Here is a 144,179-nt window from a genome sequence, read left to right as displayed (position 1 = left end):
GTTTCCTCCCTATATACTGGTATTACTGGTAATATTGGTCTCAGTATACAGGATTTGGTCGGTAACAGTATGGCGGTAATAGGTAATATCTGTCTTGGTGTGTGTGTGTGTATATATATATTTATATATATATATATATATATATATACATACAGTGGTACCTTGGTTTAAGAGTAACTTCGTTTAAGAGCGTTTTGGTTTAAGAGCTCACAGTTTTTCAAAATTGTGACTTGGTTTAAGAACATTGCTTTGGTTTAAGAACTTCCTGTATTGGGTGGGAGCGCGAGTGGAGAAGGGGCATGGCCTGCATAGCGGGGTCTACAGCACTGTACTCTAAACACCTTCCAAATCATAGCAGATCCCCTTCAGGCTGGGGCTTACATCAGGGGACAGGACTGTGGGGGGGGGGGGTAATCTCTCCATAGCTGTAACCCCTCTCTCCCCGGACAGAGAGTGCTGCATGTATGTGCCCACATCTGCCCTGCTCATTCCTTCATGCTCCCTGCAGGCTCTGTCAGCCCTTGTGTTTCCCATCCTCTCCATTACTGTACAGTACAGAATAATAAATATATTTGGGGTGTGGAACCAATTGTCTGCATTTACATGATTTCTTATAGGAAAATTTGCTTTGGTTTAAGAGTGGATTTGGATTACAAGCACGGTCCTGGAACGAATTATGCTCATAATCCAAGGCACCACTGTGTGTGTGTATATATATATATATATATATATATATATATATATATATATATATATATATACACACACACACAACAATAGCATCACTTGGTCGTGAAAGGAGGGGGGGGGGGCCCAAGTTGGCCTCTCGCACCAGGGCCCAGGAGACATTAGCTACGCCCCTGCCTGGCTGTACTGGTGACTCATTTTGAGGGTGTCAGAAATCATTACCCCTAAATTATTCTCCCATAATTCTCTACATAATCCAAATCTTTTCTTAGAATAGACATTAATGTGTGATAATAGGACTACAAACTTTTGATAGAACAAAGAGGCTACATCATTCAATGTAAATAATGTGACCTCTTGCACCTCTGTACACATGGTTGTGCCAGGTCAAACTGTGTAGTCCCATTTACTTTGGACCCTCATTGTTTGCACATAGATGGCCCAAACATATTGTTTGTATAAGGTTTGAATCCCATTACAATATATGGATATACAATGGCGGATGTGCGCTCTGGAAATATGGAGAGGGCTGAGGGGCTGAGCCTGATCCATATACAGCAGGTGCCAGCTGTGAGTTACACATGAAATGCAGTGGCTGAAAACAGATAGCAATGCCATGCTTTACCACAGTGTTTGCCAAATGGTAACTATGCTCAATATACAGTAACTCTGCATCCCAGGTGACTCTATATCTTGCAGATGCTTCAAAAAAATTATCAAAAAATATGTAATGTTTCATTTTTGCATTTTTATAAGATCTTCTGATAGAATGTCCAGTGAATTTTCCAGAATCCAACCATTCGGCCATTGCTTACACAAGCCTGCACTTGTTAACAGGAAAAAAGAGATATTGAGCAAAGGGAAACCGCCAGAAGCAGCTAGAATAGCCTTCAGGTAAAGTAACATCCGACAGAACACACAAATCTTGAATCATATCCCAAGAGGATGTGACAGTAAACACGAGCAATGCATTTCATGTCCATGCCGAAAGTTTTACACTTGTCATTTTCTGGTTTCATTCATTATCTCTACCTGCTTGAAATGTTATAACTTGGATCTATAGTTTTAATTGTGTAGGAATGGACATGAATAGGTTTGGCTGCCGCCATTGTTCATCTGCGCCACTTAACAAGACGTGTTTATTCTGAGCTGGATTTGGCTTTGGACCAGAGAAATTAACTAGATAATATGGAGAAGCAATGCTCCAGGAGCCATAACTTTTAGTTTGTACTCTCTTTCTCCTATAATATGGATTAAAGGACAAGGCTGTCAAGAGGACTTTTTTTTAGGAAGGCAGGGGCAGGGGTGAACATTAAAAACAGGCTTAACTCCCCTCTCCCTGTGCCTCTCCAGTGTCATATCGCCGATCCGGGGTCTTCTCCAAGCCAACGTCACGACCCAGTTTAATGACTGCCTGCTTAGCCAATCAGTGACTGGGACGGGATACCCTGCAGTCACTGATTGGCTGAGCGGTCAATCCATCAGCCAGGAAGGTAATTTTCTCCTTGTCTTGACATCATTAGGACTAGGAGGAAAATGCCTTCCAGCAGTGGGTCCCCTAGCTGGTGTAGCGCCGCGGCAGGTAAGTTAGCGTTCTGTAATATCTTCCCCCCCTGCCCCTGTCGGCTGCCAAAAGATACAAATGAACGGACTTCTCCTTTAAACAAAACTCATGCTTTTAGCAGTAGTTGAAGACCAGCTGTTTGATAAAAAGGAGCTTTTTTTTTTTTTTGTCGTCTGGCAATGACATTAGTCAAGTCAGTTCAACAATGAAATGGACAAAGGATATCCTCCGACTCCAAAGAAAATTGTAAAATCCAAAGTCTTTATTCAAAACATGGTAAAAATGCATTCTAAAAAAACAGCAATGTTTACAAGAAAAAACGCAGGCGTGTTTCGGAGAAAGCGCCCTTTATCATTGCTTAATAACAAGTGTGAATAACATGTGTCAGGGCCCCCGGGAACAAAGACACACAGGACAAGTGGGCCCTATGGCTAAGACCCCCCACACTCTCCCTACCTACTTGCAGTGCAGGTCCTAAACAACCAGTCCACAACTGGGCATCGATCCCTGCACTCAAATAAGTGTGAACACAGACAAGCCAGTACAGACGAACAAGGTACAATGACAGCAGACAAGGCAAAGTCACAAAGACACACAGAAGGACAGGACCAAGAAAGCAGCAAGGAACGGAGGACCAAACGAACGGAGGACGAAAGCCAGAGATGCAACCAGGTAACAGTGAAGCCAAAGCCAGAACAGTGGAGCCAAAGCCAGAGATGAAGCAAAAAGAACTGAGCACTAAGCAAGGTAAACTGAGGACTTAGAAGAACACTGAACCAAAAGACAAAAAGCTAACAAACAAGCAAGGGATCAGGAAACCAGGAATACAGACAATATCACAAAGGCAGGATCTAGCAGACAGACAAGCTGCAAAACTATCAAGAGCCCTGAGTGAAGGGAGGGAGAAGCTATAAGGGAACGGACTCCAAGCGGATAGGTGGAGCAGGAGAAACACACAAGAAATCCAGAGGTGAAGAGACCTGTCAATCACACCACAGCAGACACAATTAGTGAACAGACCACAACAAGGAAAGTGCATGGAAAACTGAGAAAACATGGACCGGATAACAAAAGACAAGCAGAGAACATAACAAAACCAGGCACAAACTTAATGCCAAAAGAGCAATCTTTGGCGCAGCGGTCGGATCTTCACCGCAGAGGGTGGCACTGATGCCTTTTCAGGCATGATCATGACAACATGTTTATATAGCATATGCACAGGTGCAACAATCAACTGCTATCATGTGACAAAAGAGGAGACAGTCCAAGCCCTCAACACGCCTCCAACTTAACTATGTATAACTCAATAGAACAATTAAATATAAGAATCTTTGTAATATATCTACATAGAGAAAAATACATATTTTTGCTTTTTAGAAGCCCAGAAAAGTCTATGGAGAGTGGGCAGAGGTAGAGAAGGAGGTGGCCAGAGACAGTAAGACTGCAAATAAATTACAGAAGTTCATAGTAATTATTAGGTCTTATTACTCTTCTGGAGTCACAGGTAATACTGATCAGTACTACTCTATAATGGCCTTTATGCTGCTGCTTCTAAGAGTGTGCTATAAAGAGACTAAAGTAGGATGCCCTCTTCTGTGTATGTGCATTGCATCGGAGACATGAGGGAGGGTAAGTTCCATCTGCTAACTCAAACAGAAACAACTAAAAAATAGAGAGAGAGTCTTGAGAGTAGAAAACTAGTGTAACATGGCCTGAAATATTTCTATTTCTCATGTGTATACACACACACACACACACACACACACAGAGTTTATTCTGAAACGTTACCTGACCAGGTGGACTTTAAAGGGGTACTCCGGTGAAAACCTTTTTTTTTTCAAATCAACTGGTTTCAGAAAGTTATATAGATTTGTATATTACTTCTGTTTAAAAATCTCTAGTCTTTTAGTACTTATCAACTGCTTTATGTCCTGCAGAAAGTAGTCTTTTCTTTTCAGTCTGACATAGTGCTCTCTGCTACCACCTCTGTCCAAGACAGGAACTGTCAGCAACAGTAACAAATCCCCATAGAAAACCTCTCCTGCTCTCGGACAGAGGTGGCAGCAGAGAGCATTGTGTCAGACTGAAAAAGAATACACCACTTCCTGCAGGACATACAGCAGCTGATAAGTACTGAAAGACTGGAGATTTTTAAATAGACGTAAATGACAAATCTATATAACTTTCTGAAACCAGATTTGAAAGAAAAAGATTTTTGCCTGAGAGTTTTTCTTTTATCAGTCTCTGCTATAGAGCATTTGAGGCAACACAAATCAAATATATTGAGCCAATGTTACATAACATGTACCTATACTTTACGTTCCCAAAATGAACCTGCTAAGGGTTAAGAGCAGGCAGGTGACTAGTAGTTTTCAGAAAGAATTCCTCATGTGGCTTGGTTCACATGGATTAAGCGGGTATGGCCCTTTTGATGTGGTCCAGCAGCCAATAAAAATCCTTGTTTTGGCCCTCAGCGATGCTGCACATCTGTGGAATTCACATTGTGCAGATTATAAGTGTTAACACAAAGGTACATTGTTGTCCCAGCTCTGCAAATATTTAATCTGCACCTAAAACAATATTTTACGAGAGACAGTGTCCTGCTATAGAAACATAGAATGTGATTGTAGATAAGAGGCTCTTGGCCTAGTCAGCCTGGCCTTCTTTTACCTGCTGTAAAACATCAGATGCGTTTGATCTTTGGCTTTCTTTCATGTAAGGATACTTACAATTGTATGAAGCAATTCCTTTACAGTTTTTCCCCAATGCACCACTCTTTACTAATGTAACAAGTGCTGCTAGATTACATTGTCCTCCAGTTTCACAGCCAGATTTATTATTTCAGCGTGATTTAAAAAAAAAAATAAATTTGAGTCATGAATATAAAAAACAAGTTTATTTGCACACATTATTCTTCAGCATTGCTGGATATCAATATTCTCCTGCAGAAACAATGTAATCAAAGGTTGTATTATCATTCGGCAGAGAATAAGCTTTTCGGCGGCAGCCGGCTGGTAAGCTAACCTTCGATTAAACATCACAGGACCCCACAGCAGGACCCTCTCTGGGCCCCCTCTCCCTCCTCCTGCACTCCCACTACCATGTACCACCACTTACCACCTTCGTAATTGCCTTATGTAATAGAAGCGGGGGTAGGGAAGGAAATAATGGTGTGGTTGAGCCCTAGCAGCTGCCGTTTCTTAAGAATCGGGAGATAGAAGAGGAGATTAGATTTTTTTTAGTGGTGTTTACTGTTTTTTAGCAAGTGTGGCAAAGGCATTATAGGGGTTTTCCAAAAAGCCAACATTATCCCCCATCCACAGTGTAGCGTATAACTAGCTAATTAGTGGGAGTCTGTTTACTGGGGCCCCCGCCAATTCTAAATACAAAGGGACCTGTTAAAAATTTTGGGTACGAGCTGTTGTGGCCCTCTCAAAGATTTTGGAGACGAGAGCCTGTTGTGGCCCTCTCAAAAATTGTGGGGAGGAGAGCCTGTTGTGACCCTCTGAAAAATTGTGAGAGGCGGTGGTGTGAAGCGCAAGTGGTTATTGAGGGCTCTATCCCAGATATTTGGGTGCTTCGCTGACATGTACCAGCGCATGGCGGTGATGGTCAGCCTGACAGTGGTTGCCCCCCTGCTGATCTTCGCACGGCACAGTTTGCAAAATACAAATCACCTTCAGCACTTTCATCAAAATATTGCCACATGGCCGAAGAATGTGCTCCGGGAAACACTTGCTGGACCACTTGGTATGGCCTACCTTCTCCCTCTGGCCACACCACCGCCTCTTGCAGCCGATGCTGCAGATTCCTTCCCCTCTGAAACACTGGGTCCAGTCGGCTTACCAATCGGGCCAGACGCTTCCTAGTCCACCAACTCCTCACTACCTTGAGACAGTGAAAGGTGGACACTTGGGGGATCGGTGGACTCGTGCCTCCTGAATCATAATTTTAGACTATGCCACATTATCCGCCATCTACATCAACACCTGCTTGCGCTGCTAACCGGCAGTAGTGGCCAAGGATCCTACATAAGTTGTGTTCTTGTTCTCCCTCTGCAGAAGGCTCTGTTTTAACATGCTAAGCCCCATGGCTTGTGCCCACACTATCATCAGTATGCCCACATCCTTGCCCATGTCCTCGTCCCTTTACATTAGTCTTTCCAATGTTTTCTGGTATTAGCAGATTACACACAGTATACCATGGCATATACTCTATCACCACCACCAGATTGTCGCTGGTTACACTGTAAAATACTGTATGGCAAATGTTTTTGGTTTTTTCCCCCAAGTTCTAAAAAGGACTTTTGGATACTTGTGGATATAACAGACCATTACTAGCTATATACCAGTATACTATTCCATTTTTCAATCACACTGATGGACTACTGGTCCTTAAAAGGACTCTTGGGTGTCTGGTGAACCTTATCCCTTGCCTGACTAACCACACTTAGGGCCCTATTACACCAACAGATTATGTGACAGTTTTTTTTAGCCAAAGTCAGGAATGGACTATAAACAGGAAACAAGTAATAAAGGAAAGACTGAGATTTCTCCTCTTTTCAAATCCATTCCTGGCTTTGGTTTAAAAATAATCTGTCAGATAATCTTTTGGTGTAATAGGGCCCTAAGCCTACACAACCTCTTTCCCTCCTCCAGCAGCTCTTCCTGACAACTAACAGCAAGCAACTGAGTTGAGTATCGGGAGACCTAGATCTATATAGACCCAGGTCACCTGATGCAGCCGGCCAATCACTGCTATGCCAGCAGCCAACATAGCTGCTGTATAGCAGGATCTCCCAGCACTTCCCCACTGTTTATCAGCTGACTAAAGCCGCCAAACATGCAGGGAGGAGGCTATCAATGTTATTTGAGCACCAAGCAGTATTCATTCGAGTATTAAGTACTTTTGAGTACTGCAATACTCGAGCGATGTGCAGAAAAAACAGATCAGGACCCATATATTTTTAGCCATGCCTCTAAATACACCTTTTTCATACAAAACTCTTTTATCCAAGGTATTAGTATTCGTATTACCCCTTATATGAATAAACAATATGCCGAATCTGCTACATAAAAGTGCTCTTTTTATTCTGCGAAGGGTCCACAGTGCACTGACCTGAAACTTCGAAAAGAATATCATATCATAAACACGTCTTCCTAACACATTAGCATGATCTTCCTACAAATCTTTGTTGGTTCAAACAGAGCATGTTGAGCAAATTACACCCAGGAGTACACCGAATTTCTGAGTCTTTGATGTTTCTCTGCATAAATTCAGCACAAATAAAGTCCTTTTTCCCCCCTCATCCTCCATGTTTGCTACTTAGGCTTCTGATATCACATAGAATATGTTAGTAAAGTGGATCAACCACAACTAAATTTATCATTTTTTTTCGAAGCATTTGATATTGCTCGAAGACATTAGAAAAATACACGTGCCTATTAGCAGTTTACATGGAAATAAAGCCACATTATGTTCCATCTTCCAACTTGGAAATATGATCTTTTCATTAAAATAGCATCTTATGTTTGAGGAGAGATTACTGGAAGATAATTGGAGACAATGAGATGCCGCTCAGAGGCAACATCCAAACATTGTCAACAAAGGACTCGGAAAATGAATTCTCCTTCTTTGATTGAAATTAGTTTCACAGATTAAGATTTGAATTTTTCTTATAATATAGAAACTATGAAATTCTGTCTGCTGAAATAGATAATAGCTAACTCTGTCTCAGTGCCGAATGCTTGCAGTTTATTTAATACAGGTTCCTGCCATTGGCCAATGTGATGTTGGATATTTCCTGGCATGTATACTGTGTTCTTCTGCTGATCTTTGGATCTTCTGTTTTTGGACTTATGGCTGTGTACCCAGTAACCCTCTGTTAGGACTGATGGTATGCTTGGTCAGGGAAAAAACGGTGCCAGAGGACCCTGCACTTGTGCCCGCCCACTGTCTCTGTCTACTTGCCTCAATCAGCCTTAAATGGCTATGGACAGCCCCTAACTTATATACGGTGGTACACAAAACATAGACAAGACAGACAAATGCAATAGAGGATGGTAAACAGTCCAAGGTCACAACGAGCAGGCAGCAAAAGTACAAAAATGAAAATCAACAAGGATAGTCAAGTCACAGGAAAAATGTCAGGGCAGGCAGAAAACTAGGATAGTCAGGGAACAGGTGCAGGGGTTAAACAGCCAAAGGGAACACACAAGAAAAATGGCAGGAGGAGCTGAGCTTGCTAGGATGAAATCTAGACAGGGATAATACTCTGGAGATGATTTCTAGGAAGTCAGAGATGTGGTCCAGAACGTAATTGATCTCCAATCACAGACACCTGATAATAAAACACCCTGACTGGCAGGGAGACCTGCCAGTCACAGAAAGCACCAATGCAAAACTGAGGTAACAGTGACCAGAGGGAACAGATAGGGTGTGGTGAGGAAATCAATTACTCAGGTAGAAGGAGTAGGACAGTGTTCAGACAGTTGGAAAAACAAGATACAAACACAAAAAACCCGACTACCAATTCCATCTCTGCCACACACCACGAGCCAAGGGTCTGGACTAAAGACAAGTATGGCATGACAGCCTCCTTGTCATGTAATTCTCAGCCTTGACTATTGTGTGGTGTCCCGCTTATAGTGTTCTTATGCACCTCTCAAAAAGTCCTCAGGTTTAAAACCAGTGGTGGATAAGGTACTTTACCATTTCCCTACTAGGTGTCAGTGTCTTTTAGTTATATGTTCTTCTGTGTCTATCTGGAGAAGGTAAAGGGTTAATGTTTACCTGTGTACCATCTGTTTTGTGCTGACCACTAGGAGGTGCTCTTTTCTTCTATCCTATCCTCTTTCTTCTTCCTTCTGCACACTTGTCCCCACCACTTACAGGCAGGTACACAAAGGTCCCCTGTAGGAGGAGTTACACTGGTGAAGAAAGTGGAGTCAGTCTTACCTAGATTCTCAATGAGAAAGGACACACAAAAACCAAGTTCCTGAAAAAGCCAAGCCAGGGCCTGGCTTACGCAAGGATCCCTGTCAGGAACAACAAGAGTAGTTGAGTCTAGCCACCAAAGTGAGCAGATGCAGATAGAGACCATTACTTCTATACAAACTACTGTATTTATTATGCATGCAGTGCTAAGCACTAACAAGGGAGAGTAAGGAACACCCTAGCCCACGCCAGGAACATGTCTAAAAAGTGCAGGACAGTATCCTGAAGAAATAGGAACTGACCTCAGTAGGACAAAGCAACCAGTATACAAAGGTCTACATATCCTTCTGCACAGTGCAGGTAACTGGGAAGACTCTGACACCTAGCTATACCCAGATAACCATGGCTGGGGCTCATAGTACCCTACTGGGAAAGGTTCTACGATACCAGAGGAAGGAAGGTGGTCAAACAGTGTCTAAATGTGAATACGAGTAACACTTCAGAACTAAGATATCTACCAAGGTTCTGGCAGAGTACAAAGCTACACTGAATTAGGGCTCCTCTGGCAAACTCCTCTGCTCTACTCTCTACAAGCACTACTACAACTTCTTATTCAACTCTCCTCAAGCACCTACCTCAAGCACTAAAGTTCAGCACTAAAGTCTGTGTAAAAAATATTCTCTGTGAAATGTGTATTGTGAAACTGAAAAGCCTTACAGTAAAGTTGTTTTATACTAACGCACGGGACTCTGCTCAACTCTATTCGCACCCGCACCAATTCAACTTGGGTTATTTTTTCCCCTTCTGTGGGTGGCGGTACCGATAGTTTGGGTGGGTCAGTTGCCACTGAGGGTTGCCTTGGCAAGAGCCCAAGGGACCAACAACAACCCGGCAGATTACCAACCATTTCGGGAGTACAACCAGCCACACTAGTAAAGCAGGTATCAACACAACACCTGTGTGCTAGACTAGGACTGACAACTACCACCACTGGCTGAGCTGCCATCCAGACCGACCCACCAAAATTAGACTGTTAACCAATTAACCCCTTGGTTTCTGATTTTGATATTCGTGACCTCCTGGCTCATGACCCATAGACTGTCCCTGGTTACTTTTCTGTTTGCTCTATTTGTCCTGACAAGCCCCCCTGGTACCCACCAGCTATATAATTACACTACTCTCTCTTGGGGCATCTGTGATAGACTGCTGCCTGCTTTTCTATGCCAAAAATGACAGTGCTTTCTGTGCAACCTGGATAGCCAGCTGCCAAGTCCATGTGACCTTGTGAAAGACCTTGTGAAGTTACAGGGGTAGCTGTAGGCTCTGCTACCCAGAGTCAAAAGACGTAATGGATGCTGCTTAGGATCACTTCTCTATTATTCAAGATAGGACCCCTCCCTCACTTGTCTCTACAATAATTCCCTTATTTTCAAGAAGCTCTTTTGGTCGACAGTAACATCATGCAGAGACATACTGTATCTGACCTGACAAATCTCACAGCCTAGTTGTATGGACCTAAAGACTCTTCAGTATTCATCTCTATAGGACTGACATCCAGTATCCCATAGAAATTAATAGGGAAAATGACTTCTGGGTCACATAGTTATTCTAAACTTAGGGCCCTATTACACGGAGCGATAATCATCCGAACGGGGCTGATTCGGCAATTATCGCTCCGTGTAATAGAGACAACGATCAGCCGATGAAATGATCATCAGTTCATCGTTGGTTTAGGTTTGGACCTAAAATCATTGTCGACCATGCATCGTGTGTGATAGCAATGCGTGTCCAATGGCTGACGATTGTCCAAACACCTGATACCTTACCTCTCCTCGCTCCCAGTCTTCTTTCCTATGCTCGAGCAGTAAGGGCTGCATGGACATCGTTAGTGATGTCCATGCAGCCCTTACTAATTATCTGTCCGTCTAATAGGTCCAGTAAACGAGTGCCGATCTAGCAGATCGGCGCTTGTTTACTAGAATGATCGGGCCATGTAATAGTACCCTGACTGAGCAGCCTAAAGATGCACCAGATTTCCAAGCAGCGTGATGCACTGTGATAAATCTGACACTCCTGTAGTCTAGTATGTCTAAGAATTAGACAGTATTAGTAAATCTGCTTCATTGTGTCTATAGTTCCAGAGGTAAATCCAGTATAGCCTGGTTATTTACTATAATAATATAAAATATAGTTGTTTCTAGCTTTGACCTCAGGAAACATGACTATGTTCTATGATTGTAAGTTTTCAGGGAGGTTTTAACTAGAATATGTAATTCACTTTACATAGGATGCAAACCAAACTATAGTCCATAGACGGTAAATATTACATGTTTATTGCCTCAGATAAGGACTGCGGACTCATCTCATCCATCTTAGCAACATGAAATATCAAAAGGGCTCAGAACACATGACTAGTCTCAGTAAGTGCATTCATCTGGTGTCCTTGACAGTGATCAGCATCTATATGAGAGGGCCGCAGCTATCATTTTTGTCTATACTACCTTTGACTTACAAGTGTACATTGTATATGCATGTACTGTACATATAAAATATTTTATGTGCACTAATGTCTGTCTGCAAGAGATAAAAAAAATTAAAAATAGATGTAAACCTTAGTTGTAATATGTACAGAGGCAAACTTTTACAGCATATATTGCAACTAATAATGTTAAAGGGGTACTCCTGTAAAAAAAAAGTTGGTGTCAGAAAGTGCCAGAGATTTGTAATTTACTTCGATTAAAAAAAAATCTCCAGTCTTCCAGTACTTATCAGCTGCAGTATGCCCTGCAGGAATAAGTGTATTATTTCCAGTCGAACACAATGCTCTCTGCTGCCACCTCTGTCAGTGACAGGAACTATTAAGAGCAGTAGCAAATCCCTATAGAAAACATCTTCTGCTTTCCAGACTAAAGAATACACCACTTCCTGCAGGATACACAGCAGCTGATAAGTACTGGAAGACTGGAGATTTTTAAATAGAAGTAAATTACAAATCTCTGGCACTAGTTGATTTAAAATTTTAAAAAAATCTGCTGGAGTACCCCTTTGAGAAGACATATTTTGGTGGTACTGCTTTTTATTATGCTTTAAAGGGGTACTCCAGCGAAAAGCTTTTTCCCAGTAATTGAAACACATTACAAAGTTATATAACCTTGTAATATGCTTAAAGGGGTTATCCAGTGCTACAAAAACATGGCCACTTTCTTTCAGAGACAACACGACTCTTGTCTCCAGTTCAGGTGCGGTTTGCAATTAAGCTCCATTCACTTCAATGAAACTGAGCAGCAAAACCCCACCCAATCTGGAGACAAGAGTGGTGCTGTCTCTGGAGGAAAGTGGCCATGTTTTTGTAGCGCTGGATAACCCCTTTAAAGAGAACCAGAAGGCTGCCCAACCCCCGCTAGAGCCCCGGATACTTACCCCATCAAGTCCCGTTCCTGGAGCCGGTCCCGGGACGGAGATGTCCTTGTCTGAAGCCCAGCGCGCACGCTGCTTGGAAGAGTTTGACGCTTATAGAGAATGATGGCTCCATTCATTCTCTATGGGGGTCGGACTCCTCTCAGCAGCGCGTGTGCGCCGGGCTTCAGACAGGGATATCTCCGTCCTAGGACCGGCTCTAGCAGTTGGTCGGATGGCCTTCACCCCGGCATGGGGGGTGACAGGTTCCCTTTAAATCAGCTATCTGCCCCCCTTCACTATCTTTTTTTCCCCTCAATCCCCCACCAGGAAGTAAAGTAAACCCATTCTTACCTAATGACTGTTGACCCCAGGCTGCTCTGTGGCAGCCATTTTGTGACAATGACATCATAAAGAGGGAGGCGGGTCTAAGCCCTGTTAAGCCAGCCTCTCTTTGTCAGATGGATAAGGTTGCTCAGCTCTGATTGGATAAGCAAGCTCTAAACCATCTAACAGTTTTATAGAGTCAGTCAGACATCACAGGAGACAAAGTGCATCATGGGAAACCCCAAACCAGGAAGCAAAGAAAAAAAATGAAGACACCTACTGGAGCCTCAGGGACCTTTTTTTTTTTTATCAGCGCTGGAGTACCCCTTTAAGGGATGTCCCATTCATTTTAATCAACCTGAGGTGCAATCCCAGAAACCAGACACATGTACAGTACGACAAATCATATCATCGTTGCTAAATCAGGCCTGTGTCTGCTAGACATCAAATACTAAAGAAAATGGTTTCAGACAATATGCTGTTAGTAGGGGAATACATAGTTTTGCAATCATTGATGTACTGCATTTGACCAGTTCATGATAGCCTCAAATGTCCTTAGACCAAGGGTCTGACTAATTCTAACATTCATCACTGGTGTTTGTTTGCATTTTCATACACATGACAAATACTTTAATTTCAGGTAGAAGTATCCTGCGTAGCTCCTGACGGTAAAAACGCTGAGCAGAACCTTGCCTGAAGCAAATTGGCTCCTAAACCAATGATTCATGAGAAAGCTTATAAAGTGCCTCTGAAGCTACAAAGATCTCAGAGCATCTACTCTACTGGAGTCCAGCTATGTGTAATATACAGTACAGTAGGTATACTAGGTTAAACACTTTAAGGCTATGTTCACACGTCGTAAGAGACCGGCCGTTCCGTGACCCCGGCCGGGTCACGGAACAGCCGGTCTCTGTCCGGATCATCCCGGCCCGTACTAAAGTACCGTCCGGATGATCTTTCCGGCCGAAGGGTTCTGATGCGGGCGCACGCATTAGAACCTCCCATAGCACACAGTGAAGCAAGCGGCCGGAGCCGCTCGCTTCACTGTGTGAACTGACAGGGTTTCCTACGGCCGCAATTCATTGAATGTCAGTTATTTGCAGCGCCGCATGGGATCCAGGCTGGAGCGTATACGATGTGTATACGCTCTGGCCAGGATCCCATAGCAGAATAGGCTATGTTCCACAACGTGAAAAGTACGACCGTTGTTGCCAATGGCAACAACGGCCGTACTTTTACGTAGTGTGAACATAGCCTAAAGGGGTATTCCGCTCAAACATAACTTTTCATATGTTGCTGCCCATGGTGAGACTAACAATTTCTTTCCATACTTTTCATTATCTATTCAGTCTCCTTCCCCCAGTTTTGAGCTGCTTCTTTCTGCTGAAGATGCAAAAATCTGTGTGTGAGCTTTTCTCTTTGTCTCCCCCTCCTCCCCCCCTTTTTTCCAAGAAACTGATGTTAACAAGTCCCTATCTGCAACTTTGTAATGCCGGGAGGGATCATCACAGTGAGTTCATCATCAACTTGACCCCAGATTAACCCTCCCAGCATTAGAAAGAATCTGCAAGGTTCCTGATACAGCCAGTCAGGGACTTGTTTACATCAGCCATCTCAGAAAGGAGGGGGGAGGAGGGCATGATGGACAGAAAAGCTCACACAGTTTTTTGTGTCTTCAGCAGAAAGCAGCAGTTCAGAACTGGGGGAAGGAGACAGAATAGATAATGCCAAGTATGGTAGGAATTGTTAGTGTCACTATGGGCAGCAGCATATGTTTGAGTAAAATACCCCCTTTAAGGAGACAAAATTAATTATCATTTGGTGTGATAGGTGATGTTAAAAGGCAATAATCAGCCAATGTTGTCAGCTGATTGTTGTCTTTCAACATGTTGAATCAAAACAATCACGACAGTGACAGTCTGCTGCTTGACTCACTAGGTAATAGGAGGTGCACACAAATGCATCCGTTTTTTTCATCCGTTTTTCGCAAAAAATGCATGAGAAAAACAGATTGCAAAAACACAGTGTGAACCTAGCCTTACATAAGTTACATGTGTATTTAATAAAAGCTGTGGCTGATCTCCACCCAGCAAAAGAAAGTATGACTTTATTCCTGGCGGCAGGAGAGTCATTTATACATGGGTATAGCTTGGTATGGAGGTTAAAGCAGTCTACCTCATATATATGGTAGCCGCCCATGATTGATCCTTATTGTATATGTGTACACTTTGGGTGCTTTTTATCAATAATTCTATTAAAGGTTATGTTTTAATGGCACTTTTCTCTTAATAATTACGTTTGGCTCTGAAGTTCCATTGTATGTATACTGACTTTGGTAACGGTATACAGATTAATACAATTCTATAGGCGAGATTTATCAAAAAGGTGTAAAGTCAAGTTGTCTTAGTTGCCCCTAGCAACCAGATTCCACCTTTCATTCCTCACAGACTCTTTGGAAAATGAAAGGTGGAATCTGATTGGTTGCTAGGGGCAACTAAGACAATCCGACTTTACACCAGTTTGATAAATCTCCCCCTTTATGTTTACTTATTTTCTAATGAATCCCACCCCTGAGAGGTGACCTTGAGGGGTGCCATTTTTATAATCAGTGTTATTCACGTCACTAATCAGGAGCTGTAATAGTGAGTCTGGCTGGTGCATAAGTATACCGATGATACCTTCATCATTATCTTGTCTCTATGTAGGAAAATATTATGTTAATTTGTTTACTGGGTGTTTTTTTTTTTTTTTTTGCAAAATAGGAAAACAATAAGATTAGCATCAGATCCACAGGAACACACACAGAGACATGTATATCACCTATATTTCATCTGCTTTCCCATTCCTGGTGTTTCTCTTTCCTCTCACTACATTATTAAAGCAATAACCCACTTGCCAGTGACACATTGACCCAGAAAGATTCTGCAACCTCCTCATGCAGCTTGGGTGAAAATTGGCTTATAAATCATGAGTAAAACCATGTTTTTGCTCTGCTCAGTGCAGTATTTTGTATCCTCTTAACACCTTGAGTACCAGGAACACTTGGAATGTTGTGAGGTACTGTAAGAAGTTTCACTGAGACTTTCACTTAGCAGACCAGCTCATTTGTTGATCTTTTGAAAACTAAGGCTATGTTCACACAACGTATCTTTTGTATTAATCATGGCCCTTGTTGCCGATTTCCAACAACGCCTGTGATTAATACAAAAGATACATTGCCATAGAAATCCTGTCCGGAGTGTATACACATAGTATACCTGGCCTAATACAGGATTGGACAATTACCAGGGAGTTCTATGAGGTAAAAGAAAGACATGGCCGCACATCCACATGCTATACACTGATCCACTGCTTCTCAGCACAATCAGCACTAACATCAGGATCTAGATATGTTTTGCTTAAAGTGTACAAGCTCACACACCACCTCACGGTTCCTGATTCATGTGGGTCCCTAACCTAAATAGCAGCGCTTCTCAAACTTTTTTTTACTAGGGCCTCACCCAACAGACAAAATGATGCCTGGGCCTCATGTACTGTATAACAAAATGAGTACAAAAGGAGTCAATAATGTTCCTAAACCAGAGATTGTTGCAGTCAGAGAAAGGACTGTGCAGCTTATAATCACTTTTGTGAAAACTTGCTCCCCAGCTGGGCCTCACCAACAACTGGGGGGTGCCTCACTGATGAGGCCTACCTCACAGTTTGAGAAGCACTGCTAAATGGGTGGCGACCACCATCGTCACGTCACCAGAGAGAGTGACCCAGTGGTCCAACAACCCCTATGTCACCAAACCAAGGCTTGGCTCTGGCCTATATTACGCCACAGATACAACACTGCAGCAACAGAGTACCGCAACAGTATGGATAAGCTCACCTTGTGCTCCCAACCAATCCACCACTTCATGGTTCCTGATTTGTGTGGGTCCCTAACCTAGAGTAGCATTGGGTGGCAACCACTAAGCAACCCAAAGGTCCGAAAACCCTAATGCAGCCAGACCAAACCCCCTTGTTTTTGGGCCACATGACCCCCAGATACTGATATTAGTCTTGATTGCCCTGAGAAGCAGTGAATTAGTGTATAACATGTGAATGTGCAGCCATGTCAGGAACCGTGAAGAAACCGTGAAGTGGTGTGTAGCCAAGTACACTTAGATTAAAATGTATACTAACTACTTACTGCTGTTAGTTATGACTGTCCTTGAGAAATGATGGATCAGTGTATAGCATTGTGGATATGCGGCCATGTCCTTTTTTTTTTCTTATAAAATAAAAAAAAATTTGTATTCTGCCCCCTCCTTCTTTTGCCTTGTTTCCAGCACTCTTTCTACACCCATTTTTTTAATGAGCATGAAACTGCCTTAGGGCGGGTTCACACTAAGGAATTCTCGAGGATAAATTCCGCTGAATTCCGTAGCTAGAATGCGCTCACGGTCGCACGCCTTTCTGACGGCTCCATAGACACCATTATTTGGGCCGGCTGATTCTACATTCCACCGAAAGAATTGTCACGTCAATTCCGCGGAATGCGGAATCAGCCGGCCCATAAAATGGTGTCCATGGAGCCGGCGGAAAAGCGCGCAGCCGTGAGCGCGTTCTAGCGACGGAATTAGTCTGAATTTATCCGCAAGAATTCCTCAGTGTGAACCCGCCCTCAGGGTTCAGTACCTAATGCCCCTCAGTCTGCTGGTCAGGAAGGTGAGCTTATCCATCTGTTCATTCTGGTGTGGTTCTCTGTAGCGGCCATTGTTACTGCAGCATTGTATCTGTGGCGTAGTGTGAGCCAAAGCCAAGGGGCTTGGTCTGGCAGCATTGACAGTGGTGAGAAGAGGTGGATCAGGGTATAGCATGTGGATGTGTAGCCATGTCCGTTTTTCTTCTCATAGAATTAGAAGGGAGTGCTGGGATCCATTTATGTTGCAGGCAACACATGAAAATTGAAACAAAACTACAGTGCTGTGGTGTAGTTGATGGTGCAGCACAAGCCCAGGAAAAAGAGTTTAAAAATTGGCCCACACCCTCCCATCAACGGCCAACCACTGTCACGGACTATTTATCCACTATTATATCTTTTATCAAACATTTCTCTGCTGAAGGGGATCGACAATTGGCAGATAAGCAACAAAAATAACAGCTCCCTCTAAAGGCCCTATTCCACGGAACGATTTTTGCCTGTATTCGGCCGATACCGGCCACTACGGACGATAATCGTCCCGTGGAATAGAGTGCAACGATCAGCCGACATCGTTAATGTCAGTTGATCATTGCAGTTGCTTGTTTTTCAACATGTTGAAAAACAAGCGACTGATACAGCAACGATCTACTGTCGTCGCTCCTTTGAATAGGAGCATCGGCAGCAGACGCTGCTATATCCTATGGGCAGCCCGGACGATCAGCGATCACCCGGGCAGCACCCCCCACAGCTCCCCGCCGTCCCTACCGCACTCACTCGCTTGCTGCAGCCGCGTTGAATAGCGGCGGCAGCGAGCGGGGAACGAGGAGCAAACGAGCGCTGAGAGCGCTCGTTAGCTCCTCTAGACGGCCCGTGGAATAGGGCCATTATACCAATAGTAATCAATGGTTTGGATTATGGAGACTCCTAACACATCCAAACTTTTTCTCAACAATCTTTTTTTTCAAGCTAGATAATTTATGGTTAGGCAACATGCCCACTCAACAGCAGTGTTACATCATACAATTCCAGATGTCCTTGATCACACGTTTTTGTGACCACTGCTCTTTGTTAATCTTCCACTGTGACCTCTGAATCTCAGTGATTTTCCACCAAGCCTGACTCCTATCTCCCCCAATATCTATCAGTGGACAGTATATGGAGTCGGGAGTGGTGAGATCCTGAACACAAAAAAAATTATAGTAATCAGTTCGGTTAGTGTTTTCGGAACATTCACAAACAAATAAGGAATAGTAGTAGTATAGTAGAAGCATACGTCTCGGTCTACACACATGCATACAGATTATCAGGTGCAAAGTATAGATTGCAAAGTTAAGTACATCACGAGATAAACGTTCGAAAGTTCAAGTATGTTAAAAAATGATTGTTATAACCATTCTGATCAAACAAAATGTTTGTGATCCGCGAATACAATTAGCATCATGTTTGTACGAACATTTACGAACATATTCGCTCATCACTAGTCGGGAGATCCCCATGAACCTTCTACCAAATAATAAGCTAAACGTTTGCCTCTGTAGTTAGAGTCCTTGTATAAAGCAGATCTGTGGATGCACTTCTGTTTATCTGTACACTTATAGGCCATTTCATTACCCTGTTACAGGTATATGATATTTATGACAGTCTGGTACCATTATTTGGAGACTCCTAACACTTAGCGATCTATGGAATATTTTAATGGGCTATTATAAAAGGTATTTTTATTGGTAAGATGTTTTGTGTGTAAATCACAATAACAGAGCACTAAAATACTCAGAGCACTAAAATCACCTTATCACTACTCTTCAGGGCCAATTATTAAAACTAGAGATGTCAAATCAAGATTCAAGTCAATTTGCTTCGTTCTATGAAGCGAATTCACTCGGATTAAGAAAATTAGCACAAAAAAAATGCACATGCTGTCTGGAGTGTCACTGGGCAGGTAAAAAAGATGAACCATAATCCCTAGCGCCCGTCCAATCCCCCTTTACCTTCTATATAAGAAGGTTCGGTAATGGAGGTGACCAGTCAGCTGTGTGTGGAGGAGAGAGCAGGATGGCAGCAGGCAGTTACAGCAGAGCAGGGAGAGACTAAGGCCTTATTCACACGTCCCGTAATTTACAAATCCGTATTTCCATATTCGAATCAGTGCACATTGATGTCCTAGTGTAGTTTTTTTTACGGATCCTCTCATAGAAATCAATGGGATTCGCTATTTTTTACGGATTGTAACCTGTTTGGCATCCGTATTTCCGTAAAAAAAAAATACGGATGACTCATAGGTCATAAGGTTGTGTTTCTAAGCACATAAGGTTGTGTTTCTCCTTGAGTTCAGTGATAACTGTGTTTTGTTGGTCGATTTGCTATTGCCCCTACTAGCCAGAATCCTACTCCACACTGACGAGGGGCAAAAACCCCGAAACGGCTGTCTGTGGATGGAAGCCTGCCTAGGCAAGCCCTTGTCATGATCGCAATACTCGCACCTTGAGTTAGACATTGACAAAAAGGGGCCACCCTGGTGTTTCCCTATTTATGTTCCAATACTCGCAACCGAGTGGGACTTAAGGGGCTATTTATCAGGGTGGTGTGGTGCTCTCCCTATCATGGAGGCACCCCGTGGCAACAGGCTAGAGATATCTGGCTATCCCGTGTTTTGAGACTCGCAACCGAGGCTCCACAGACTCCTGTTTTGCATGTGTTTCTAAGCAACCACAACCAGGAAGACGGAATGGCAGAAACACAGGTGCCTGCAAACAGAAAGGAAATTACTAATTAAAGGGGTTATCCAGCGCTACAAAAATATTGCCACTTTTCCCCCTACTGTTGTTTCCAGTTCAGGTGCAGCTTGCAATTAAGCTCCATTTACTTCAATGGAACGGAGTTTCAAAACCCCACCCAAGCTGGAGAAAACAGTAGGGGGAAAGTGGCCATGTTTTTGTAGCGCTGGATAACCCCGTTAATTAACAGAACTGTCTCACAGTAAAGCAAACCAGAAATGGCAAAGTAAAATGGCCGACAATTGACTTTTAATTTTTTTTTAGCGGTTGAGCATGCTGGCGCTAGTTTTTCTTAACCTTCTTAACTTTATTAACTAGTATTGTGCTGTCAGTAAAAAACACAGGTTTACGGAAATACAGATGCAATACGGATGCATAATCCATAATTTTTAGCAGATTGTACAGATGGATAGCGAGAGGACACTAAAAGTGTGAATAAGGCTTAAGGCCCTATTCCACCAACAGATCTGACGACAGATTATCTGCCAAAGATTTGAAGCCAAACCCAGGAACAGACTATAATCAGAGAACAGGTCATAAAGGAAAGACTGGATTCTCCTCTTTTCAAATCCCCTCCTGGGTTTGGCTTCAAATCTTTGGCAGATAATCTGTCGTCAGATCTGTTGGTGGAATAGGGCCTTTAACAAAGTGATATTGGGACAAAGGAAAGGAATGACGGAAACTGGATGAGTGACTGGCTGATTGACTTTTTTTTTAAATTGTTATTTTCCCATTTTTGACACTTTTACAACAATATGCTTTAACAAATTTGCCCTTCTGTAATAGTCCCAGTATTGTGGCTACGATAGTTTTGGCTGTGTTAATGAAATTCATTGAGATTTGATTAGCAAATCTTAACGAGTTTGACTGAAACTTTGCGAAGCTCGCAAAACGAATTTCGGGCTGCTTCGCTCATCTCTATTTAAAACTATGCAGGTTATTAACAAAAAATTGGAAATGACAGGGAAAGGTGACTTTAAAATTTGTTTTGACGACTGCACTTAATTATTCTGTACACTTTATTGTTTATTATATGCTTACGAATCAATTTGGCAATAACTCCATAAAGCTGTATGGGGGACCCCTGGAAAATTCTATCGCTGCTCCCCCCACCAGCTGTTCTGTCATCTTTCCCCCACACTAAAAGCTTTTCACTTTCCAATATTAGATATCAACAGAAAAGTGTTATGTATGGTGGCTTTACAAGCAACATTTATTATTTAGAGCTCACATACTGTATGTCCATGCAGGAGTAAATCCAGGATTTGGAGGAAAATTATCTGAGCATATTCTATAGTCACGGCAGTGTCCCCATATTCTATAATCAGAGCAGCGTCCCCATATTTAATAGTCAAAGCAACGTCCCCAGAGCTCAATCTGCGGCTCAAACTTATTAACCTAATAACCTAATAATCATCTTTTAGCTGAATCTGTGACATATTTGAGATCTTCCCAGATGATAAAATAGAGTGTTGATCAGTGGATCCCTGTATTTGTAAATGTACATACTAATAAAATAATTTATCTTTTAGCCACATTGGATGCTTAGCTATTACCTCTCGTGTTTTATATAAACCTCTCAAACTTGTTTGTTGATTTCTCAGTTATTGGGTTTCTACTATATTTATAATAATAAACAATGTTAAATTTTATCCTTGGGTTCTACATAATTTCGATTGATCTGCTCTGTCATAGGAGCAGACTAACGAAAAATAACAACTGGGCCTTTAGAAAACTAACACCTCAGTGCAGCATTACATACTGTTTAAGCTGTAGATAACCAACACCACAAAGTAGCAATAAAAACTGATTCATCTGTACATACTGCTTCACTTGTAGTAATCCAACATTATTATACAGTGATATATACTGCTCCACCTGTAGTAACCCAACCCTACACTGTAAAAATACATACTGCTCCAGCTGTATAACCCAACACACACTGCAGTAATACATACTGCTCCACCTATAGCAACACAATACCATACACTTGTAGTAACCCAACCCTACACTGTAAAAATACATACTGCTCCAGCTGTATAACCCAACACACACTGCAGAAATACATACTGCTCCACCTGTAGTAACCTGTAGAGGCCGAAACTAGTCACGACCTCTTTGTCTGTCAATCATCCCTACAAAGCACACTGACACTCTGAGAGCCATGACTAGTTATGGCCCAGCGTGCACAAGAATAAAACAATAATTTCTTCTACTGAATATACCCCCTAGGAGGATGGCACACAAAGTATGCTAAGAAAACACTTTGGCAGCTCTATTAGGTTAGCTGAAATGTAAAAAAAAAAAAATTATTTTACTAAGCCCTTATAAATGACAGGAGGTATCGCTTAGTGGACTTTTGGCTTAAAGCCAAACAACTAAAATTTTAAGTAAACCAAAATTTTATACTCACTAATCACTATCTGCACATCTCAATGCTTCTGAAGGAGAAACACAAGGAAATATTTGAAAACATTACATCAAGACAAAATTCCGCACTTGTAGAGACAATGATTAAAAGTTTTAATTCTGTTTCGAAGATTTAATTTAATTACAAATAACAAACAGTCTTGATATGGAAGTTATCCGCTACTCACATAATGCGGTAAATTTTTTTTTGTGAGGTGGAAAAAAAAAAAAAAAGATTTCACTTTTAATCAATGAGTCTCAAACACTTTGAAGAGCGTGTCTTTTTATTATTCAGATTAAATTCCACATTGGAGACCACCAAGAAATGACTACCCTTAAAGGGTATGTGTGATCTAGATTTTCTTTTACCAATTAGAGCCAAATACTAATACATGTTGTATTTTCTATTTTCTTACTGTAATGTTTTTTATTCCCTTTTTTCACAATGTTATGGGGCCTGCCATCTCGCCGGAGCTGTTTTTAACAGCATTTACTAGCATACTTTACTGAGAGCCTCAGGGACATAGATGACAATATACAGGATCTGACCCTTTGATATAAATGTGAAACATTACCGAGCATACTGTATAGCTGGCCATACACCATTGTTTGGCTGTCAATTAACTCCACCAAGCGTCCTCCCCATATACACGAACGTTAGATACTGTACACCTGTGTTCTCTACTTGGAAAGAAGGGATAAGCCACAGCAACAGTTCTCCACTCATATCTCTCCACTTACAAAGCGGTCGGTTAGCGATTTTCCATGACATTCGACCCCTATCTTTACCGATGTCATCTGTTGGTGAATGTGCAGGAGAGCCCTATACATGGAATACCGATCGCAAGCAGCAGGTTTGGCCTTGAATAGTCTAAAGTGTTAAGGATGTGATATTTTGCATATTTAGTGAAGCCATTACAATATGGCGCTGACCTTCTAAACAAGTACAGATATTTAAATTCCTTAAAGCTTACGTTAGTAAACACTAGTACCACATAACTAACTCCTTTTGTACCTCAGCCAATGAAGTACTGACACAAGCCTTAGTAGAACAACACATGCCCCAGGGTATATAAACTGACTGCCATCTTTGAATAAAGGAGATCCACCTTAACCATCAATGTGTCCGGGTGTTTGATTCTCAATGCGCACAATAAACTTATATGACAATATGACAGCACTGTTGAGGTGCATCCATAACAGTTGGCGCCCAACATGGGGCCAAGGAGCGAGATAGCCCAGATGATACAGCCGCAATGAAAACATTCACACCGTTCTGAAACATACGAGGGGGGAGACTGCAGCTCCAAGATATATGGGGACCTTTTGACCTTTGAAGAAGTCACTCTACAGAGAACTACTATTGTCTTGATGGCTTGTGACTAGTAATGTATATGCTGTAATAAGCTCTTTTATATGGACTTTATTGTACTCATGAATTAATAAAGGACATTGATTTTACAGGTGCTACAATTTTTGTATTTGGATCGGTTTACCCTATACCCAGCAAGCTCCTGGGCGCTGTTTGCACCTCTTATGGTCTGGTAACCCAACCAGGAAAGGTATACATGTTTTTTTATATGAAGCATAATTGTGGTTGAATGGTGAATCCGTTTTTTCTAAAGTGAATTATTAGTTGTTTCTAGAGATGAGCGAACCTCGAGCATTCTCGAGTCTATCCGAAGCCGAGCATTCGGCATAGCGGGGGCTGCTGAAGTTGGATAAAGCTCTTAAGCTGTCTGGAAAACATTAATAAATGCATATGTTTTCAACATAGCCTTAGGGCTTTATCCAAGTTCAGCAGCCCCCGCTATGCCGAATGCTCGGGTTCGGATAGACTCGAGCATGCTCAAGGTTCGCTCATCTCTAGTTGTTTCCTGATGTGACATCATTCTACGTCCTTCATAGGAATACAGTGCACAACACTGCTTGGTAACAGTGATGAGTTACATCAGCTCACGATTTGCAGATATTTTTTAGTTTTCATAAGAGACTGGCCAACCCCTTTAATGTCTAGTGTCCAGTTGCCTGCTAAATACAGTTCTGTTCTCTACTGGGTTTTGATAACCAGCCTCACTAGTATACCTGGCATGCCCCACACTGCAAACGTCGATTTATTTTCACCATGAAGGATTTCTTCTATAGAACTCTGGTCATGTGAACAACCAATTAATGACAACAGCGGGAATACAATCTAAAACAAGCCTTGTTTAATTAGGAAAAACTGCTGGCGTTACAGATTTGCAGCCCCATACTTTCTACTAGTCTCCCTTATAATTGTGTTGGCTTTTTTTTTTTTTTTTAACATATTTGTGTAACTCCGGATATTGCAATTTTGAAGTTTATAATATGCTAACTTTGGAATATGCTAACTTTTATTTTTTTTCCTTCAGGAACCAATGACTAGAGTCACCACTACTGTATTTTCTAGTGTAAAAGGCGACTGGGCATAGAAGACGACCCCTGGCTTTTAAGAAGATTGTCAGGGATTGGCCTTATATGCTGAAAAATGTTAACCCCTGCCTGACTGCAGTCCTGCTGCAGTCAGACGGGTTAACTGCAGCTAAATTAAAAAAAAAAAAAAAAACAGTTAACTCACCTGTGACCCGTTCCCAGCAGCCGCGGGTCTTCTGTCCCGTTCCCGGCGCAGGCAGTGTGACATACACTGCCTGCGCCGGAGATCCCTGAAGCTCTCCCGGGCAGCTGAGAGTCTCTTCGGAGACGCTCGGTTGCCAGGAGAGCCTTGGGAGAATGACAGAGGCTTCGGGAATTTCCGGCATTCTCCCAAAGCTCTCCCAGCAGCCGAGCGTCTCCAAGCTTCTCCGATGAGACGCTCAGCAGCCTGGGAGAGCTTTAGGCACCTCCAGCCCAGGCAGTGAACGCCATACTGTCTGTGCCGGGAATGGGACAGAAGACGCGCGGCTGCTGGAATGGGTCACAGGTGAGTTAATTGTTTGTTTGTTTTATACTGGTTGCCCCATACGGAGGGGATGTGGCCATTTTTTAGCTCCCCCACCGTATGGTGTGATCATAACCATTTCTAAGAAGATTTTTTAGTGTTAAAATGTCATCTAATACGCCGGAAAATACAGTATATATATATATATATATATATATATATATATATATATATATATATATATATATAAATTTTCATGGAAAAGTCAATGGCCACAGTTTTAGCACGGCTCAAATACTAATCAATATTATTTATAAACAGAAATATTTTCATTATTTATGGCACTCTCTCGAAATACAACCTCCCTTGGATGAAAAACTATACATTGGCCATTCTGGCAGGGAAAGAGTTACCAGTGGGTACCACTAAATAGAAGAGTATATGTCCCCCTCCTTTTCTCACTACCCCCGCAGGGAAATGTTTCAAATTGAGCAATCACTGAATCCCCAGGCAATGCTTTTTATCTTGGCCTCTCTCACCTTTACCTACCTAAAGTGTGTTCCAGAAGCTGCAGGAGGTGCAGTTACCGCTAATGGAAGAGTCTGGAAAAGAGTTTTTTTTTTCTTTTCACATCATCTCAGAGCGCCAAGAATGGGAATCAAGGAAAAATTCAGACATGGGAGACAGATAGCCAGAGCCACACAAAGTCTAGTTCTATATACAACACTTATCAACTATCAAATTGCGATTTTCTAACTGTTGGACATTTTTTTTGTACATGTTTATCTCCAAGCTGCCTGGAGATATTTTAATCTTTCTAATATTACATAATAATATTCACTCGAGGGACACCATACTGTGTATATATTATTTTAAAATATGCAAAAATTCGGGGAAACTATTCTGAGAATAGAGCAAACCAAGATATCAAAAGCTTGTATTCTTCCCAATAAACTAGTTATGGTTCTAAATGGGACATCATTAAAAAGTCACAACTATGAGCTAGTTGCACAGCATGAGGTGGAGTGAGTCTGCCATACAGTTTCTCTATGTATAATTAGATTTCAAGGTTCTGCACAACATGTTTTTATGGAATCATTTTTTACCTGCTGTAAATTATAAGGATATTTATGGTCGCAACAAAATTCTTTGATAACGTAAGCGTAAGATCTAATGATTGCATATGTAAAGTTATGAAGCTTCTATAGTCAGAATAGTCCCATCTGGCCCTGACAATAGGGGATTCTCAGTGAGCTTAATGATTCTTAAAAGAAGGGTGTGTGCACACTACCCTTGTTCCGACCGAACAGCCGCCACGGATTCCACAGCTCGTGGCAGCATGCATCTCCGCTGCTCCCATAAGCTTCATTGTATGGTGCAGCAGATTGCGCCATCCACTCGAAAAATGAGCGGGTTCATTCTTCGGGTGGACGGTGGAATCTGGCAAACCATACAATGGAGTCTTATGAGAGCAGCCTAGATGCACGCAGCCGGGAGCGGGTGCGAGCTGTGGAATCCGCGGCGGGTGTTCCATTGGGATTCCGTAGTGTACACATATCCTAACGAGGCATGATGGTACTAATTGGTTGCAAAGTTTTTTTTTCTTTAATATTGCTTCACCATTGTCTTACCATTAAGTATTATTCAAAGGACAGGGGATATTTGTATGATCACATGGGTTCTGAGTGCAATGGTTATCTCCAGTAGCCCCTACAGTGAATGAAATTGTGCAATGCTCATACTTAACCCCCAATCCAATCTGATGGAAGCAAAAGCTTTGGGACTCTTGTTCTTAAGATTTTTGGGATCCAGCAGTAAAACCACCTGCAATCTCACACTTGTAATTAGAGATTAGAGAGCGAACTCTTCAAAAGTTCAGATTGGCAGGTTCGAAAAATTGTAACGTAACGTTCAGGTTTGTATGAACTGAACCTTAAATGAACCGCACTAAAACAGCTAAACGATTGCAGGCTCTGAGCTGTTTTTGTGCAGTTCCAAAGATTTGCATTTATACTTACCTGTCCACGCTCCCCTATTGTATGGTGTCCCCCACAGGCGCCCAATCCTCTTAAGCCAATCACTGACTGAGACAGGACAGCGCTGTAGACAGTGATTGGCTGAACGGGTTGTCACTCTGGTCTTGGGAGTGACAGCCCTCTCATCCAATCCCTGGCTGCAGGACTGTCACATCTCAGTCAGTCAGTGATTGGCTAAGCGAGCTGTCACTCTCGTCTGTTAGAAGTGAATCCCCTCTATGAGAACCATTGCTCCTCTATACCCACATTCCAAACAGTACACTAAAAAATTGGTACAATTCTCTATGTCCAAGTTTAAACAGAACAAATGATCTCTTGTGCTGCCTACTCTTGTCAGTGACTTTTGAGATGACCAGGCAGTAGACCAGATTAAGATAATTCATCTTGTAATAAAAGAACGTGACATATACTGTAGACTAGTCAATCTACTGGGCTGAAATGTTACTTTGTTGGGTGCAGTTACTGGCAGTAGTTAGAAAGTCATTCATGACACATGATAAATTCTCACCGTAGACATGATCAGCCCAGTTCATGGGGCAAACCCACCCCAGGTCGAAGAGCAAGGCAAAGATTGATCTACCAAAGGACAACCTTCACAGACTAGCCATGAATGACAGGTCCCTAGAGTGTGGCCAACTTTGCTTTGAGTGACCTAGTAACTAACACTGACCTACTGATATCGGTCACTGCAATAACATTATTTTTCATTTCAACCTTCCAGTTTATCAATTTTTATTTGACAGTTGTCTCTCAATGGGGAGCCTAGTGTATAAAGTCTGTGGGTCCCCAGTTCAGGCTTCTGACATCCATTTGGGGGGAAGACACTCAAGCTGGTATCTGTGTGGTTATCTGTATGCAGTTATGGTGAACGAAAACACAAAGACGAGAAAATGCATCAACGTGAAGGGGATAAATGTACATTATAAGAGAAACAGATCGCTGATCTCTGGCTAGTCCTGTGTTTCGAGACTCTTTGATGAGGCTCCACGAGCATGTTAAATCGTTCAGAACGAAGTGATAATCGTTCGGTTGAATAGCAGTTAACGATTAAACAACAAATGAGAAATGGTTGATCGCTTAATGAGACTTGAAGCTATTTTTAGAGTTGCTTGTTCGCAAATCGTTAGAGATGAGCAAACCTCTAGCATGCTCGAGTCGGTCCGAACTCGAACTTTCGGCATTTGATTAGCGGTGGCTGTTGAGGTTGGATAAAGCCCTAAGGCTATGTGGAAATCATGGATATAGTCATTGGCTGTATCCATGTTTTTCAGACAACCGTAGAGCTTTATCCAAGTTCAGCAGCCCCAGCTAATCAAATACCGAATGTTCGGGTTCGGATGACTCGAACCCGAACCCAGTTCGCTCATCTCTAGTTTGTAAGGACTAAGATGTTGCGGTAGCAACGAACACAGTAGCAACGACAAGAAGACTGCAAGAACGATCATAAGTAACAATCATCGTTCTGTGTAATTGGTTGAACGATTTCAGGTCGTTCGCAATAGCGGTCATTTAAGATTGTTTATCGTTAACGATTATCCGAACGATAATTGTCCCGTGGAATAGGGCCCTTACAGTGCTGGCACTATGTAGTTAGTGCCATACATTGTAAATGTACGTGGGGCACTGGGTTGGTGTGGGCAAAGGAACAGTGTCTGCACGGTCTGTAGTAGGTGTCAACCTAAAGAGGACCTGTCACCCCCCGTGCCGGGGTGACAGGCTCCTGACCCCCCGTTAGATCCCCCATGCTCACAGGAGAGTCAGATGCTCATAGAGAATGAATGGGGAGTCCGATGCTCCGTTATTCTCTATGGGCATCAGACTCTCCTGTGAGCGCGCGCCGGGCTTCGGGCGCTGAAATCTCAGTCACCCGACCGGCTCAGGAAGCGGGACCCAGCGCGATGAGGTAAGTATAGGGGAATCTAACGGGGGGTCGGGAGCCTGTCACCCCGGCACGGAGGGTGACAGGTTTCCTTTAACTGCATATTACAGATGACTCTAGTACCAGCCATTTTCACCCTTGTATGCCCTCCATCAGTTGGAAATTTCAAAAAGTTAAGACTTTCAAAATGTGATGAAAGAAAAATTAGCTATCAACTACAGAATAAAAGAAGAAAACTTAAAAATGTAATTGCAATTGCAACTATTGGAATGAACTAATGAAACAAAATAAGTAAATATCAAATATGTTTGTCCTTAAAAGAGATTAAAGGGGTATTTCAGCAATTAAGAATTATTTGTTTTCACATTTCTTTCATAAAGTTTTATAACGTTGAAGTATTATACCTTTTAATTTTGTCCTTTTTTTTTCTCTTACATTTATAGATTGACTGGTAGAATTAAAGTGACTCTGTACCCACATTCTGCCCCCCCCCCCCCCAACCACTTGTACCTTTGGATAGCTGCTTTTGATCCAAGATCTGTCCTGGGATCCTTTTGGCAGGTGATGCAGTTATTGTACTAAAAAACAACTTTTAAACTTGCAGCCCTGTGTCAAATTGGCTGTGCCCTAAGCTTGCACTACCTCTCCATCCCTTCCTCCCCACCCTCTTCACCATTAGGAGAAATCCTGCCATGAGGCATTCCTAATGGTGAAGAGGGCGGGGAGGAGGGCAGGAGTAGCAAATCCCCATAGAAAACCTTTCCTGCTCTGGACAGTTCCTGTCACAGACAGAGGTAGCAGCAAAGAACACTGTGTCAGACTGGGAAGAATACACCACTTCCTGCAGGACATACAGCAGCTGATAAGTACTGGAAGGCTTGAGATTTTTAAATAGAAGTAAACTACAAATCTATATAACTTTCTGAAACCAGTTAATTTGACAGAAAAAGATTATTCCTTTAAAAAGTATCACCATGCCAAGTGCAATTTAATTATATATATATATATATATATATATATATATATATATATATATATATATATCCACAAAAGCTAAAAATATACCAATACAATGTCACCCTCTTGTCATCATGTGGGGCTGCCTGGTAACGGCCCCTATGCATTAGAATACACATGCGGGAGGCGCAGGGGAAGCATGTAGCTATATGGATCTTTGCCAGCATCAGAGCTTGAACAGCCCTGCCACTCCATGCACAGACATCGGTGGAGGGGTCATGTCACCACTTACTGCTGCCATTGTACAAATGCAAAAAAAAAAAATTACATATTTCTTCAATATAGTTATATTACAAAGTTCACTAAAAGCTCAAAACAAAACTGCAAAAATTAACCAAAAAAAGTAAAAAAAAATAAAAAATGACCAGCCAGTAATTCAGCTAAGCGACAGCACGTAGTGACCTTGATCCTAGCTTATCATAGCAGGAGAATATTGATCATCCTCAAGGCTAATGTGCGGAGACATCTCAATACGTAATTTTAGCTGTGCCAAGGTTCTGCCAATTATTTAGTTACTTTTTATAATGAACGGTCTAATGAGCAGTTTGAACAAAGGAGCCTGTAGTTGGTAGAATGCAAATGTATGATCAAAAATTATGTAAATTGTCAGACCTGCTAATAATACACGGGAAATCCCCTGAACAAATGTTCAAAAAGTATCCTAATGAGAAAATATTGTTCTAATATTATAGAAGGCATGAATAAGGTTTCCAAACACATGTCAAAATTAAGGAAGCATTCCGACTTTACTTTAATTATATATGTTTGTAATATACCCGTTTGTATTATATGATGCCAGGGACAATATCAAGACTACAGTATCTATCATAAGGAAATAGATGTGGGTGTCATGTACTTAGATGCAGAATATTATGTACTGGAAGAGGGGTATTAAATGGAGGTAGGGGGTATTAGAGGCAGGTTAAAAGACGACCAGGAATTCTGGTTTTGTATTTCATAATTAGGACTAGGCAAATTTTGGACTTTTTTGAGATTTGCAACTGACTTCTCTTTAAAAAAAAATTTCATGTCATCCAGTACTTATCAGCTGCTGTATGTCCTGCAGGAAGTGTTGTATTCTTGCCAGTCTGGAAAGCAGGAGAGGTTTTCTATGGGAATTTGCTACTGTTCTGGACAGTTCCTGACATGGACAGAGGTGGCAGCAGAGAGCACCGTGTCAGAGTGGAGAGAATACACCACTTGCTGCAGGACATACAGCAGCTGATTAGTATTGGAAGACTTGAGATTTTTAATTGAAGTAAAATACAAATCTATGCCACTTTCTGGTACCAGTTGATTTGAAATAATTTAGGGGGGGGACCCCTTTAAAAGGAGAAGTCTGGAAAAAATAAGAATTTTTATGCAGACAGGGGCGGGGGGGGGGGTGTAAGGGAAATAATTATAAAGCACTACTTACCTTTCTTCATGCCCCTGAAATGCCGCGTCCCAGACTCCAGGATCCAGCAGGAACTCATTTCCCCTGATTTGGGATGTTGTGACAACTCGGAGGAAAATGCCCAACCCGCCTGATGGATTGCACGCTCAGCCAATCAATAACAGAAAAAGACCCCCGCCCCTTATCTTTATTTATTTTTTTTACTGTTCCACTAGGGGCTTATCTGTGCCATCAATACACTGCAGTGCTGATCAGTACTGCAGTGTATTGTGCCTGTCAGTGTTACACTGGCAGGTATAGCTGATGAGGTTTCCCTTTCAGTGTTACAATGACAGTATCCACTGCACAACCTGCCCCAGTAAGGGTCCTAATACACAGAGCGATTTTTAACGGTTAACGACAAATGATAAATGAGCGCAAATGAGATTGTTTACCGTTAGCTGAAATCGTTAACCATATTACACAGAAAAATAGTCATTAGTTATAATCGTTACTACGATCGTTATTGCTATTGTTACCTTGATGGTTTATGCTGCGTTTACACAGACAGATTTATCTGACAGATCTTTGAAGCCAAAACCAGGAACAGACTATAAACAGGGATCAGTTCATAAAGGAAAGACTGGGATCTATCCTCTTTTCAAATCCATTCCTGGCTTTGGCTTCCAAAATCTGTCAAATCAATCTTTCTATGTAAATGTACCCTTACTTCTTCTGATCCCAGCAAAACAATGAACAATGTGCAATTACACTGAACAATTAGTGAACAAATGCGGAACTTGAGCGACCGAATGTGGAATTATAGCGAACGATTAGCGACGATTAGCGATAAATTTAGGTTTAGATCTAAATCAATGATCAACGACACGCAGAAGATTTTCCGATCGTTGCCTGCAATTACACAGAACGAATATCGTTTTTATTCAAACGATATAACAATTTTTCGCACGATAATCGTCCCATGTAACAAAGAGAAATTTGATCTAATACATGAAGTATTTGCAATCCTACATCTCTTTCCTGCCATCTAGTTTAAAGGAGGATGTTCCCAGCCACCAGGGACACCATATTAGCCGAAAGAGAGGAGGGATTTGATGATCTCTTTCTTAGGCCACAATTTGTGATCAGTTTTAACTTGTGTTTGATATCCTTGAAGCGCTATGACAGGTGAAACAAAGCATTACACAGTTCTTATTAAAAGCAATAGTCTGGCTGTATAATGTGCAGATGAACCAGGTGCCCTTCTTTAGGAAACAGGCACTAGTGATGGAGATGAAATATTAGGACCCTCACTATTTTTTCCCAAGTTTCAGATTAGTCACCTACTGTCTCTGAGAATAACACTTCTACTTTACAAAAGACATAAGAAATCAGGAAATATCATATTGCACTGCATCTAGAATGAGATGAAATTAATAAAATGTAGAGGAGAATAAAATACTTGGAACACAGTTGTATAATAAATGATTAAAAAGAAGAGACTTTTAGTCAAATCTATAGCGGCCTGTTATCGTACAGTTTACTAGGTTTTGGCTCCCCCTGCTGTACGCTGATGGAATATATACATACTAGAAAATATAGTTTCTTGGAGGCTGAAGGTGAACTTTCTTTTGTTTGTTAAATGACAAAATAAGGTTCAGGAGGAAAGTGTTTTTAGAAAAAATCTGAACTCAAGAACAAGAGGACACAGTGAGAGGTTTGTTGGGGGAAGCAATGTTAGAAAATATTTCTTTACTAAAAGAGTAGTAGATACTTGGAACAAACTTCCAGCAGATGTGGTTGGTAAATCTACAATAACAGAATGTAAACCTGCCTGGGATAAACATACATCTATCTGAAGATAATAAGAAGGGAATAGTAAAAGGGCAGACTAGATGGACCCAAAGGTCTTTTTCTGCTGACAATCTATGTTTCTGTTTCTAAATGTTGAGAAGTAGATAACATGAATATTTAGCCTCAAATGACATTTTCCTTATCTAAATACCTCCATAATTCCTCCATATCTTTATAGTGATCGCAATTTTGTGCCTACAATGGCATCAGGTTACAATGTTCTCAACATACAATGGTATATTCTGAGAGGCCATAGTAACTTGAAATATACAATTCTACAGAGAGTCTGGATACATGTCAATAACTGGAAGCTATTACCTGTCAGAGTTTGCATTTCACTGGTATAACATCTGTATCACTCTGTATGCACTGATTGGCTGCATCCTTGCAGTACGGTGCAGCACTACATGTTCTTTACTAATTTGGCTGTCCAGACATGATGGGAATTGTAGTTTTGCAACATCTGGAGGGCCGAAGGTTGCCCATCCCTATTCTCAATGTATCATACCTAGTGAGCATCAGCTGCTAAGATATAACTTTATTAATCCTGTAAGGTAAAATGGGGAAAATAATCCAAATACCCAAATTGATGATTTTTGATCACATCATACATCAGAAAAAAAAATATTAAAAAGTAAAAAGACCAATCTTACCCAAAATAATATAGATAAAAACTACAATGATCAATGCAAAAAAATTGGTCCTCATACAGCCCAATAAACTAAAAAAAAAAATTAAAAGAAAAAGTTAAACATTTTAAAAAGATATGAAATAAAACAAAAGTAATATAAGTTGGATATTATGCTTACCCACAGAATACAAATAACAGGTAATTGTTACTGTGAAGTGCACTGCATAAAAAACAAAAGCCCCCCAAAAAGCTGCAAAAAAAAAAATAATTTAAAGTAACTTGAATTTTATCTAACAATTTTTATTTTTTTCCATTTCACCCTATATTTTGTGGTAAAATGAAAAGTGTCACTGCAAAGTACAGTTTAGTCCCACAAAATAAAATGATGGAAAATGAAGAGTTGTGTCTTCTATAAAAAAAAAATTGGCTGCAACCTTAAAAAGGAACCTGTCACTAAGACATCTAATCTATCGCCATCATGTTATAGGGCAGAAAGAACTGAGCAGATTGATATATTACTTTATGGGAAAAGATTCAGTAAAACTTATAACAATCCCCGATCATTCTGTTAAGGAGTCCAGTGGGCAGAGTCACTCAATAAACTGGACTCCTTTGCATGAAAACATCAGTGATTTCAATCAAATTACAAGGTATACTGAATCTTTTCCCATAAAGATATATATCAATCTGTTCAGCTCCTTCTGTTCTATAACATGATGACAATAGCTTAGGCAGTATCTTTTTAGTAACGGGTTTTCTTTAAGGAGTTAAGAATCATGAGTGGTGTAAGCAATATGTCATCTTATTCATATAAGCAGCATCTAGTAATGGAATATCTGAGTGCTTGAGGCATAACAAGTTTGATTGTAGATGAGAAAATCATACCGCATATGGTTAGATCATAGCCTGTCCATTGTTCCCAATTATTTTTCAACCATCCCATATCAAGACTCTTAAAGTAACAGGTCTTTGTAAATGCTTTCCGGACTCCTTGAATAATGGAATGAGTCCCATACCCTCATCTTTTGATGGTGCTCATAACTTTTCTATAAAGAGCAGAAGCCTTGGCTGGGATGTATTCTTTACGCATAAGCTTTGCTGTATAGCGTTCTCAATCAATATGAGATACACTTAGAAAAATTTGCTTCAGGAGATGCAAGCGTCAGTAGTAAGCCTTTAGAAGACCATCTGCTCCTGTATAGATTTCTTCCATTATGTGCGGCATATTTAGTGGAAACTTTCAGTACCTTAGAGATGGATATATTGTGGGTGCATTGACTAGGAAGAAAATACAATAGTGTGGGTCAACAAAATTCAATTGTGCTAAAACCTTGGAAATGTCAATTTAATAGAAACATTGTTGTGATGACTTCTAAAGGGCTAGCATAGGCAATCCAATAATCCTGATCCAGGATTTATTCCCAGCAGTAACGTAGCTATAGCTCACGCATAGTAATATTAGAGAACCATTTACTTACGAACAGAAAAATTCTCTCTTAGTAAAAGTAGAACCTGCTAATATCAGTTTAGTGGAGAATATCATATTTGCTCCATTATAAAAAGACTTTCAGACCGATGTAAAACATGCAAAGCTGCAAAACCTTAATTGTTTTTCCCACAATGGACATTTGTGACCCATTCATAGGACAGGTGGTTACTAAATAATTGCTGGGCCCCCTGGAGTTACTGGTACTGCATAACAGCAATAGGCGGCAGTAGTGGGGTCCTACTTATGGGCCCAAACCAGGCATAATATAATAAGGAATCTTATGTGGAAAGGGGCATCTGAGTCCCCTAAGGCACCCGGGTGCAACAGCTGCCTCCAAACCCGCTGTAGCTATGCCCCTGTTCCTCCCTGCAAACACATTGCTCACTAGAGCAGCAATGATCCCATTGACCTGTAGTCTGACTACATCTACCTTGATTTAGCTTTGTCAGGATTTAAAGGGGTTATCCAGTGCTACAAAAACATGACCACTTTCTTTCAGAGACCACACCACTCTTGCCTCCAGTTCAGGTGCAGTTTGCAATTAAGCTCCATTCACTTCAATGGAACAGAGCAGCAAAACCCTGCCCAAGCTGGAGACAAGAGTGGTGCTGTCTCTGGAAAAAAGTGGCCATGTTTTTGTAGCGCTGGATAACCCCTTTAAAAGCAAAGCCAGAAAACTTCCCCAGAAGGAAAAATGACCCATCATAAGATTTACATAACACTCTCTCGGCACCCCTGCAGCCAATCAGCTGGTGTGGAGCTTTTTTGAATCTGTCTGTAATCAGATATGCTAGTGAGGGCCATTGTGCATTGGAGGTTGGCCCAACACAGGCAATTCAAAGATAACTCCTCAACCCTCTCCCTGCCCCCCGTGACACATGCCTCCTCTTCTCATTCAGTCTAGTCTCTAGGCTCTTTCATAGCCTGGCCTTCATGGTCATTGCCCTGTGGTCTCCAGCACCACCATTAGAGCAGAGATACCCACTGTCATTGCACCCTGATCTCCAGCACCATCATCAGTGAGCGAATATCCCCGGCCGGGCCAGGCTATGAAAGAGACTGGAGGCAAGCCTGAATGAGACGAAATGGCACGCGTCACGGGGGGTAGGGAGAGGGTCGAGGAGCTATCTTTGAATTGCCTGTGCCGGGCCAACCTCCAGTGCACAACGGCCCTCATTAGCATATCGGATTACAGGCAAATACAATGGGAACCAAGCGTAAGATTCAAGAAAGCTCTACACCAGCTGATTGACCGCTCCGACAGTCGTATGTAAATCTTATTACCAGCCATGAGGTGGTACATTTGCTTTAAAGCATTGCTTTGAAGGGTGGCACTGCTTTGCACATCCCTATTCTCATTGGAGCATGAACGGCCTATAAATCACCACACACCATTATCATGCTCTCCTAAAGGAGAACTATTACCTCTTTGATCTCTTGTCTACCAATTTAATAGAGCAGTCCTATGAAATAAAAAAAAAAAAAAAAGACAAGAGGGTGCAGAAGCATAATAAACAAAGTATACTTACCTATCCTCGTGCCTTGTAGTGCCGTTCTGGGGTCCAACTGACAGCCACCGGCCTCGTGCAGCTCTTCCAGCTGCAATCTCACATACCTGGCTGAGAGGCTGCCCGCTCAGCCAATCAGTGACTGGGGTGGGATTGCCCCAGTAACTAACTGGCTGAGCAGGCAATTTCTCAGCCAGGTCATAAGGTTGCTAAAAGAGACGGGTATGGACAAGCCAGCAGCCTCACAAGCTTCCAGCCAATCCGAATAAATTGCTTTGCCTTTGTTCCTAGAGTAGATTCACTCATCCCTAGTTATGACCTCTCTCCGGACTGTTAACTGCTACCATAATGTGTACTGGTGGTCTCCCTTCTGCAAGAAAACATTGCAGTATCTGCAGTTATGGTGTTGAATATTTTACCACTGTAAGACAGGTGCATTATTATTATTATTATTATTATTATTATTATTAATAAATCACTCTTGATTCCAGGCGAAGTATCATATTTGTCCTATTCTGTTTACACACAACACCAAAACCAGCCGCGTCATAGTGGCCACTCTCTATGACACTGGTCTAGTCACTTAGGGTTACTCTGTATTAAAGTGGCTAAAGGATAAGTAAGATATTCTGCGTCCTTGAATGTCTGAGCTTTGCTCCCCCCAGGCAGCTGGTCCATAGGACACAGTGAGATCTGAGCCATGAGAAAAGAGTTGTCAGATCAACACACGAGTAGTTTAACTGCTTCTGTAAATCTGACTCAGCATCAGAATGAGCAAATTGTATGAGACAGAGAGTCTGGAAGCTACTTTCATCATGAAACAGTCTGTTTAACACCTTCCATTCAAGAACCTACTACACCCATTATAAGGGTCTGATAAATGATTGCATAACCTAGCAAATACTGGCATTCTATTTGCCACACATCATGGTATACAAAATCTATATACTTAAACCAAATACTCGATTTTTCTTGTAAATTACTTTCAGGACCGGCCTTAGGGGTGCACGACCTGTGCAACCGCACAGGGTGCATTACTCCAGCAAACAAAAGGGGGGCGCCGGGCCGGCTGTTGCCCCGACCCTGTAAATTATAAGCATGTCTGACATGCTTATCATTAAATTGTGCGCCCTGATTGACAGCGGGACAAGCCATTGGCTCATCGCGCTGCCAATCACTCTTGACATAGCAGACGCGCCTGCATGCGGCATGTCTGCTATGAATAACCCTGCCGCCACTGGAAGTGCAGAGCGGCCTCTTGTAACCACAGGCATCGTTTTGTCTGAGGTCACAAGAGGCCGCTCTGCACCTCTGAGGACGGCCATGTTATTCATAGTAGACGTGCTGCGTGCAGGGGCATCTGCTATGTAACTTGTCCGAAGGAAGAAGAACCTGCCGCCGGAAGCCTTTAGGGACCGGAGCTCAGGGAGGAGAGATCTGCTGGGGAGCCCTGTGAGAGAGGTGAGTATGGTTTTATTTTTGTTTAACTTATGGGGGTTGCTGCATGTGGAGGGCGCTGAACGGCAGAGGGGGTGATAAAAGGGGGGTGCTGAATGAGGGGGGTTATATATAAGGTGGGGTGCTTAACATGGGGGAAGTGTAGAAAGGGGGATGCTGCACATGGGGGAGGTATATAAGGGTGGTGCTGCACATGGGGGAGGTATATAAGGGTGGTGCTGCACATGGGGGGCTGTATAAGGGGGATGGTTATATTTTATTAGGGCTGCACAAAGGAGTCTATACTATATAGGAGATAATATATAGGAGAACAGAAGGGCCAACGACTATATAGGGGCACAGGGGACCTAAATACTATTATGTTCTGGAGCAAGGAGCCTAAACGGTTTGGTTTCTCTGGTAGATTCTGGAGAAAGGATTCATGGCGAGGAGAAGAATTTAAGATGGCACAGGCTGGCCAGAGAAAAATAGGAAAAGTGAACGACGCCTGCTGTGAGTCACTAGATGTAACTGCACTCTGTTATAGGGTTGTAGTGATAGTGGTCATGGTGTGGCGGTATTATGTAGTTGTATCATTGGTAATATTCAGCTGAAGTATGAAGGCAATATGTAATCACTGTATAGTGGTAATATTTTTTGGCAACAACATAATATGCATGTATTGGGGTTCTTGATACTGTATGGGGAGACTTGGCATGTCCATAAAGGGATCTATGTGGACAATACGAATCATTTTGTGTTCCCTACACAGTATATGAGCTGCTTATATTCTGATCTCATGGCCTGTTGACTCTGATAGCTTTGCGTCATCTACCCTAAGGCCGACCCTGATTGCATTATGTTAATGATCATTAAATCATTAGGCCCTCAATGGCAAGAATCCCATCCGTCATTTGTGCCAACCACGATCCCGCAGGTGCGGAGCATCATTGTAGTGAATAGATATGAGCGAGTGATAATGTCTACAGGTACAAATGCCCAGACGGAAGATTTACAAAGTGTTCTGGTAGCAGAAAAGAAAAAGAAAACTGCTAAATCCCTTCCTATACATTCTAATGCATAAATGACACCATTGTGTGGGGAGGGAGAGGAGACACTGGTGGACTACACAGGAGCTGGTGGCAAGAGGAATAAAGGCGAATAGCGGTGTCTTTTTAATGTTTGTTGCTTACTGGGGAACAAACTACAAGAGGGACTACCTATAAGGGGGATACTACCACTGGGGGGGGGCTACCTACAAGGGGGGTACCTTCATAGGGATACTACCTACAAGAAAGGGTATATCTGCCTACAAGGAGACCTATCTACTCAGAAAACCTGTCTACCAACTGGAGAAACCTATATGAGGGCACCTGCATACATCTCCCCAACCAACTTGTCACAAACAGTTTAAAAAACCCCATTGACTTACACAGTGTTCACACCATTGTCACTGGTTTGGAGCCTCCATTGGTAGTTCCGCGAGATCTAAAAAGGATTGTATTGTTCAAGGTTGAAGGTCAGACACACGGCCATAGTCCATTATAACATAATGGGGTCCATCAGATCAATACAGGTGCACTTGTTACTTTTCACAATGGCCCACTAAGACCTGAAGCCAGCTCTGCATGTATCCAGTGTCCAGTCAAGATTCTTTCTGCCCACCAGAGATATACAGAACACGTGCACTATCCATTCTAATTACATTATTAACTTTGCTGTCATAACTGTAGACACAGGACATATAAATAAGACCTTCTAGGCAATGTGTAGGCCTTAAGAGATAGACCTTAGTGACACATGATTGACACCAAAATATCCGCTTCCCATTATTGTGCCACAGAGAGGGCCCAGTACGCCAGTCTTAATCAGAGTGTATTCATGGAAACAGGAAAGATGTACTGAATATTTATTTAGTACAGTGGATCCAAAGAAAACATAAAGAGGCCACAAGGCCCATCCTCCATTATGTCACATGGGCTAGGCACTTTTTTTTATCCCTAAAAAGCATGAATGTAATTATGTACAAACTTTTCAATGGAAACTAGTCTTACCTTCTGTAATACCCATTTGAGAATGGCACTTTTGCAGTTCTTCATTGATGGCATGGAAACATCTTACAGAGTCACTGTCGTTATAATTTCCTATGTTTAGAATCTTTTTTATATATTTTTTTCCCCAAAGAGTCAGAACACAGGAAGTGCCATGTTTTCCATGAGAACATAAAAAAAATATGTATTTTGCAAACTGGCTTTATATTACATCTAATTTAGATTTTGAAAGTTATAAGACAGTGACACTTTAATGAGGCACCTGTCCTCACACAGACACAGTGGGGGAGATTTATCAAACATGGTGTAAAGTGAAACTGGCTCAGTTGCCCCAGCAACCAATCAGATTCCACCTTTCATTCCTCACAGACTCTTTAGAAAATGAAACGTGGAATCTGATTGGCTGCTGGGGGCAACTGAGCCAGTTTCACTTTACACCATGTTTGATAAATCTCACACAGTGTGTGGAACGGAAAGCGCGGCAGCGTGGTCCTCTCCATCGATCATTCCTCTCATCGGTTAGGGTCTGAACACTCAGATCCCAAACAATAAAAACTTTTGACATTTCTCTCTGACATAAACAGAAAAGTGCAATGGCAACCTGTAAGCGCTAGGACTTTACCATATATATTCCCCTCCTTTACAGAGAACTGGTTCTAGAGAATACATTCTGATCAAATGGTTTGCTTAAAACCGAATTTTTTTATACATTTTTTTTTTCAGTTTCAAGTATCTATATCGTGTATAGGATGTGGGGAGTATATATGGTAAGTCCTAGCACTTGCAGGTTGCTGTTGCACGTCTCTGTTTCTGTCTGTATATTATGTGTGCACCTGCATAGTGTGAATAGCGGTATTGGTGTGCTGGCCATTGTCTTTTTTTTTTATTTCTCTTTCCAATGTAAAGAGTTTTTTTCTTGTGGCAGGTACACTTTAACATGTCAAAGGTAACTTTTGAAACAATCCCTGTAAAATTGTGAACTGCGAACAAGACTGCGTAAACCACATTTTTTTCATAAAAATCCTTGAATTCTTAAATAGGATTTTGTGATTTATTGCAGAAAGAACAGTTTATTTTCTGCTATAACATCATAAAAGAGCAAGGTCAGCGAAAAATCACTTTCAGAATCAGCTGGAATAGCAACAAAGTCTTCGTCTTTTAATGGCAGCAATGAAATCAGCCTCTGGACACAAGAAGCTCACCAAATCCAGTACTGGTACTCAGTGCTGTATTCCAGGGGTCTCCCACTATGCATGAATTTTTTACAACACAAAAGAACTTTGCTGTGGAAAAAAAAACAAAAAACTTTTTACATTAAATGCTTACTTTATTTTTACTTAAAGGAGAAGTCTGTCCATATTTAAAATCCGGCAACTGGCATGGGGGATTTGATTATAAGTACGAACTTACCTCTCTCCGTGCCTGTGGTAATTGGCGGGGCCAGCCTCGGGACCCCTGCTGGAAGGCATTTTCCCCCATCGGTTTGGCCATTCCTGCCAGAAAATGGTCAGGTGCCAAAAATCCAGCACACCTAACCTTTCTGGAGACTGGCACCTTATACTGTCAGCCGCACCCATCATTGGATGCAGGTTTGCTAGACTTTATTATAAGATGTAGGTTCACCTTAAGGCTATGTTCACACATAGTATTTCTGTCAGTCAGTCTTTTTTCACTGACAGGGCAAAATTATAATTACAATTTGCACAAAATTTTGTTTTTTCAACCCACTCCTGGTTTGAGTTGAAAAAAAGACTGACCAAAATACTATGTGGGAACATAGCCATACATTGTGTGAACATAGGCTAAAAGACATCCTAAGATTAAAAGTTAGCAATTATCCCAAACATTAGTGATAAATAACTAGTCAATGGAAATGGAATCACTATGAGAACATAGGCTACTTGTCCCCCAAGTGAATGGTGCTGCAGTGTGCATGCTTAGCCTTTACACAATGCACTCGCTTCGGGGCTTAAAAAAATCTTTAGATGGCTCATGGATTATAAATGGAGGGGAAGCAGAACAACTGCACTGCTGCTGCATTCACCTAGCTGACAAGTAACCTCTGTTCTCATGATTGGTGGGGGTCTCAGCAGTCAGCTACCTATCCCCCCATCTTGTGGATAGGGGATAACTTTTTATCTTGGGATAACCACTTTAAGACATAAAAAAAGAACATAAAATGTTTTATTCAAACTAAAAACATTACGGGTAATTTCATTTTTGCCAAGTGACACGCTGTTCTAAAAAAATATTTTCTGAGTTACAATGCTAACAACTTTCTTCAGTTATGCTGATACAGTATAGATACTTCTATTTCTTGCCGGGAGTCTGAGAAACATTTAAGTTAAAGAACTTAAATAAAACAATAATGAAAGCGTCACTAACACTAGTTTTGACACGTTAAATGGTTTTGATCGGTCGGGGTCTGTGTGCTAAGACCCCCTCCGATTGCTACATATTTTACTCCCTGGTTTGCGGCTTGATCCAACGTATTGCAGAAGAGCTCCACTATAAATATATGGAGCCTGACTACGGCCACAAGTCTGATTGAGTGTATCCAGCGATTGCTAAGGTTCTCAGCGCCAAGACCCCAAGTGACATTTTTTTTGATATGTCTATTAGGGCCCTATTCTATGGGATGATTATCGTTCAGATTATTGTTAAGTCGTTAGAACCAAAGAGATAATCGTTCGGTTGAATAGCAGTTAACAATTAATGGCCGAAAGAGAAATCATTGATTGTTTAATACGTCCTGGACCTATTTTTATCGTTGCTTGTTCGCAAATCGTTCGTATTGAATAAGAAGTCGTTTGGTCTTTGGCAGTAGTGACGAACGCAATAGCAACGACAAGACGACCGCAAGAATGATCATAAGTAACGATTATCATTCCATGTAAATGGATGAACAAATTCAGGTCTTTCGCAAACCCGAACATTTTGACAGATCCTCTCAACACTATTCCTGAGTACTTTTAATATACTATTAAAGAGTATTGGAAAATTATTTCAAGTTACGTAAAAAATACTCAATGTAATATAAACATGTTTAAAGCATGAAATGTATAACATTAAGGCAGCTAAAAACAAGTAAAATATGTAGATATGTGAAGTATTTCCTCTCCTAGATAAAAAAAATTGCAGTGTCAATTTTCCATAGGTCACCTGAAAAACTGAAACATCAAAAGAAAAAAAAAGTCTTTAAAACTTATAAAAATATTAAAAATTAAATAAAATTTTGGTTTAAAATTCAGATCCGGCCTCCAGCAGCTGGTCCAGTCACATATATATAATACAAACATTTGTGCAAAAGTGCAAAGTTCTAGACACTGATTTAGCAGCACAGATAGAGATGGACCTCTGTTTCCAATATGTTATGAGTGTCTATCGGCACAAAGAGTTGTAAGGCTGAGGCGGAGGAACCTTATTATATATGAGTTTCATCTTTCTTCCAGTTGTTTGGATATCCAGGTCTTTGGTAATTGGAATGTTCCATATGTTCCAGGGGAACAACAACGTCATCAGGATGATGTGGTGCTTTGTTTAGTTCTACCACTCGAGGTACCACCACCGACCAGCGATCTACAAAGCATTAAGACATTGGGTTATAGAAGAATCCATTACCATTTATGATATAGTCGCTCATACGCAAAACTTCCTGAACATCTTGCTGTGGAATTTTGTAACTTCGAAAGGTTTATGGTTAAATTCTAAATTCTTTTGGTTTCCATGGAGAACAGTGCACTGTGGGATCACAACATTAAAGTGTCCAAAAAAAATAAAAAAAAAATAAAAATGCAAGGCCTGAGGCAGGGTGTACATTTGGCAAATTAAAACATTAAAAAAAAAATGGATGAAAGAAAGTTACCAGTCTTATAGCCCTGCTTGAACTCCGTAATCAGTGCAAAGCAGGTAACGGCATCCAATGCGGTTATAAAGTGAAAAATGTAAAAGTACATTTTATTCCATCATGGCCTACAAAGACAATTTGTCTTTGTATACCATGATGGAATAAACGCACTTTACAATTTGCACTTTATAAATCGCCTTGGATGCCGTTACCTGCTTTGATTATTAAAAAATTTTTAAAAAATTAAAAAAGTAGATCATCCAGTACTGCGTAAAAACATGATTTTTCTTCCAAACGAATAAAATCAGAAACACAATATCAGCAAACCTCCAGCTAGAGATCTTTGCATTTCGAGCGCATGCAGAATTGTGATCATCAGCATGTTGAAAGACCACAATCAGCTGACATTGCGCATTTTGGCTGATCACTGTCTTTCAACATGTGCTATTACACTAAACGATTATACACCTGAAAGGTCAGTAATCGGCCGAGTAAGGACCTTATTAGATGGCCTGATATTTAGGAGCAAGTGAGTGCCGACCTGTCATATAAGCGCTTACTTGCACCTCCTTCCCTGCTCGCAGTCTGTGCTATTACATGGCAGGGAGAAATAGGGAGAGCTGCTGGTACAATCTTTAGATTGTCCGTGGAGCCCATAGAAGATGGCGTCGGTCTCCTGCCACCGCTCCTGTTATGCAGAGCAACGACTAGCAGACTGTCGCTATCGGTATCTTGTTTGATACAGAAAGCTAACGATCAGCCGACATCGGGCACGCCAGCTGATCGTTGCCTTTCTGCATTAGGTATTACAAAAAATTATTATCGTCCGGAACGGCTTGTAATTGGCCAAGTACAGTCAATAATTGCTTTGTGTAATAGTACCCTAAGGCCTATAATCATTTAGTGTAATAGGGCCTTTACCTGCTCTACTCCCCGGCACTCAATTCTTGGACGCAACATCGACAGCATAGTCCATCTATTGGTTATCGCATACAGATGTGGTTTCACCCGCATGCAATGATCACTACAAGCATTTGTCCCCTTCTTATCTCAGGAAGTATAATTTTGAACAACACAAAACTATATCATACATTAAACCTCCAATAACACGGAATACAATAACTGTACGCATATTTTCTATGTAATACAATATTTAAATGTTAACCCCGATTGCCATGAACTCTATTTGGATGATAAAGGGCTCATCCATTAAACACTGTATGAGCATTAGGAGTTTGCTCAATCGGAATCAGAATTTTACTGTTGTCAGTGGAACGTTTGATGGATCATTTACTCTTAGAATTAAAAACATGCTATTAGCAATAGAACTAATCCATTAAGCATCGCAAAGTCACAGTATGCTAATAAAGTGAGGACCCCACGAGCATGGAGACAGCAGAGCAAGTTATAAAAATCTCTATTCCCTCCAGTTCAAATCCAAAGTATTTACTGGATAAGTTCCCGAAGGCTTACCTCTACGCAGACGCCCCACGGTTTGTGAAAAACCATAATACTGGTAAGTATCGTATTTCCCAGGATCCTCATTGATGATGCCAAGATTCTGATTCCAGTGAGACCAATTCACTTCATCCACCCTAAAGTAAAGATAGCAAATTAGAAAGTTAGATTTACCAACCAAATCTGCTGGAAGTTTGTTCCAAGTATCTACTACTCTTAATAGTAATAGTAATAGAAATATTTTCTCACGTTGCTTCTGACCTTTCTCCCAACTAACCCCTGACTGTGTCCCCTTGTTCTTAAGTTCAGGGTTTCCCCCCCCCCCCCCCCCTAAAAACACTTCCCTCCTGAACTTTATTTAGTCATTTAAAGGGGTAGTTCACAAAAAAATGATTTTTTTAATAGAAGAAAATTCAAATCAACTGGTGTCAGAGATATATACCCGCCACTGTGCATCCCCCAGTAGTATATTTACCCCCTTGTGCTCCCCCAAGTAGTATATAGTCCCCCTGTGCACCCCACAGTAGTATATATCCCCTGTGCTCCCCCAAGTAGTATAAAGTCCCCCTGTGCACCCCACAGTAGTATATATCCCCTGTGCTCCCCCAAGTAGCATAAAGTCCCTCTGTGCACCCCACAGTAGTATATATCCCCTGTGCTCCCCCAAGTAGTATATAGTCCCCCTGTGCACCCCACAGTAGTATTAATATCCCCTGTGCGCCCCTATATAGCCCCCTGTGTGCTCCCTGACTTATATATACCCCCCTGTGCACCCCCCTTTTATATAATCCCCCTGTGCACCCCTGTTATATATATCCCCTGTGTGGCCCCAGTTATATATATACCCCCTGTGTGCCCCCAGATATACATATACCCCCTGTGTGCCCCCAGATATACATATACCCCCTGTGTGCCCCCAGTTATATATATACCCCCTGTGTGCCCCCAGATATATATACCCCCTGTGCCCCCAGATATATATACCCCCCTGTGCATCCCCTTTTATATAATCCCCCATCACTTTGCGCTCCCCCAGTTTAAATATACCTCCTGTGTGGCCCCCCAATTATATATACCCCCCTGTGCACCCCATCCCACCCCAGTAGTATATAGGCCCCCCCTGTGTGCTGCCCCCCGTTATATAGCCCCCCTTTAGGCTTCCCCCTCCCATATAGCAAGTAACAAAAAAAAAAACACTTTATACTCACCTGGGTCCGCGCGTTCCTCTTCTCTTCACCTCACTCTTTTGGCCGCAGGCAGTGCTTTGCCTGCGGTCACAAGAGGCCGCTCTCCCCTCTCGCAGTGTCGGCGCTGAGTGACGTCACTCAGCGCTGATACCACTGCGGGAAAGCGGCTTCTTGTGACCGCAGGCAAAGCACTGCCTGCGGCCACAGGGATGACTGACAGGGAGGGAGCCAATAGCTCCCGACCTGTCAGTGCCGCTGCCTGTACCTATGAGCGCTCGTTTGAGCGCTCATAGCTACAGTACAGAGCGCCGCAGGGGGGGCCCTGCAGGGGGCGCCATGGACGGGTAACCTTACCCATCCCGATGGCGCCCTCCTGGCAGGCTGGTGGCCGGAGCCCTGTGTGACCGCAATGGTCGCACAGAGCAAAGGCCGGCCCTGCTCAGGGTGGGCCCCTTTAACTAGTGGGCCCGGTGCACGTGCACCATGTGCCCTCTGGTTAAAGCGGCCCTGCAGTCATTAACACCTTAAACGCCTTATTGCGACGTTTAACTGTAAGTGACAGGAGCAGCTCCTGTAACTTAATCGATCGGGAACCCTGCAGTGGGGGTCACAATTGCTTTCACGGACCGCCGGAGGTCTCTTACCTTCCTCTGTGCGGTCTGATCGGCGCTCTGCTGATTGAGTCTGCCACAGGCAGGCTCAATGAGCAGAGCGCCTATAACACTGATCAATGCTATGCCTATGGCATAGCATTGTACAGTGTATGCAATCTAGTCCCAGCGGGATTTAAAATGTGTTTAAAAAAAAAAAAAAAAGGAAATGTTTTAAAAAATACCCCAAAGCCCCTCCCCCAATAAAGATTAAAATCATCCCCTATCCCATTTTATAAATAAAACATATAAAAATAATTAGATAAACAAACATATAATATACTGAAACGTGCATAATTGTCCGATTAAAATATAACAATCGCCATCCCGTACGGCGAACAGCCTAAACGAAAGGATGGAAAAAAGTGCCAGGATTACCGATTTTGTTACATTATATCTAAAAAAATTTATAAAAAGTGATCAAAACGCCCGAGCTACACAAATATGGTATTAATAAAAACTAGAGATCATGGCACAAAAAAATTACAGCCCATAAAGCCCAGTAGGCGAAAAATAAAACTGTTATAAGCGTCACAATAGGCCCATTTTATTAATAATTAATTGCAAAAAAAAAAAAAGGATTTCATAAAAAAATATATAACATTAGAGAATCTGTTTAAACCTGCATATGGTCGTGTTCTGACTGACCTATAGAATAATAGTATCATGTTGCTTTTACCATATAGTGTATTACGTAGACACAGGAACCCCCCAAACATTACCATATTGCATTCTTTTTTCCAATTTCACCAATTTATATTTTCCTAAATGATATTTTTGGGGTTCCATCATACATGTTATGGTAGAATGAAAGACGGCATTACAAAATACAACTACTCCTGTAAAAAACAAGCCCCCAAATGGCCCTGTAGATAGCCCTGTAGGGGAGGAAAACGAAAACGCAAAAATTAAAATTGGCGCGGTCCAATGGGTCATTTTGGGCCTGGTCCTCAAAGGGTTAACACAGTTGAAGGTTTCGATCATGTCCCTCTTTGTCTTCTTTCATCCAGACTATACAGATTCAAATACTTGAGTCTTTCCTGATATGGTTTATGCCTCACACTAGGGATGGTCCGAATCTTCCGAGGTTCGGGTTCGTATGAACCCGAACGCTCGGCTTCAGATTCCCGCTGTCTGCCTGCTCCGTGGAGTGGGTGGATACAGCAGGAGGACCTATGGCCATGGCTGTATCCCAGTTTTCCAGGTAGTCCTCCGGCTGTATCCACCCTCTCCACGGAGCGGGCAGACAGCGGGAATCATTGCAGAGAGTTCGGGTTTGTACGAACCCAAACCGAAACAGGTTCGGACCATCCCTACCTCACACCCTCCACCGTAATTGTATCCCGTCTTTGGACCCGTTCTACTTCATCAGTATCCTTTTTTAGGTGAGGTCTCCAGAACTGGACAGGTTTATGAATGAAGTTTACTAATACATGATGCAAGTGATATTTTATCCTATTTTTTCCTACAGTTTTCTTCTCTAAAATGTTTGACGTAAATCTATCCTGGCATTGGAGTCGATGGGACAGCAAATGATCTTTGATAGGTATACACATACAAACAATCCTATTTATAAAAGATGTGGCATGGCTGAGTTTGTACAATACGACATCGCCTTTGGCATAAATCATCATATCACAACACGTTATCCACGGATTAACAAGGCACTGTAGATAAACCTAGTGAACTGCCTTAAAGGGGTATTCCCACCTCAGTAGCCAGTGCTCCATTCACCTTGAGGCCCCATAGAGAGGACAATTTTAGTGGGGATCCTAGCATTGTCGCCGCCATGTGCACATTGTGGCTGTACCTGGTACTGCAATTTAGTTTTAAAGGGAACTGAGCTGCAACACACATATGTACAATGCTCTGCCAAAGTAAGCAACACAGTAAATACAGCACTATACTTCGGTGATACACACAAGTGCCAGGGGTAGGACTCTAATCATTCAAATCTTTATGGCCTGCCCCAAAAATGTCAGTGTTAAAGGGGTATTCCAGAATAACAAAATATTTTACGTGTTGATGGGGCTGGAGTAAAAATTAAAGGAGATGGAACAGGAACTGCAGACAATTTTTTTTTTTTTACACAGCAGCCCTATTGACAATTTTTTTTTATATTGGAATACTCCTTTAAAGTCCTCGAAACCCCCTTTAATACTGGTATTATATTTAAGGCAAGGTTCACACTGCGTTTTTGCAATCCGTTGTTTTCATCAGTTTTTTTGCAAAAAATGGCTGAAAAAAAACGGATCCATTTGTGTGCATCCGTTTTCATCCGTTTTTTACATTGATTTCCATTGTAAAAAAAAAACTGATCCTTTTTTTGACGGACACAACAAACGTAGCTGACACTACTTTTGTGTCCGTTAAAAAAAAAAACTGATCCGTTTGGATCCGTTATTTATTACAATGGAAGTCAATGGAAAAATGGATCAAAACGGATGCACACAAATGCATGTTTTTTGCAAAAAACAGATGAAAAAAAACGGATTGCAAAAACGCAGTGTGAACCTAGCCTAAGGAAACAGTCACATGGCAATATTTTTGGCCTGTTAAGTTCATATGTTTCATTGGAAATCAAGACATATATAAACTTAGCAGTAACCAAAAGTAAAGCCACATAAATGCAGCCTTATGTGGATTTTAGTTTTAGATTTAATCTACAGTATGTACTAGGCTTTCCTATACTGAGATCTACAGTACCTAGTCTATACTGGGCAGTTTACCCTGCTAATTATTGCTCCTAAATATCTGTATTGTTATGTTTCGTTACATTATATGTAATGTATAAGCATTCCTTTTTGACTTTGTATATTTTTATGTATTGTTCAAAAATATTTAGCAAAAAAAAATAAAAAATGTATAAAACTAGTATCATATACCATGAATGTTAATCCTCTACCACCAAATACTTTACTCCGATTTGCACATTTTAAGCAGAGTTTTGATGAACCGAGATAACCTTTTCATTACGAGCCGAAATTAGCACAAAAATAGAGAAGGGTCTAATGAGGTCTAATTATGAATCAATAACAGATATTCCATTAAATACTGTCATAATTGCCAGTCACTGCCTGTCTCTCATATTTACCAGAAGATTTAAATGCCATCTGTTAATTCATGCTGTGCCTTGTGGTATAGCTGGAGACTTTATTAATATGCAAATGAGGACCCACCACAACCCCCACTCTAATGATCAGGAGCGATGCCCTTGGGAACCTATTTGGCCTTACCACTTTTTATACAAGTGCAATGCAAATGCCAAGAGCCACTTTAACCCCTTAAGGACAGAGCCTGAAATGGCCTTAATGACAGAGACAAATTTTATGAATATGACCAGTGTCACTTTAGTCATTAATAACTTCGGGATGCTTTTACCTATCCGGCTGATTCTGAGATTGTTTTCTCGTGACATATTGTACTTTACATTTCTGGTAAATTGGAGTCGATACTCATAACAAATCTTTATGAAAAAAACCCAAATAATGTGAAAAAATGTGAAAAAATGCATTTTTCCAACTTTGAAACTTTTTTGCGTATACAGAAAGTGGTTATACCACATAAATTATATATTAAATAGCATTAGCAACATGTCTACTTTATGTTGGCGGCATTTATTAAACTATCTTTCATTTTTTTTAGACGATAGGAAGCTTAAAACATTAGCAGCAAATTTCCAAATTTTCAGTAAAATTTCAAAATCAGATATTTTTAGGGACCTGTTCAGGTTTAAAGTGTATTTGAGGGGCCTGTATGTTAGAAAGCCCCACAAAGCACCCCATTTCAGAAACTGCACCCCCCAAACTCTGCAAAAGCATATCCAGAAAGTGTTTTAACCCTTTAGGGGAGTCACAGAAATAAAAGCTAAGTGTGTAAGGAATTTGAAAATTTTAATTTTCTGTGCAGAGATTTTATTGTAATCCAATATTTTTCATAATTATAAACCTATTACCAGAGAAATGCACCCCAATAATTATTGCCCCGTTTCTGCAGTTTATAGAAATACCCCATATGTGGCCCTATTGCGCTATTTGACGCAACCACAAGCCTCAGATATAAGGGAGTGCCTAGTGAATTTCAACGCCTCCGTTATATTTGGTCATTTTTGACTGTACCACTTCAGGTTGGCAGAGGCTCTGGGGTGCCAAAACCTAAAAAACACCCCTAAAGTGACACCATTTAGAAAACTACACCCCTCAAGGAATGTAACAAGGGGTGCGGTGAGCATCTGGACCCCACAGGTGCTTCACAGATTTTCCGAACAATATGGCGTGAAAAAAGAAAAATTTATTTTTTACACTAAAACGTTGTTCTAGCCTTCAATTTTTCATTTTCTTAAAGGGATAAGAGGCAAAAAAAGACAAAAAATGTGTAGCGCAGTTTCTCCCGAGTACAGAAATACCCCACATGTGGCGATAGAGTGCCAAGGGGGCGCAGGACGAGCCTCCAAAGGGAAGGAGCGCCAATTGGCTTTTGGAAGCTGAATTTCACTGAAAAGGATTTCAAGGGCCATGTCGCATTTACAGAGCCCTCGTGCTGCCAAGACACTGGAAACCCCCCACAAGTGATTCCATTCTGGAAACTACACCCCTCAAGGAATCTAACAAGGGGTGCAGTGAGCATATGGACCCCACTGGTGACGGGCACAAATGTGGAACAATGTGACGTGAAAGGGAAAAATTTCATTTTTTCACTTTCATGGCACAAATGTGCCCGTCATCAAGGGGTCCATATCCTCACTGCACGCCTTGTTAGATTCCTTGAGGGGTGTAGTTTCCAGAATGGGGTCACTTGTGGGGGGTTTCCAGTGTTTTGGCAGCACGAGGGCTCTGTAAATGCGACATGGCGTTCATCATCCATTCTAGCCAAATCCAACCTCCAAAATCCAAATGGCGCTCCTTCCCTTCGGAGGCTTGCCCTGCGCCCACATGGCGCTTTATGTCCACATGTGGGGTATTTACGGACTCGGGGGAAATTGCTCTACACATATTGTGTGTTTTTTTCTCTTTTAACCCCTTGTGAAAATGATAAATTCAAGGCTAAACCAACATTATAGTGTAAAAAATGTAATATTTCATTTTCACGCCACATTGTTCCACATTTGTGCCCGTCACCAGTGGGGTCCATATGCTCACTACACCCCTTGTTACATTCCTTGAGGGGTGTAGTTTCCATAATGGGGTCACTTGTGGGGGGTTTCAACTGTCTTGGCAACACAGGGGCCTTTTGAATGCAACATGGCCCCTCGAAATCCATTCCATCCAAATCCAGCCTTCAAAAACCAAATGGCGCTTCTTCCCTTTGGAGGCTTACCCTGCACCCGCATGGCGCTTTATGTCCACATGTGGGGTATTTCCGTACTCAGGGGAAATTGCTCTACACATTAAATGTTTTTTTTTATCTTTTAACCCCTTGTGAAAATGAAAAAACATGACAAGATTAATGATTTAGAGTAAAAATTTTACAAAAATTACACTAAATGTTGGTCTAGCCTTGATTTTTTTCCATTTCCACAAGGGGTTAAAAAAGAAAATGAACACAAAACGTGTAGGGTAGTGTCCCCTGAGTACGAAAATACCCCACATGTGGGCATAATGTGCCATATGGGCACAGGGCAAGTCACCAAAGGGACAGAGCGCCATTTAGAGGCTGGAATGGAGGATGGAGGCCATGTCGCAATTACAAAGCTCCTGTGCTGCCAGGACAGTAGAAACCCCCGACAAGTGACCCCATTCTGGAAACTACACCCCATAAGGAATCTAACAAGGGGTGCAGTGAGCATATGGACCCCACTGGTGACGGGCACTTACGTAGAACATGTGCCGAGAAAATAAAAAATACAATTTTTTTCATTTTCACGTCCCAAATGTGGCCGTCACCAGGGGGCCATATCCCCGCTGCCCCCCTTGTTAGATTCCTTATGGGGTGTAGTTTCCAGAATGGGGTCACTTGTGGGGGGTTTCTACTGTCCTGGCCGCACAGAGGCTTTGTAATTGCATCATGGCATCCTCTAATGGGAATGGCGGCCATACCTATTTAGCTGGGGAAAAGGGACAATTCTAATTTATTTGGGGGTATTAGGGCAATTATTAGTTTATAAGGTTGGAAATGACAGGTGTCCATCAAATTCAACCTGTGTTGATCCAGAGGAAGGCAAAAAAAACCCCTCGTAAGGCAGACGACAGTAGCATCATCACAGGGGAAAAATTCCTTCCTGACTCCATAATGGCGATCAGAATAATCCCTGGATCAACGTGACCCCTGAAATAGGAATAAGGGACAGAATTTAGATAATGTAGAACCCCAATGACGTGTGGTGCGCCTTGGAGCGATCCAGTATGCAGAGGCCGGGGTGATCAGGACAGGCGTCACACTGGAAATGGTGTCCTTCCTGATCCCCCTGTTACGCCACACTCTCCACTTCTTCTGGGGTCTCCCTTTCTCCAGTGTGGGGGACGTCACCTGGAAAATGTTGCCCTGGTGCGATACGGGGTCCTTCATATCCAGAAGCGCTGGGGCCGCTCCATGGCTGCTAAATATTAGGGCGCTATTACTACTTCTGATATGTTCGGATCGTGCCGCAAGCTACAGGGCAGTGACGGACCGGAAGAGGGGGTGCTGGTATAAGAGTTATCCCCGTACCGGTGGTGACCTTTATCCAGCAGTGGGAAGATCAGTTCCCGGACGATCTCCCCACTAACTCCGAGGATGGGGGGGGGGGGAGTGGGCATCTGGGGGCTAGATTCGGGTGTCCCTTCCTACATACACTCTAAGGGTACGTGCACACTGCGGAATCGCGACAGATAACCCTTCGTGCATTCCGCAGTTGGCACCCGCCGGCGGACTGATGCAGGCACACGTCTCCACACGTGTCATAGACTCCATTCTATGCACGGGCGGATTCCGCTCTCCGTCCAATGTGTTCATTCTTTGGATGGACGACGGATTCCGCCAGTGCATAGAATGGAGTCTATGACACGGGTGGAGACATGCGCCCGCATCAGTCCGCCGGTGGGTGCCAGCTGCGGAATGCACAAAGGGTTATCCTTCGCCATTCCGCAGTGTGCACGTACCCTAAATCTGTAAGTGTACCCTGAGGTACTCTCACAGAGTTTTTAGAATTTCACACCATACCGTCATCTCTTATTGGGACGGTACTGGCGGAAAAGACGTGTCTGGGGGGCAGCGTACGCTATGCTACCCCCCAGACACGTCACAGGATGATGAGGATGAATGGAGGAAAGAAGGATCCCCCCATTCATCCTCACTGGCTGTTTCGGTGTCGGAGGTAATAATAACGTATCCCTCTGACGCCGAAAACACCCTGGGGGCCGTCTTTATACGGGGATTGGTATATGGGGTATATAGTGGTGTAGTGTCAAACTTTATTCAATGTAGTGTGGTGTAATGTAGTGTTTTTTACGTGTTTTTTTACAGTAAGTATAAAAAAAAAACCTACGCCAACAAAGGAGTTGCTGCTAAATGCCGCACTTATGTGCGGCACTTATAAGCAGACCGTGGCAGTAGGATATAGAAAAAAAAACACCCTACGCCAAAAAGGAGGAGTTGCTGATTAGCAGCGCACTTTCGTGCGATGCTGATCAACACTCAGCGGCGATAGGGTGCGGAAAATAGAAAAAAAAAATTTTGAAAAAAAAAAAAAAAAAAAAAAATTCTACATTCTGAATATCCCTGTAGCTGCTGATAAGTGTATTACACATATCAGCCGCTAGGGGGCAGCAGAGCGCAAAATACGGAAAGAGCCGACGCTGGAGCCGAAAATAGCCGAGAGAAGCCGAACGTGACGTCACGGAAGAAGCCGAAGACCCGAACGAAGACGAGAACGCCGCGAACCCGGAAGACGCCGATCAGGAGCCCGGGACAGGTGAGTAATGTACAAATACCTGCTCTGGACCCCTCGGCTACCTAGCTGAGGGGTCCAGGGCAGGTATTTACTATTTTGTGGGACTCTGATCGCCGTGCCACCGGCCCGATCGCCGTGAACGGCCGGCCGGCCGTTCACGGCGATCGGGCCGGTGGCACGGCGATCACCATTACTTTTTACAGTAATGGCGGTCGGTGCCGTCCTCGGACAGCACCGACCGCCATTTTTTTCCGGGTCATCGGGTCGCCGATGACCCGGAAAGGTTCCGATCGCCGCTATTGGCTGATCTGAATTGATCAGCCTATAGCAGCGATCGTAAGCACGGGGGGTGTTAACCACCCCCCGTGCCGTGAAGCTAAGATGGCCTGCTATGATTTATAGCAGGCCATCTTCCCCGACCGCTGTGTGTGAACACGCAGCGATCGGGGAAACATCGGGCGTAAATTTACGCCCTGATGCGCCAAGTACCAGGGCGCGAGGGCGTAAGTTTACGCCCGATGTCGTTAAGGGGTTAAAGGCAGAGCATATGCAAAAGGCGGTGATGGATTTGATCTAGTCGGAGCATTACAACATAGACATTTCATTTAAAAAACGAACATTCACAAATATGATTTATAAAACTCCAAGTAAACTGTGTTGAAAAAAAAAAAAAAAAAAACAACATTCCCCCATTTTCCGTTCTCATCCTTTGAAAAATGAAGACCCTGTGACTTCCTGGGTTCAATCATATAGACCAACAAAACACAGCAATCGCTGAACTCAGGGAGACCAGCGGCAAAAAAAAATCAGATTGAGTACTCACTAAAGAGTCTCCACTGATGCATTGCCCCCTATAAATTTAAATATGCAAAAGAAGGGTCCGTGGAGTCTCAGTTACGAGTCTCAAAACACGGGAATAGCCAGATATCCCTCCAGGGGAGGGAAGCCTATTGCCAAGGGGGTACCTCCCAGTGGGGAGATCACCAAACCACCCTGATACGTAGCCCCTTAAGTCCCACTCGGTTGCGAGTATTGGAACATAAATAGGGAAATACCAGGGTGGTCCCTTATACGTCAAAAGTCTAACTCTGTGGAGAGTATTGCGACATGACAAGGGTTTACCAAGGCAGGCATCCATCCACAGACGATCGTTTCGGGGTAGTTGCCCCTCGTCAGTGTGGAGTAGGATTCTGGCTAACAGGGGCAATGAAAAATAGACCAACAAAATACAGCAATCGCTGAACTCAGGGAGACCAGCGACAAAAAAAAATCAGATGGAGTACTCACTAAAGAGTCTCCACTGATGCATTGCCCCCTATAAATTTAAATATGCAAAAGAAGGGTCCGTGGAGTCTCAGTTACGAGTCTCAAAACACGGGAATAGCCAGATATCCCTCCAGGGGAGGGAAGCCTATTGCCAAGGGGGTACCTCCCAGTGGGGAGATCACCAAACCACCCTGATACGTAGCCCCTTAAGTCCCACTCGGTTGCGAGTATTGGAACATAAATAGGGAAATACCAGGGTGGTCCCTTATACGTCAAAGTCTAACTCTGTGGAGAGTATTGCGACATGACAAGGGTTTACCAAGGCAGGCATCCATCCACAGACGATCGTTTCGGGGTAGTTGCCCCTCGTCAGTGTGGAGTAGGATTCTGGCTAACAGGGGCAATAAAAAATAGACCAACAAAACACAGCAATCGCTGAACTCAGGGAGACCAGCGACAAAAAAAAAAAATCAGATGGAGTACTCACTAAAGAGTCTCCACTGATGCATTGCCCCCTATAAATTTAAATATGCAAAAGAAGGGTCCGTGGAGTCTCAGTTACGAGTCTCAAAACACGGGAATAGCCAGATATCCCTCCAGGGGAGGGAAGCCTATTGCCAAGGGGGTACCTCCCAGTGGGGAGATCACCAAACCACCCTGATACGTAGCCCCTTAAGTCCCACTCGGTTGCGAGTATTGGAACATAAATCGGGAAATACCAGGGTGGTCCCTTATACGTCAAAGTCTAACTCTGTGGAGAGTATTGCGACATGACAAGGGTTTACCAAGGCAGGCATCCATCCACAGACGATCGTTTCGGGGTAGTTGCCCCTCGTCAGTGTGGAGTAGGATTCTGGCTAACAGGGGCAATGAAAAATAGACCAACAAAACACAGCAATCGCTGAACTCAGGGAGACCAGCGACAAAAAAAAAAATCAGATGGAGTACTCACTAAAGAGTCTCCACTGATGCATTGCCCCCTATAAATTTAAATATGCAAAAGAAGGGTCCGTGGAGTCTCAGTTACGAGTCTCAAAACACGGGAATAGCCAGATATCCCTCCAGGGGAGGGAAGCCTATTGCCAAGGGGGTACCTCCCAGTGGGGAGATCACCAAACCACCCTGATACGTAGCCCCTTAAGTCCCACTCGGTTGCGAGTATTGGAACATAAATAGGGAAATACCAGGGTGGTCCCTTATACGTCAAAGTCTAACTCTGTGGAGAGTATTGCGACATGACAAGGGTTTACCAAGGCAGGCATCCATCCACAGACGATCGTTTCGGGGTAGTTGCCCCTCGTCAGTGTGGAGTAGGATTCTGGCTAACAGGGGCAATGAAAAATAGACCAACAAAACACAGCAATCGCTGAACTCAGATGGAGTACTCACTAAAGAGTCTCCACTGATAAGGGACCACCCTGGTATTTCCCTATTTATGTTCCAATACTCGCAACCGAGTGGGACTTAAGGGGCTACGTATCAGGGTGGTTTGGTGATCTCCCCACTGGGAGGTACCCCCTTGGCAATAGGCTTCCCTCCCCTGGAGGGATATCTGGCTATTCCCGTGTTTTGAGACTCGTAACTGAGACTCCACGGACCCTTCTTTTGCATATTTAAATTTATAGGGGGCAATGCATCAGTGGAGACTCTTTAGTGAGTACTCCATCTGATTTTTTTTTGTCGCTGGTCTCCCTGAGTTCAGCGATTGCTGTGTTTTGTTGGTCTATTTTTCATTGCCCCTGTTAGCCAGAATCCTACTCCACACTGACGAGGGGCAACTACCCCGAAACGATCGTCTGTGGATGGATGCCTGCCTTGGTAAACCCTTGTCATGTCACAATACTCTCCACAGAGTTAGACTTTGACGTATAAGGGACCAGCCTGGTATTTCCCTATTTATGTTCCAATACTCGCAACCGAGTGGGACTTAAGGGGCTACGTATCAGGGTGGTTTGGTGATCTCCCCACTGGGAGGTACCCCCTTGGCAATAGGCTTCCCTCCCCTGGAGGGATATCTGGCTATTCCCGTGTTTTGAGACTCGTAACTGAGACTCCACGGACCCTTCTTTTGCATATTTCAATCATATAGACCAACGTGATCTCAAATGAGAAACAAATTATTTACCAGGAGTCTCTTTTGTGCTTGCAAATTGCCGTATAATCAGGGAGACGCCGCCGTGTTTGTGGATTGATGGCTGCATAAACTAGTGGTGAGTACGCTATTCTGGAAGTGCAATGGATGTTGTTTTCGGATTTGGAAAATTACAAAAAAGTGCCCCATAAGGGCATATATGTTATCAAATATTTATCAAAATTAAAAGTATTGTTTATTGGGATTTTATTTGTAAATACATTTTTGGATCTCTCTCCTAAAAGAGGGGGGGGGAAGCTTTGATTATTCTACTATTTTAAAAAATTTCTCTTAAAAGGATTTTTTTTTTTTTTTTTTTAAACAAACCCTATCCAAATACCCACTCTCTGTACAAGAAGTTTCCACTAGATTCAAGATTTCCATGCATTACATAGGCCACACTTAAAAGGGTATTCCCCACCTGATTCACGCAGCACCAGCCTTATAAAAAGGGGGGTGCCATACTGGCATTAAATCAGGCTGGACTTAAAGGGGAACTATCGGCAGGTTAGATGAATCCTCTCTAAAACGTCAACATTTTGATGGAACTAAAGAAATTTTGGTGGATTGTATCGTGATGGATATTCACTAAAGTTTTTAAAACTTCTAGTCATTGGTTTTGATTAGTGAGGTCTGAGTGCCAAGACCCCTGGCAATCACCAAAATGAAGGAAGCGGTGGAAGCAGAGTGCTGTGTCCCCTTCATTTTAAGGCTGCGTTCACACTACGTATATTTCAGTCAGTATTGCAACCAAAACCAGGAGTGGATTAAAAACACAGAAAGGATCTGTTCACACAATGTTGAAATTGAGTGGATGGCCGTCATATAACAGTAAATAACTGCCATTATTTCAATATAACAGCCGTTGTTCTAAAACAGCAAATATTTGCCATTAAATGGCGGCCATCCACTCAATTTCAACATTGTGTGAACAGAGCCTTTCTGTGTTTTTAATCCACTCCTGGTTTTGGTTGCAATACTGACTGAAATATACTGACTGAAATATACAAACAATAAGGTAAGAAGGCGGCACTCCGAAATAGTGAAAAAATGCGGTGGATTTATTCACCCATAATGTGCAATACAACGTTTCAGTTTCTCGATGAAACCTTTTTCAAGCAACACATATGTATGTGTTGCTTGAAAAAGGTTTAATCGAGAAACTGAAACGTTGTATTGCACATTATGGGTGAATAAACACACCGCATTTTTTCACTATTTCGGTGTGCCGCCTTCTTACCTTATTGTTTGGATTCTTGAGGAGCCTGGGTCTGACTCCTGAGGGCTGTGCACCCACCGGAGCAATTTGCCGCACAGTGCCGTCTACACCTACCTGATCTTTGACTGAAATATACATATACTGACTGAAATATACGTAGTGTGAACGCAGCCTTAATCAGATTTCTTTGAAGAGCGGAGCACTCAGTCTATGGACTAATAGGAAGTCTCAGACTTTCTATGAACCAGTACACTGGACGTTCAACTCTCCAAGAACAGCTGAAACTGATGGATACAGTGCTACTGTTTTAGCAGTGGTGGGGTGTCAGTAACAGAATCCCCACTGATCAAAGCTTGTGACGTATTAAAGGTTTTTAAAGGAGAATTTTTTAAATGTCAGCCGGCAGGGGGGATAGCAAATAGGAACTAACCTTTCCCCGTGCTAGCTGTGAGTGGCCAGACCGGCCTCGGGACAACTGCCAGGCCCTAGGATCTTGGAGCTGCACACACCACAACCCGGCTGATGGACTGGTCGGGGCCGGGCTAGTCTGTCAGCTGGGGCAGGGCTAGTCTGTCAGCTGGGGCAGGGCTAGTCTGTCAGCTGGGACAGGCATTTTCCCACAAGTTGTGACTTTACCACAACTCAGGTGAAAATGCCTTCCAGCGGGGGTCCCGAGGCAGGTCCCGCCACTTACTGTGGGCACAGGGAGAAGTAAGTTCTCACTCGTTATTAAACTCTCCCCCTGCTGGATTTAAAAAATGCCCAGAGTTTTCCTTTAAAATGAACAGGTATCCTTCAACATTTAGATCACTGGTGAGTGAACTAACAGCTGAATACTTCATAGTAAAGATTCATAAAAAGGTGAAAACATTACCGAAAACACCATCGTCGATCAGGAGTACCATCTTTACTCTTCCCAACTGTTACCATTTCTCCAGAACGAAAAGCTTTCCTTATGAAGACTGGAAACGACCGCTCAATGTCAAGGATGGTGGTGGCCCACTGATGGAAAGAAATAGATGTGAGTGGAGTGGCTTTTTATACTACCCAAAGAATATCTAACAATGACACATGCAAAACACATGACAAATGGCGACTAGCGTTTAATACTCTCGAGTATTAAGGGATTTTTTCCAGATTCCATTGAAACTCAAAAAAACATTAGGACAAGATATTCCAATGCGTTAGTTAAGCATATATCCGTGCTGCCAGTTTTCAGTATCCTACCACACAAAATATACCTTTAGCGCTGCTCTGTGATTCAGTGTGTTGGCAAAAAACTAACATTATTAAAGGTTGACAGTGTCAAAGAGCTGGGTCCGTGACACTGTCTACGTTCACCACACTCACTGGCCACTGATGCGTCTTCTGGCTGCCCGCCTCCTTCAGAGTAATTGACTGCCAGCAGATGTTGAAATCCTGTGCGGCCATCAATGAGACAGCTGTCAATCATTCTGGAGGAGGCGGGGCAGCCTGGAGACACAGTGGTGGTCGGAGAGCAGGGCTCTGCCCCCTCCCCTGCCACTGTCACAAGATTGTAACAGCGGCAGGGGACAGAGGAGAGGGGGCAGACACAGGGACATCAGCTAATGGGATCATTATGATCCCATAAGCTGATGTCCTAAAACGACCTGGGCATTGAGGTCGTGAAAGGGTCAATGTTCGGGATCCGAACCAAAGATCGGGATGTTCGCTCATCACTAGTTATATGCACTGCCTGATCTTCAATCCACCCCATAGCCATCAACACAGAAATAAACTAATACAAGCTTATAATAGATGTGCACAGAAAGTTTAGGGTAACTCCATGCTTAATCAGAAGGTACTTTTGTCCCCTTTTATGTCACTTTTATTACTACTGCACTTTCACATTGGTTAAACTTTATATTACCTCCATGAAAAAAATGACAGTTCTAGGCTACTCTCATTCATTGCTAGCTCATCTTGTTACCCATTCCCATTGGATATCATTTTGTACATCTTATATATCTGTCTGTGTATACCTTACCTGTAATTTCCAGATTTGTTTGCTCTCCTTGGACACCTGGCCCACTGTTTCCCCCATTAAAGCGATTAACATGTTAAGGAGGAGGACAAAGGTGAGTATGATATAAGTAACCAGCAGAATGATGAATACAGCTGGGTACTTGGCACTGTTGATCATCTCTAGGTCTCCCATTCCGATGGTCAGCTTGAAGAGATCCAGCAAGAACTTACTGAAGGTGCTACTGTCTCGGCAAGATGGATACTCAGGAACAGTACAGTCTGTTCCATTATCATTACAAATCTCCTTTGTGGAGCAGGGATTCAGCAAGGACACCAGGGCTATGGGAACAAAGACAGGAATGACAACCCTTACTAAATATATCTGCCCACCATGTACACCGGTTTATCGTAACACAATACTAAGACTTTTAATTTTGTGCATCTGGTTTTTCAGTTTCTAAAATCAAACCCTTTATTTACTTTGAAGTTTCAAGCGAAAAACAAGTTGTACTTTTGGCACAGTCCCCCGTCACTGGAACCGAAGCCAGGAGAGCTCACTGCTGTGTCATTACATTATATATAAATATGTCTTTCATCTCGAAAATCTAAAGCCATGTCCTCAAGCAGAGTTTACATATGTAAGCTTTTTTACAGGGTTAACATTTTTTTATGTCACCAGAAAAACAATCTTACTTTTAGCCCTCAAGCAAAGCTATGTGCACAGACCCTGCACTGCAGCATGGAGTCCCTGAAGGTGGACATCATGAAACATGCCACATGCCGAGAATATGATGGTACAAATGTGCTGCAAATTACTGCAGTATGTGCTAATGTGCATATTACTCCGGCAAATCAAACTACTTTAGTAATTTTTTTATTTTTTTTTGCCATAGTGTCTTTTTTATTACATTGTTAAAGAGTAACTGTCATCTAAAGGAGAAGCTTAAAAGCCGGCAGCCTGAAGGGAAAGGGGGGAAATTGATGAGAAGTAGGCATTTACCTCTCCTTGTGCCCGCAGTGAGCGGCCGCGTGACCCCTTCTGGGCTCCAGGATCTCCAGGGTGTCCACGTCATGACCCAGCTGATGGACTGGCCACTCAGCTAGTGACTGAGCCATTGGCCGATTGGCAGCTATTTTCCGGTGGGGTCACGCAGCCGCTGCCTCCGCTCACCGTGAGCACAAAGAGAGGTAAGTGCCTACTTGTCATCAATTTCCCCCTGTAGGCTGCTGGCTTTTACCAATCATTGGACCTATCCTTTAACATGTCAAAAGTTTTAATCAGTCGGTATCTGGGTATTCAGACCCCCACCAATCACTAGAACGAGCCAATAGAAGCGCTTGACCGAGCATTTCACTCCCTATGTCGTTGCTGGATTCAGGATCTATATACTAATTTGTCGCTGAAGTGGGGAAGAAGTCACAGCCGGAACAATTAAAGCTTTTGATATGTATCTACAGTATGTCATCAAGTAAAATAACAAGGACCATGAGCATCCAGTTTAGTGAAAAAAACTTCAAGTCTTTATTCCATCACCAAGTACAATGCAATGTTTCAATCCATCAAGCAAGTCTCGTCAAGACACATATTTGCCCACTTTTACTAGGACTACACATTGTTCTCACTGCATGCCAAATATTTTAGCAGTGCACTGCCTAGTGTAAACCATTGAATGCATCTGTTTAAAAACAAAAAAGTTTTCTCCTATTCTATTTCTATAGTTTATGTTTAGCCCAAGGGAACAGAACTCTTACATTCTAGTTCAGACCCTACACACACTTTTACTATACATACCTGAGGCATAGCCAATCATAAACAGGAGGTAGACAAGGAGAAAGCGGAACAAATCCTTGAACAAGATCTAGAAAATAGAAAAACAAAATGTCAAAGTCAGGAGAAATAAAACCAAAACCTGTCTCCTCAAATAACAGACACAAATGCGAAGATTCAGAGATGGTATTTGTATGTATTTGTCTAAGACAACAATGTGTCCCACAGATTTACCAAATGTGCCTAATGGTAAAACAGTAAAGCTTAAAAAAATTGGGGGGAACTGTAGAGTTTTTGTTTGTTTTCTGCACCTTAAAAATAAAAGATTTCTTTAAGCTGAATATCTAAATATCTTTAAATTAAAGTATAGAATAAAGATTTATGGTATCTAAAGACTGAACAAGACAGATAAAAAAAAGATAATCATCCCCATGAGATTCATGGGGCCTATGTTTTTTTACTTTTTTGTACATATAAAACAGTACCTAATGTAACCCCACCTTCTGAAGCATAATGCTGTATGTTCCAGTGAGTTTCAATCCTCTGGTAAAATACAGTGCATTCATCCATCCTAAAACCAGGGCAAACACCATCACAGCCAGATAAGCTTCGATACCAGCCAAGTACAGGGCAGCGGTGACAAGAATCAATACTGAATAAATGAAGCTGGATTAAAAGAAGAAAATAAGAAAATAATTAATTAAAATTAATATAGCTATAAAAAAAACACATGCAAATCATAACTTTATGGTTATTTTACATGATCAAATTGACCAACATGACTGTGTATGGGATTATATTTCATTGGTACATTCTATTTCATCAAATGGTTTGCTAAGAACCTCATTTTTTCACAAATAAAAAAAATAAAATAAAATTCTATATGGCACTTGCAGTTTGATAAAGCAATTTTGTGTTTTTGTCTCCTTGTTAGCCACGGCTGCATGCAAACTGTATAGTGTAAACAAGTGTTAATGTGATGTGCTGGCTTTTGATTGCTTTTTTGTGTATTATATTTCATCAATATAATTATTATCATCATCCAGTTCAGAAAAAATGCTTGATATTTTTGGAATTTTTAGCATCGTATAACTACACAGAATTGTACTCTTTCTGCCAGATGAGTGGCTATAGGGGGCATAGAGGTAGCGGTCACACAATTTTTCTGCCATTCTAAGTAAAACAGGCAGAAATTCTGAACGGAACCTCTGCCGCGGACTCCACACAGAATCCCGCCTGCCTCGTGTCTCAATGAAATGTGTTGCACGCCTCCACTCTACGCTCAAAGAATTGACTTGTCAATTCTTTGAGCGGAGAGTGCAGGCATGCAACACATTACATTGAGACACTGAGGCAGGTGGGGGTTCTGCTCAGAAGTCCGGTTTTGTGCACGTTGCCAAAATATTTTCCTGTGTGCAACATGATGGAGTCCTATCCTGAGAACCCATTATAGTTGTTAAATTGTAATCAGAAGCCTAGACTACTACTTCTACTGCCAAGTTTAGTGGAGGTCGTATTATCTCTCTCTTATTAGCTACTATATTAAACTAGCTGGAGGTAAACCAACAGTAACAGAACTGCTTCAAATCAGCTTAATCATTGTTGTATGATGGGCTGAGAAATTTCCAGAAACGCCACTTAAAACTGACATACGGGAGGTTCCCCTTCAATACAACCATTATTGATGTCCATGTGGAATAAGAATACTTACTACAACAGCTGGAAAGATCCATCTATAAATAAGGAATTTACTCCCGGACACTTCTTCATAAACAGGTCTTTCACCTACAAAAATAATATAATAAAAAAAATAAGCAAAATTAATAAAATCATAAAGTAGAAAAAGACAGGCTGGGTTCACACTAAATTTTTGCAAAAAAAAAAAAATAATTTTATCCGTTTTTGCAAAAACGGATGAAAAAAACAGATGGAAAAACTGATGCAATTGAGTGCAAAAAAAGAAGGATCAAAATGCATCAGTTTCTTAACGTACACAAAAACATACTTGACCTTATTTTTGTGTTTGTTAAAAAACAGATGCATTTAGATCCCTTTTTTTCTTTATAATGGAAGTCAATGGAAAAATAGATGCACACAAATGCATCCGTTTTTCCATCAGTTTTTTCCAAAAGCGGATGAAAAAAAAAATGGGTTGCAAAAACGTAGTGTGAACCCAGCCTTAGTAAGAGAGGCTTCAATTGTCTTCCTTCTCTAGTAACATGTCAAAGAGGAGAATTAATGTGTCTAATGTAGATGTCGGTGGTGCAAAAGTTTATGCAGGGGAACTCTACGGGGGAAATTTAACATCTCTGCGCCTGCTAATTGGCCTCAGATCCGCCAAATTTACAGAGAGGTGTGCAAACGGCGTGGGGCACTATGGTGGGGATTTATGTAAGACTGCATACTTTTACACCGGACTTGATAAATTCCTCCCTCTAGTTCTATCAGGGTTACGACGTTATTAATCTTGGCCTAGAGGTATTGGTGAATTGCCAGCACTTACGTTGGAAAAGAAGAAGAATATCCCAGTTACCAAGGTGATGATCTCTCCGCTCAGCCGCAGGTAGTCCACTGTTGTCCTATAGGGGTAGGGCGGCTGGTAACAGGAAATAAGATTTTCATTTCATCATCATCAAATAACCACAGATCGAGCATGTATGTCTATGGCAAGGATGTGAGGGCTGACTAGATCAACCAGATAATTTATATTTTTTGCAGACAGTCATCTATTTAAATCCAACACTAATTTTTGTTTTCCCCAGCGGCAGATAACACGTCAGATTATTGATCAACATTTATTTGGTGTAAGCCGAACTTAAACCAGCTCTGTACCCACAATCTGCCCCCACCAAAACCGTTTGTAACGTCGCATAGCTGCTTTTAATCCAAGGGGTCCTGTCCTGGGGTCCATTCGGCAGGGGATGCAGTTATTTTACTAAAAAAAAAAAAAAAACTTTTAAACTTGCAGCCCTGTGTCAAATTGGCATGGCCTAGAGTGTCTGTGTGCCCTAGGCCTGCACCGCCTCTCTGTCCCTCCTCTCCACCCTTTTCACCATTAGGAATGCCCCTGGAAGGATTTTTCCTAATCATCACTTGTCTGAACACTGCAGATGTGCTGGATCGTTAAGGCACCTGAGCAGTATTCAGACAAGTGATGAATAGGACAAAACCTTTCAGGGACATTCCTAATGGTGAAGTGGGCGTGGAGGAGGGTCGAAGGGGCATCACAAGCCTAGGCCATAGACAGTCTAGGCCACACCAATTTGACACAACGCTGCTAGTTTAAAAGTAGTTTTTTTTTAGGACAATAACTGCATCACCTGCCGAACAGACCCCAGGACAGATCTTGGATTAAAAGCAGCTATCCGAAGGTACAATCGGTTGGGGGGGGGGGCAGATTGTGGGTACAGAGTCGCTTTAAAGCATTTTTTGGTTATTCCAAATGACCATCAGGTACCCATATGCTAATGGTCATAGCTATAGTGGGTGGTCACACAAGCCATACTCAGTACGTGATAAGCTATGTCAGTTTGAAATGGTTCGGTTATAATAGTTATTTCAACCTTTCATAGATTGCGTCATCTTCAGCAGTTTATGAATAGCAGCTATTCTTGTAGATGGATGATCCATCAAGAAAGCTATAGATAATAAACTGTTGCTATATCCTAAAGAGCAGTTGTAGTGATTATATATCACTTCATCGGTGGACAGTGTCACCTAGGCTGGGCCCCCTCTCCCTGACTGCCATGAAGTACCACTTCGGGGACACTGTTCACTAATTAAAAAAAACGATTTTAGAGCAGAAAGAAGACACAGACAAGTTTAATACAGGTATATATATCTGTATCTTAAAGGGCTACTTAGGTGGAAAAAAAGCAACAGGTGTCAGAAAGTTTTACAGATTTGTACATTACCTTTATTTCAAAACCTCAAGTCTTCCAGTACTTATCAGCTGCTTTATGCCCTACAGGAAGTGTGTGTATTATTTCCAGTCCGACACCGTGCTCTCTGCCACCACCTCTGTCCATGACAGGAAAGGTCCAATTCAGAAGAGATTTTCTTTGGGGATTTGCTACTGCACTGGACAGTTCCTGTCACAGACAGAGGTGGCAGCAGAGAGCATTGTGTCAGACTGGAAAGAAAATGCTACTTCCTGTAGAACATACAGCAGCTGTTAAGTACTGGAAGGCTTAATATTTCTAAAATAGAAGTAATTTACAAATTTGTAAACTTTTTGACACCAGTTGATTTGAAAACAATTATTTTACACCAGAGTACCCCTTCGATTCCAAAAATACTGTCATGACTATCTCTTAAAGGGGTTGTCCGGCGATAAAAAATTATTCACAGAATAACACACATTACAAAGTTATACAACTTTGTAATGTATGTTATGTCTGTGAATGGCCCCCTTCCCCGTGTCCCACCACCCCCACCCGTGTACCCGGAAGTGTGGTGCGCTATACATTACCTGTCACGTGCCGACCACGGTCTCCGATCCTCAGCAGTGACGTCTTCTTCGGGAGGCCAGCGGATCTTCCCGAGTGCCGGCCGCCCTCTGCAGCGTCATCCGAAGCTCAGCCGCGATTGGCTGAGCATAACTGTGCTCAGCCAATCGCGGCTGAGCAGCTGATGACATGGCCGCGTCATCAGCCGCGATTGGCTGAGCTCAGTTATGCTCAGCCAATCGCGGCTGAGCTTCGGATGACGCTGCAGAGGGCGGCCGGCACTCGGGAAGATCCGCTGGCCTCCCGAAGAAGACGTCACTGCTGACGATCGGAGACCATGGACGACACGAGATGCGGTGAGTATAATGCACCACACTTCCGGGTCTAGCGTGGGTGGGGGGAAACACAGGGAAGGGGGCCATTCACAGACATAACATACATTACAAAGTTGTATAACTTTGTAATGTGTGTTATTCTGTGAATAATTTTTTATCGCCGGACAACCCCTTTAACTGTTGAATTATGGAAACCATTATAAGTAAATAATGAGTGCACAGCTGCTGTGTAGCCACTGGAAACTACAGGAAATTTTTACACTGATGATATCACTCAAAAATGACCAGTTCTTAAAATGCATATTCCTGACTGTGTGTTTTGCACATAAATTTTATTAGTTTCCAATGCTTCAGAACTTACTGTTCCCTCCATTGGTCGGTAATAAGCTATTAATGTAAATATGATCATGGCAATGAGGTAGGAGACCACACTGATGTAGAAGGAGACCGCTCCAAACTTCCTCCATTTGTCCCTCAACAGTTCATTGATGGGTTCCACTGCCAGCATTTCATGGCGGTTCTGCATTTTAAAAAAAAGGCAGTATTATATATATAAAAATAAAAAAAAAAGTGAAAAAAAAAACAAAAAACCATTTTCTTGTAGAAGATAAATCATTAGCACTAAGATTCTGGAGGTCAGAAGAAAAACGTTTAATTTTAACATACAGAAAAGGTCAACCCCATTTTTGTGTACTGTAAGTTAAACAGATCCCTTTTAATGCTTTTTTTTATAATGTAAGTCAATAGAAAACGGATCCTGACAGGCAGCATACAAGTACATCAGCTTTTTCCCATAAAAAGCTTACTTAACGGTAATTTTTTTTTTTTTTTTTTACTGATTGGCACTAGATACTCAAATTATTATTTTTCTACTCTGTTATTTTATTAACTTCCTTTTTTGTGCATTATTATGGGGACAGCCATATTGTCTGAGCTACAGCTCATCCCTGTCTCTAAGGGATTTTGAGAGCTTTACAGCAGCCACAGGGACCACAGAAAACAACTGTGTGAAGCTGACTCACTGACTTTTAGAAGAGAACTTTCTCGGCATGCTCTGTGACTTAAAGGACAACTCCCATGAAAAACTTTTTCCCAGTAATTGAAGCACATTACAAAGTTATATAACTGTGTAATGTGCTTCAATCACCTATCTGCCCCCCTTCCCTGTCTTTTCCCCCCTCCACCCCCTACCAGGAAGTGCACTAAACTCACACATACCTAATTACTGTCTTCACCAGTTTCTTCTCAGCTCCTTCTTGTGACGATGAGTCATCAGCAGGAGGGCTGCTTTAGCTCCTGTTACACCAGCCTCCCCCTCCCCTGCCTTGTCAAGTGACTCAGCTTGCTCAGCTCCCATTGGCTGAGCAACTGCAAGCCATCTGAGTCCATGTAACTTGCTTATCTTCCCTAGTGACATGACTCATTCACTCACTGAGTCCACTGGGCAGCAGGAGAGAGTATGAGGGGAGAAGGGAGCTGCCTATGTGCGGGAGTCTGGCAGGAGCAAAGATAAGAAAGTGACATGACTCAGATGGCTTGCAGTTGCTCAGCCAATGGGAGCTGAGCAAGCTGAGTCACCTGACAAGGCAGGGGAGGGGGAGGCTGGTGTAACAGGAGCTAGAGCAGCCCTCCTGCTGATGACTCATCGTCACAAGAAGGAGCTGAGAGAAGAAACTGGTGAGGACAGTAATTAGGTATGTGTGAGTTTAGTGCACTACCTGGTGGAGGGTGGAGGGGGGAAAGATAGGGAAGGGAGGCAGATAGGTGATTGAAGCACATTACACAGTTATATAACTTTGTAATGTGCTTCAATTACTGGGAAAAAGTTTTTCCTTTAAAGAAAAAAGCTGTGACCATCATATATTGTGCGGCGGATCCTCTGCTACCTATATACTAGTACAGAACAGGAAGTGTCCGTTTATTATTAGGCTTAGTGGCCAAAAAAAAAAATGTAAAATGCAAAAGTGGAACAACCATCAAGAATATGTTTAACCTAACAACTTGATTTAAACATTATGAGGACTCATTCTGCAGAATTGATTGTGTACTTTACTCTTCCATTCACACAATATTGGGGTCCGACTGAATAAAGTATGCAAAGGTCATATAGCAATTGTACTGTACAAAGATCTAGTCAGCAGGTTCATATACTGTAGGTCCATCTAGTCTGTCAATATATTATATTCTTTTAATGTTAGGATATGTTAATCCTAAGCATGCTTAAACTTACTTAAACCTCATACCCTATACTAAATTATAAAACTACTACTACCACTACTATATATTTTTTCCCAGTACTCTCTGCACAGGGATCTAATACTACTAAAGAGAAAGATTGGACCTTCATACAAATATTGATCAGACTGTCTTATGCTGCGTTTACACGGAACGATTATCGTTCGAATTTTCGCGAAATCGATCACATTTGAGCGATAATCGTTCTGTGTAAACACAGCAAACGACCAAGCAAAGAGCGAAAAATCGTTCATTTTGATTTTTTTACATGTTATCAAATCGTCGTTCGCTAAAAATTTGCAGATCGCTTCGTGTAAACAGTCTTTTAAAGATTCCCCCTATGAAAAAGTGGCCATGTTTTTGTAGCGCTGGATAACCCCTTTAAGCCCCTATGGTTCAAGGTCACATCTCCAGCAATTACATGGCAGTAGATGCACATAGGACTGCTGGAAACCTGAGTTATCATTGTGCAAAAACACTCTTTCATTGTCGTAGTCATTTACAGAAAACAAGAAAGCACATTATATTTGGGTTCCTCTTCTCTCACCTCAACCTTGCTATTATACACCAGAATTTCAAGCACAGAGACCTCTTCACCACATGTATCTAAGGAAGATAGGTCGTACAGGGAGGAGTAGACAGGGCCGTAAGCCCAATCCCGGAATTTACGAGACAAGTGTCTGGCGTCTTCATCTTTTACCTCTAGCCGGATAATGTGCTGAAATATCTATTAAAAAAAATACATAAGACAGAAGTGGATTAACTATTTTAGGCCTGAACTCCTTCAGTATGACAACACAATATTACCAAGACATTTTTACAAGTTGGTGAAATCTGCTTTGAAAAAAAGGAATTTTTTGAGCCCCAAAATGAAGATCTGTAGATTGATGAACATTAAGTCAAATGTTTAAAATCCGCAACATGAAATATGCTGCAGTTACTACAATTAACACAAGGGGGAAGTATAATACCAAACTAAAACCAAGGCAAGCTTTAGCACCACACTTGTTCTTGTTGTTCTTACAGTTTTATAAACTTTTGAACATCGAGAAAAAAAAAAAATCTTAAAAGGAAAATATCTCTTTATTAACAACTAATAAACAACTGCATCATTCTATATATGTAAAGCATGGTCTTCGTGGTAATATACACCTGTACAGTATAAGTCTAATGCTACCTGTATGCATTACCATTAGATGTAAAGTTACACAATATATAAGCAGTAGCGGTCTTTGGCACCAAGCACCCCAAGCGATCGCTTGGGGCCCCCAACATCCAGGGGGGCCCCCACGTCCTGCTCTTGTGCTCAAGACCACTGGACAGGGCCGCTGCCCCGCTCGCTGCTGCGATCTGAACTGTAACTATGAGCACTCGTAATGAGCGCTCACAGGTACATGCAGCAGCACTTACAGGGCGGGAGCCATTGGCTTCCTTTCTGTCAGTCACTCTTGTTTCCACAGAAAGTGTTTTCCCTGCGGTCACAAGTGGCCACTTTGTCCTTGTGGTGCCGGCACTCCAGTGACATCACTGGAGCATCAGTGCCAGAACAAGGGGAGTGCAGCCTCTTGCGATCGCAGGGAAAACCCTTCCTGCGGCCACAAGAGTGAAGAGAAGAGGAGACGCCCGGACCCAGGTGAGTATAAGTGTTTGTTTTATTGTGTTATATACTATATGGAAGGGGGAGCACACAGGGGTCTGTTTAACTGGTAGCGAGCACAGCGGGGGAATATATAAATGGGGGGAGCACACAGGGGGGTCTATATAAATGGGGAAAGCACACAGGGGGGCTATATAACAGGGGGAGCACACAGGGGGTCTATATATAACTGGGCGAGCACACAGGGGGCTATAGACTACTGGGGGGTTCACAGAGGGGTCTATATACTACTGGGGGCAGCACACAGGGTGTCTATATACTACTTAGGGCAGCAGAATGGGGTCTATATACAACTGGGGGAGCACACAGGAGGTCTATATTCAAGTGGGGGAGCACACAGGGGGTCTATATTCAAGTGGGGGAGCACACAGGGGGTCTATAGACTACTGGGGGAGCACACAGGGGGTCTATATACTACTGGGGGAGCACACAGGGGTCTATATACTACTGGTGGGGCACACAGGGGGTCTATATACAGCTGGGGGAATATACAGGGGGTCTATATACTACTGGTGAGGCACACGGGGTCTATATACTGCTGGGGGTAGCACACAGGGGGTCTATATATAACTGGAGGAGCACACAGGGGTCTGTATACTACTGGGGGCAGCACAAAAGGGGTCTATATACTGCTGGAGGAGCACACAGGAGTCTATATACTACTGGGAGAGCACACAGGAGTCTATATAATACTGGTGGGGCACACAGGGGGTCTATATACTACTAGGGGAACCACACAGGGGGTTTATATACTACTGGAGGAGCACACAGGGGTCTATATCCAAGTGGGGGAGCACACAGGAGGTCTATATACAAGTGGGGGAGCACACAGGGGGGCTAAATACCACTAAGGGAGCACACAGGGAGGCTATATACTAGTGGGGGAGCACACGGGGTATATACAACTGAGGGCAGCACACAGTGGGTATATACGACTGAGGGCAGCACACAGGGGTTCTATATACAACTGGGGCAGCACACAGGAGGTCTATATACTTCTGGGGGAGCACATGGGGGGCTATATATAACTGGGGGAACACACAGGGGTCTATATACTACTAGGGGCAGGACACACGGAGTATATAATACTGGGGGCAGGACACAAGGGGTATATACTATTGGGGGCAGCACACAAGGGGTATATACTACTGGCGGTAGCGCACAAGGGGTATATACTACTGGGGGCAGCACACAGCGGTCTATTGTGGAGGGCATGTCGAGGGGGGGGCCCAGTCATAACTTTGCTTGGGGCCCCAGAAATGCCAAGACCGCCCCTGTATATAAGAACAGATTTTTAGAACCCATAGAACAAAAAAAAGCAAGTGAGGTACTCACCCCTATTTTTCCCAGTTTAGCTGCCATCATTAGGGGAGACATACCATCATTGTTCAATATAGCCTCCAGGCTAGTGTCAGGATAAAGTTTGGCACACTTTATGACCAGAAGATCATACATTTTTGTAACAAATTTGGTATTTTCCCTTGTATTGTCCGCAATGGCAACCAAAGCGTGCAGGACAGTATTGCCCCTCGAGTCTTGGCGACGCATATCGGCTTTTTTGTGAGCATTCTCGGTCAGGTAGTGCACAATGTCAGGCTGATTGGTGCAAGCTGCCAGGGATAGTGGGAGTTCACCTAGAACAGGAAGAACAAGAACTTAGTATACCAAGTCCTTAAAAACACAAATATTCTTAAGGGTCCTATTAGATGGCGCAATTTTTTCCATTTATACCAATTACCGATTGCAAATGAGGGAACAACCTGAAATCATTCCCTATAATACACGGTTACTATAATACATAGTTACGACCAATTACGATTGCTTGTATACTCTAATGTACAAATTATCGTAATAAGCAATGTGGACATACACCGAAAGATTTGAGAACGATTAACTATGATTTTGTGTTTAGCTCAAAAGATACGGTCAACAAGACACCAACAAATTTTCATTAGTTGTTTGATCGTTGTCTGGATACACACGGAAAGATTATCGCTTAAATTCTTGCACAATCAATGCTTGCATTTTGTCAGAATTTGTTGGTTTTTGTTTGTCCACCCGTCTCTTGATGATTGACCACAAGTTCTCAATGAGATTAAGATCTGGGGAGTTTCCAGGCCATGGACTCCAAATCTGTTTTGTTCCCTGAGCCATTTAGTTATCACCTTTGCTTTATGGCAAGGTGCTCCACCATACTGGAAAAGGCATTGTTGATCGCCAAACTGCTCTTGGACAGTTGGGAGAAGTTGCTCTTGGAGGACATTCTGGTACCATTCTTTATTCATGGCTGTGTTTTTAGGCAAGACTGTGAGAGCCGATTCCCTTGGCCGAGAAGCAACCCCACACATGAATGGTTTCAGGATGCTTTACAGTTGGCATGAGACAAGACTGGTGGTAGCGCTCACCTTGTCTTGTCCGAATAAGCTGTTTTCCAGATGTCCCAAACAATCGGAAAGGGGATTCATCAGAGAAAATGACTTTACCCCAGTCCTCAGCAGTCCACTCCCTGTACCTTTTACAGAATATAAGTCTGTCCCTGATGTTTTTTCTGGAGAGAAGTGGCTTCTTTGCTGCCCTCCTTGAGACCAGGCCTTGCTCCAAAAGTCTCCGCCTCACAGTGCGTGCAGATGCACTCACTCCTGCCTGCTGCCATTCCTGAGCAAGCTTTGCACTGCTGGTAGCCCGATCCCGCACTTTTAAGAGACAGTCCCGGCACTTGCTGGTCTTTCTTGGGCGCCCTGGAGCCTTTTTGGCAACAATGGAACCTCTCTCCTTAAAGTTCTTGATGATGCGATAGATTGTTGACTGAGGTGCAATCTTTCTAGCTGCGATACTCTTCCCTGTTAGGCCATTTTTGTGCAGTGCAATGATGACTGCACATGTTTCTTTAGAGATAACCATGGTTAATAGAAGAGAAACAATGATGCCAAGCACCAGCCTCCTTTTAAAGTGTCCAGTGGTGTCATTCTTACTTAATCATGAGAGATTGTTCTCCAGCCCTGTCCTGATCAACACCCACACCTGTGTTAATGGAGCAATCACTGAAACGATTTTAGCTGGTCCTTTTAAGGCAGGGCTGCAATGATGTTGAAATGTGTTTTGGGGGATAAAGTTCATTTTCTAGGCAAATATTGACTTTGCAAGTAATTGCTGTTAAACTGATCACTTTTTATAACATTCTGGAGTATATGCAAATTGCCATTATAAAAAATGAAGCAGTAGACTTTGTAAAAATTAATATTTGTATCATTCTCAAAACTTTTGGCCATGACTGTAGTCTTGGCCAATAGATAAATATATATTATTATTGGCAATAGATTCATATAAATAAATAAATAATAAAAAAAAAAAGTTAACGCACAGAAGAGAGATCCTAACACTGGGTAGGACAGCTGCCATGCCAGCTATACCCTGACCAGAAAATATCATGCATTGGCCTAATGTATTCGAATATGACTCGTTCGCAATACTCTCCAGGTGTGGTAGGGATACGGCTTCCACAGTTACTGTACCTCCCAGCATGTATAATCTCCCCACCAAATGGATCGGTTGAAACAAAACTAAATGTGTAGGTGCCATCAATCCTAAATAACATAAAATGAGAACTAAGATTTGGAAAGAGAATTATATAAGGTAGCATGGTGTTTGTTATACACAAAGTAGCACTAGGCCCATGTATGCCTGATGTATGTAATGCTATATTCTTACTGCTCAGATGTCACCATCCGGCTGCTGTGGTAACGCTACATAAAGCCTCACACCTCACCTGCCCTGGGGACAGCACGCAGGTGTCTGAAATGACAGATTAGTTCCATTACCATGGCTTGTTTGCATAATATTGGAGCAATCTATAGACACATGTGTATGGTACTTCAGGACAAGTATTACAGTGGTTACCTCCAGTAGTGACTCAGTTATTTTCCCAGTACGGCTTTATAATATGAGAAATAAACATAGGGTTGTATTCTGTACATTAAAGCTTTCCCGGAACATCAGCTCTAAATTATTTACAACGTACAATAAACGGAAACAAAGACAGGTGGGAAGTAATAGGATCAGGTTAAAGCAGAGAAAACCTGCACTTGTGAAGCCGGTACCAATGGAATAAGTAACATAGAAACTATGGGGGAGATTGATCAAACTGGTGTAAAGTAGAATTGTCTTAGTTGCCCCTAGCAACCAATCAGATTCCACCTTTTTATTCCTCACAGATTCTTTGGAAAATGAAAGGTGGAATCTGATTGGTTGCTAGGGGCAACTAAGACAATTCCACTTTACACCAGTTTGATAAATCTCCCTCTATGTCCCTAATCCTGCTAGACCTGCATCTGGTTTTGGCTTTTAAAAAAAAAATAAAAATAAAAAGCATGAAAAACTAACTAAAAACATTTAAAAAAAAAACACAAAAACTAACTAATAAGCAATAAAGATTAAATATATATAGTGTGCTACAGCAGCTTGAGCAAGGCCGAAACGTCACCAGTAGCCGCATGCACCAATATTGATCTGGTTGGATTATGTCAGTTGAGACACTGGAATAAAATACTTCACTGGCATATCATTTTGAGTGCCGTGATTCCTGGATATAGAGAGATATATATATATATATATATATATATATATATATATATATATATATATATATATATATTGGGGTTGAGGAACCCCTAATCACTGGCACCTGACCACACAAAGGAGAATGCGTTGAGTAAGGGCACAGGGCGAGCACAGTATAGTGGAGGCCCAGCATGAAAGGGTTCAGCCGGGACTGTAGGCCAAGGGAGAGTGAAGATGGGGGGGGGATAATAGGAGCAGGAATAGTAAGGGGTTTAGGGCAGTTGGTGTGGAGAAGTTTGAAAGGGAGAAGGGGGGTTGGTGCAGGTCACTTACCAGGGGAGGAGTTTGAGTCCATAAAAGGAGGAGGAGCATGTGGTCACTTGTCCGCCGGACCAGCTTCAGCCCGCCCGTCCTATGTAGCAATCTGGGATTGGTTTGGGTGAGGGTCTTTTTTGTTGTTTTTCTTTGTCATGACAGCCAGCGTAGGGAGGTCTTGCAGGGCACTTCAAATGGGCTTGGTAGAAAGGGATCCATCATAGGGCTGGCTCCCTCTCTTTACAATTTTATCTGGTGGTGGAAAGTTATGTGTTGTTCCCATTGGGATAGGTCCATCGGGAAGTACTTTAACAAAAGGCTCTTGTGACCATTTACTCCAACGCTAAACTGGTGTCGGTTAAATTTTGTGGTAAGAAGAAGGAATGAAGGGGCAGGGTGCGCTTAAGGGAGGGGGAGTGTGTATTGGGGACTGCCAGAAGAAACTCAGCCATACCAAGAGTCATGGTTTCTGCTATTTACTGGACAATAGCTGCCTGATGTCACTGTGACATCGGTAACATCAGGCATCTATTGAACATCGCCCGCAACATGCTCCCGCCCAGCTCTAGTCTCCAAAGTAATAGTCCGAGACGGATAGGGGGAAGAAATGCAACGTTGGACTTTTTCTGCTCACCAGCTAACCCCTTTATTTCTCTATTTAAAATAGGGTGTCGAAAACAGGCTCCCTTCTATAGTATCTATAGAGTAAATGCAATTACCAGAGTACTGTCTAAACTAGACCACTCTATAATAAATCTAACAGGTATAATGACAGGAGAACCATTTATACTAGATGGTCCGGGAAATCCGGGAAAGAACATTATGAACATTACACTCTGTTCAAGTGTCACAAGGTCCAGGTATGTCTAAAGTGTTTCTTCTCTCCAGTGCCCTCACCAACCACATATTATAGAACAAGAATTATTTATTCATATAATAGAAGACAGTGGGAGTACAGATTTCCAGGAATACACTATATATAGCCTGGAAGCTGTGGAAAGTACTAAGTAATGGGCAATTATAGCCTGAGGACTGACCGCAGTGGATAGACGAACATCGATTACGAGAAATAGGAAACAAAAAGGGAATTATTAACCGAGAGATGGAAATCGTATTTAATTGTATTTTTGCTCTGGAGTAAAGTACCCAGAAATTTAAAGAATATAAACCATTTCAGTGTAGAAGCTGAGACTAACGGGAAAGACACTGCAAGATAGGTCAGGGCTACATGGAAGAACCAACCGTGGACACTGAAGTCTAAGAACTTGTGTTGAGCCTTAAAGGGGTTATCCAGTGCTACAAAAACACGGCCACTTTCTTTCAGAGACAAGATGACTCTTGTCTCCAGTTCAGGTGCGATTTGTAATTAAGCTCCATTCACTTAAATGGAAGTGAGCAGCAAAACCCCACCCAAGCTGGAGACAAGAGTGGGGCTGTCTCTGGAAGATAGTAGCCATGTTTTTGTAGCACTGGATAACCACTTTAAGATGCAGCATTGTTAAGTAACACAAATAATGAAAACTGTTTTAGCTCCCACACAACCCAAACCAAGGGAAGGTATGTAGAAGCGATATACTAAGCTGTCCATCCGGTTACAGAAGCCTCAGGTTAGAATTCTTATATAATTGCCTCTCCTGGTGTACTGCAACTTCACTTCCAAAGACAAAGAGAATGAAGGCATGTGATTGGCCAGTGAGGACTTTATCCATAGTATTTAGGCTTTGGTCGCACCTTACATCCAAGTATGTGGTAGGACTATGCATTGATTTATAGCGCCAAAATAAACCTCTGAGATATCTGACTGTATGGTCAAATAGCGGCAACGGTCTCCATCTCCTCTCTAGTGGCATATGGCTTTATGTGCTGAGATCTTTCCTATAGGTGATGAGCGAATTTACAGTACTAACAAAGCGAAGCGCTTCACTAGACTCAGTGGTTGGCTTGTCAGCCTTGTGCCTGGAAAAGCTGGATCTAGTCCTGGGAAAACTGGGGGAAGTTTCCTTGCCCTGGATCCAGCTTTTCCAGGCACCCGGCGCTCAGTGGCATGGAGCGGCATGGAGTTTAAAGGAAGCGCTTCACTAGCACTTTCCAAACACTGAACATATTCATGTCATGAAATCACATCCTTATTTTCTTTCCATAAATATAAGGGGGTCAACTTACAATGAATGCATGAATATTTTTCAGCTTAGAAATGGTGAAGCAACATGGAACCCACATAGCTTGCAGTGATACCCTGTTTAGGCAATTCCCATTGATGTCTTAACAGCCCACTTGGCCGTTTTCAGACTCCCAACCACTGCAACCAGGCTGGACATGGCCAGAGGGCCCTTGTTCTTGAGACAGGTGTGGGTCTTAGAGGGAAGGCATGTTAGCCGCATCTTATGGCTATGCAAGGTAGGAATACCTTTTAGTAAAGAAGATAGTAAACTAATAATTGTAAGCAGGAGTTACTGTACATTTTATGCCATCCCTAGATTATGTCTTTTTCATAATTTATTTATTTTTCCCACTATCTAGCACACAAAGTAATCCCCACTGGTAGTTGACAAACCTAACATATGGGTATGACCTCTTGATGGGTTAGGCAGTCTGCCAGAAGAATTAGCCTGCAATAAAATGCAATGCATGGTAACCCATTTGAGCAAGTTCTGTTTGCCTACTGAAAAGAAATTTGATCAATGGATTTAAAAGCATTCATCACAACAATACCAGTGGGGTCAAGGAAATATCAAAATCATTGTTCTTTTTTTCTAAGGCTACCATTTCTCTAAACCGTAATGTGACAATATATTAGAAGTCTGGGAATAGAACTTTTAGCACTTCATCATTTCGGGTCAGAGATTCAGAGTTTTCCAGCTTCATAGTCATCCAGACTGAGGTTGCGATTACGCCAGTTGAACCGTTATTTGCCTTGGTGAAGATGAATGAAAGGCTCCATTGGTCCTCACACAACAAGCCTCTGTCCTCTGGCAATGTTGTCATCCATGAATACATATAGTCAGCCTGTTCTCACCGAGGGAACTCCCTTTACTGCAGGACATGCTGGCTCACTGTGTATTTACATTCTGTGTACTCACTTCCTGACCAGAAAGGACTACAAAAACAGTGGAAAGCCTGACCGGCATAATCAGAAGATTAGTCTACTGCAACATAGAGCTTCTAGCTGAAACAGGACTATATATAGCATCTCTGTCCTATACAGACACAGCATTCTGTACAAGCCAGGGTAGAAATTGTAAGGATGGGGGGAAAAAAAAGGGACATAAATGCATCTCGTTCAGAGGTTCACAGCTCCTCCTTGTCTGCCCTGCAGCTAGTTGTGGTCCCTGCCCTGCTGCAGAAATACATAGCCAAATGTGTGCAAACAGAAGATGTCTGGGCCTGGCTACTGCAGGGCAAGAATTAGGTGCATACAAGGTGTGGGGGTGAGGGGGTTAAAGCCTCACCCTCCTGCCTCCAAATATCATGAATGGTTCCCCTGCAGCTATCCTCCTTCTGCAGTTCTCCTCTTCTAGCTCTTATTAGACCCTACTCTGTTCCTAACATACTTGTCACATATTCTGTATCTATGTATGCTCTGGGCTGAAGGTTGCATTTTGCTATTCCACCCCTAGGTGTCTCACGGTTATGGTGCGTTCACACAGGCAGATTTATCTGACAGATTTTGGAAGCCAAAGCCAGGAATGGATTGGTAACTACAATCCAGAAATACCCCTTGCCTACATCAGGGTGACTATTCATTCAACTCAGGACGTTCCAGAAACAGAAGGTTTGTCTGCAGTGGAGCAAAGTGCAGCTAAAGGCAAAGTACTCCATGGTTCTTCGCTGTGCCATCTTGAGGAACCTTGAGTGGCTAGCTGGTTGTAAGCGCCCAGGGACCGCGCTTCCAGATCTGGCACTTGCCGATCTCTCTGGCAGGAGGTGGTATTCTCCAAACCGTAAGTATGGGTATCTCCTATCAAGTATTCTACAGTCCAGTCACCCAGTTCTGCTACTTCCTAGGCAAGGTACCCTTGGAAGCCCCATAGCCTTTTCAGGCCTACCAGTCAAGTCAAACCTAACTTAACCTAACCACTCCTGGTCACCGTGACAAGTGCCTAGTCAGTATACTCCTAGCCCACTTCTAATTCTAGCACCAGGCAGCCCAAGGTTACTGCACCATCTGCTAATGAAACAGTGTTGGACTGGATCACTAAAAAAATGGAGGATTTATGGAGGCACACAGGCGAGATAGGATGGGTGCCCAGGGACTGTAGCCGGTCCGTTGCTGGGTGGGTGCGGCATAGTGCAACACAAGCGAGCCTTTAGGCACAGTTCCCCCTCCCTTTCTTCCTAGCCACCCCTTCTTCTGGCCCACATGACCTGGCCAACCAATAGTTTAGCGATATATGGGGCATATTACCCCTGGGGTCAGCCTACCTCTTCCTCTTGCGATTCCGGAGGCGAGCTGTGCACATCATCTTGCCGTCCGTGACTTCCAGAGCCCAGCGATGTCTGAGGAGCAGCTGCTGCAGGTCATCAGGACCCGTCTGCAGGCTGATGAAGGTCTCCTGGACCGCTTAATTGCGGTCCTTAATACTCCCCATGGTGCCGGTAATATCCCTCCCCCTACTGACATGAGCACAGGGAGCCGCCGGTCCGCGCGGATGTCACGCCCACCGGCGAGGCTCAGCCCGGGCTCTATTCCCCCCTCTGGTCGCCGCCGCAGCCGTTCCCGTCTTTCCCCCTCTCCCTCTGAGTCCCTCCGCCGGACCGGAAGTGCCGCCGATGTCACTTCCGGTTTGCGCGCGGCACCTCGCGGTCCCGTTTTCCCGGCACACAGCACTGCCATGGGAGGTCAGGCCAGCCGCAGCTCCTCATCGGAGCGCCCTCCATCACCACCCCTCACCCGACCAGCAGCTGATGAGGCAGTGCAGACTGCCGGACCTGCTCCGGAGGCAAGCCAGCCCCCTGTGTCGGCCCTGTCACAGGTCCCTGGGTCTGTGGCAGTTAGTGCTCCCGTCTCCTCCATCCCCCCCCCATCCCCTGCCCTCCCACCATCTGCAGCACACGGATCTGAGGCTACAGTGCACCTGCCTCAGACAGATCCTCCTGCTGCCATGTCCCACAAAAGATCCCACAGACCCCGCCACCGCTCTGGTTCCTCTTCCTCCTCCCCAGACTCTGACAGCCGCGGGTACCGTTGCTCTCGGCGTCGCCACTCCCGCCGTCAACCCAGGTCATCCAGACGGTCTGGAAGATCCAGATAGTCTCGCTGGCGATCTCCGTCCACCTCTGATTGGTCCTCCGGCGAGACTGGCCGGTCGCATGCACGTATGAGGCAGGAGCCTCCGCCGTCCAGGACACGTAACCTGGTTGTACAAGATGAACCTGCTGTCCCCCCCCCCCCCCGCCTCCTCCTGTTCTCCCTTCCCCACCTACCCCACCTGTGCTTCCTCCACCTGCACCACCTGTGCTTCCTTTTGCACCTCTTTCATCTGCGGCTGCTGGTGAGTTTACTTATGCTAACGCTTGGGGGGCAGGTCATAGGGATATACAAAATTTACTGAAATCTTTATTGGAGAAGTCCCCTTCTCCTGCTTCTGAGTCTGCTGGTGCAACGAAGGACAGCCCACGTCCACACGCGGGGGTACAAAAAGACTCCTTTTTCTGTGGGGTCAGTCCGCTCGGTGCACATGTTGACCCAGAGGTGAAAGAAAAGATTTGGGGTAATCAATATATAGACATTTGGTCCCTCATTTCAGTAGACCAGTTTACTGTTGACAAGGAACGGCGTCTCGCTGACACCAGACCTTATGAGCGCAGGCCTTTGCTGTGTTGGGATGCGTGATGGGGCAGAAGCACCCGGAGCGCTGTCAGGAACTCTTTATTTATCTAGACACGGTTTACACAGCTTACAAGACACATGGGGGTTCGGCGTGGTGGCGATATGACGAAGAATTTCGTCGTCGTTTAAGCCTCCAGCCTGATATCGGCTGGGGGGTTAAAGCGACTGATGTGTGGTTACGGCTCATGACGGCACCCCAACGTCCGTACCCCTTTCAGCCCGCTGCCACTGTCTCCGGGCAGCAGCCCAGGGGACAGTGGCCGTGCGGAGACCAGGTTCCTGCTGGTTGTTCAACGAAGGGCACTGCAGGTTTGCCGGTTTGTGCAAATACCGGCATGAATGTTCAACCTGTGGCAATAACCATCCCGCAATTCGTTGAAAACCACACAATCCCAAAACACGTCCAGGCGTGGGTGACGGAAAGGACTCCGGTGAGCGTAGCCGCGATGGAGCCCTGGCTAAGCCAGTATCCCAATGAGCAGGCAGCAACACAGCTAAGGGACTGTTTCCGATATGGTTTGTTCATCCCCTTTTACTTAAATCGCACCCCCTTGTTTGCAGAGAACCTGAAATCAGCTAAGGACCAGCCTCAGGTCCTGCAAGAAAAATTGAGAAAAGAGGTTTTGCTGAACAGAATTGAGGGCCCCTTTGATTCCCCCCCTTTTAAGAATTTGAGAGTTTCCCCCTTGGGTGTTGTCCCCAAAAAGGAACCTGGCAAATTTCGTCTCATCCACCACCTTTCATATCCGAAAGGTGTTTCGGTGAACAATGGTATTTCCCCGGAAGACGCGTCTGTATCCTATGTCTCCTTTGACCGGGCGGTCATGTTAATTGCAAAAGCCGGGCAAGGGGCCCTAATGGCAAAGTCTGACATAGAATCCGCCTTCCGTCTTCTCCCGGTACATCCCGATTGCTATCACCTTCTCGGTTGCTACTTTGAAGGGGGGTACTACTATGACACCTGTCTCCCTATGGGCTGTTCCATATCTTGCATTATTTCGAGATGTTTAGTTCATTTCTCGAGTGGGTGGTGAGGTATGAGACGGCCTCTACGTCGATAATCCACTATCTGGACGACTTCCTTTTTGTGGCTCCTGGCGGCGATAGCAAATGTCTTCACCTACTGAACACTTTCCGTTTCTTTATGAAGCGTTTCGGTGTTCCGGTATCGGAAGAAAAAACGGAAGGCCCAACAACCACGCTGTCCTTTTTGGGCATTGAAATAGACTCAGTCCAAAGGGTCTTCAGGCTCCCCCACGACAAACTTCTTTGACTCTCCCAGTTAATAGATGGTTTCTGTGCAGTTCACAAAGTAACCCTACGTCAGATGCAGTCCCTGTTGGGCCTTTTAGTCTTTGCTTGTAGGGTGATGCCGATGGGCAGGGTTTTCTCCCGTCGCCTGTCGTTATCCACCCGAGGAGTCAGAGCCCCTGGGCATCGCATTCGGCTCACCACACAGCTGAAAAGCGACTTGCAGGTATGGAAATCATTCTTAGCCTCCTACAATGGTCGAACATGTCTCAGGAGAGTTGAATGCAGCAACTGTGAGCTTGAACTTTTCACGGACGCCTCTGGTGCTTGCGGTTTTGGTGCCGTCTTCCAGACGGCATGGTGTTTCTCCGCCTGGCCGGAACACTGGAGGTCGTCCTTGTGTAAGAATTTAACTCTTCTGGAACTCTTTCCCATTGTAGTAGCCATTGAAATATGGGGTTCTCAATTCAGTAACAGGCAAATATGTTTTTGGACTGACAATTTGGGTGTCGTTTACTGCATCAACCGTTTGTCCTCCTCCTCCCTTCCTGTTTTATCTTTGTTGAGACATCTGGTATTGCGTTGTTTACAGTTCAACATTTATTTCCGAGCACGCCATGTTCCCGGTAAGCAGAATTTAATTGCTGATGCTCTGTCCCGTTGTCATTGGCAGGAATTCCGAACTCTCTTCCCCACAGCGGATATCCATGGCCATTCATGCCCTCCACACCTCTGGCGCATAGTGGACAGCAGCTCATGACTCTTATCAGTTCTTCGGTGACACCTCCAACGTGGCAGAGGCATGGTAAGGCATGGGCTACGTGGTTGCATATAGCGGGTTCGAGACAGACAGATTCTAGCGAGGCTGTAAGGTTACAAGTAACCATTGAATATTTGTTACACCTACGTGGCTCCGGTGTCGCTAGCTCCGTCGCAATGCGCACCCTTTCTGGCGTGGCGTTCTTTCTTAAGCTGCACGGTTGGCCCGACGTTACCAAGCATTTCATAATCAGGCAAGCTTTAAAGGGCTGGAGAAAAGAGCACGTACGTCGGGAAGCGAGGCGTCCAGTGTCTCATAGCCTGCTTGCGCAGACAAGTTGGCATGCGTCAACTAACTGCGTGTCATCATTTGAGGCATCTCTTTTCTCGGCATGTTTCTGTACGGCCTTTTTTGGAGCTTTTCGTGTCGGCGAGCTCCTGCCACCTTCACGATATAAGCAAGGGGGCCTGCTATTTGAAGATGTAGTGCTCGCAAATAGCTCTCTGCGCCTGCATCTGCGTTGCTCAAAAAACGACCAATATCGCAAGGGCACCTGGATACCAATTCAGGGCGTCCAAGGCACGGTCTGCCCCGTGCGCTGTGTCGCCGCTTATTTGGCCATGTGGCCTCAGGGCAGCAATTTTTTACTCCATGCGGACTCTAGTCCCGTTACAAGATACCAGTTTGTTTCCATATTTCGACGTTGCCTAACTGCTGTCGGTGCCCCTGCAAATGAGTTTGCATCCCATTCTTTTAGAATTGGCGCCACTACGGAGGCGGCCAGGGCGGGTCTCTCGGAATCCGAGGTTCAGCGAATTGGCCGGTGGTGTTCGGCGTGTTTTGCGAGATACATCCGGCCTGACTTGTTGTTGTAAATCTGCTGTGGTGTTAATTTTAATTTGTATTACAGGTCCTGTCAGGCATGAATTGTTTAGGCTGGAAATATGGGTATTGGGCCACTCTTATGTCGCCAGAGCCCTACAGCGGGCGGATTGTCGGCCTGGAGGTCGCAACTTGGGTTTCCTTGGAGTCGAGGTCCACTGGTGTGGCATCAGTGGTCTCCGATGGCCCCAAGTATTGCCAGAAGTGGTGGATATCAGCACTAGGGTATCCGGTCCGATCATCCTGGTGCTTCATGCGGGAGGAAACGACCTGTGTTCCATGCGGATGGCCGACCTGATGACATTGATGAGGGCTGATATTGAACGGTTCCCGACTTTCTTTAAAGACATTGTTCTGGTCTGGTCGGAAATAGTCTCCCGGGTGGTATGGCAAGGGGCTCGCGAAGCCGAGGCGGTGGAGCGGGCTCGGAGGTCCATTAACTCGAGAGTCTCCAGATTTGTTAGGTCACGATCCTGGGTGGTAGTCAGGCACAGGCAGCTGGAGGGTGATAACAGCCGCCTTATGCGGCCCGACGGGGTGCACCTATCAGACATAGGTGCGGATATTTTCATTTCTGACCTTCAGGACGGCATAGAGCAGGCCATGTTCTTGCTTGGAGGGGGTCGGAGCCCAGTATAGGTGTATAGGTCTCCTCCTTGGCGGTGATGGTGGATTGAGTTCTGAGATGAGAGCCTGTACGTACGAGGTGCCCGCTGGGAGTCCGGCGGCCGGCACACCGCGTTCAGCCTGGTTACAATATCTCCACGTTGGAGAGAGTTTGAGTGCCTTAACTTTAAGATAAAATAATAAATGCTGTGGCCGACCCTCGTCCAGCAAAGGTTTAAGGTTGTTGTGTGTTTTGTTATTAACCATTACTTGGGTAGCACAGTGCCGGGTTTTATAGCTCACCTGACTGCAGTCTCCCAGAACCTGCAGTAAAATAAGTCAGGTGCAAATCTGTTTCACACTGACACGGATTGTCCCAAGCCCCAGCAGCAATCCAGAGTGTAACTGGCTGCACATAGAGTTAAATGCAGCACTGGGAATGACAGAGCAAGGCGTCATTGGCTCCCTGCCCTACCAAATACCCCTGTGGCTGCAGACAGCTTTGTGCCTTCGGCCACAAGAGGCTACGCTCTCCTCTTCTTCCCTGGTGCATGAGTGACATTACTTGTGCACTCACAGAACGGGAAGGAGGGTGAAATAGTGGAAGATTGCTTCAGCCAGTGGGAAGGGAGTGGGGGGTTAACTACCAGGGGGCATTAACAGAGGGTTGCCTCCAACTTGGAGGATACTACCTACAAGCGTGTGCATGCCTGTATGTCAGTGTGTATATGTGTAGGTATGTGAATGTTTGTATGCATATACCTGTCTCTGTGTCACTCTCTGTAACACTGTCTTTGTGTACATGTGCATCTAAGACATTTTACATGACAAAACATAGGATCAGTATTGTTCTATGATCTAGGATCTGAACAGGTCTTACAGATGCATCAGAAGATGAGTACACGAAGGCTCTATGATCTAGGAGATATATATATATATATATATACATATATATATATATATACATACACACACACACACACATACACAGGTTATTAAAATAAAAGGCCCCTTTAATATAAACACAGGTTTCCAGATTACAAAAGCATCATAGTGTATTTGGGATTTTTTTATAATCTGCTTAATATAATTACTTTCTCAGTACTTAGTTTCAGTACTAGACCATTTCCCTGGATTCTCAAGGCTGATAGGTCACAGCTATGGTTTAAAAGGCTATTCATTTAAAGGGGTACTCCGGTGTTGGAAAACCTTTTATATATTGACATAGTGAAGCTAATCTTACCTCACCCCATTCCCCAGGTGTCTTCCTGTAGCGTCCTCGGGTCCCCTGCTGAATAATCCCACCAGCATCTCTGAGATGGATCCCGCCTCCGTCGCTGACTGGCTGAGTGGACTTGAAACGTCACGTCCGAGCCCGCGTCAGAGACCAGGAAGCAGCCGGGCAGCGGGGTCCGGAACGCCGCGCTACGGGGCCCACCACTGGAACCGGGGAGGTGAGTGGACGTCGAAGTACCCCTTTAACCTAACGGTAGCAGTCACTGGTAGAGGAGACAGGGATCACAGTATAGATGTATTGTACTTAATTAGGCTGCAGCAGAGAGTTAAATCATCTGGAGTCTTTGAGTCTTTGGAGTACTCTGATCTTTTACCTCTCCATTGCAGCCTAATAATCACTATTTTACTTTACACCAATGGCATTTAGCTCCTCTCCATTCCCAGCAGTTGCAGCAAAGTCTCATTTGTGTGTCACAGCGGGGCTCCGGCACGTAAAGCATAGGGAAGTCATATCCTTCTGTACTTGACATGTTGAAGGTGTAATCAGGATTTAGCTGTTGTGACAACATGGTCTATTATCATCCAGGATTAGGGACGGTGTTAAAATCATAGAGGCATCAACATTTCAAACCGATAAACATGACGACGTACGCCCATACATATAGCCACATTTGCATATACCCTAACTGAAAAACATGCCCCTGACGTCCAGTATAGCAGTGGGTGCTTTAACGTATAACTGTCATTTACATACATATTAAACATGTCGCACCAAGTGACATCAAGGGTCCAACGGCGCCGTGGTAGAATCAGATGGCAAGAAAGGAGGTGGTGGATGCAAGCTGGTCAATGTTTACAATACAGGTAAGGAGGTTACAACAGCATCCAAGAGGAGAAAATCTTCCCATCCAAGTACATACATGCTACATTTTGACCCAACAAGGTCTTTTTCAAGCATACACCAGGACTGTGTATCCAACATATATATAAAAAAAACAAAACTAAAAGAATACACCAATGAGGAGCTAGTCTGTATATCATCATCATGTGGAAATGTGCAAAACCAACAGTGTGTCCCTCAAACATGCTGTAATAAACAAGAGAAAAACCCACTCACCCATGCCAGGAACTTAACTTTATGCCAGGGGAAATGAAGGTTCAGTGCACATCAGTGGACAGGTGCGCTTGTCCACTGACGTGCATAGAGCCTTCATGTGACAGGTCGAAAGTTTATTTAAATGGCAGTAACGCTTTATACTTATTATAGGTGGAACAGTAATAGAATCTAAGGGTCATAGTGATTTGGCCAAGAGTCACATCAGTATGAATATTTGAGCTTCTTCTGAAGTGTTGGGGGAGCCTAAAAAACAGCTTTTTGAATACAGAAAGAAACTCTTTTGCCTAATAAAACCTATTAAAGAGTTTCTTAAAATCGCTTGTACTATTGATTCCTGCAAAAATGTTTCCAAAGACAGTTACACTGGGAGTTTCTAACATTATAGGCCACATTAATATTATACAGATATTTCCAGTCAGACCATGTTCATTAGAAATGATAGTTTTTATGTATGACCTCCTCACCTCGCATATTATACAACCTCTTCACTATAATAGATATAAGGAGAACTACAAGAATTCTTTTTAGGCCTCTTCATATAACACAATTCTGAAGACACGGACAAACAATTGGTGGCTTGGAAAATTGTGACCGCTGATCTGGAATACACAGGAATTTTCATCTTGGCGTCATTAAAGTGCATTAGTGATCGTGACACCAATGATCATCTTTACAGTGGCATGATCCATGAAGATTAGCAATAAATGGTTTTAAAGGGGTACTCCAGAGGGGGGGGTCACTTTTTTGCTGGGACCGGGGAGGAGGTGGCCGAGGGAAAAGACATCCACTCACCTCCCCGGTTACAGCACGGGGCCCGCATCGCGGCACTCCGGTGCCCGGTTCCCGGCCGCTTCCGGGTGTCTGACACGGGCCCGAGACATGACGTCTCAGGTCCGCTCAGCCACTCAGTGAAGAAGGGGGGATCCGTTTCAAGTCCGCTCAGATCCCGCCTCCTTTATTGAGTGGCTGAGCGGATCTGAGACGTCACGTCTCGGGTCCGTGTCAGACACCCGGAAGCGGTCGGGAAAGTCCGCTGACTTTGGTGGGATGGCCCATTGAAGTAAGCAGGGCTCTGCTGTCACCACTTCTATTATAGGAGCAACGACCAGCACAAATCAGGATTGTTCAACATGTTAAAAGACCATAATCAGCCAATATTATGCACATCGCCTGGTCGTGGCCTTACAACATGTCCTATTACACTAAACAATTATCAGCCTGAATGAAAGGTTATCGACCTAGTAAGGCCAATATTCGATTAGTGTAAGAGGGTCTATAGATATAAAGTACATATTGACACCCCATTACACAAGATGAGGACTTTCCTTACAATGAAGTGGTGTATGTTGGTACTATTAAAAAAAAAAAAAAAAAAAAAAAAATTTGTAATAAAATGCAACTGAAAACTCACCAAAGTAAAAATATCCACCCTCATCCTTTGGTTGAAAGAAGCGTCCCCTGGCCTGAGCATGGACATCAGCGTCCTTTTCTACCAGCAGCTCCACATAATGCTTACAGCGCCGTTCAATAGCGATGTGAAGAGCAGTCTGTCCTGAAGGAAGGCAACAGACAAGCCTGATATAAAAAAAAACTCCTATTGATCGTATTTAAACCTATATTTAATAATTGGTAAAGCAGCACTGCAGAGCATACACATATATACCTCTATAATAAACATCTCGGAAGGGAGAATTGAGAAATTCACGGAGGTTTCCTGTTTTTTCAGCAATATCAATCAGGAGTGGGATTGTGTCATTCTTTCCACCTTGTAAATTTAGCAAAGCTTTAGGTAAGCAAGTCTTCCCCGTTGACGGCTCTAGAAAAAAAAAAAAAAAAAGGTAGGAATGAATCCTAGGATTCTTTTCTCCGTTTTCTCTGAGGAGCCCCTAACCAAACAAATCGGCAAATTTGGCTTCTACAGCAATGACACCTATTAATATACCTGGGAACGAGAAAATGTCTGGCTATACCTTCTAGACAGCTGCCATGAAGCCATGTTAGACCTTTCCTTCACCTCCAATCGCTTAAGGCCCTATTGCATTTGGCCAATTATCGGCCGTTACAGACGATAAACACTTCGTGTAATAAAAGGCAACGATCAGCCCACATGCACAATGTCGGCTGATCGTTGTCATACAGTATGTCTTTCAACCTGCTGAGAGACTAATGACTAGGATGACTAGGATAGCAACAATCTATCTCCTATCGGTTATCCCACCGCTATCTTCTAAAGATCATCCGGGAAGCTCCTAGGGAGTCCTGGAAAAGATGGGTACAGCCTATGGCCTATGGTTGTATCCATGTTTTCCAGGCAGCCTTAGGGCTGCATCAAACTTCTTCAGTCACCGGTAATTTGGACAGATTTGGACAATCCCGAGAGTACATGAGGTTTGTTCATCTCTAATAAAAAGGCATTTACAAGCGGATCTGTGGCGGAAATCTGAGGCTGAAATTAGCCTTTTTGGGCTACTAAATACAACATGTATCTTCCAGTGTTCCCTGTCCTTAAGGCCAACCAACAGGTCATGTTTTGAGGATTTCCTTAGCATTTCACAGGTGATATAATTAGCCGGTGCATCATGTATTCAGGTGTTCTTTGTATGGGAAACCCTCAAAACATTTGGTTGCCCTTGAGGACTGGAGTTAGAGGATCTGCAACAGAAATCCGAGATGGGCTGATTATTGACCTCTATGCGAGAGTTGATTTACAATAGAGTCGACCTGCAGCTTTTCCATGTGGAATCAGCCATAAGAATGAGAATACTCGCCTGTTTTTATAACATGCCCAATGTGTTACATATATAACTAATAGTTATCGTCTATGCACCGATAACATTTATCATGTATTTGCTTTTTTGTTAGCTTAGGTTGGGTTGACACTACATTTTTGCAATCCATTTTTGTAATCAGTTTTTGCAAAAAATGGATGAAAAAAAAAAACGGATGCAAAACTGGAAACTTGCGTGCATCCTTTTTTCTATTGACGTCCATAATAAAAAAGATGATCAAAACGCATCTGTTTTTTTTTTTGTTTTTTTTTTAAACGTACACAAAAATAAGGTCAGATACTAATTTTCCATACGTTAAAAAAAAATAAACTGATGGGTTTTGATCCCTTTTTTATAATGGAAGTCAATGGAAAAATGGATCAAAAACAAAACCAGATAAAACAGATGAAAAAAAACAGATTGCAAAAACATAGTGTGAACCCAGCCTTATGTGTGAGCAGCATTAATAGGTTTTCTTCCCATCTTATTGCTGTGTTCTACAAATAATTGAGTACACTATGGGGGAGATTTATCAAACATGGTGTAAAGTGAAACTGGCTCAGTCGCCCTTAGCAACCAATCAGATTCCACCTTTCATTCCTCACAGACTCTTTGGAAAATGAAAGGTGGAATCTGATTGGTTGCTAGGGGCAACTGAGCCAGTTTCACCTTACACCATGTTTGATAAATCTCCCCCTATAACTTTTAATGCTTGCATTTCACTTTAAACAGTACATAACGCAGAGACTTTGTAATCACCACTACTGGACATTAACAGGTTACAAGGACTCCACGCTGGAATTTGCTTACATCAAAAGCTTAAGATTCCTGCAGATTAAACATCACTGAGCCCAGTTAAAGATACACAGGACAAATTTTAAAAGGTCTGCACCCAACCTCGAAATTCCTCATCTGTCATTCGCTTCTTCTGAGACAACAAGAAGGGCAGGAATCCCTCCAGCTCCGAGGTGGCCCCCCTTGACACAATGTCAAAAAGGATATGTCGATTAAACATCTTGATGACTCGAGGGGGGTCAGGGCTTGAGTTCTGGGAATTTTGGTTATCCTTCCTGGAAGAAAGCAGGTGACATGAATACTCTGAAACCAAACATGGGAAGTTAGTATATTGCTGACCGTCATTTCTCTACTATTGCATACTCCTGTAGGGAAAATTAAAAAATCTTGGTAAAAAGAAATAAGTATATTTACCACTTCACTTATCAATGAAGTTTCGATATTATTGTCCAACATTTTTCATTAAAGGGGTACTCTGGCAAATATTTTTTTCTCAAATCAACTGGTACCAGAAAGTTATATAGATTTGTAAATTACTTCTATTTAAAAAAAAAAAAAAAAACTCAAGTCTTCCAGTATTTATTGGCTGCTGTATGTTTTGCAGGAAGTGATGGATTCTATGCAGTCTGATAGTGTTCTCTGCTGCCACCTCTGTCTATGACAGGAACTGTCCAAAGCAGGAGAGGTTTTCTATGGGGATTTGCTACAGCTCTGGACAGTTCCTGACACAGACAGAGGTGGCAGCAGAGAGCACTGTGGCAGACTGGAAAAAAATATACCACTTCCTTCTGGACATGCAGCAGCTGATAATTACAAGAAGACTTGTGTCTATTAAATAGAAATAATTTACAAATCTGTATAACTTTCTGGTACCAGTTCGGAAAAAAAATTTCCCCCCTTTAACTTTCCCAACTGTCTGGAAGTACTGTGCTGGGGTATCTGGAAACGCTCAACAATTCCCAGCTTTGTATAGTGTTTACATAAACCACATATGTGTGCCCTGGTCGGTGGGACTGTCCCAGCAAAATTGAGACTGTTTGCAAGGAAGCACTGTCCAACAATTGCCGCAAAGCCAAGCATCAGGTAGCAATAACCCTGTATAAAATAGTTTCTCAACTCCAGTCCTCAAGTACCCCCATCGGGTCAAGATTTGAATATCCCATACTAAAAACACATGTAGAGATACGCGATGTACCCTTAAAACAAAGGAAATCCTGTAACCGTGACCTGTTGTGGTAACTTGAGGACTGGAGTCCAGAACTGCCTTAGTACAGTGTTCACAGATTAAACATTACCTAAACTAATTTCCATAAGCATCAAAGGCTTTGTCCACGGTTTGCAACCATTATCATTGCTGCAGTAAGTCAAAATTTTAAATGCAACATTGCAAATAACAATAAAATATCTTCTTGTTTTGGGCCTAAAACTCCTATGCAGACGCGCGTGTCCCCAGGACTGCAAACAACGCTGGTGCATTAGAAATCACACCAATCTGGACATCCCTTTTTTCCCTATTTATCCAGAGCTATAAAAACATTTAATAGCCAACATCACATCCCTGTTTAACTTTATGATGAGATCAACTTTAATAGTCACCAATTTTCAAGATATTAACAGATTTGATACAAAAAATACTTCTTCCTATCTGAACACAAATATAATAAAACCCGTTCAGGATGCATTGATAATTGGTAATGTAAAGTTTTGAGAAAACACTGAAAACAGGTTAGAAAACTGTGAGATTTTACAGTGGGGGAAATAAGTATTTGATACACTGCTGATTTTGCAAGTTTTCCCACCTACAAAATAACAGAGATCTGTAATGTTTATCAAGTACACGTCACCTGTGAGAGAATCTATTAAAGAAAAAAATACAGAAAATCACATTAAAGGAGAAGTCTGGTGGTCTTGGCTATGGTGGAGAGGTTGGAGAGTGATTGATTCAGTGGGGACAGTTGTTTTGTTTTTATACAGGTAACACGTTCAAACTGGTGCAATAAATACAGGTAATGGGTGCAGAGTAAGAGGAGCTTATTAAAGAAAAACCAACAGGTCTGTGAGAGACAGAATACTTACTGGTTGGCAGGTGATCAAATACTTATTTTATGCTATAAAATACTAATTTATTATTTAAAAATTAAAGGAGAAGTCCGGCGAACATTTTTATTAAATATTGTATTGCCCCCCAAAAGTTATACAAATCACCAATATACACTTATTACGGGAAATGCTTATAAAAGTGCTTTTTTTCCCTGCACTTACTACTGCATCAAGGCTTCACTTCCTAGATAAAATGGTGATGTCTCCCAGACTCCCAGAGCAGTGCTCAGTGTCCCTCCAGTGCCCTGTGTCCCTCAGTGTCCCCCTGCCATGTCCTCTCCAGCAACCACAGCCCGCACAGCTCGGGAAGTCGGGCCGTGACATTACCATGTTACCCAGGAAGTGACATCACCATGTTACCCAGGAAGTGACATCACCATGTTACCCAGGAAGTGACATCACCATGTTATCCAGGAAGTGAAGCCTTGATGCTGTAGTAAGTGCAGGGAAAAAGCACTTTCTATGCATTTTCCGTAATAAGTGTATATTGGGGATTTGTATAACTTTTGGGGGGCAATACAATATTTAATAAAAATGTTCGCCGGACTTCACCTTTAATTTTTAAATAATAAATTAGTATTTTATAGCATAAAATAAGTATTTGATCACCTGCCAACCAGTAAGTATTCTGTCTGTCACAGACCTGTTAGTTTTTCTTTAATAAGCTCCTCCTACTCTGCACCCATTACCTGTATTTATTGCACCAGTTTGAACGTGTTTCCTGTATAAAAACAAAACAACTGTCCCCACTCAATCAATCACAATCAAACCTCTCCACCATAGCCAAGACCAAAGAGCGGTCTAAGGACATCAGGGATGAAACTGTAGACCTGCTACGGCTGGGATGGGCTACAGGACAATGGGCAAGCAGCTTGGTGATAAGGCAACAACTGTTGGCGCAAAATTGAGGACACACAAGATGATTGACAATGATTGGCATGGGCTAAGGATGATCCCAAAAAAGATCAGAAATCACAGTCCCAACTGTGAAGCTTTCCTACAAAAAGGACAGAAGGACTGCATCATATTGAATAGATGGGATGGATGGGGCCAAGCATCGTGAGATTTTGGCCAAAAACCTCCTTCCCTCAGAAAGAGCATTTAAAGGAGAAATCCGGCAAAAATTTTTATTAAACTGTTGCATTGCCCCCAAAAGTTATACAAATCCCCAATATACACTTATTATGGGAAATGCTTTTAAAGTGCTTTTCCCCTGCACTTACTACTGCATAAAGGCTTCACTTCCTGGATAAAATGGTGACGACCCGACTCCCGGAGCTGTGCGGGTTGCTGGAGAGGATGATGGCTGAGGTACACTGAGGGACACAGGGCATCCCTCTGCCATCATCCTCTCCAGCAGCCACAGTCCGCACAGCTCTGTGAGTCGGGTCGTGACATCACCATGTTATCCAGGAAGTGACATCACCATGTTATCCAGGAAGTGAAGCCTTGATGCAGTAGTAAGTGCAGGGAAAAAACACTTTATGTGCATTTCCCGTAATAAGTCTATATTGGTGATTTGTATAACTTTTGGGGGGCAATACAATACTTTAATAAAAAAACATTCACAGGACTTCTCCTTTAAGATGGGCCATGGCTGGATCTTCCAGCATAACAATGAACGGCAGCCGGGGCAACTAAGGTGAAGCATTTTAAGGTCCTCTAGTGGCCTAGCCAGTCTCCTGGCTTAAAACCAAAGGAAAATCCTAGGAAGAAGCCTAAGTTGAATGGTGCCCAGTGGCAGCCCCGAAACCTGAAAGATCTGGAAATCTGTATGGAGGAGTCGGACCTTGCAGTGTCTGCAAACCTGGTCAAGAACGTCTGACCTTTGTTACTGCAAAGGTTTCTGTACCAAATAGTAAGTTCTGTTTTGATGAAATACTTATTTCATGCAATAAAATGCAAATTATTTAAAAATCAAAACAACGCATTTTTTTTCCCTGTCTCTTACAGGTGAAATGTACGCGCGATAAAAAAAAAAATAAATTACAGACCTCTCAATTTTTTGTAGATGGGAAGACTTGCAAAATTGGTTGCATGTACAAATACTGATTTTCCTCACTTTAGAATATTTATAGGTTATAATCATTAACTAGCAGGAGACGTATGTGGTTTCAAGGATTAGATGTACGCTTTTATGTACTTAAAAAGCATTAGTCCTATTTACATAGCTGAAATTTAAACAGTCAATAGGTCTATTCCAATTCACACACCAAGTGTACATAACGCTCACTGCTTGAAACAGCAAAGTTAAATGCAGCCATAACCTTGTACTGCTATGTGGCAGGCACTACCATAATTACTATATGGCCGCACTACTGTAGGATAACCAGAAAGCGACTACAACTGAAGTTATAGGTGGTTTTGATTATAGAAAATATACAAAACTGTAGTCAGCACGTCGGTATCCAACTATATGTCTTCTAATGCATTGATGATACAGATGAGCATAAAGAGAAAATCTCCTGGACTTTACATATATGAGAAAAGACCACAAATATCTTCAGCCATCAGTATAAACGTATCACAATTTTATTTCAAAGGCTTAAAATGCCGACGTGTTTCTGCCTCAACAGTCCTTAGTCATGGCTCTTTGTAATCTTATGCTTTAATGTGATGAACTGCACATTGTAAATGCCACCAGATGAGGCTGGTATCTCCGACATAGTGTGTGTAATGTGTGGTGCTGCGTTCAGCGTTCCACACAAGGGTAAAACATTATCTGCTAATGTAGTCATCACTAAATGTAAGTAGTTGCACAAGCATGTGTTTTTATGGATAAAAGGTCCCAGCAATGCAATGTCGGTCTGACCGGAGACGAATATTAGTGGGCGCTGTTTATTCACGATTGCGCAAACACACCGGAATCAAGTTAACCTCTCCGGAGCAGCCTTAGGGAGGGGATACGTATTAGCAGAAAATGGTTTATTGAAGGACTTTGATGTTTCCTGTCATACTAGATCACCAGTTGTCGAAAACTGTATGGCAGCATGCCAGAAGACCTAGGAAGTTCTGGTAAGCCAGAGAGCTATGGTCCCAAGTAGGGATGGTCCGAAACTGCCAAGGTTTGGGTTCGTACGAGCCTGAACGCTCGGCATCAGATTCCCGCTGTCTGCCCGCTCCGTGGAGCGGGTGGATACAGCGGGAGGACCGCCTGGAAAACTGGGATACAGCCTATGGCTATGGCTGTATCCCAGTTTTCCAGGTCGTCCTCCCGCTGTATCCACCCTCTCCATGGAGAGGGCAGACAGCGGGAGTCATTCCTGAGAGTTTGGGTTGCTACGAACCCGAACCGAACTCGGTTCGGACCATAATCCCAAGGAAAAATGCCTTTTTACTGTAGGCTATTATCAATTTAACACACACACCAATAAAGAACACTCCTTTGTACACTGCTCCCATAGACTGTATCTTCTGATAAACCATTGTTTGTCACCAGCACATATCCCAGGGAATTACCTGCCAAAAACAATGAAAGTTAACTACCGCACAAATGCGCGGCCATTCACTCCCAATGATTGGCCTGTTTTTACAAGCACCGATCAATTTAGTTGTCCAGCATTTGTATTGGGCTGTCATCTGCCTAAGTAAAGAAGCTTTAACTCAGTGTAGTGGAACACACATAAATCAAACACTTTAAACATGACTCTCTTACAGGAGAGAAGGCTGGCAATGGCTTATTTCCCTCTCTGCACTGAGAACATGTGCTTGGCAGAACTAGCTGTGCACATTTATGGGGGAGTCTGGAGAAATTATACTGTTCATCCAACAGCTAATGATGGTTTATAGGCACCATGAATAAACACGTCAGAATAATTATTGTTTATATATATATATATATATATATATATATATATATATATTCGGCATTTGATTAGCTGGGGCTGCTGAAGTTGGATAAAGCTCTAAGGTTGTCTGGAAAACATGGATACAGCCAATGACTATATCCATGTTTTCCACATAGCCTTAGGGCTTTATCCAACTTCAGGAACCGCCGCTAATCAAATGCCGAAAGTTCGGGTTCGGATCGACTTGAGCATGCTCGAGGTTCGCTCATCTCTAATATATATATATATATATATATATATATATATATATATATATATATATTAGTTTTTTTTTTTTAAACTAGTATTATCTTACTTGGTTATTCTCCTTTCCTTTAGTTATGTTCTATGGGGGTTTGCTGCTGCTCTGGACAGTTCCTAACATGGACAGAGGTGGCAGCAGAGAGCACTGTGTCAGACTGGAAAGAATACACCACTTCCTGTAGGACATACTGGAGATTTTTTAATAGAAGCAAATAACAAATCTCTGGCACTTTCTGACACAAGTCGATTTGAAAGATTTTTTTTATTTCTGCTGGAGTACCCCTTTAGTCACCATCTCAGCCAGCAGAACCTGTATGATGCGATGCATAGACTGTTCCCCACCAGCTCCCTACAGGGGAACAACACAATCTAATTGTAATGTACTTTAGGTAAGTTTAGGACTTTGCCAGTCATTTTTCTAGATTCCACTGTTGCAAAGTGAACGGTGACAAAATCCCCTCCCATATGTCAAATCCTATTCTTCCACACAACTGAGAAGGATGTACAGCACTAAATCTATTATTCTAGGGAAAAGAAGAACACAGTATCTGGAAAGACTCCCAGCATACTGTTGAGTAATGGCCTGGGAAAGGAATATGATGGGGGGACAGGGCCATAAGCCTTTCAATAGTAACTGGGAACATTAACATTTTCTGTAACTAAGGATCAGCACACAAGCATAGGTACTGGACATTATCCATGTGAATAAAAAGGTATGAGAACTTTCCTACAAACTGCTTATAATCCCTCACACTCCTGCTTCTTCTCATCAGGGAGGATACAGCAGGTATGTGTAGGAGGGCAGGGATGGTGAAATGCCACAAATGTTTTCTAGTCCAGGCAGCCTTAGGAAAGTGAAAAATCTCTTACTAGCAGATATATCCTTGCTATGTCGAATATAATATACATTATGTATGTACAGTGCACCTTAAGGCTGGCCAAATACAAGATAAGGCCTTGTTCACACAATGTATTTTTTGATTAAACAACTGCCACTGTTGCAACAATGGCCATTGTTTAATTGCAGTAGCCAGTCACATTAACTACTATGGAATCCTGTCCAGAGTGTATACACTCCAGCCGGGATTCCATGCAGCAGCACAGAGACATGTCTATTTTGTGCGGCCGCTATTTATTGAATAGCAGCCACACAAAATAAACAGTGCACACATTGTAAAGTGCGGTGCTGGCCGTACTTTACATTGTCTGCTGTGGCTAACTGGAGCAGGGGCACACCCAAATTTTCCCGTATTGCAATTCCAAAGAAGTGGCGTTCACCCAGGGTGAACATCACAGACAGCGGCCGCTGTTTAAAGCATGTGAACATGGCCTAAGACTGCACAAGTCAAGTATGAATGTTTATGAGGCAGCTAGGAGAAGTAGCTGTTGAATGAGAGTTAAAGGGAATCTGTCAGCCCCCAGACTTGACCTGAGTAGCTGACAGTGCGCAGTAGGTGGTAGTTCCTTACTTAGCATGTTACCTTTGCCTAATGTGTCAGTGGAGGTGATGCTGCACAATATCATTTCTCCTACTCTATTAAAGAGTCAAAAAGGAGTCGTGGTATAGGACTGCCACACCGTATTGGAAATGCAATTATAAAGGCAAGTGTTACTATACTAATTACCTGTGTAGTGTGAATTGGAACATACCAAATACTGCATCAGTGCCTAGGGCAGCATGAGCTATAAATATACAGTCCTGCCCTTCGGTAGAACATGCATGTTATTTAGAGAATGGAGCCTAAGAGCTGTCAGACAAGAAATTATTCAGAGATGTCAAGGTTCACAATAATTTTGGGCACCATATTCTATCATATTCTATCAGACATATCTGATGTGTCAAAAGATCTCTATTATCTGTATGTAGACCAAGTGAATGGCAATTACACTTTAGCAATGGCAATTATACTTAAAGGGAAACAGTCACCATGAAAATGCTACCTAAGCTATTGGCATCATGTTAAAGAGCAGGAAGAACTAAGCAGATTGATATATATCTTTATGGGAAAAGATTCAGTATAACTTGTAATTTATTGATTGAAATCTCTGATATTTCCACGCTGAAGAGTCCAGGCGATTGAGTGACCCCGCCCACTGGACTCCTTTACACAGAATGATCAGGGATTTCCAGGAACATGTTACAAGTTATACTGAATCTTTTCCCATAAAGATATATATCAATCTGCTCAGCTCCTCCTGCTCTATAACATGGTTGTGATAGATTAGACAGTCTTTGTCTTAGTGACAGGTTCCCTTTAAAAATCCTATCTAAAACCGTAAGGGAAAATGGAGCATTACATTAAGATTTAAGAATATTTTATGTGGAAGTCTACGCCAATAAACGTGCAAAGAAACAGCACCAGATATGAGGTCATGACTTACTCAGTAAGTATCTTCTTTCTCCTGCGCCTGTTTTCTGTAGGGTGATGATGATATGTACCATAATCAAACAGAGAGTCCATAGGTGCTTTCTTTGGTGCTGGCACCACGGAGGACTCATAAATGGTTGACTCCAAATAATCCATTGGATTTGAAATGCCTTTCTTGAAAGCCCCTTGAAATCGAATTCTGAGGTTCTGCTTGCCGTCTCCATGAGGTTGTGGAGTCCGAGTCACCTCTGTGGGTACTGCCCCTTCTTCATTTTCGAACAAGTTGGCCAAGGAAGACAGGGGAAAGGTGTCATTATGTGTGGACGAGGCATCATCTGCTTGACTATCATCAATATCCAGAGCACTTTGCTTATAGAGGTTTGAGGGATCGGTCATACTTTGCTTTGAATATCTGGAATAGCAAAAAAAGAACACATTTATTTAAGGGCAATTAAAAAGATTTGCTTATTGTGCGTTTAATAACAAAAAACTAAATTATAGCCTTAAAATGCACATTATAATTAGAGATGAGCGAACCGGGTTCGGGTTCGAGTCCATCCGAACCTGAACGATCGGCATTTGATTAGCTGGGGCTGCTGAACTTGGATAAAGCTCTATGGTTGTCTGGAAAACATGGATACAGCCAATGACTATACCCATGTTTTCTACATAGCCTTAGGGCTTTATCCAACTTCAGCAGCCACCGCTAATCAAATGCCGAACGTTCGGGTTCGGATGGACTCGAGCATGCTCCAGGTTCGCTTATCTCTAATTATAATCTAAATCAACAGAAGATGTCATATAAAACTTGTTAACAATTTACATTCCTTTTTTTTTTAATCATGCTTTAAAAAAAAAGGTACTGTATACTTATTTGTATCAAAGTCCAGTCTCCTGAAGGCAGCTTTATAGTCGTGTGCTGGTTTTAATATAAAAAGACCAAACACAGGAAACATAGTCAAAGAGAAGGCAGTCATTTGATTGACATATGCATTGAGCTGTGACTCTCTGTACAGGCTGGGACTTCCTGCATTTAGTCTCTTTTTTTCAACCAGCACAAGACTACAAAGCTGCTTTCAGGAGATTGGACCTGGATACAAGTAAGTATAGCTTTGTTTTAAAGCACGCATGTTTTATTTACATCCTTGTTGATTTAGAGTTTGAAAATGATAATGTCGTTGCCTATTGAAAATGTTTAGAAAATTTTCAATTTTACCAGCCTATTGAGATGGAGGCAACAACAGTAATGTGAAATAGTAAAGTGAAATACTTACTTCTGAACAGTAATCATTAAACATACTGTAAGTCTATATCCTCATCACTCACTACAGTGGTATTCACTAACCACTATTTGCCAAGTACTTTGGAAAACATTAATATGCCTAACCTAGCTTAGCACAGTCTATAGTGTCCTAGAGAGAGAGATGTAATTCTTTCAAACATGATGGCCCTTTTTTTTTTTTTTTTTTTTTTTAGTAGAAAAGACAACAGCCTTAAAAATTTGCCAGGTTTTAGGGTGGTATTACACGGGCCGATGGGGGCCCGATAATACCTGTAATCGGCCCGATTATCGTTCCGTGTAATAGTACCCATATGCTACGTTTACACGGAACAATAATTCGCCCGATCGTGCGATTAACGATGTCAGAGTAACAATTTTTTTTCATAACGATCAGCGTTTAGACGGTACAATATATTGTACAGAAATTCGGTTTGCGATCGCTTAAAGCCTATCTCACACATTGGTTAAATGGGCGAACGACTGTTCACACGGAGCGATCTGCGAATTTTTTGCTTACGATCAACAACGATTTGAGAACTTGTTTAAAGATCAAAATGGATGATTTCTCGCTCGTTGTTTGATCATTCGCAGCGTTTACACGTACGATTATCGTTCGAATTCGATCGTTATCGTGCGAATTTGCAAGATAATCGTTCCATGTAAATGCAGCATTACCATGTGCAGTGTATTTGTACAATTCCACCCCTTACCCCTATAAACTTTCCCGATCATGTAACATGCGTTTTCTTTGTGTCAGTCATCTACACAATGTGGTAATAGCACACAGATTATTGGTAATTGCAGTGCCACACCTGTACTACAATGCCAAATAATTCCATAACAGCATATCAGCAATAAAAAAAAAACATCCAAATAACAGTGTCAAACATTGCTGAAATACAGTAATTTACGCAGTGTGTAAGTACTAAACCACAGTTCCATGTCTAATGCGGTCCTCAACAGGCTTCCTTTATCTACAGTCATGTGATGAACCTTCCTCTTTTTCTTATTTCAACATAAAATGTTGGTGGTTTTAGAATCAGTTGCTAGTTTTCCATACACATACAGTGGTCATTATGTTCCAACATATAATAGTCATCCTAGAACAGGGATGGAAAACCTTCAGGCCTCCAGCTATTGCAAACCTACAATTCCCATCATGCCTGGACTGCCAAAGGCATGATGGGAATCGTAGTTTTGCAAAAGCTGGAAGGCAGAAGCTTTCCCATCCCTGTCCAAGAACAAAGCTCAATAGTGTATTAGTGTATTATTGTGTGTTTAAAGGGAATCTGGCAATATATTTATACAGCCCCAAGGGCAACACAATTTAAAGTGTCACTGTCGTTTAAATTTTTTGAAGAAATCAATAGTACAGGCGATTATAGGAAACTTTGTAATTGGGTTTATTAGCCGAAAAATGCATTTTTATCATGAAAAAGCAGTTTAAAGCTCTCCCCCTGTCTTCATGGTTCTCTTATGGAGAGGGTTGAGGGAGAAGAGGCACCAAAACAGGACAACAAAAAGGTAATTTACAGCTACATCGGGTTATCTCCTCTGAGGTCCGCACTGAACTCTCTGACCTCTGAATACCGGCTTTCACACAGGTCCAGCTGTGTAATCCTTTGTTCTCTCCTGGCAACTAATCTCCCTTCTCCCCTCTCCATAGGTTGGACAGGGCTTGACTGATGTAAAAGAGTCGAGATTTCCTGATAATGAGCAGTGGATGAGAGAGAGGAGGGAGGAGGGGACCAGAGGAAAGTCTTTTTGAATGCAGATAATGACATATTTGCCTAATAAACCCAATTACAAAGTTACTTAAAATCGCCTGTTTTTTTTCAAAAAAAAAAAAAAAAAAAAAGACGACAGTGACACTAAGGCTGATAATTGCTTCATGTAATAGCTCCTGTTAAAAGGCAATGACCAGCCGACATGCATCTCTTCTCCATGTGATAGAAAATACATAGGCTAACATATTTGTCAATTTAAATCGATTCAGTTACCAGATAGGAGTGTAAAGAAAAAAAAAAAAAAAGGTGTCACCCTTCCCTGTAATCTGCTGTTCACTACCAGTTGTGGGGAAGTTCTGTCTCTGGTAACAAAGACATCAAGAGCAACACAGGAAGTGGGGGACAGGGTTTAACTAGTGCTATATACACAAGACAAGGAAAGCGGATGGAATGTGTAATTGCAATCTGTGAGCCTGTCTTCTTTCTCCTGAGGATCTGCACTGTCCCTGAATGGCAAATCTAGGTTTATCTCTCATCCCAGCAGACGGAAGTTGGTGCTTAGTGTAACCCCTTCCTTGCTGTGCTCTTGCTGTTTATTTCCGCTAACATAGCAACTTCCAGAGCCAGTGCACCAGTAACCTCTTCTCTCTCCACATGCCATCTAAAGTAGCCTTCTGTTATTCAAGTACTGGTGATACACTTACTAGCAGCTGCTTGACTTCAGATTTAGGAGATGGCATTTAGGCAATACCAGGGCTATCGCATATTTATGAACTAGAACTTTGCTAGACACCAATCTAAGGACTGCTAGTGACATATAATGTGTTTATAACCATTTGGCATCCATATTATTCACAATGATAGGGTAAAAATGAAGGGCACCATACCTATACTAAATATAAAAGTTGATCACTTGGGAAGAAATTCAGGTCTAAGATTAACCTGCTAAAGCGGGGCTAATCTGCATTTTAAAAAATCCTGTCCGAAAGGACTGAGGCTGGAAACACACACACAGCAGTTTGCCGTTAAGTGTATTTTAATGGGATGGACAATATAAAAGGGAGGACGTTTACTTTTTCCTGTTGGATCCACTTCTGGCTTTGGCACAAAAACTGCAGTGGCACTTACCTCCCCTCCCCCCTCTTCAAAAAAAAAAAAAAAAGCTGTGTGTGTTTCCAGCCTAAATATACTTCAGAAATTTAAAGGGATTTCTAAAGTATATTTTACAATGTATTTTTTCCCCTCTGGACAAACATACCATGTTCCCAACTTACTGTTTAGCAACTATGTAGACAGCTGCATTTACTTGAATGTACTGTAATATAATGTTACATAATACACATTGAATAGATACATTTTAAGGCACTCTGTGTGTCAGGATGAGCAATTCCATAAATGTAAAAAAACGTTTTGGCTTGGGCCACAGGCAAAGATTCAGCGCCGTCTTTGAACCCTCTTCTCATTAGAGACTATACTATAAGCCACTGTGCAAATGTTTCCAGATGTGGTTAGGAGGCGAGCCTAAACGCCGCTCATAACAGGCCCCCTTTTATATCCGCTATAAATACACACAGCCATGTCATTTTCTAGGCGCGTACAACTGGTTTGAAAGCATTAAAAGACGCTCTTAACTAAAATGATAGGCATAGTTTTCTATATAGAGGTATATTATTGTATACTATGTTACACAAATTACATATTCCAGAGAAACGAATGTATTCCGGCTAGTTGGCAAATTAACCAGATCAATACCAGAAAGAGTTTTTGCAGAACTCATACAGAAAGCAGTGCTCGAACGCAGTACCTTTGTAGTCTTTTAGGGTACTATTACATGGAAGGATAATTGGCCGAATCGGCCCTATCCGGGCGATTATCGCTCCGTGTAATAAACATAACAATCAGCCAATGATCGTTGTCATCGGCTCATAGTTGATATAGGTTTAGACCTATAATTGTTGGCCACCGACCGCGCACCGCTACGTGTAATAGTGGTGCATGGTCGGCGGCTGACGATTAGCAAAGTAAATACATTACCTATTCATGGTCCAGGGCTCCTCCTGCGCTGTGCTTCTCAACGTGTCCTGCACGCTGCAGCTTCAGAGCAGCCTGTCTTAGCTGACTGGCCGCTCAGCCAATCAGTGGTTGGGACCACCGCGGCCAGTGATTGGCTGAGTGGCCTGTCAGCTAAGCTGCAGCGCGCGGTACCCGGGGAGGAGCCCTGGACCATGGATAGGTAATATATGCCAGTTTAGCAAGGGCATCGGTAACGATGTCCCTGCAGCCCTTGTTAAACGATTATCGGACCGTGTAATAGGTCCAGTAAACAAGCACCGATCTAGCAGAACGGCGCTCGTTTACAGTTAATATCGGGCCCCCATCGGCCCATGTGATACTACCCTTAGAAAGAAGAATTTTCTAAACAGGTTACGCAAGTCCTGTTTAGGGAAATTATGTGAACTGCAATGTATACAGCATGACCGGCAAGATCTGTGCAAAGGATTTACGTGGCTAGTGTTGCTAGAGGAAGCTTCTTTCGGTTCTCGTGTGAGTTCATTTCTGCTTGGTCTATCATCTTGTGGTTAACACTACCAAGAAAAACCATAGCGGAGACCAGACCACTGTGTGTCAGTACCATGTACAGAAAGAGTGGCTTGTATGGCACCCTAGCCTTATCGTAAACATAAAAGTACTAAAAACTTCAGATGTTCAGCGCAGGTCATAGTATAGTATGTAATATGTTCAGACATGTCAAGTTGCATTTACTTAAACACATTCCTGATCAGTTCTGTTAGTCAGCCTGCATGACAAATGAGTGCACACCCTGAGACACTGTTAAAGGGATTATCCAGCAAAAATCTTTTTCTTTCAAACCAACAGGTTTCGGAAAGTTATATAGATTTGTAATTTACTTCCTTGTAATTTCCTGTACTTATCAGCTGCTGTATGTACTGCAGGAAAGGTCGTTTTCTTTTGAGTCTGACACAGTGCTCTCTACTGCCATCTCTGTCCGAGACAAACTGTCCAGAGCAGAAGCAAATCCCCATAGAAAACCTCTCCTGCTCTAAGCAGTTTCTGTCTCGGACAGAGATGTAAGCAGAGAGCACTGTGTGAAACTGGAAACAACCTTTTCTGCAGGACAACAGGATTTGAGACTTGAGATTTTTAAACAGAAGTAAATTACAAAATCTATATAACTTTCGGAAACCAGTTGATTTGAAAGAAAAAGATTTTCGCTGGAGTACCCCTTTATAGCCCTATTACACAGAGCCGTGATCTGCCGAATCAGTCCAAATCGGGCAGATATTGCTCCATATGATAAAGACAACGATAAGCTGAGGAGCAAGCAATCATTCGCTCATCGGCTGATCGGCGTCTTTCAACTAGTTTAAAAATCATTGGCCACCGGCCTCACATCTCTCCATGTAATAGGTGAGGCAGCCAACAGCTGATTAAAGGAGTACTGCATTATATAGAAAATAATCAAGATTATACTTACCTCTTCACGCTCCTCCTGCCTTGTCACTGTGTCCTCCCAGTGACAGCCCACTCAGCCAATCACTGACCAAGAAGGGACTGGACATCGGTTAGTGATTGGCTGAGAGGGCTGTCACTGCAGAGACATGTTTGTCTGCAGGGGAACTAGAGACACGCCACAAAGACACTGGGGGAGGGTGGAGAGGTAATCACGATCCTTAATATTTTCTGTATACTGATGCTGGAATACTAGCAAGGGCTGGGCAGACATTGCTGACTATGCCCATGCTGCATGATCATCAAGACAAATAATAGGCTATGTAAGTGAGAGCAGCTCCAGAGCAGCGGTCGTACTCCGCTTATCGGGCTGTGTAAAAATTTAAAGCGCTAGTATACATAGCAGTGTGTTAAAAACAATATTAAACATATAGCATGCGAAGCTTACATAAGAAGAAAAATATCAGATAATGACCTATGGTTTAAATTGTTTTTGAGGGCCTGATCCACCGATCTGCTTACAGAGCCCATTACACGACTGATAATCATAAAACACCTTCAATATTATAATTATAAAGTCCTCAAAAAATATTTCCCACATCCTACATACAATAGAATTAACCAAAGAAAGGGGGGGAAGATTAGGAAAATAATAAAACAGAAGGTTTAAAAGTAGCTTATGCTTTACAAACCATCAAAAAATGACATACAAAAACACTCAAAATGTGGAGCCTAGTGACAGCAGAACAGAAAAAACTGCTCAGGAACCTTCTACTTAAATAACCCCCGTAACAGAAAGATGGTTAGGCCAATAATGGGCTTAACCGAAAGTTACCGAGTAAACAGGTGAAGAATCTACCGCATCCCTGTTCAGAACAAAGAAACCAACCAAAACAGTAAAATTAGAAGTGCACAGTGCATAATGGTAGATAAATGCAGGTACAGTGGGATTAAAGGAGGAGTCCAGCGAAAATTTTTATTAAAGTATTGTATTACCCCCCAAAAGTTATACAAATCACCAATATATACACTTATTACAGAAATGCACATAAAGGGGGAGATTTATCAAACATGGTGTAAAGTGAAACTGGCTCAGTTGCCCCTAGCAACTAATCAGATTCCACCTTTCATTTTCCAAAGAGTCTGTGAGGAATGAAAGGTGGAATCTGATTGGTTGCTAGGGGCAACTGAGCCAGTTTCACTTTACACCATGTTTGATAAATCTCCCCCAAAGTGTTTTTTTTTCCCTGCACTTACTACTGCATCAAGGCTTCACTTCCTTGATAAAATGGTGATGTCACTTCCTGGATAAAAATGGTGATGTCACTTCCTGGATAAAAATGGTGATGTCACTTCCTGGATAAAAATGGTGATGTCACTTCCTGGATAAAAATGGTGATGTCACTTCCTGGATAAAAAGGTGATGTCACAACCAGACTCCCAGAGCTGTGCGGGCTGTGGCTGCTGGAGAGGATGATGGCAGAGGGACACTGAGGGACACAGGGCACTGGAGGGACACTGAGCATCCCCCTGCCATCATCCTCTCCAGCAGCCACAGCCCGCACAGCTCTGGGAGTCGGGTCGTGACATCACCATGTTATCCAGGAAGTGACATCACCATGTTATCCAGGAAGTGAAGCCTTGATGCAGTAGTAAGTGCAGGAACCCCAGCCATATCCGACGTATGTTGCACACATGATGGCTTCTTACAGGGAAGTCATCATATGCAAAACATACATCATGTATGGTCGTGTGTCCTATTACATTTAGGGAACCTGGCACAACAAAACTAAAACCCGACTATCCCACCACACTAGAAGTATGCTCAAATCCAATCACTCAGCATTTGAATAATGGTGTCTAAAGAAGTTGGATGCAGCCCTGCGGCTGCCTGGAAGACATAGATAAAGCCATAGGCTGTGTTTATGTTCTCAGACTCCCTTGGGGTGCATCTAACTTCAGCCACCAGTAATCAAATGTTGAATGACCAGACATGAGCATGCTCAGGTTGCGCTTTTTTTTTTTTTTTTTTTTTTATAGAAAAAGGCAAAATTAGCAAAAAACTTAAATTTGATGAGACTTTAGTAAATCAGGTCATATGCACATTATAGATGGGTTTTTTTATCCGTCTCCATTTTCACATGATCGAAAGGCTCATGGGCTTTTATAGAAGAGAATAAGAAGAAAGGCGCACTGACTTTTATAGAAGAGGATAGGGGTCAATAATAGATCCCTTGTACTCATGTTTTCCAGGACTACCTAGAGTGGCATCCAACTTCTTCAGCCACCAGTATTCAAATGCAAAAGGTTTGGGTCTGGACCTCAGCACGCTCGAGGTTCACTCATCTCTATCGATAACATATTTTAGTACCTGCCTGTCAACATACACCATTAGGAGAACTATAATTCAATCCCACCACAATGTTATCATAAACAGAGTAAGGGATATATATACAGTGGTACCTTGATTTAAGAGTAACTTGGATTGAGAGCGTTTTGCAAGAAGAACTCACAGTTTTTCAAAGTTGTAGCTTGGATTAAGAGCATTGTGTTTGGTTTGGTTTTGGTTTAAGAGCTCCCTGTACTGGGAGGGAGGGGGAGGGGTATGATCTGCAAAGCGGGGTCTACAGCCCTGTATGCTGACCCAGGAAGTCTCCCTCACCTTCCAAATTATAGCAGATCAACTTCAGGCTGGGGCTTACATCAGAGGACAGGACTGTGGAGGTACACTCTCCATAGCTTGTAACCCCTCTCTCCCCGGACAGAAAGTGCTGCTATACTGTGCCCACATCTGCCCTGCTCATGCTCCCTGCAGTCTCTGTCAGCCCTTGTGTTTCCCATCCTCTCCATTCCTGCTATAATCTGACTCACACTACTGTATAGAAAAGTTTCGGTCACTGTCCTCCTGCACATCTCTGTGATTCGAACTTTCTGATTGGTCCATGCTAAACCACACAGCCCTCTGACAGCAGCCCTGCTTCTCTATTCTACCCTGTTGTACTACTCTACTGCATTATGGGGATCTGCAGTTCCATCCTGTATCTACAATCTGTGGCAGTTTTTTCATTCTTATGCACTTACTATACATTATACTCCACATACTGATTGCTATACTATACAGTAACTTATAATATGAGACATTCAGCTGTTTCTCATTGTTTGTTTCATCTGTTCTACATGTAATTTAAAAAAAAAATAAAAAATCATTTTTGGGGTGTGGAACCAATTGTCTGTATTTCAGTGATTTCTTATGGGATATATGTTAGTGACTTGAAACGAATAAATAGAAAGTACGCGTGGCAGAAGCAGAACAGAATTCTTCTCATCACTTAAACAGTTAAAGCTTTCCGGTGTTCCACTTACATCATGGCTTTCTGGCAGCAACAAACGGTTAACAGTAATTAAAACCCGTGCTGTGGTTGGCGTGGCATTGTTTCACCTTGTCGTTTGTCATATTCGTCATGCTGTTATCCTCTGCACCAACTTCACATACAAAAGGTATAATTACAGAGAGGAGAAACATCATAGTTTCTCCTTATGTTAGAGGTAATGTTATTGGATTAGAAAAACATAGCTGCTTTCTTCCAGGAACAGTGCCACTCCTGTCCTCAGTTTTTGTGCGGTATTGCAGCTCAGTTCAACAATTTCTAGGGGACAGAAATGCCCATAGAAATCAATGGGTCTGTGGAAATTGCGACAGCTTATGGATTGATCCATCATGGAGTAAGGTGCCCCCTCCTCTCCAATGACAGATGTTGGTGGATGAGAACAGTCAGACAGTTTAAGATGCTTGATCCTTTTGTTCTCTGGGATATAATCAGCTGCCAGGGACTTTATTTCCTTTCCCCATTCAGAGTACATGCATTATTGACTGAGCAGAGCACGCATGTGCAAGAGGGAAGACAAGAAAGATACAGCTGTAGACCATATTTTCATTTGGCCTACAGTTATTAAATAAATATATATATATAGTTTTATGACTAAATGCTCTGACCAGTGCCATTGTGATTTTTAGAGATGAGCAAATTTACAGTAGTAACAAAGTGAATCGCTTCTTAAAGAGGTTATCCAGTGCTACAAAAACATGGCCACTTTCTTTCAGACATAACACCATAACACGACTCTTTTCTTCAGTTCAGGTGCGGTTTGCAATTAAAGGGGGACTCCAGCAGGGGGGGCTATTTTGGGATCTGGCCGGGGAGGAGGTGGCTGAGAGAAAAAACATCCACTAACCTCTCCGTTCCAGCGGCGGGTCCCGTATCGCGGTGCTCCGGTCCCCGGCCGCTTCCTGGTGTCGGACGCGGGCTTGAGACGTGACGTCTCAAGTCCGCTCAGCCTGTCAGTAACAGAGGTGGGATCCGTTTTAAGTGCGCTCAGATCCCGCCTCTGTCACTGACTTGCTGAGCGGACTTGAGACGTCACGTCTCGAGTACACGTCAGACACCAGGAAGCAGTCGGGAATCGGGGACCGGAGAGCCGCAATACAGGACCCGCCGCTGGATCCGGGGAGGTGAGTGGACGTCTTCTCTCAGCCACCTCCTCCCCGGCCAGATCCCAAAATAGCCCCCCGCTGGAGTACCCCTTTAAGCTCCATTCACTTCAATAGAACTGAGCAGCTAAACCCCGCCCAAGCTGGAGACAAGAGTGGGGCTGTCTCTGGAAAAAAGTGGCTATGTTTTGTAGCGCCGGATAACCCCTTTAATCTCTGCAAATCACTCATTATTCTGCTGCTTTTTAAGGGTACACTCACACTTACCGGATCCGTAGCAGATTTCATTTAAATAACTGAACACAGCATCAAATCTGCACCATCAAATCTGCTGCGGATCCTGCAGGTCTGAGCACAGCTATGACACGGCGGGGGGGGGGGGGGGGGGGGGGGCGGCATGAAGGGCGGCAGGAGCGGGTCGGCTGTACTACCGAAGATTACATCACTGTCAGAAGAAATGCGGACGGGGGTTGACACGAATCAGGTATGTATAATGCACTACACTTCCGGGTCCACGGGCGGGGGTCAGGGAACACGGGGAAGGGGGCCATTCACATACATAACATACATTACAAAGTTGTAAAACTTTAAAATGTGTGTTATTTTGTGAATAATTTCTTAGCACCGCTCTACCCCTTTAACTGACTGCCGCTCCTCCTCGGGTGCTGGAAAAAGCTGTATCTAGTCCTGGGAAACGTTTCCAAATTTTCTATGTAAGCAAGCGCTTACCAAGCCTATTACATGATGATGTCAGTGCAGCCGTTGTTGTGTATAGAAAATAATAAAGTTACACTCACTTCTCCAGGCTCCCTGGTGTTCTCCTGCCTGTCCCTCTCTCACTGCAGCCACTTCTAAAGCCATCTCTGCTTGAGATGAGACAGCACAGGTGCCAGTGATTGGCTGAGCAGCCTGCCACAGCACAGATGGGTCAGGAAGTGTCAGCGGCGGCTGAGGTGAGTAGGGAACAGGCAGAAGGACACCAGGGATGCCTGGAGATGTAAGCATACATGTTTATTTTCTATATACCTTTAATTATCCATCGGCCATGCATCACTATTACACGGAGCCATAAGCAGTTGGCAGGCAATGATTTTTTAACACAATAAAAGACTATGATCAGTTGATGATCTGCTCCTCGGCTGATTATTGTGTTTATTACACGGGGTGATACCTAACCGATTTCTCCATGTAACAGAACCCTAACTGGCGTTATTAACAGGATTGATCATGATCAATAATCTTTTTTTACAAAAACTGACTGAAACGTGTACAAAGTGTGAGGTTAGACATAGAAATCACATTAGCACAGTGTCTTTTACAATGAATATACAGAGTAAATATACTGTAGCCATGTACAAACACGTTTTATCTGCACATTACATGTTTACATTGTTTAACATTGAGAAGATATCCTGTCAATTGTTTCTCTTATCTTCCCTTAGGCTGGGTAAAAGCTCCTAACAGATTGACATCTAAAAGGTCAAAGAGGAAATTTACTTTCACAAAGTAGATCTACATGAACAGTTCTTCCTATAGGCGAAATCCAGTACGTAAGTCAATCTATGTCTTGGATAAATATGAGATGACGTTCATGGAATATATGTGATTGATGTATTGAAAGGGGCATAGATGACCATGAGAAAAACATAGTTTTTTTTTGTTGTTGTATAAGGCTGTGTAGAAGACGACATTTAATACACTTGAAGCTGCAGGATTCCCATTTGCTTTCACATAGAACTAGAACAGTCCCTCTTGTTAGGCTGGGACGGCAGAAATCTTGGCCCCACAATGATTGCCCTGCATCACAGCTAAGGTAAACAGTAACCCAAAGGTAGCAATAACTAATCTACCAATGACAAGGGAGTCATCTGAGATGGCTTCTTGCAAGTGTCAAGTAGTGGTTGCAGTGAAACCCCACTCACTTAGCTTATTTGCAATGCAGCACAATTACTGCAATCTTTGGCATAACACAGTGATCATTGGATGTGCAACCCCTATCATGGGCAAAATAGCCTAAAAAGAGCAATTGTTATGACCTTGACAGTCCACGGATATGACTAGGAAATTTTATTTATTATTTATTTTTATTTTTTTATTTCCTCCCAGACGCAGGATGCCTTTTGTATGTCAAGGTACTAACTAGATTCTCTTCCTATAGTGCTAACCCTCTTTTTTCTTTGTTGTAGATGAATATGTTCCACATCTCTGAGAACAGACAAAAGAAGAGACCTCCAACAACTTTGTATTCTGGGTACATTGTGAAAAGCTTGGTCATAAGCCCAAGGGCCCATCATTGTTCATGTTGTACAGGTGTGTAATATGACACATACATTGCTAGGGGCTTATAACGTATAACATCAGAGGTCAGTTTTGAAAGATTCTGGTTTCAACACATACATATTACAGGTATTCCTCCCACGAATTAGTCCTGAGTGAGATCAAGTGGGTAACTTGCCAGAAGATAACACTAGTGGTAGTGGGAGAGCTGAACCATGTTGATTCGCAAAATTTCCCTACGTGTAATTGTCATTGTGATGCTAGAATGTGACAGCAGGGTTACTTTATATATGATGCAAATTTAAGTACTAAAAGTCTCTGATAGGACCCCAAGCCTTTACATAGCATTTGCATTACTTGGAGCATAAACTAAACTGCTGTTCTGGTTATCATTTGAACCTGGACTAGTAGACATCAGCGAATTTACAGTAATAAAGAATCGTATAGATTAGATATCTCGGCAATCCGCTCATTAGCTGGCTGACTATTAACTCCTTGCCACTCCTTTCCGGGTGCTGGAAAAAGCTGGGTCCAGTCCTGGGAGCCTGGAAACAGGCTATTTAAGGTAACCATGGATTTGTCTATAGAGCATCAGTCAACTAGACATAAGAGAAGCAGCAAGGAGTATACATTTAAAGGAAATGTGTCAGCTGCAATTCATGTTTCAAACTTCTGACACTGTTAGATAACTGTAATGGAAAGGAGACACGTGGTGCCTTACATATATATGTCTGTGCTTCCAGAACATAACAAAATGCTTTTATTCTATAGTTTAAAGGGCCTTTTACACGAGCAGATTATTGTGCAATTAATTGTTAAAGGGGTAGTGCGGTGCTAAGAAATTATTCACAAAATAACACACATTACAAAGTTATACAACTTTGTAATGTATGTCAATGGCCCCTTTCCCAGTGTTTCCCGACCCCGCCCGTGGACCCGGAAGTGTAGTGCATTATACATCCCTAATACGCGTCGACCCCCGTCCGCTGTCTTCTAACAGTGAAGTAATCTTCGGGAGGCCGGCCGACCCGCTCCTGCCGCCCCTCATGCCGGCCCCCCTCTGCCGCATCATAACTGTGCTCAGCCGCGATTGGCTGAGCATAACTGTGCTCAGCCAGTCACGGCTGAGCATAGTTATGACGCGGGAGGACCGCCTGCAAAACTGGCATACAGCCATAGCCATAGGCTGTATCCCAGTTTTCCAGGCGGTCCTCCCGCTGTATCGACCTGCTGCACGGAGCAAAATCGCCTGAACTGTTGATTTCTGCAAAAACAAATTTAACGACAGTGACTCTTTAAGAGTAGAGATGAGTGAACCTGGAGCATGGTCGAGTCCATCCGAACCCGATTGTTCGGCATTTGATTAGCGGTGGCTGCTAAAGTTGGATAAAGCCCTAAGGCTATGTGGAAAACATGGATATAGTCATTTGCTGTATCCATGTTTTCCAGACAACCTTAGAGCTTTATCCAACTTCAGCAGCCCCCACTAATCAAATGCCGATCGTTCGGGTTCGGACGGACTCAAATCCGAACCCGGTTCGCTCATCTCTATTTAAGAGTCAAAGAGGCTCTTCTGAGCTCCTGAAGTGCAGCAAGCTGTAACACCTCCTTCCTTCCCCTCCCATACCTGACCCTGCTTGGGACTCAGCTTCCAGGTGTCAATCAAGCAGAGAGGGGGGAGAGAGGAGACATTCCAGCCTGCAGCTATTCAGGAGCTTGGAAAAGCCTCTTTGTGACTCATTGTGCCAAAGAATAAAAGCATGCATGCACATCCTGGAAGCACAGACAGGTCTATAAAAAGGTATCATGTGTCTCTTTGTGCTAACAGCCATCCAACAGTGTCAGCTGGTCGATGCCCTCCCACTCTCGGAACTCGTGGCAGCATGGTAGAAGCCAGCAGTAATGCAGAAGTGCCGCATAACCTATAGTCCCGTTCTGCAATATACTTCCGCTTTCTATAAATCTTGACGGGCAGGAGTGCTACATGGAAGAGGGGGTGCAAGCCTAGAACATGGGTACTCTAGGCCAGGCCAATTTGACACAGGGCTGCAAGTTTATAAGTAGTTTTTTAGGACAATAACTGCATCACCTGCCGAACAGACCCCAGGACAGATCTTGGATTAAAAGCAGCTATCTGAAGGTACAAGCAGTTTGAGGGAGGGCAGATTGTGGGTACAGAGTCACTATAAGTTTATGCAATTGCCTAATATTTCAGTGCATTGTTATGACAATTGCTGCCTCTAGGGGTGGGAATTTACAGGCCCAAGTGACGGTTGTTAGAAGATTTACAGAATGCTGAGCCCACACATTCCTTTACTGTAACAAAGAAACTACATCCGATGCACCACCACTATACAGTGATGCAGGATATGCCTAGTAATACTGTATATAACTTACAAAACTCCTTTTTTCCGCCTGTAACCCATAGTTGAAAAACAATTGTCTGGATATGCCATAGATTTCTACAACCCTAGCATTGCCCGCTGTAAAATGTTAAAGGCGTTATCCAGCGCTACAAAAACATGGCCACTTTTCCCCCTCTCGTCTCCAGTTTAGGTGGGGTTTTGAAAATCAGTACCATTGAAATAAATGGAGCTTAATTGAAAAGGGGTTATCCAGCACTACAAAAACATGGCCACTTTCTTCGAGAGACAGCCCCACTCTTGTCTCCAGCTTGGGTTGGGTTTTGCTGCTCAGTTCTATTGAAGTGAATGGAGCTTAATTGCAGACCACACCTGAACTGGAGACAAGAGTCGTGTTGTCTCTGCAAGAAAGTGGCCATTTTTTTGTAGCACTGGATAAACCCTTTAAAATCTATAGTCAAACCCATAGTAAAATCCAAATAGAAACTGTGTATAATGGTCACATTTTTGCATCCATAATACAGCGGCAAACCACAGCCTGAAAAGCTGATGACCTGAACCGACAGGTACAGTGCATTATCATGTCTCCACCAGCAGTGACAGAGTTAAGTGGATTATGATGACGCCGGCATCTAATTCCTGTTGGGGCTTGCAAAATATCTCAATAACCTAATACTTCCAGGAAAGCTATAATGTAATTACAAGCAGAATCCAATATTTAAAGAATAAAACAGATTGCTCCCCAGCACATTAAATAGAACTGTAATTACATTGTTATACTGAAACCTAAAACCTCGCTGACCCACCTCAAGCTCATTCAGTTCTGCCGTTACATGACTATGTGCTGATAAAGATCAGACCCACTGGCAATATTCATCATCCACGCTGAGTGAAGGATATTTTGTAAATAATTGGAACGTGTTGTTTGTTATACTATTGTATACCACACCCCTAAAATAATGTTTTTTTTTTTAATTCTGAATAACATGTAGAACAGATGAGAAACAGCTGAATATGTGATATTATAAGTTACTGTACAGTATAGCAATCAGCATGTGGTGTATAATGTATAGTAAGTGCATAAACCTGAAAAACAGCAGCAGTTTGTATACAGGATGGAGATGCAAATCCCCATAATGCAGTAGAGTTGTGTGTGTTCAGCATGGACCAATCAGGAAGTGAGAATCACAGAGCTGTGAGGGAGGACAGCAACAGAAACTTTTCTTTACAGCAGTGTGAATGGCTGAGTGTAAGTGAAGGCACATTATAGCAGAAGAGTGTATAGCTGAGTGTGAGTGCAGGCACATTATAGCAGGAATTAAGAGGATGGGAAACACACGGACTGACAGAGACTGCAGGGAGAGTGAAGGAATGAGCACGACATTTGTGGGGACATAAATGCAGCACTCTGTCTGAGCAAAGAGGGGTTACAACTATAAAGAGATTACACCCACAGACCTGTCCTCTGATGTAAGCCCCAGCCTGAAGTGGACCTGCTATGATTTGGAAGGTGAGGGAGACTTCCTGGGTCTGAGTACAGGACTGTAGACCGCGCTATGCAGGCCATACCCCGACCCCACTCCCACCCAGTACAGGGAGCTCTTTAACCAAAGCAATGCTCTTAAACCAAGTTACAATTTTGAAAAACTGTGAGCTCTTATTGCTTCTTGCAAAATGATCTTAATCCAAGTTACTCTTAAACCAAGGTACTAGTGTGTGTGTGTGTGTGTGTGTGTGTGTGTGTGTGTGTGTGTGTGTGTGTGTGTGTGTGTGTAATTATATATATTGAGTGATTCAAGAATTTCTTTTGAAGAATGTAAAAAAAAAAAAAAAAGCTACAAGAAATGAAAACATCTTTACACATGAGGGCTTTTGTCAAACAGGGCATAAAATGGAGAAAAAAAACAAAAAAAACTAAATAATAGAAGCATATGAGGAAAACATAAAGAAAGAAACCACCACAGCTACAGAATTTTGTGTTTAAAGCGACTCTGTACCCACATTCTGCCCCCCCCCCCCCAAGCCGCTTGTACGGTCAGATAGCTGCTTTTAATCTAATATCTGTCCTGGGGTCCGTTCGTCAGGTGATGCAGTTATTGTCCTAAAAACTTTTAAACTTGCAGCCCATAGACATGGCCTAGAGTGTCTGTACCCTAGGCCTGCACTGTCCCTCCGTCTCTCCTCGTCATTAGGAATGCCCCAAGCAGGATTTCTCCTAATCATCACTTGTTTGAATACTGAACATGTGCCTTAATGATCCAGCATATGTGTAAGGTGCAGACAAGTGATGATTAGGAGAAATCCTGCCCTGGGCCATTCCTAATGATGAAGAGGGAGGAGAGGAGGGACAGAGGGGCGGTTCAGGACTAGGGTACAGACACTCTAGGCCACGGCAATTTGACACAATTTTACAGGTGTAAAAGCTGTCTTTTAGGACAATAACTGCATTACCTGCCGAACTGACCTGACAGATCTTAAATTGAATGGGTTGTACATCAAAAATCTTTTTCTTTCAAATCAACTGATATCAGAAAGTTATATAGATTTGTAATTTACTTCTATTAAAAAATCTCAAGTCTTACCATACTTATTAGCTGCTGTATGTCATGCAGGAAATGTTTTATTTTCAGTCTGACTTTTCTGGCCGAGACTGGAGAAGTCAGATGTCAGATCGCAAGCAGCGTAGCTGGTAAGTATACATTGTTTGTACTTACTGTCACAGAGTGTCTCTATGGGATGGCTCTCGTGCCACTCAAAGAATTGACATGTCAATTCTTTGAGTGGGAAGCAATGGAAGGCAAGCCATCCCATAGAGACACTGTGTGATACTGAGGCAGGCAGGATTCCAAGGTGGGGAGCTCCGCTGCAGAATTCCGCCTGTTTTACTCAGTGTGAATGGGCCCTTAAAGAGGAATAAAAATGTATATGTGGTTGGGGTAAAAAAAAAACAAAATTAGCCCCTTTTTTCTTAAAGGGAACCATTCACCCCGTGGCCCCCGGCAGAAACTGACATACAGTGACATAAAGGTCAATATACTTACCACATCGCTCCCGGTCCCGTCCCGGATCCCGTTGTTGACACGGAGAAATCGCTGATTCTTCTTCTCCCGCCCATTATGGTAATGAGCTGAGATGAGTCCAACGTCCATAGGAAACGACGGACGAGTCCAACTTACTCATGAGGTCCTTTTCTCATCGCCGCCCATCCACGCCTCCTGGAACTTGATTGACGTCTTCAGTCTTCAGTCTTCTGACGAATTCCCGCGCAGGCGCCGTTGCGATGGTCTCGCCACCTCTTCTGCGCCTGCGCGGTAAACAGGATACGTGTTCGAGACAATCGGCGCACGCGCAGTAAACAGTGGGGCTGCGGAGCGTCTTCAATTGTGAACTGCGCATGTGCCGAAAACGACTGTCACGGCACCTGCGCGGGATCCGGCGAGAAGAAAGAAGACGAGGAGGAAGAGGACCCGGCGTCAATCAAGTGTTGGAGGCGGGGAGAAGGCTGGAATTCGGACCCGGCGGCGCTCATTACCATAATGGGCACGAGAAGAAGAATCGTCGATTTCTCTGTGTCAACAACGGGATGGTGTCCTCTCATCATTATGAATGCCCTCAGGCAGGATTTCTCCTATTTATCACTTGTCTTAACACTGCACATGTGCTGGATAGTTAAGGTACATGTGCAGTGTTTAGTCAAGTGCTGATTAAGAAAAATCCTGCCCTGGGGCATTCCTAATGTTAAGAAGGAGGGACAGAGAGGCAGTGCAAGCCTAGGCACAGACACTCTAGGCCACACCAATTTGACACAGGGCTGTAAGTTTTAGGGTACGTTCACACATGCCGACTCACAGCGGAAATCTTGCTGCGACTTTTGCAGCGAGATCCGCTACGAGTCTAGGTCCTGGCAGGTGTCTGTCAATACATACTCGCAGAGGTCTGAAAGACCGTTGCGGGTATGTAATGCAGCCGTCCCCTTAACCCCTTCGGCTCCCCCGCTGTTTGTTTATACATTACCTCTCTCATTGCCGCACTGGGTCCCGGCGTCCTGCTCTTCGGCCCAGCCAATCAGTGTGTTGCCCAGCTGCAGCCACCGATTGGCTGGGCAGGAGAGCAGGACCCTGTGCGGCAAGAAGAGAGGTAATGTATACAGAGAGCGGGAGAGCCGAGTGGGACCCAAAGGAGTTAAGGGGGCGGCTGCATTACATACTTGCTGTGGTCTTTTAGACCGCTGCGAATATGTATTGACAGACACCTGCCAGGACCTTGACTCGTAGCGGATCTCACTGCAAAACTCGCAGCGAGATTTCTGCTGCGAGTCGGTACGTGTGAATGTACCCTAAAAGTTGTTTTTTTTAAGGACAACTAGCAACCAGATTCCACCTTTCATTTTCCAAAAAGTCTGTGAGGAATGAAAAGTGAAATCTGATTGGTTGCTAGGGGCAACTGAGTCAGTTTCACTTTACACCTTCTTTGATAACTCCATCCCCTGCCGAACAGACCCCAGGGCAGATCTTGGCTTAAAAGCAGATTGTGGGTACAGAATCACTTTAAGGTTTGTTTTTCGGCACTTACTACAGTCCAAATAAAAACCTGTAATGACAGCAGAAACTAGCCTTAGGGCACTTTCACACAGCCGAAGCATTTTACATCAGTATTTGCAAGCCCAAACATTTGTAGTTTTTGTCTTAAAAAGAGGCAATTCTGAGTCATGGGTTTGTGGCCACATTTTTATAGGTGACTTTTTTCAAAGTAACTAAAAAATTTGTGCAATTGAAACTAGCCTAAAGAAGAAAACACAAGCCACAGATTTAGTTAGATTATAGTAGCAAACACTAAATAATGGTACTTTTACACGGAACGATTTATCGTTCGAATTTGCACGATAACGATCGAATTCGAACGATAATCGTACGTGTAAACGCAGCGAACGATCAAACGACGAGCGAGAAATCGTTCATTTTGATCTTTCAACATGTTCTCAAATTATCGTTTGTCGTTCGCAAAAAATTCGCAGATCGTTCAGTGTAAAAAGTCTTTCAACAACTTCACCTATGTGAAAACGATTGCATAACGATTTGTCCGTACGATGTATCGTTCCGCCTAAACGCTGATCGTTATAAAAAAAACATTGTTCATTCAAAATCGTTAATCGTGCGTTTGGGCGAATTATCGCTTCGTGTAAAAGTACCATAAAACACTGCTAATAAACTTGTCTGAAACGCCTTAAAAAAAAAACTGTGTGTGAAGTGGTGGAAATTTTTGAAAACTGACATTTCACAATCCTAGAAACACAATAGTCCTATAAGAATCATTATGTATCCAAGCTGTCTACACAGGAGGAAGAACTCAGCTGAAAGGATTCAATGAACTTCACATCCATAATGGCAGGATTAGGTTGTGCAATGCCCTTCACCCATTCATGGCACAGCTTTACCCCCTCCCCTCCATATCAGACAGTCATCTATTGGCACAAGTGGGTGTCTGGCTTGTCATCTCCTTTGTACAGATCTCTAGATTGTTTTATCTGTAAGGTTGGAGTCCTCACATGCCCTTTGTATGTAATAAATTATAGAGAGTATCTATACTTATACAATATTTACTAAATATTTACATATCTTGCAGTTTTCTATTGCTGTGGAACTTTCATGTAACTTTTTTTTTTTTTTTTTTACAGTACTGAAGAATACAACTGTCTCAGCTCTGCTACATCCTTACCTGTGTGACCCACCCAAGAGTAAAACAATAGAACATACCTGTAAGTGATAGGGTTCCCAGCTGCAGGATGAACCTAATCCTGGAAGGCTGAAGCTGCAGATTGTATGAGAGTGGCAGCAGCTCCTAGATGGTGTTTGCAGTGAGTCCACTCCACAAACAGTCACCTCCTGTAATGTCACCCAGGACTGACTGAGCCTTTGTATCCAATCCCTGTGAGTAACAGGAAGGTGCCAAATGTTTTAGGAACCCCTCAGTCATACTCCACCCCACCTGTCCTGGTGTGGATAGAGACTACACCTCCTACTCCTTCCACACCACAGCATTCCCCACCCCTCCTCCTCCTCAGCAGCAACATTTCCTCCCAGATCCCCTCCCAAAACTCAAAATAACGCCTATATCTACTCTCACATCCCCTCCAACTTCCAGCAGTCTGTGTTAGCTGAGGCATGAAATATAGTCACTACTGGCATGCTGAGATTTGGAGTTCCATAAAAACAAGAATAACCTGGCTGCTTGGGCTGGGTTCACATTGTGTTATTGTGCTTTGTTTACTGCACAGGTTTTTCTCATTAGTAAACTTATGAAAATGTATGCATTAATGTACCCTTTGACTTCTATGGAGAAATGTATGCAAACGTATGTACGTTATTTGGTTTATGTTTCAGTCTTTTTTTAATTAGTTTCTTGGTTTTTAATTTTTTTTGCTAATTGCTGGATGCAATATGGCTGCAGGCAAATTTTTGCATACGGCAAAAGAAACGTATGTGCTGCATGCCTGTTTTTTTTTTTTTTGTTTTTCTTTTGGGGGGGGGGGGTTTCGCATAATAGAATTCAGCGGGAGAGGCATATGTTTTCTACTGCATACATTTATACAGTGATATCTATATATGTTGAGGCTATGTTCACACTGCGTATGAGTCCGGCCGCATTTCGTACGCCGCCGTACATGTGCGGCTGAAACTACGGGCGTGGGAAAAATAGACATGCGGCCGGATGCGTACGAACCGCGAACATACGCCCGCAGTACAGTTATGCTTCCCTAGCTTGTTTCCAAGCGATCTGAAGCAGGTCATTTACTTGGAAATCTTTGCCCAGCCCCATAAACCACACAGAACCTTTTGGATTGAAAAATCAAGTTCAATTTGGCTGAAATAAGTACTCCGTACGGGACCACATGGAAATCCACGGCCGTGAGTTTCAACATTTCCGTCCTCAAACAATGGTCTTGTTAATTTTTCACAGCGCCGTATACGATCCGGCCGTAAGCTCATACATAGTGTGCACTGTGCGGCCGTATACTTTCAAGCGAACGCATCAACCTCAAAACTACATGCGTATATTCGCGGTTCGCACTACGGCCGGAAACATACGCAGTGTGAACATAGCCTCAATGTGTACCTTTCGTTTGTAAAAACTTTTGACATGTCATAGAGACATGTCAAAAGTTTTGATCAGTCTGGGTTCAGACGTGAACCAATTAGTGTCACATGATCAGCCTGGCTCCTAGCGTGAGGACCGTATTACACGGGACGATTATCGTTTGAAAAATCGTTAGTCGTTAATCGTTTTGTGTAATAGCAGACAGCGATTAAACGACCAATGAGAAATCGTTGGTCGTTTGATAGAATTTGGACCTATTTTTATCGTTTGATCATTGTTAAGTCATAGCTGAAAAGTACACAATAGCGACGACAAAACGACTGAAAGAATGATCATAAGTAATGATCATCGTTCCATGTAATTGGGCAAACGATTTCGGGTCGTTTGCCATAGCGGTCGTTTGAGATCATTTATCATTAGTCAAATAATCGCTTTGTGTAATAGTACCCTTAGGGGGAAATTTATCAAACATGGTGTAAAGTGAGACTGGCTCAGTTGCCCCTAGCAACCAACCAGATTCCACCTTTCATTCCTCACAGACTCTTTGGAAAATGAAAGGTGGAATCTGATTGGTTGCTAGAGGCAACTGAGCCAGTTCTACTTTAGCAGCGCAGTCTTCTCCCCACTCTTTCTCCAGTACGAGTCTGAACTCTCAGACCCAGACGAATCCACACTTTTGACATTTCTCTATGACGCATCAAGAGTTTTTACAAACAACAGTGAAACTTTAATTTGCACAAAAAGGTGTCCATTAAACATATAGCAAAAACAAAGTTTGAAAATAGCCTCATTCCAAATATGCTTAAAGAGAATGTACCATCAGTACATTCTCTTTAAAGAGGACCTGTCACCCCCCGTGCCGGGGTGACAGGCTCCCGACCCCCCGTTACAGCCCCCTATACTCACCTGATCCCGCCGGGTCCCGCTTCCTGATCCGGTCGGGTCACAGAGATATGAGCTCCCGAAGCCCAGCGCGCGCGCTCACAGGAGAGTCCGTTGCCCATAGAGAATGACGGAGCATCGGACTCCCCATTCATTCTCTATGGGCATCGGACTCACCTGTGAGCGCGCGCGCCGGGCTTCGGGCGTTCATATCTCTGTGACCCGACCGGATCAGGAAGCGGGACCCAGCGGGATCAGGTGAGTATAGGGGGCTGTAACGGGGTCGAGAGCCTGTCACCCCGGCACAGGGAGTGACAGGTCTCCTTTAAGTGTTTGACATGGATAGAACGGTGACGGCGCAGGGAAGCCTTTGCCGCTGTCCCTATCTTAAACAGCGGCCCAGTTCCCGCGTACGGCGCCGTTTTATTCCCGGGTACCGCCTCCAGAGCTTCACCTCCAGCCCACACCTGGGAATAGAACATTCTATCCATGTCAAACTCTTAAAGCGAATGTACTGATGGTACATTTACTTTAAGCATGTGCTGTACATCTGTCATGTATGACAGTGACATCCTTTAGTCCATTCTCCTGATAGGCACTTGTGTTTTTGCAGTCTCAAAAGCGCAGTCTACTGTCTTTAGTCCCACAAAGTAGTCATTAGAAGATTACGTTCAGTCTAAAGTGAGCTGGCCCACAGTATGTTCACACAACGCATATTTTCGTAAAACCACGGCCGTTGTACAATGGCAGTAATTATTACAAAAATATACATTACCTTGCCGTCTATGGGATCCCAGCCAGAGCATATACACACAGTATACGTACCGTCCGGGATTCCTAGCAGCGCACTGCAAACTACTGACATGTCAGTTTTCTGCGGCCACTATTCATTGAATAGCAGTCGCAGAAAACCATGTCAGTGCACACTATGGAGCGAGCGGATCCTGCCGCTCGCTCCATAGTGTGCCGTGGAGAGTCCTGATGCGGGCGCGCACGGATGCGCCCGCATCAGAACTCTGCGGGGCTAAAGATTATCTGGCCGGTACTGCAGTATAGCCTATAGGAGTGAGCTTACTTTTTGTTCTACCATAAAGGTGGCGCAGCACTGTAAGGCGATGTTCACACACAGTAATTTTTCTCATTATTCTGGTCAGTATTTTTCAACCAAAACCAGGAGTTTTTGTTATTATTTTGGTCAGTCGATTCCACTTTGGCTACAAATACTGACCAAGATACTGAGAGAAACACTGACCAAAATACGATGTGTGAACATAGCCTAATAGTGAACTGTACGGTCTTTGCCCATACATTTGCTGCTAAATAACCTCCATACTCAGCTTCACTATGTGCATGGGCACAATTCCACAAAATAGAGAACACACACATAGCTTTTCATATAGACTCAAGCTCCCTCTAGGCTACAGCAGGTGATACGCGGTGGCGTAGCTACCGTAGAAGCAGGGAAGGCGGTTGCTATGGGGCCCATGGAGGGAGGGGGCCCAGGGAAGATAAGAGCCTCCTGTGTCCTTTTGCTTAACCTGAAGTGTGTAAGTGACCCAGTGTTCTCTAACATGCTGCAAAAAAAAAGGGTTAATACAGAAGACAATTAACTCTGCCTGACTACTCTGATAACCTCTGACCTCTGTTCTCTGAGTTTCGGCAGAGGTAAGGGATTTTCAGTGCAGGAGAAGAGAAGGAGAGAGGTAATTGTCTTCTGTATTAACCCTTTTTTGTGTTGCAGCATGTAAGAGAATACTGGGTCACTTACACACTGCAGTAAATAAAGGGGTAAGCAAAAGGTAGTCTGCTCCCGCACCTATGTATATAACCATAGGATTCAGCCTCTGGCCACAAGAGAAAAAATTTTTTGGGCCACATCACCGAGTATGTATATGTATATATATATATATATATATATTAGTGTTTACATTTTGCTATGGGGCCCCATGAATCCTAAATACGCCCCTGGTGATACGCAATGCAATACTCAGCTCCTGGGTTATTTATACAAATATATTAAAGGGGTAGTGCGGCGCAAAAAAAATTATTCATAGAATAACACCCATTACAAAGTTATACAACTTTGTAATGTATGTTATGTCTGTGAATCGCCTCCTTCTCCGTGTCCCACCGCCCCCGCCCGTGTACCCGGAAGTGTGTGGTGCATTATACATTACCTGATCCGTGTCGAGCCCGTCCGCCATCTTGTGCCAAACGTCATCTTCGGACTGAAGGCCGAATCCCTGCCGCCGTCCCCCCTCCGCCGCGTCGTAACTGTGCTCAGCCGCGATTGGCTGAGCATAACTGTGCCGCACTACCCCTTTATGATGGGAAGAGGTCAATACTGCAACAAGATTTTCCACCATGTTTAGGCTGTGTGTTTCCACCATGTTTAGGCCGAAATGAATGATCAGGTAGCATTAAACAACGGCCGTTCACAGCAGAATGATCGTTATTTGTATAGAGTGGGAACACAGCCTAAAGGCTTCAGCCATCGACTGCTCCCAGACAACCTCCAATTACAGCATAGAGAGTTTAACAGCATAAGCAGCTTCCAGTAAATGCCCATTCACCATTGTTTGGACCATTTAGTACGGTGCCGCTTAATAAATTTGCAATAAAAATAGCAGTTAAGACCAGTTTCAGGCAAACTTAATAGGGCGCATTTCTGCATCCACATGACTGACACTAGTCTCGCTGCCCGTGGATCCAATGACCAAAACTAAGAAAAACATAGGGGGGAGATTTATCAAGCAAAGTGTAAAGTGAAACTGGCTCAGTTGCCCCTAGCAACCAATCAGATTCCTCCTTTCATTTCTCACAGACTCTTTGGAAAATGAAAGGTGGAATCTGATTGGTTGCTAGGGGCAACTGAACCAGTTTCACTTTACACCATGTTTGATAAATCTCCCCCCATAGATTCTTTCACTTCAGGTCATTAGGTCCATGGTCAAGTTTGGACTTCTGTATTAGCTTCTCTGAAACAGGCCAGAGGGTAGGTTTCCACTACAGAATCCGTTCGGATAAGTTCGGGCGGATTCCATGGTTCGTACCCGCTCACGGTGGCGCGCATATCCGCTCGTTCCATAGACGCCATTCTATGGCCGGGAAGATTCCGCGCTCCACCTAAAGAACCGACATGTCTATTCTTTCGTCGGAAAGCGGAATCGGCCCAGCCATAGAATGGTGTCTATGGCAGGGGTGGATACGGGCACAGGCCGTAAACGGGTATGAGCCACTGAATCCAACAGAACTTATCCACGCGGATTCCGTGGTGTGGACCTACCCTAAGGGTATAACAGATCTGCTGCGTATTTGCTGCGTATATGGTGTGTGTGTTTGTACCCTAAGGGTATAAACCCACACACCGTATAAGCAGCGTATTTACTGCTGCGATACGCAGCAAACACGCAGCAAATACGCAGCAGATTAGATCTAAATAACTGAACACAGCATCAAATCTGCACCAACAAATCTGCTGCGTATTTACTGCGTATTTGTTGCGTATCTGCTGTGTATACGGTGTGTGGGTTTGTACCCTAAAACTGATAAACACATTAGGGAGCTGTCAGGCCTTATTCACGTGTTCTGTAAATTGCAGATCCGCAATTACGGACAAATTTAAGACGCATTGATTTCTATTAGGCTATTCACACTTTCTGTAATTTTACGGATCTGCAATCTGTTCATGGCCATGTGTCCTAGTTTTTTTGGAGTAGGGGTTTGTGGATGACTACTGCAGATATAATATACGGTCCTGAAAAATTACTGAATGAGGCCTTAGCCAGCTATCAGCTCATATTATCTCAGTATCATATACATTTGTGTTTGTTAAAATTAATATTTACCTTTATTCAGTCTCAGATGTTAAAAACCTTTTACAAAGTGGTATTTACTGCCACCTACTGGCTATGAGCAGTATTACATTTTTGCAATATCTCTTGAGATGTTGGAGTTATAAACACAGAGGCTATGTTCACACAACGTATCTTTTCGTAAAAGTACGGCCATTGTTGCAATCGGCAACAACGGCCATACTTTTTTACGAAAAGATACGTTGCCTAATTTTATATGGAATCCCGGCTGGAGCATATACACTGCAGTACCGGCTGGAATGATCTTTTTAGAGACCAGCCATTTTGTACCCTGGGTGGGTCACAGAACGGCCGGTTTCTTACATTGTGTGAACATAGCCTTAGAAAGTTAGTAACATCATCCGAGAGCGTTCCCTGGGATGCGTAGCTGTTTGACTTGTTGTCCATGGTGCTAAACACAGAGTAGCAGATGAAGACAAAGCATCTTTCTGTGGTGATAACTTTAGAATGTAAGAGATCTGGTTGTGGTAATCAATTTCTGAGAGTCTTCTCTGATATGCTACAGTATATAACTACCTTCCTATTGGAAAAACTTGCCAATTGGATTGGCGCTAAGCCAAAAAAAAGTCTTTCTCTAATGAGAGACACCACTTTAAAGGTTAAAAACTTTTTCTATTTTCTGACTTTTTTTTCTTTTTAATTTTGTGTACATTGTTACCTGAGCTATTTTAAATGGCATTCAACCATATGCTTTATGGGAAGCCCCATGGCCATAGGCAAGGAAAAACAAGGAGCTAGCTGTCTGATTGACATAAGTGGGAAAGGTTTCTGGGTATGCTCTGCAACCTGTCCAGAGATCATTTAGCAGGGAAGGGAAGGCTGTGAATATCACCTTTTGTCTTATCTATATACTAGAATTATCTGACTTCTTAGTAGCTTCAGCATATAGGAAAGTACTTAACCCCAGTAATGACCTTTCAGGAAAGTTGTTCTTCTTTTATTTAACCCCTAAGAGGTCTGCATTAGAGATGAGCAAACCTTGAGCACGCTGTCTAAGGAAGTTGGATGCAGTCTTAGGGAGTCCTGGAAAACATGGATACAGCCTATGACCTATGGCTGTATCCATGTTTTCCAGGCAGCGTTAGGGCTGCATCCAACTTCTTCGGTCACTGGTAATCAAATGCTGCACACTCTGGTTTGGACAAATCCTGAGCGTGCTCGAGGTTCGCTCACCTGTATTAACCCCTTAACAACCATGTTTATACAATTACACCCCCACTGCATGTGCCATAATGCAGGAGGGTGTAAATGTACGCCCTGCGGGGGTCCCGGGCTATGGAGCAGGCTCATGAGCTGAGCTCGCTCTATAGCCGGTAAGGACCGGCTGCTATCTGCAGCCAGGCCCTCATGCTCAATGGCGGGCCACAGCCATCGCAGTCAGGTCTTCAATATTCACAGGCTGGCTCTATCAGAAGATCGCAGATATCACTGATCCCTGCTATGCTTCGGCATAGCAGGGATCAGTGTTACTGATCCAATGTATGTGATAGTTTCCTAAGGGAACTATAAAAGTGTAAATAAATAAATGATTTACAAAATGTTCCAAAGCCCCTCCCCCAATAAAAGGGAAAACCACCACCCCCTCCCATTTTATACATAAAACACATAAAAATAATAAAGTTTATTAACATATTATATACCGTAGCGTGCATAATCGTTCAATCTATTAAAATAAAACTATATTATCTAAAAGTATTCCAAGCACTCATCTAACTACAAGGAATCTCAGTCAGTCACCTTTATTGAACAGACTATTACTCTGTACTGTGCCTTTAGGGGGTTCCTTTAAGTAAAGTTTGCACCTGTTTAAGTACTTGCTGGACTCTGTAGTTCCTCGCACTAGACCTGCACCTACATTGTTCTTGCTAAAGGGCGTGTGTCTGGGGCCCAGGAGGGGAATACACCACTCAGCATTCAGGCCCAGGGCCGTTTCGCTGGCACCCCCCCTACCCACCCCCGAAGCAAGCCTAATAGAACCCCCCCGGAGCCCAGCGGGAGACAGTGGTGAACGTTGGCGGCGGGACAGGATGGCTGCGGCAGGACAGGGAAGCGGCTGCAGGGCTGCTGTCTGCTGCCCCCTGCAGGAGCGCAGAATCTGCCGCCTGAGCAGAAGCGGCCCTGCTCAGGCCCCATGACAAGAGCTGAGGAGGTACACTACCACCTGCCCTAGCTAATACCACCTGGCTACCCTGGGTTACTGCACTCTGATATTCAGATTTGTTAAGGCTATGTGCACCCCACTGTGAGATGTGGTCCTCAGGCAGGCCAATTTTCATTAGTGGAGAAGTAAAAAGTGCAAGACAAAATAGTATAAGAATGTAAAGTAATATTTTTTAAGTGGTGAGCTGAAATATAAGGAACAAAGTTAAACAGCAGGGTAACAATCAGTATGGAAACAAAGTATGAAACAGGAAATTATATTCTATTCAATATTAATCTGGCCTGCAACCTTATCTCCCTCAATGCAGCTGTTTCTGTGTATTTCTTGGCCCAGATCTACACAATAGACAATTGTCAGTAACTCTAAACATAAAGTAAAGCTGTCTGCTGCAAAAATAGGTCATTGAAACAAGACATAAACTATTTTCACATACTGAGAATACGCAGACAATCGTAAGTATCAAAAGACTTAGGGCCCTATTACATGGAGCGATAATCTGCAGAATCAGGGCAATTCGGCCGATTATCACTACATGTAATAAAGACAACGATCAGCCAAGGAAACAATCATCAAAAATAATAAACTTTATACTCACCTCTCTACGCTCCCCGGTATCCTTCTAGCACCTATCTTGCAGTTCGGCACTCGATTACTTTAAGGAGGGGTGGCATCTAGTGCAGACCGTCAAAAAGTGGATACAGCCTACGGACTATGGCTGTGTCCATGTTTTCCAGGACTCCCTAGGGCTACATCCAACTTCTTCAGCCACCGGTATTCAAATGGCGAACAATTATTGTTTTGTGTTTTTTGGTTAGTTTGTTGTTGTTTTTGCTACATACTTGATAAATTCCCTCCATAGTGAGTTTGCAGTAAAATCCACTGCTATACTCGATACAATTACAGTATTCTGCATTCTCCCAGTGGATTTTCATTCTGCTGCAAGAATGTAGTGAATGCCAGATTTAAAGAACAACTCCCACGAAAAAAATTTTTAGCTTATTTAACACACATGACAAAGTTATATAACTTTGTAATGTGGTTAAATACCCGGTCTGGCCCCCTTCCCCCACTTTCGGACCCCCGACCGGAAGTTAAAGAATATATACATTACCTATTACGGTCGTCACGGTCCTCTTCTCCTTGCATCTGGTGACAACAACGTCAGAGCCGGGGGCGGTCCGGGTCTTCTTCCTCCTCGGCGTCTTCATAGAGAGTGAATGGGACGGAAAAGGCTGCTGGTGCACATGCGCACCAGCAGCCTTTTCATTGGCTGGAGCGCATCACATGGCTTCCAGCTTGCTCAGCCCTGATTGGCTGAGGTTGCTGGAAGCCATGTGATGCGCTCCAGCCAATGAAAAGGCTGCCGGTGCGCAAGCGCACTGGCAGCCTTTTCCATCCCCAGGACCCGGAAGTCAAAGACATCGCTGGACGGCGGACGCAGGTGACGGTGAGGCGGACGGCGGGCGAATGGAGTGGCGATCGTCACCGGAGGGATGGTGAGTATGGTGTCTGTGTGTGTCTGTGGGGTTTTTTTTTGGGGGGGGGGGGTCCCACGGGAGTTGTCCTTTAACTAAATAGCTGCCAGACAGGTGAAAATATTAAAGGGGTTATCCAGTGCTACAAAAACATGGCCACTTTTCCCCCTACTGTTGTCTCTGGTTCAGGTGCGGTTTGCAGTTAAGCTCCATTTTTTTCAATGGAACTGAGTTTCAAAACCCCACCCAATCTGGAGACAACAGTAGGGGGAAAGTGGCCATGTTTTTGTAGCCCTGTATAACCCCTGTAAACAGCCCATGCTTACCTGCCACGCTTCCCCAGTGCACTCCTGCTTCAGTCTCCTGGTCCCAGGTCACTGACGGCCCACTCAGCCAATCACTTACTGTGGCAGGACAGCACACTGATTGGCTGGGCGTGCCATCAGTGTGCTGGGACCAGGAGACTGAAGTAGGAGCACACCGGTGGAGCGTGGGCAAGTAAAAATTTTTCATTTTATATTTTTACCAGCCCGGCAGCTAATAAGTTAAATCTGGCTTTTACTACATTCACGCAGCAAAATGAAAATCTGCATTGAGAATGCAGGGCTATAGACTGTAATTGTACTGAGTATCGCACTGCGAATGCAGTACATGTGAAAACAACCTTATGTTCCTACAATGTAAAAATAAGGGCAAATAACGGCCGTTGTTTTCCGCTAATGACAATGAAAACTGCTTATAGAAGGTACAGGAGAAAAGAGTTTAGACCAGCTCACCTTGCATGTGAACAAAAAATGAGTTCCAATGGTTCGGGTGGGGGTTGGGTGCACGGATCCTGCAGCAGCAGCCAAGCTTGTGTTCACTACGGGACGGTCATAGAGGCATAGGATCCAGCACTCCCAGTACGTGTAAATGAGAAGGTTAAAGGACTAAAACATAACCTTTAATGATAAGAACTAAAAATAGTAGTTAAAACCAACGCGTTTCGCGCAACAGCGCTTAATCATGGTTACAATGGAGTAATGAACATATGGGTCATTAAAAAGGATGCATGGACCAATCAACTGCACCATTCAAAAACACACATGTGTTAGTTAATTGCAGGTCCAAATTTACACGTCATTCGAAAGAGCGGTCATGTGACCGCACATATCACCTGTGCTAAAGGGAGAGTAGGAAATGCCAAATATTTAATATCTATGTATAGTAATATAATAAGTCATTTCTGAAATTCATTCCTTGTGGTATCCTAGTGTCCAATCGGAATATATACTCTGCTTCTTTGTAGAAAAGTTTTTTCTTCCAATCTCCTCCGCGCGGAGGACTGGGAACTTTCTTAATGCCATAGCATGTGAAGCCTGTGGTATCTCCGTTGTGATGTTCTAAGAAATGTTTTGTAGCCCCTGAAGCATTAAGTCCAGTACCATTTCTTATGCCTTGTAGATGTTCTCCTATACGTTTTTTTAGGGGACGTGTAGTGCACCCTACGTATTTTAAATTACATCTCGTGCACTCTATGATGTAAACAATGTGATGACTGTTGCAGTTTATGAAGTCCTGAATTTTAAATGATTGGTCATTGGTGCTATTGGAGAAACTTTTCTTGGTGTCGAGATGTTTGCAGGTTTGGCACCTGTTTGCACCACATTTATAATTTCCAGTTGTTTTATTCTTATTTTCACTGCTACTTGCAGTGAATGTGCTGGGAGATAACATATCCCGGAGTGACCGTCCTCGTTTAGCCACACAACGATGTCCTTGGTCCAGGATCTCTGCCAATGCGTCGTCCTGTCTCAGTAGGGGTAAGTTTTTATTTATGATTTTAACTATTTCTCCGTATTCCATACTATAACGGGTTGAAAAAGTTATTGGTGCAGTGGTTTGTTGTGTTATGGAGGTTTGTTGGGGTTCTTTTTCCATAAGTAAAGTGTTCCTATTTTTTCCATTTACTATGTTTCTTGCTCTCTTTAGAGTCCCTGGTTTGTAGCCCCTTTCTTTTAAACGTGACACAGCTTGGTTACATTGTTCACCAAAGTCTCTTTCATCGGAGCAAGACCGTTTAATTCTGGTGAGCTCACCCACAGGTATAGATTTTAGTGTGTGGTTAGGATGATTGCTGGTAGCGTATAATATCGTGTTTCCAGCTGTACTTTTACGATACAGGGAAGTGTGGACAACGTTGGTTTCAGTGGATGATTTTAATAGTATATCTAAAAAGGGTATTTCCCATTTTTGTAGGTTTGCTGTAAAACATAAATTATTGCAATTGTTGTTAATGTATTCCAAGAATTTTTCCACTTGGTCCTCCTTCCCTGACCACACAATTAGAATGTCATCTATAAAGCGGCCGTACCATTGGATACGGTCGCTAAATGGATTTTGGGCGGAGAAGATGTATTGTTCCTCCCACCATGCTACGTACAGGCCAGCCAGGGTGGGTGAGAATCTCGCGCCCATAGGGGCTCCCTGGATACAAAACATTTCTTAGAACATCACAACGGAGATACCACAGGCTTCACATGCTATGGCATTAAGAAAGTTCCCAGTCCTCCGCGCGGAGGAGATTGGAAGAAAAAACTTTTCTACAAAGAAGCAGAGTATATATTCCGATTGGACACTAGGATGCCACAAGGAATGAATTTCAGAAATGACTTATTATATTACTATACATAGATATTAAATATTTGGCATTTCCTACTCTCCCTTTAGCACAGGTGATATGTGCGGTCACATGACCGCTCTTTCGAATGACGTGTAAATTTGGACCTGCAATTAACTAACACATGTGTGTTTTTGAATGGTGCAGTTGATTGGTCCATGCATCCTTTTTAATGACCCATATGTTCATTACTCCATTGTAACCATGATTAAGCGCTGTTGCGCGAAACGCGTTGGTTTTAACTACTATTTTTAGTTCTTATCATTAAAGGTTATGTTTTAGTCCTTTAACCTTCTCATTTACACGTACTGGGAGTGCTGGATCCTATGCCTCTATGACCGTCCCGTGCTTATAGAAGGACCTAGAGGAACTACAAATTACAGTGTAAAATAAATTGTTGTTTATTTTCCTCCCCTCCCCTTTTTTTATTTTTAAATAAAAAATAAATAATAATAATTTTAAAAAATAATGTCCTATCATATGTAATCTAGTGCCCATTAACGTGTAATATTATATTTTTCAAGAAAAGCATCCAGGCCTCCCTTGAACTTATTTAATGAATCAGCTATGACAACATCATGTGGCAGAGAGTTCCATATTCTCACTGCTCTTTGCGCCTGATGGCTATGCTTAAACAATGTTTAACAGCGTTTATTGCACAGCAACGGACGCTGCAGGAACGTTCTTTTTTCCACAATTGATTTGCGGGCCGCCGCTGCACATTGCGTTGTGTGAACAGCTGATGTTTCCGGACACTGTTCAGTGAACAGCGTCTGGAAATAATTGACAGGCACATTATTCTAACGCCCGTTCTAAAGAACGGGCGTTAGAATAACGATGTGTGAACATAGCGGGCGGCATTGCATTGACTTCAATGCAATGCCGCCCCTGCAGTAAAGAACGGACGCTGAGGCCATTGCAACCAGCGTCTGTTCTTTACTAAAAAAAAAACGTTGTGTGAACCTAGCCGATGGCAGATTATTTTTGGCATATCAGTCTTTATATGGATGCCTTTAAAAAAGCAGTTGTGTTGAACAAAAAATGCCCACAAAAATGGATTAAATCTTACCCACTTCTAATATATTGGTGTAGAACACCTGACTGACCACCAGATGGCAATATAACATGACTATATTGCAATAGTTAGAACAGAAGCACTGCCTTAGAGTAAACCAAAATAGTGCAATAATATGAAGCATAGATGCACATTTTTTTTTGGTCCAGGGGCTACGGTGCAATAATTTAAGAGACAGCAGCTTTACAACTATATTATTTTTCATATATATATATATATATATATATATATATATATATATATATATATTGTGGCATGGTGGGGCTGTAAGAGGCAGTTCTATGCCTCTGGAGTGGGAATTGGAGTTCAGGTGGAGCTCCTGCTCCAGATACTCCACTCCAGTCCAAGAGCTAATGAGGCTCTGAAACCACCTGGTGGAGCTCTATTACAGACTCCAGAGCTTCCCAGGTGATGGCTCCCAGGTGAAGACTCCCAGGGTGGGAGAACAGGCAGCACTAGGCCTGTGGGAGCTGCAGACAAGAAGTCTGGGTAAGACCAGTGGAGCTGGTGATATTGAGCATTAGGCTCATAAGTGACAGCTAGGGAAGCTGTGGAGTTAGTCAGTGGCTAGACGGCCTAGGTTTTATTTTATTGGCAGTGTTGCCTATGTCTTGTGTTTTTTGAACGGATAAATAAAGCTGACTGAGGTCCGTATAAAGCATACAGCACTGACTGGACTGCAATTTGTGATGTGCCAACCGTCTCAGGCCCAGGAGATGGCGATCCCAGCGAGTGAGTAACCCCCAGATTGTCACATATGGTGGAGGATTGCTGTGGGCAGAAAAATGGCACATGAAGTTTGTGGCTGAATTTAAAGAGCCAGAAGCCTTACAGAGATTGAGTCTCTGTGGAGAGAGACATACAGAGACTGTGTTGCTGTGGAGAGAGACATACAGAGACTGTCTTGTCTGGATAAGGCCAGTATTGCTTATGTTTGAAGCTGGTGTTTCTGCTGCATAAAGAATATAATTGCCATGGGTCTAGCAGAGGACTATGTCAGACGTATATGGGACATACAGCGCCGTGAAGACATGGCTAAACAGATGGGGGATAACTCTGCGCAGTTTGAAGCAGAGCGGGAGGCTGTTGAGGCCCAACTGCAAAGGACATTGGATAAGCACGCTTCTGTACAAAGTGCATGTACTGCTACACCCCGCACTGCACTGCAGGGGGCTGCTAACCAGAAAGCACAGGGGTCCAAGCCCAGTGGTTGCTGTACCAAGGTCCCAGTTGCATCCTGGTCTGATTCTCCAGATAAAAAGCGTGAGGGTGCCGTCCCTAAAGCCAACCAGCCAGAGCCAGGCTTGAGATGTATGAGAATGGACTGTTGTGTAATTGGATGTGCTTTTGCCCAGTGCCCAAGTGTTAAAAAGTCACTTCTGCAGAGGCGCCATGATGTTGTTGCTAAGAGCAACCAACCCCAACAGCAAGCGGCAGTCACTGAGCAATGGGAGCCATGTTGGAGGTGCAGGGGAGCGGGGGTCTGTGCATCTTATTGTCCTCTGGTCAGGAGATCAGAGAAATTTAAACCAAAAACCTGTGAATTGCTGGTGGGTGGAATCCCACTGCTGTGACCTGGATTGTCGCCAGGAGGTGTCCAGGGTCCACCCCGATATTATACTGTTTGTGAAAAGTCGACCAGAGCCGTATGGTAAGACTATTCTAATTGACTTTAAAACTTGTTATGGGACAGTAAATCATGTGCTGGAGGTCTGTGCGGAGCTTCAGGTGGAGTTCATACTTGGCAGAGACTTTCCTTATTTCTGGCAGTTGTGGGAGGGAGAGTCCCCAGTAAAGTGTACTGTACCACTGCCTAAGGGGGAGGAGCCAGGAGAACCATATACAAAAGTCCCAGAGTTACCAGTGGGTGGAGCCTTACTGTCTTACTGTGTGAACTGTGACCAAAATAAGTCCAAATGTTCAGCAATGCTACCAAGTGAGGAGAAGAATCCTGTGGCTGACAAGACCATCCTGATGTCTGATGAGATTATTGCACAGTCTGAACATGGACTTGAAAAGTCAGATGCAATTAATGATAATGTATTGCATGCAATGTGTATTGAAAATGTCACCCAGCAGTTATGTGATAGCAGTAAGGTCATGTCAGATTTGCTGCCTAACATGCATTTAACCCATAACTATGTCCCACAACCTAAGCCGGTAAATGATGGGTGTACTACAGCGTTAGTTCCAATGAATGCAGAGTGTGAACTAACCTCTAAAGCAGAAAAAGCAGCAGAGGGGATTCGCTCTAGTGTGCCCCTAAAGGTCATGATGTGTAATGACGAGAAGATTGCATGTGATGAATGTGCTGTGCTGCCCCTAGAGGTCATGGTGTATAATGACCAGATGATTGCATGTGATGAAGGTGCAGTGCTGCCCCTAGAGGTCATGGTGTGTAAGGACCAGAGTATTGCATGGGATGCATGTGCTGTGGTTGAAAGCAATACAGAGAGTTTGGTGGCCTTTACTGAGTCAAGTGAGGCCAATGTGGTTGCTAGTGGCAACCAAATATCTGCTGAAGATAACAAGGAGGGTGAGCAGACTCACAAGCCCATGGGTTCATATTATGCCAAGAGAGTGACCTACAAAGTCAAACAGCATGTGAGAAGTGACTGTGGCAGTAAGCGGTATGTATGCTGGGTTTGTGGGGCGCGTTTTTCCCAAAGTGATGCAGTGAGAATGCATGGGGTGAGGAAACATAGTGAAAATGTGTTGTGTATTCTCACACCTAAACTATGTTCCTACAACAGCTGTGCTGTGCCCAATAGGTATCTCCGAAATAAAAGAAGGGGAAAAAGTGACCAGTGTGAATATGGTTGTAGACTGAAATGTTGCATGGAGATAGCCAGATGTGCTTGGCCTGGTAGGAAGCCGTATGCACGTGGTTTGTCTGAGAGCGCCCCCTGTGTCTATGACAGTAAGCCTGGTGTGGGTGACCGTGTTACAATGCAGAGCCAGATAGACCTGAGTGGTGCATCCAGTAGGGTTAGTGGTGGTCACACAGTAGCATCCAGTGATGTTAGTGAGGGTCACACAGTAGCAGCATCCAGTGATGTTAGTGGTGGTCACACAGTAGTAGAACAGCCACCGCTTATTGTTATAGAATCTCTTCTTTGTCAGGTCCCAGAAGCTGTTCCTGTGACTAATGTGAACATGCCTCAAGTAGCAGGTGATGAGATGGTGGCCAGAGAATGTCCGGCTGAAGAGCTTGTGTTGGCTCACACATTACCTCTTACAGGGAGTCTTGAAGTTACTGAGGCTGATGTGAATAATGAAGAGGTAACTTTGGAGGAATCATGTCCTCAGTACCAAGATGTGCATGAAGGAGCTGGTATGAAGACTTTCACTTTGGAGACTGAAAGTGAATGCAGTCTGTATGTTGCCCTGTCTGAAGTGAGAGGTAGTGAGAACTGTCAGTCAATGTCTGAGCCGAGTGTCACTCATACAGTCCCCTCCAATGTAGCTGGAAGTGAGAGGTTTCATGTTGCCAAGGGTAACAGCCTGGATGTTACCAATAAGGGAACCCAAATTACATATGAGAACAAGGACTGTGTGCACGCTGAGAGTGGTTCTCAGTACAGCCGTCCGATGCATGTCTCCACTTATGGACGTGGTCATGAAAGAAATGAACGGCAAAGTGAGAAAGTGGGGTACGGTGGTTCTGTGTTATGGAAAATGCGGGGAAAACAAAAACCTCATGAAAAGTGTGATGTGTGTCCCCAGAAAAAGAAAATGAGGCATGAATAGTGTCACATCTTACCCCAATGTAGGACCTTTGACCCAGGAGGGGGTGTTAATAAAGTGACAAGTCCTATGGCCTTTGTCAGGGGGGGAGGATATGTGGCATGGTGGGGCTGTAAGAGGCAGTTCTATGCCTCTGGAGTGGGAATTGGAGTTCAGGTGGAGCTCCTGGTCCAGGTACTCCACTCCAGTCCAAGAGCTAATGAGGCTCTGAAACCACCTTGTGGAGCTCTATTAGAGACTCCAGAGCTTCCCAGGTGAAGACTCCCAGGGTGGGAGAAAAGGCAGCACTAGGCCTGTGGGAGCTGCAGACAAGAAGTCTGGGTAAGACCAGTGGAGCTGGTGATATTGAGCATTAGGCTCATAAGTGACAGCTAGGGAAGCTGTGGTGTTAGTCAGTGGCTAGACGGCCTAGGTTTTATTTTATTGGCAGTGTTGCCTATGTCTTGTGTTTTTTGAACGGATAAATAAAGCTGACTGAGGTCCGTATAAAGCCTACAGCACTGACTGGACTGCAATTTGTGATGTGCCAACCGTCTCAGGCCCAGGAGATGGCGATCCCAGCGAGTGAGTAACCCCCAGATTGTCACAATAATATATATATATATATATATATATATATATATATATATAGACTTCTTTTTTGCAGAATGAGTTGTATTATTTAAAATGGAATCTGTGAGGTCTATGTTATGCTCAGACATCTAGGTGGGGGATTTATGAAGACCGGCGTACAAGTACATCGGTCTTATAGGACCCGCCCCCTTTCACAGTATTCACTAAGAGGCGCCCAAACCTGCGCCCGGTGTACTGCTTCAAGCAGGTGTAGATTTGGATCATGATTTACGCCTGCGAACAGGTGTAAATCATGATAAATGAGGTGCGGGAGGAGGCCCCCCCCCCCCCCAAGCTCCCCCAGCCAGCTCATCAGGTGAGCGGGGCAAACGGCAGGCGTACGCCAGGGAAAAGGGGTGAATCTGCGCCTTCTCCCTGCTGTATGGCTACAGCTCTGAGCATTGCAGATTTAATTTAGTAACACCACTGTTTCCAGCATTTTATTTACACCATTTACTGGCTGACAATTGTAGGAGACAGGGAGATCATTTTATCACTTAGATGTAGTGGACACTATTGTCAGAAGTACCTTTGGGTTAAAGGGAACCTGTCACCCCCCGTGCCGGGGTGACAGGCTCCCGACCCCCCGTTAGAGCCCCATATACTTACCTAATCCCGCCGGGTCCCGCTTCTGGAGGTGGTCGGGTGACGGAGATCTCAGCCGCTGCAGCCCGGCGCGCGCGCTGAGAGATGAGTCCAACGCTCATAGAGAATGACGGAGCGCTGGACTCTCCTGTCATTCTCTATGGGTGTTGGACTCATCTCTCAGCGCGCGCGCCGGGCTGCAGCGGCTGAGATCTCCGTCACCCGACCACCTCCAGAAGCGGGACCCGGCGGGATTAGGTAAGTATATGGGGCTCTAACGGGGGGTCGGGAGCCTGTCACCCCGGCACGGGGGGTGACAGGTTCCCTTTAAGTTCTAGGTTATCTCTGATCGCAGCCATTATCATACATTAATCGTAGCCATCCTCCTGAGGGTGGTGGTAATGGCGTCATCATTGTACCATATAATTACAGCACTAAATCTAACTTGACCTGCTGTTAGGTTCCTATAAAGCCGGAGATGCTGAGGAAGAAGGTAGTTTTCTTACCTTCATCCTCAGGGACTTTTCATTCTGTGTTCATTCTTTAATTCTTGCAATTCTGCATTTCATTACTAAGTCAATTAGACATTTTGTAACACTGGGTGCGGTACTACAGAACTTGGTGTACTGATCTGCCCACCTGTCTTCCTCATGAATATTCATCCAGAGCTTTAAAGTGTCACTGTCATATTCTTTTTATTTTTTTATTTTTTTGCAGAAATCAATAGTCCAGGCGATTTGAAGAAACTTTGTAATTGGGTTTATCAGGTAAATATGCCTGTCACGACCAGTCACACCAAACACACAGACAGTGAGCCCTGAGCTCAGCCCCGCCCACTGTCCCTACCTAATTGCCGCAATCTGCCCTAAAATGGCAGCGGACAACTTGGCGGCGATCCCTGGCCTGGATACGTGAAACAATAGACAAGACAAAACGAACAAACACAATAAGAATGGTCAGCAATCCGGGTCACAACGGTCTGGCAGCAAAGGTACAAAATCAGGATCCAAAAGAGTAGTCAAATAACAGGCAATATGGTCGGGGGCAGGCAGCAAGCAAGCGAGGTCAAAAGATACAAGGCAGAAATCAGGAGAAGCACAGAAACAGAACCACAAGCAGGCAGAGACTAAGTCAATAACCGGCAAGGCACAGGCAGAAGCTGAAATCTTAAATAGGAGACCAGGAACCAAGTCCAGAAGATGATAGGAGGGACCAGCTGTCAATTACTGAGGCAAGGCAGGTTAACTGTTACATGACCAGGGAAGCTTAGAAGCACAGACACGGGTGGGGCCGGGAAAACAATTAGCAGACCAGAAGGAAAAAGACACAGTTCAGACTGGCAAAAACAAAGGCAACCAAAACACAGAATAAATGGAAGATTATGGCCAAAATCAAAATCGCAGTCTTTGGCGCAGAGGTCTAATCTTCGCAGCAGAGGGTGGCACTGATGCCTTTTCAGGCGCGATCATGACAATGCCATTATCTGCATTCAAAAAGACTTTCCCCAGGTCCCCACCTCCCTCCTCTCTCTCATTCACTGCTCATTATCAGGAAATCTCAACTCTTTTACATCAGTCAAGCCCTGTGTAATCTATGGAGATGGGAGGGGGAGGAGACAAGAGGGACATTAGTCGCCAGCAGAGAGCAGAGAACGAAGGATTACCTATGTGAAAGCTGGTATTCAGAGGTCAGAGAGGTCAGTGCTGACTTCAAAGGAGAAAACCCGGTGATGTAGCTGTAAATTAACTCTTTGTTGTCCTGTTTTGGTGCCTCATCTCCCTCCACCCCTCCCCTTTCCATAAGAGAACCATGAAGAACCATGAAGGGGGGGGGGGGGGGGGGGGGAGAGCTTCAAACTGCTTTTGCATGATAAAAATGCATTTTTTGGCTAATAAACCCAATTACAAAGTTTCTTAAAATCGCCTGTAATATTGATTTCTGCAAAAAAAATGTAATTAACAGTGACACTTTAAAGTGATGAGCGACTGGGGTGTCGGTGCAAATTTATTAAGAGGGGCCGGCTGAATAGTGCTGTGTTACCACCACCAGTGCACCAAGGGCTGTAGCACCACCACCAGTGGACCAAGGGCTGTAGCACCACCACCAGTGGACCAAGGGCTGTAGCACCACCACCAGTGGACCAAGGGCTGTAGCACCACCACCAGTGGACCAAGGGCTGTAGCACCACCACCAGTGGACCAAGGGCTGTAGCACCACCACCAGTGGACCAAGGGCTGTAGCACCACCACCAGTGGACCAAGGGCTGTAGCACCACCACCAGTGGACCAAGGGCTGTAGCACCACCACCAGTGGACCAAGGGCTGTAGCACCACCACCAGTGGACCAAGGGCTGTAGCACCACCACCAGTGGACCAAGGGCTGTAGCACCACCACCAGTGGACCAAGGGCTGTAGCACCACCACCAGTGGACCAAGGGCTGTAGCACCACCACCAGTGGACCAAGGGCTGTAGCACCACCACCAGTGGACCAAGGGCTGTAGCACCACCACCAGTGGACCAAGGGCTGTAGCACCACCACCAGTGGACCAAGGGCTGTAGCACCACCACCAGTGGACCAAGGGCTGTAGCACCACCACCAGTGGACCAAGGGCTGTAGCACCACCACCAGTGGACCAAGGGCTGTAGCACCACCACCAGTGGACCAAGGGCTGTAGCACCACCACCAGTGGACCAAGGGCTGTAGCACCACCACCAGTGGACCAAGGGCTGTA

General features: G+C 43.3%; 1 protein-coding gene and 1 long non-coding RNA gene across 2 annotated transcripts; one reads left to right on the top strand and one right to left on the bottom strand.

Annotated features, from left to right (window-relative positions):
- Positions 1-42,029: 42,029 nt before the first annotated feature.
- Positions 42,030-123,302, bottom strand: TRPV4 (transient receptor potential cation channel subfamily V member 4). Its single transcript, XM_069961359.1, has 16 exons — positions 123,035-123,302; positions 101,686-102,084; positions 93,215-93,387; positions 91,213-91,365; positions 90,961-91,101; positions 74,331-74,629; positions 71,886-72,065; positions 69,465-69,623; positions 66,824-66,916; positions 66,032-66,105; positions 64,821-64,986; positions 64,345-64,411; positions 62,575-62,891; positions 61,441-61,568; positions 46,262-46,383; positions 42,030-44,520 (listed from the first exon to the last, which is right to left on the bottom strand). Exons 2-16 carry the CDS (start codon positions 102,066-102,068, stop codon positions 44,366-44,368), a joined length of 2,610 nt encoding a protein of 869 aa, XP_069817460.1. The 5' UTR covers positions 102,069-102,084; positions 123,035-123,302; the 3' UTR covers positions 42,030-44,365.
- Positions 114,093-123,393, top strand: LOC138785418 (uncharacterized). Its single transcript, XR_011362106.1, has 3 exons — positions 114,093-114,187; positions 114,828-114,951; positions 122,956-123,393. It is a non-coding gene; the product is annotated as an uncharacterized lncRNA (long non-coding RNA).
- Positions 123,394-144,179: the final 20,786 nt, after the last annotated feature.

This window comes from Dendropsophus ebraccatus, chromosome 3, assembly GCF_027789765.1.
Source record: "Dendropsophus ebraccatus isolate aDenEbr1 chromosome 3, aDenEbr1.pat, whole genome shotgun sequence".
NCBI classification, from domain to species: domain Eukaryota; kingdom Metazoa; phylum Chordata; class Amphibia; order Anura; family Hylidae; genus Dendropsophus; species Dendropsophus ebraccatus.
This window is presented reverse-complemented; position numbering and strand designations above follow the sequence as displayed.

Bases quoted from the DNA above. Each gene is read 5' to 3' on its own strand.
- TRPV4 (XM_069961359.1), bottom strand. From the start codon at position 102,068: ATGACCGATCCCTCAAACCTCTATAAGCAAAGTGCTCTGGATATTGAT. The intron at 64,987-66,031 runs GTAAGTATTCTT...CTTTTAATCCAG, and splicing joins GGATCTTTCCAGCTGTTGTA to CTTCATTTATTCAGTATTGA. The intron at 62,892-64,344 runs GTATGTATAGTA...TTGTTCCCATAG, and splicing joins TATGATTGGCTATGCCTCAG to CCCTGGTGTCCTTGCTGAAT.